This window comes from Nothobranchius furzeri, chromosome 5, assembly GCF_043380555.1.
Source record: "Nothobranchius furzeri strain GRZ-AD chromosome 5, NfurGRZ-RIMD1, whole genome shotgun sequence".
In the NCBI taxonomy this organism is placed as follows: domain Eukaryota; kingdom Metazoa; phylum Chordata; class Actinopteri; order Cyprinodontiformes; family Nothobranchiidae; genus Nothobranchius; species Nothobranchius furzeri.
In genome coordinates, this window is record NC_091745.1 from 67666268 (window position 1) to 67779092 (window position 112825).

Consider the following 112825-nt stretch of genomic DNA (forward strand, 5'->3'; position numbering starts at 1 on the left):
ATGATGCTGCTGTGTTAGCTTGGCACAGACTTGGCAACCCCATGGGCTTGTTGATTGTAAGTCCCTCTTTCGTTTTTTTAAAGGTTTATATAAATTGTAAACTCCCCTAAAATAAATAAAACATCAAATGAAGAGAATCAAGCATGAATCTAAAAATAAGGAGAATCTCAAGAAATGCTATGAAAAATTAATGCAAGCAGCAAGAACAAAAATGGAAAAATAGAATTAGACAAAAATACTTTAATATTGAACAAAAGGCTGCAGCAAAACTGACAAAAGATGTGCAGAAAAACAAGCTGGAACAGAGGAGAAACCCAGGGTCTGCAGCAGGAGTTTCTGACAAAAAACAGAAGAACCAGAAGAATATTTAACTGCTGGGAGGGTGATTACTGAGAGTAGGCTGAGAAAAGCAGATGTACAAAGCACTTAGTGACCGAGGAGCTGAAGGGAAACAATGAAAGCCACTTAGAAAACACAGAAGGCAAAAAATAAATAAACAGAAATAAAATCAATCCTCAAACAAAAGCTACAAGTCACACGGTGAGGCTGAATGTCTGGATGTGTGCTTGGATCATTGATCTGACAGAGAAAGGAAGGAAGAGTTGTGATTGATCAAATCATTCAGATCAGATCATAAGAGGCCGTTTCCGACAGCTTCAATAGGTCTTTTCTAGAGTAAATATGAGACGTTCGTGTACCATCACCTGATTTTCCTGCACCTGAACTCTCGAATGGACGTTTATCCGAAATGAGTTACTGCATTAAATCATGATGTTAAATGTCAACATTTTTAAACCTTAAAGAAAAGCTTAAAGCATCTCATGAGCAGCCTGTCGATCTATAAGGATGTTTATAGTATCAGTGAAATCTGCCTAAATCAGTCTCTTCTTTATTTGTCGCAGCAATTTGGACTGGTTTGATATTATTTCTGTATCTCACTATAAAATGTTTAAATGCACTCAGACATTATTGTTGTGATCAATCATCTCTCTTTTCTCTTTAATGAAACTCATTAAGAAGCCTGGAGGATGTGTCAATAAATGTAAACAAACAAGATGGCCGAAGGAGCAGGTGCATCTCATTCAGAGAATCTCTCATTTATGGTGATGCTATAATATTAAGACAATGGATTTAATCATAAAAGTCCCCTAGTCCAATAGAAAATATGTCATCTTGTCTTTCTATACAGTCTACTGAAATTTCAAAAATCTTGTTTGTGGATTATTTTAATAACAACCATCAAGGTAATTTTCAAGATTGTAGAACAAGGTGGAAATTCTTTAAAATATTACACCATATATCATTTTTAAAGCAATGATTATCAAGTCTAGTCCTCACCCATCCTGTATATGCTGTATATATATATATATATATATATATATATACAGGATGCAGACAGATTTCACAGCATCTGTCTGCATTCCTTCCTTCGTGGGGGTTGTCGTTAGCAGCTCGAGGCTGCCTTGACATCAGATTTGGATAACAAGACTTTGTTTGGGTCAGGCAGAGATAATTTTCCTCTCTGCCTTGAAGTCTGTATTGATCACTCAAGTCCTCCAGTGAAGCCAATTTAGGTACTAATCATCCCCACACCGTCCGGTGACCCTCTCCGAGATGACATCCATTTTGCGAACTAATACCGGTAACGCAGCAAGGACATTGTCCAGCTTACGATTTACCTCGAGTAACGTCCCAGTCTGTGAGGTCACCACCCGGGCGGTGCTTTCCGTGGGTGCGGGTCGCACTCCAATCGCTCCCGTCTCCCCAAATTTCCAGAAAACCAGATATCCTCCCACTCCAATCAGAAGAAATCCAGTGATCATCAAGCCAAATATCCACATGTCTTTGACATCCTCAATGGACAACTGAGAGAGGCAAACGATCCTCCAGACCTTCCAGGAATCGAGTGCATATCCCGCTGCGTGTGTCCCTTGAGGGCAAGTGGGAGCCCCTCCTCCGTTCTCATCGTAGAAAAGATTTTATCAATCGCGTTGAATGACCAATTAATTAAATCCATTTCCAAACAATAGGGATTTCTAGAAGAAATGCAGAGAAGTGCTCTGTAGGCAGACAGGACAAAGAGCCTTGGGAAAAAAAGATAAGGGAGCAAAAGCAGAAGTGTCTGTTCTCTGCGAGTGCCAGATGAAGAAGAATAGCTTACAGTCAGTTGTGATGGAAGCCATCTTTCATCTCCCACTGTCTGTTAAAGTGGACAGAACGGGAACTTTCTGGAAGTGAGTTTTGAATTCAGCCATGCTGGTGGAACATGTTTAAACCAATCTGCATTAGAACAGGGGCACGGTTCTTGTGAAAAACAAAGAACTGATAATAGAAACTTGGAGGAGGTAGAGGATAAGTCATACAGAATAAATAGCATGTCCTAAACAGAAAAAAAATTCTAACATCCGTCTGGATTGATGCTGGAAGACAAAGCAGAGTAGAAATGACAAAACCTATGCAGAATAACATAGACAACATTTTTTATCCATCAATCCATCCATCCATTTTCATCCATCCAACTCACTGCCGGCAATGCGGACCAAGCTCTGACACTGGTCATACAGCGACCTAACAGCCCGTATCAGAGGGCCTGCTACCCCATACTCCCGGAGTACCCCCCACAGGGCCCCCCGAAGGAAGTGGTCAAACGCCTTCTCCAAATTCACAAAACACACGTAGACTGGTTGGGCAAATTCCCACGCACCCTCCAGGATCCCCCTAAGGGTATAGAGCTGGTCCAGTGTTCCACGGCCAGGATGAAAACCGCATTGCTCCTCCTGAATTTAAGGTTCAACAATCCGACGGACCCTCCTCTCCAGAACCCCTGAATAGACCTTACCAGGAAGGCTCAGGAGTAAGATCCCCCTGTAGCTGGAACACACCCTGCGGTCCCCCTTTTTAAATAAGGAGACCACCACCCCGGTCTGCCAGTCCAGTGGGACTGCCCCCGATGTCCACGCGATATTGCAGAGCCGCGTCAGCCAACACAGCCCCACAACATCCAGAGCCTTAAGGAACTCCGGGCAGATCTCATCCACCCCTGGAGCCTTGCCACAGAGGAGCTTTTAAACCACCTCAGTGACCTCAGCACCAGAGATTTGAGAGGCCAGCCCAAAGTCCCCAGACTCTGCTTCCTCATTGGAAGACATGTCGTTGGGATTGAAGAGGTCTTTGAAGTATTCTGCCCACCGATCCACAAAGTCCTGAGTAGAGGTCAGCAGCACATCGTCCCCACTATAGATAGTGTTGGTAGCGCACTGCTTTCACCCCCTGAAGCGCCGGATGTTGGACCAGAATTTCCTCGAAGCCATACGGAAGTCTTTCTCCATGGTCTCACCGAACTCCTCCCATGCCCGGGTTTTTTCCTTGGCGACCAACCGAGCCGCATTCCGCTTGGACTGCCGGTACCTGTCAGCTGCCTCTGGAGTCCCACAGGCCAAAAAGACCTGATAGGACTCTTTCTTCAGCTTGACAGCATCCCTAACTGCCAGTGTCCACCAGCGGGTTTGGGGGTTGCCACCACAACAGGCACCGATGATCCTGCAACCACAGCTCTGGTCGGCCGCCTCAACAATGGAGGCACGGAACAGGGTCCATTCAGACTCAATGTCCCCCGCCTCTCCCGGAACATTTTGGAAGATCTGTCGGAGGTGGGAATTGAAGCTCCTTCTGACAGGAGACTCTCGAGCAACTAGTATGCCCATCCCTGCTCGGCGCCTCTCAGTGGGAGCAACTCCAGAGTGGCAGAAAGTCCAACCCCTCTCAAGGAAACTGGTTCCAGAGCCAGAGCCATGCACTGAGGTGAGTCTGACTATATCTAGTCGGAACCTCTCAACCTCACACACCAACTCAGGCTCCTTCCCACCAGAGAGGTGACATTCCATGTGCCAAGAGCCAGCTTCTGTTGCCGAGGATCAGACCGCCAAGGTCCCCGCCCTTGACTACCACCCGTCACACACTGCACCCGACCCCTTTGGCCCCTCCCACGAGTGGTGAGCCCATGGGAAGGGGGACCCACATTTCCTCTTCAGGCTGTGCCCGGCCGGGCTCCATAGGTGAAAGCCCGGCCACCAGGCACTCGCCAATGTGCCCCACCTCCAGGCCTGGCTCTAGAGGGGGGCCCCGGTGACCCACGTCCAGGCGAGGGAACACGGTTTCCATTTATATAATTCATCATAAGAGGTCTTTGGGCTGCTCTTTGCCTGATCCCTCACCTAGGACCTGTTTGCCATGGGTGACCCTACCAAAGGCAGAAAGCCTCAGACAACTTAGCTCCAAGGATCATTGAGACACTCAAACCCCTCCACCACGGTAAGGTGGCAGCCCAGGGAGGTAACCCTGTGAGGCTAAATGTATTTAATGCATTTCTAACCTTACATGGGTATTTAAATCCTAAGGAGGTATTTTCTGCAGTAAGTCACACAATGCGAGCAAAGTCCCTGGAGCAGGGGTCCCCAGTTCTAGTCCTTGAGAGCTCCAATCCAGCATGCTTTAGTTGTTTTCCTGCTCCAGCACCTCTGATTCATGGTTGAATCACGTGTTCAGCAGCTCATAGGTTCATAAAGTTTTGTAAAATACATTTAATCACCTCCTAATTGAAATCATGCTGAATATTGGCCCTGCAGGGCTAGGATTGAGCTCTCCTGCTTTAAAGATTTTTCTGCTTCAACACACCTAATTCTAATCAGCTGGTGTTAATAGGCTTTTGCTGAACATTGTAGCTTTACAAGCTACTGAAAAAGTGATTCATCCATTGAATCAGAGCTGCAGGAAAGCAGGGAAACAACTAAAGCATGCACAATACCGACCCTCCAGGATTCATTTTTGGATTCTCGGGAGAATCAGACACCATTGAGCCTTTCTGGGAGCAGCAGTGGTGTCAGACCAGGAGAGGCTGACAGACAATGTGGATTCTGAGGAATGTAAAGCGATGAACCCTTTCTTCCTGGTATAGTCTAATAAACGCAGGAGGTGATTTAGCAGGCTGTTTTTGATGAGTTGACGGAGTTCTGTCACCCTGCATGCAGATCAAAGGTCTGCGAGTTTGAGATTCTGATTTCTACAGTCAAATCCTTGCAAATGATTAACAACCTGTTAATGTAATGATGGAACTATGAAGGGCTGGACGGTGTCCATATAAAACAAGCAGCATATCGGATTCGGCTCGCAGCCGTACGGTGAGTCGGTGCTGACTGTAAGAGTGGGAGAAAGTCTGAGTCTTAATGATTGTGGATGGTTTATAAAGTAGTCCTGATTTTAGTTACAGACAGTGAAGCTTAGGTCAGGCAGGCTGGATTATTAACTAAAGGCAGAGCTGCAATTTAAAAGGTGCATTCTCACATGAATTCCATAATTTCATCTAGATTTTCCAGTACAAAGAAAGCCTCAATTGGAGAAGATTAAACATGTTGTCTGCTAGGATTGAGTGACAGATGACCAAGGCGCTGTCTGCAAAAACAAGGTTGTTGTTCAAGTCTGTTGTTGTGAGTAAGGTGAGTCAAATGGAAAGGCTGTTAATTTAAGGCAGGGGTCTGTAACCTGCAGCTCTGGAGCTACGAGAAGATCTTTGGACTTTCCACAGTGGATCTTACTAACTTTAGCTGGGAATAGTAAGGAAGAAAAAAAACTTTCTTAAATATAGATATCATTAAAAAATGCAGGTTTAAGCTGCTTTTTATTTTACTAAATCCTCTATTTTTAGATCTATTCTTATTTTTTAAGGGTGGCTGGCTCTCCTTTAGAGATAGGGTGAGAAGCTCAGTCATCTGGGAGGGGCTCAGAGTAGACCCGCTGCTCTTCCACATCGAGGGAAGCCAGTTGAGGTGGCTCAGGCATCTGGTAAGGATGCCTCCTGGATGCCTCCCTGGTGAGGTTTTCCGGGCACGACCAACTGGGAGAAGGCCTAAAGGAAGACCCAGGACACGCTGGAGAGACCAGGTCTCACAGCTGGCCAGGGAATGCCTTAGGATTCCCCCGGAGGAGCTGGTCCAAGTGGCTGGGGAGAGGGAAGTCTGGGCCTCCCTGGCTGCTGCCCCCACGACCCGACCCCAATAAGCGGTCAAAAATGGATGGATGGATGTTTTTTAAATACTTTTCCACACACAACATTACATAGATAAACAAATCTTTACTTTTTTTATTTTTTACAAAAGTTTCATTGTTTGTTGGTTTTTCAAACCTAACAAGAGAAAGAAAATGGAGATTTTTAAAATATGACAACATATCTCTAAGAGTAGAAATTTACAGGAGGAAAATAAAACGGTTTCTGAATTCAATCTCGAAAAAAATAACTGATTTTCTGGCTTCTTCCTCTTCCATTTAAGTTTATGAAAAATGATCTTGTTTCCAAAGGTTCTGTAACAGTTGGTGAATGGGTAAGTGGAAAGGTTGGAGACTGCTGGTATGCAGTGTTGAGCAGTACAACATATGTGGGATCCAGGGCCTAAGGCAAAGCAGATTAGAAAATAACTCTTTTAGCCCCGTTGACTTGCATAAATTTTTTTGTTCTTCCAGGGATCTATAAGCCGACCGGAAAGGGAGAAGACTAAGGCTCCCTATCGGCTCCGATAGGAGGGGCTCAAAGTAGAGCCACTGCTCCTCCAGCAGCAGCTCTCGCTTGGATGTGAGAGATGGTTCTATGCTGGTTGTGATCTCCAATCAGGGTCTTTTTGAAACGGCTTGTTTTAAGCACATTGACCTAAAGTGGATACATGACTTTTTTGTTCATGCTTGAATTGTCTATAGTGGCAGTAAAGACCCACATGAAAGCACTAAAATATGCGAAAGTTGACTTTTGCACTATCTCACTATATTTAGCCCAAACAAGTCACAGCTGTTTTATTTAGACCACAAATAGTTAAGAATCCTCTGTTTCAGTTTTAAAGTCACTGTAACTGGGTGCTATTGTCCCTTTTCTCTAGCCGTCCCTCTAGCCCTTAAGGAAGTGCATTTTTACATGTGTCATATCCAATAACTCAAGTGTCGAGACTCTCTACTATGGATGCACGAGGTGATTTGACTGTGATTTGATGCATTTCTGAGCTTTTATTTTGGTTGATTTAATTGGTTTGTGTGGTGGAGTCTATTTGCCTCAGCTGCAGGTGCTGAGGTCCTGATTTACAACCTCTCTGAAGATGTCATGAGCACACTCAGAAAGAGAGAGAGAAAGATAAATAAGTTGAGATCTCAAAGTGGAAGGATAAAAGGGAAAATTGGTTTCCGTGACAACTAATCAGACCTAATTAGTCTTGGGCTTGCTGTCATCATGTTTTGTTTGATGTGTTCTGGTTTTACTGCTTTTCTCCCCTGTTTTGTGTGTATAAGGAACAAAAAGCTGTTTAATTCAGCTGTTTTTCTTTAATCACAGTTTATTCTATTAAAACTAAAAATGGATGTGTGAACTGTTGGTGGCACACAAAACTGCATCAGTCACATGAGGTGATAGTGGGAAAAAAGGCACAAATAATATAACAAAAAACAGCCGTGCACTTTTAACGAATTGTGTTGACATGTTCTCTGTGAGGTGAAATGTCCAATTCTTTGTTCTCACCCACAATATGACACGCTTAGAGAACTAGCCGGTTAAATTAGTTACTGTAAAAACAACAAGCTCAGGCAGAAGGAATAGAACAAACGGGTTTTCTGATCAGTGCTTATTTCATTAAAATGTTTTTATATTATTGCAACAAAAGAAATAGGTCTAAAACAAATTATGTTGAATAGTAGAAACAAGTCAGTTTTTTTTCTAAACAGGATTGACCAACTGAATTTGAATATTCCTTCCATTCTAATATTTCATGCTTTTGCTAGGATTCCCTCTGAGTTGTTATGCTAATTGTTCTCAGTGTCTGCATGCTTTCCCATATTCCATAACCATTCACTCCCACCTCCATCTGCCTCTTATCTCTGGCTACAGAGCATCTGGATCTACCTTAGGGTCTATTGGATCACTGAGTCATCATAGTCACAAGTTAAGTTAGCGTTGAAAAAGTAAAATGCAATTCATGTTTTGCTGTAGCGCTACACTTTAGAAATGCTTGCACTGCTACTTTATAGTGCATGCAGAATATGTGCTTGGAAAATGCACAATTGCACATTAATAAGTTGATAAAGCTATGAGCTATGTCGGATTGCAAAATTCATGTGGTAGAGCTAATAAAAATGCTTTTAATGCAGAACCGGAACAAAGAAAAACATGACTGACCAACTTGTAAGTAGACAGGTGAGCTGTCCTTAATTCCCAAACAATAAATTAATCAGAATATAAAACAAAAGGCTATAAATCTCGCTTACTGCCCTCTGGTGGATGTTCTAGGTAGAAAGAGTCCATTTTATTTATTTTTTATTACTGCTTGATTACTATTTCACCACATAGTGAAATAAATCAGATGAATAAAAAAGCTGTTATATAAATATTAGCTAATAAATGGTCCAATTTAGGCCTGGGATGATAAAAATTTAGCTGGACGATATTTTGTCCAACAAATTATTGATACGATAAACAATATTATTGTTGACATTAACGAGACCAAAATAACCACTTATGTAATGTTAATATATCATAATAATGTGAGTACACCCTTCAAAATGCAACAATAAATGACTAATCTGACATATTTTCACCAGTAATGAAACGTCTGAGCTCCGTTTGTTTACGTGGAGGTCGTAGAGATCTACGTTATTGGTCGTAGACAATTTCTTTTTTTTATATTCCGACCAGACACGAAGTCAGAGGTGAAAGAGAAAGGAAAAGACAAGGGGGGAGGGGGGTCCACAAAAATAAATAATAATGAACAAGAGTCTGCTTCTAGACCTGCAGAAAGAGAAAGAAGATAAAAAATAAATAAATAATAATAAAATAAAAATAAATTAAAAAAATGGGATACACAACAATACAACAAGAACAAGCTATCACTGTGTCAACTTGAAGAAATATATAATCATCGTTTAACTGAACAATCACACGATAATAAATCATAGTGCATTTAGTGGCAACGACAGCCTTAAGACCTGTGTTGAACATGCCCAAGCCCATACTTATGAGAGCACCATGTGAGCACCTGTGTGTGTACACGCGCTTGTTTATGTAAGGTTCCTCTATAAAAGCATCCAATAGAGAGTGTGAGGGACCACAGATCTGCCCCCCAAAGATGTGTAGGAGACGGAGGGAGCTCCAAGTCTCAGAGATCCAGGCTCTGCCCCAGAATACAGAAACCCCAAGGAGACTGCAACCAGAAAGGCCCCTGCCCCCCTCGAGAAGCGCAGAGGATCGCCCCAGGGGGGCACACCCAGCAGCCGGCAGAGTCCCAGGAGATATCAGCGACAAGCCCACAGGCCAGCCCGCAGCCTCCCACCCCCTAGCCGGACGAGCCCGGGACCCAGCGACCTGGGACCCAGGGGCGACCACCCCCGCCGGGGACCCAGCAGAGCCCAGGGACCCAGACCCCACCAGGCAGCCACCGGGATTGATCAGGCAGACGCCAAAGATCTTAAACCCCCTGACCCGGGAGCCACGAACATTCAGGCAGACCAAGGCACCGTACTCCACACCAGGTGTGGCAGGGGGAGGGGAGACGAAGATCTATATCATCAAAAGAAGTCCCAGGAGAAGGGAGGAGTCAAAGGCCCCACCTGACATATACAGTCATACACAAACACAGTCATACACTCCCTCCCTCATACTCACACACACATACAACCAAAGACTTACAAAAATTCACGCCGGGCACCACTTTTATTCCTGTAAGGGATGCATTCGTCCTTGTTCTTATTTTTTTATCCTTTTGATTCTTGTTCTGGTTCTACTCCAGCTGCAGCTTCCCCTAGAAACATGAGTCACTCACCTAAACAGCGCTAAGGGGATGTGGTTGACATGCAGGTCACGTGTCTGACAAAGACCAATATATCGAGGCTGCAAAAATTATTGAGTTCATTTTCATCTATCTACCGATTAATTGATTTATCATCCCAGCCCTCGTTCAATTTTTAACTAGATTTTTTTTAATACGGATGTTTGATATGTGCTATTTTTATTGACATTTACCGATATAGTCTAAATCTTTTTTACACTACTGATATAAATCAATATATATAGACTGTAATTGATACACAGAACAACATGTTCCCGAGCCATCTGAGTACATTTTTGGGGTCAAATAATTTTAAAAATTCTCTTGAAATGTTCAAATAAATGATAAATGAAACCTCACCATGCAAGCCATTGGCTTTGCAGTACTTCTGGTATTTGACAGGATGTTGCTCGCATAACTGTTCCTACATGAGCCGGCCCATGAATAAGGTGGATAGCAAACAGGAATAATTGCCATGTTTAAAATACCTCATATTCTGTAAAAAAAGTAGTAAAAAACCTGCTTTATGATCCAGATGTTCTCTCTAATTAACCAGGGATCTATTCTAAAGGACTCAACCTTGAGGTGTTTCTCCTCTCGCTGCTGCGGTAAGAGCTGTCCTTATTCACCCACAGTGGCTTCATTGTGCAGCAGTGTCAGTCATTAGTGACCAATGGGCCTTTGGTGTTTACTAATGTGTGTTGTGATTGTCATCAGCAGCATCAAGGAGGGGCTGAGGGCCAGTAATCCTGGTGACTCATGAGTGGGATGGAGGTAAACCTTGCTCTGGTTTGGAATATTATTATAAAACAGAAATATTGTTGACGCCAAGAAGAAAACATCAACGTGGAAGCTGTGACTAAATTCATGTCCACTGGGGTGGTGACTGGGAAGAGATTAACTCCTTTGGTTCTGTTCAGTGTCTAAATGCTTTAAATTTTAAAAATAAGTTGCAAATGAAGCAACAATGACATCTTCCCTTCTGAAACAAACAGCATATGTTGTGTATTGAAACCTTTCCACACTAGGGCTAACTCCACTTTACTCCCTCCATGCAGTCATCCCCAGCCCGACCCAGCCTGGCTGGGTTGATTACACACATTCTTAGAAATCCGGACGTGACTGAGAATATAGGCGGTCTCCAAAATTGGTGCACCAAACTGAAGCAAAGGTATAAGAGATGTCATGAGCGCATCTCAGAGCACCTGAGCAGGGGTGTCCACAATGTCTCCTTTAAATTAAACAAAGGCAGCCATGAGCGGTGTTGCTTTTGGAGACTCTGACTCTATTGCATTCAGACTGCTGTGTCTGTCCTGGTGCAGCTTTGGCCTGGCAACACTGTGTGTGTGTGTGTGTGTGTGTGTGTGTGTGTGTGTGTGCGCGCGCGCGTGCGTGCTCAGACAGAGATGGCTTCAGTCAAAGGAGATGTTTCCTCCTCATAAATAATGATAATGGCTGATTTTATCTGTCATTCGAAAGGTCCCCGTAATGGTAGGCGTTCAATTGAGCCGGCCAATCTGTCGGCAGTGGATGTTGGACCAGTTCAGCTCAAAGCACACCACCTTGAGCAGAGGGCATAAAAAACGACCAGTTGCGCGTGGAATAAATCCAGGCTATGCGGATGTGAAAACTTTCTACCATATCTAGGCAGAACGGTGTAGTGGTACTGTGGAAGCCCTATTGGATGCTGGTATGCTGGTCCAGCATGCAATGATAGCCCAGCTTGGGATACTGTTAAATGGATTCTGGACTAGCATGCTAGACCAGCATTCCATCCTGGACAAGCATGCTGTACCAGAGTCCAATTAACATAATTGCACGCTGGACTAGCATACTAGCATCCAAAACACAACATGTGCTGTGGGTTAGTGTCAGGTTAAATCTTGCTGTTAGCTTGCTGTCATAGTTTGGTGAGACTTAACGAAGTAAAATATCTCAATTCACTCATTCACTTCACACATACATTTCACTGTAATATTGAGTTGTTGGTAATTAAAACGTAGCTTGAGATATTTTTAGAGTTCACTAATTGCTTCTAATTCACTGTTAGCATTGTTAGCTCAACATTGGCCTTTAGCCTGCTTCACCCGATCATAGAGTAAAACAGAAAATGCCTTGGCTTCTTAGTGGTACAAGAAGTAACTTCTGGGTGGCTTGTGTTCAGCAGCTTTGGTTCTTTAAGCAACTCTAGAGCTTTTTGCCCACCAGTGTTGATTTACAAATGCTGGCGCAGTAGTTAGCTTGCCAGAGACATGTAATCTCACATACTCATCGATATAAACAGTAAATACGTCCCTCTTCTTTTCATTTTGAAAGGAGAAAATCAGTGTGTGTGTGTGTGTGTGTGTGTGTGTGTGCCCCCCCCCCCCCCCCCCCCCAAATTCTCCAATCATCCAACTTTGACATTCAGGCAAAATTTGAGTGACTTTGAAGAGCTGAAGGTGAATAAATGTCTCCTCCAGTGACTTTAATTACTCAGGACATAGGCCCTAATTATTGCTTTCACTTAGCAGCATAAAGCTGCTGGGTCTGCTGCATGGTCTGCTGATGTAAACTGCGAGGCTCCCTGGGTCGCCGTGGTAATTACGGGTTTCTGTGCCGACACTGACAGCTAAAGGCAGAAGGGGTGAGGCTTAATTAAAGGCCTAACCAGGAAACTGTCTAGTCAAAATAAAGAGTAGGATGAATTACCTCATGCTGAGGAAATAAGAAATAAGAAAAAATTAAAACGTTAACATTAAAATGACACAAGAACATGTTGTTTTATGTTATTTTAAATGGAAACCTCATGTCAGAGTTTCATATGTACCCTGTAATTTTTTTTTGCAAGAAACATTTGTTGAAAATAAATAAAGATATTTAACATTTGTCACTAGAATTATGCCAAGCACACAATGTATGTATTTAAGGTAATTTTGGACATTTCTTTGAAAAAGAAACAGATGTTCTCTACTCAAATGTCTTTATTTTTTTAGATATCTTTTTATCTATTTGTTTGTTTGTCTTTTAACCATGTTTAAATTTCCTGTTTAAGTGATATTGCCTTCAAACGGGCTTCAGTGATTCTTCAGCCATAAACAACCTCGCATTGGACAGCACTCTGCTACCCTCTGCTGACCAATATCTACACTTAACAGTTTTCTGGTTCATTTGGGAACACTAGGGGAGGTCTCGACCTGTTTCACAACAACAGCTGTTTACCGCTAGCTCACATAAAGGCTGGCAGTTAGCTTTTTCAGTTTGCTGGCAGTCAATAAAAAGCACAAAAAGAAGAAACAGAAGAATTTTGCTTTTTTATGGCATTGTGGTGGAGTCTGGATGCGAAAGTAAGAAAGTAATGTTTTGGAGGCAAAAAAAACAGCTACAACAAGAGTTAACATTGTCATGACCTACACTAGTTTGAGGGAGCTAAAGGAGGCTGCAAAATCTCAGACTGATAGTGACCTGGCTTTGTTGCTACCTGTCTTGTAAGAAATAACACTGTTTGTCCAACAGATCTTTGTACTTTTTGATTTATTTAGTATCAGTTGGCTCGAATTAGCATTAGCTCATTGTTAGCGCTAGCTACAGTAGGGTTGTTTATGATAGCTGTAAGTCCACTTTCAACCAGTAGGAGGCAGAAGCAGGAAACTTAATTTAGTGTTGCTTTAAGGGCCCACCCTGTAACCAAATAGGGTTTGTGCCAAGCCCCCACAATGCCTGTGAAAAATTGAAGCAATCCCGGAAGTGAAATAAATTGCAGTTCCACCCTCATCCGCTGGGGTCTGGTGTCAGAAGCGAGCAAATCCTCATTGATGCCCATGTTAAAAATACCAATTTCACAGCAAAAATAAAAATGTTTACAGCCTGGTACCAAAACATGTTTTTTGTTTAAATGGTCTAGTTTACACTCATGACAACTCTGAGGGGGGTGAATTTTTTTCTCACTCTTCTGTTTAAGTGTATTAAAAGCCTAAAATTCTGTATAATTAATGAGCATCAGACCCACGTGACAGCAGAGCTTACTCCGGGGAAAGGCCTCACTCTGAGCCTCGGCCTCGCCTGAAAACTGTTCGGTCATTTTCAGTCTCTCAACTTAGACTATTAGTTGTAGCGTTAGTGCAGTTTTTTTTTTTTTTTGGATATTATTTGTACAATTGTTGGACAAAATGACTTGCTGTGGCATTAATTGCACTAATAGAGCGTCTTCATTTTTTTCGGTAAGTAAAATTATATTTATGTATTTTAGGTCACTGCCGAGCTGAGCTTAGATTTTAACATGTACTGTTTAACCATGAAATTTAAAGGTAATAGGGTAAAACCCAGTGCATTTAACATAATGCTGCACTTTAAAAAATGGGTTGAAATATAACATGCTGGTGGAGCTGGGTTCCGACTATCGGCTTGTGGAGCTCTCGGGAGACCTCCGGTTCTCGCCTCCCCACAGCTCGGCGCATCTCTGTCTGATCGCGGCTTCTGTCTGCTGCGCGGGCTGCCGGCTTGTGGAGTTCTGAATGGAAACCGATGTTTTCCACCCGGTTCTCCGCACCCCGCAGCTTGGCACATCTCTGTCTGATTGCGGCTTCTGTCTGCTGCACGGGCTGCCGGCTTGTGGAGCTGTGGGATGGAAACCTTTCCACCCGGTTCTCCCCAGCGGCAACTCTGCGCATCTCAGATCGCAGCTGCGCTTGTCTGCTGTGCGGCTGCCGGCTTGTGGAGCTCTCGGGAGACCTCTGTGTTCCACCCGGTTTTACCCAGCGGTCAGCCCGGCGTATCTCTGACTCAGAAGCTCTAGTGTTGTGCACAGTTAACTCCTGTTGTAGCTAGGTTGCTACCTCAGTTAGCTTAGCTCCCACCTCCGCGTTAGCTTCAGGTTAGCTTGTAGCTAGTTCGACCGGGTGTCGTCAGTTGATCCCAGCCTTACAGCCCCACCCTCAGCTCCACCTCTCTTCCCTTTTGTGGAATTGTCTGGGCTTGACGGAACCTGTGACACGGTCAAAATGGCGGTGGTGGCCACCTCCCATTTTTCTTCAAAAATGAGTTATTGGAGTCTATGGAAACCCATTGTCCAATATTTATATGTCGATGGCTAAGAATGTCGCAATTGAGTCCTTGGGAAAGACACAGCAGCCTCGCTTCCGTCAGTGGAGCTTAAATTTGTGTCTGAAATAAATAAAGTACCTAATCTAAAAAAATATGTTTCAAACACCACAATGACTTTAAATTTTCACTTCATTAGAATTGTTGAGTCCAAAAACAGGCTAAAGAATAAAAAACTAAGTTCACTGAAGGTCCTTTAAGAACTCACAAGCTCCCACACATTTTTTGTTTGTTTTGTTTTGAAGCACATCATAAAGCACCAAAACCCCTTATCTGCCACTTTTAGGAAGACTGTGTTTTCTGTCTTTTCACAGAGATTGTTGCTTACTTCAGAGAGCTCAAGGACAGAGAAAAAAACATTGTTTTAAAGGAGATGGGTGTCCTGATAGAAGATAAATACATTTCTGAAAAGAAACCCTGGTGTCAAACAGCAAAAAGCTGATGTTCCTCATAAAAATGCAGAGAAGAGTAGCAGGAAATGAAAATGTGCAAGTCAAGCAGAAACAAAGAGGTGTTGTTCCATTGAGAGGTCAGTTCAATAGCACTTTGGCAATGAAACCAGAGGTATTCAATCTCACTCACAAAATATTTGAACATACTAAACAGTTATGCACTTTCCCTGTGTTTTCTAATATCCACGTGAACCTAAAAGCCACTTTTCACAATAAAAGCTTCAGAACTCGTTTCTTAGCCGAGACGAACATCGATTCCTCAGACAGAGACCAGTTTGGGTTCACTGGTCTATTAGAGCAGCAGCCCTCCGCGGGGGTAGAATATATTGAGCATGTTCAAACACAAGCCTTCGCTCTGATTTGATGCTGCTCTCACATCATCTGTCTCATGATCTTGAGACTGTCCTCTTTCTAATAAAAAGCTGCTCCTTCCTGTATGACCACGATCACATCAAAGCTCCTTCTTTATGCAGCACTGAAAGGTCCGGGACCCAAAAGGGGAAAGGAAACAAACATAATCTTGTGACTAAACTAAAATCTCTTCTTTAATTAGTGAAATTTCATAGACAGACAAGGTGGACCTTCCTATGTCTTAGATTTCAGATTGGAATAAAAGAGCAGCATTGACTGACTCTTCCCTGTGCTGCCATGGCAACCCTGACAGCTGTATAGTAGATTACAGCAGCTCCTCTCTGTTCCAGATCCTTAAGTAACAAAAAACTGTAGAGAATAATATGTGTAACCGTTATTTTAGAATAGCTCTTATTTTGAAAATATTTGTTTTCAGTCTTCTATACTGAAATTCTGATACTTGATGCAAGATACCCGTGTCGGGGGGGAAGGGAACAGAGGGCATGAATGCATGAAAAATAAGAATCACAAAGTTCATGCACCAAGTGGAAAATCGGATGGTGTGTCTGCATAAAAACCTACTGAGAAAACTGCTGACTGTTAGCATTCCTGCTTATTTTTATGCATTTTTCTGAGACAAACTCGAACCACAGCTGTTCTCAGAGACATCCGTGGTTCACTGGCGCATAAAAACATGGATGATGTCAGAAAACAATCTAAAATCAGTCGCTGGTTGTCTTTGTTCAAAGCTAAATTGCATTTGTAAAAGTCTCAGATGTTCTGTGAGCAGATCCTTTTGTGCATTTTGTCTGAAACTAAAGCAGGAAAAAAAAACATTCATACATCGATTCAGAGACACAAACTCTTCAGCAAAGCGAAAGATCACACAGAAACGTGTAACCAGCATATTTTAGGGATGATTAAACTCTGATCACTCGTGGAGGTTTGGTAAAAACTGTTGTAGCGTGATGAAGGCTCTCTGATTTGTGCCAAAGGTCTCATTTGCCCAGCTGGGTCAAACAGTACTTTTTGAATCCACAGATTAACCCAAGGAGCCACGATGTCTGCTCAAGATCATAACATCATATCTGCTGTTATGTCCCAGAAGAAGGACACTGCAAGTCACGATGATAATAATTAGATTAATAATTAATAAACTCATTGATTTTATTACTGTTTAATAAAATCATCATAACATGATCACTTTATTCAATATAAAGGTATTTTAATTACATGAAATGGATGATTATGCTTTGGGTATAATAATGATTAATTATAATGATTATAAAGATGTGTTCAGCAAAGAAGACCTTCACCCTATCCAGCTAACAGAGTTCAGATGAACAATAACTGCATCACGTGTTTTGACGCATGTTCGAGCTTTCTTCCGGAGAGAGTGGTAGGGGTTCTGAGAGCTATGGTAAAACTAACCATCACAGATTCACGTTCAGTTCTTGAACCAACACCAGGAGGAAAGGGAATGCCCGTCCCTAAGCCTCCACCTGCTGTTCGGTCACGCCGACCAGAATAGCTAAGAATAAACGGAGACTCTATCAGAGTCATTGATTTCTTAAGTTAAGTTAAAGGCGAGAACGTTCATGTGCCAAACGCTTCGTAAGCCGTGTACCCAGGACATCTCTGGACCAGACGATCGGACACTTGCGTCTCCTCTACCAGCCGAAATGTCATCTTGGATGAAACCCATCCTCCTGATGTCCGGATCCGAAAGGGGGTCCCGTTTGGGTGAGGTAGAACACGACAGATGACGTTTGATGCTGTTTCTCTCAAAATAACTCAGTTATCCGCAAAACATAATTTTCACCCAGAACACATTCATTCTCTCTGAAAGAAACCTTCTGAGAACTTCATTCACGCATCCAAACTCACCATTCTCAAATTAGTTTTCCATCCAACACAGGTTTGTTTTAAAACAGGTTAAATATCGAAGCTGTTAAGGATTGTCATTAAAATTGCCATCCATGAATTGTCATTGTATAATTGTCGTTTCAAATCTCTCGTTTAAAAATTGTTAGTAATAAATGTCTTCATTTTTAAACTTGCCTCATTATTGAAACAAAACACAGAAAAGGGTTGCATTTCCATTTATCGAATGAAAAGAATCTTACTGAGTCTTCTGTTTAATAAATAAACTTTTGCTATTAATTTAAGTATCTTAAATTAAGTATTAATCCGTAGATTAATCATAGACCAAGCTCGTTGGTGTATGATCTTCTATCGCTTATATTAATATTTTATATTGATATATGATAGAAGCTTCATATATTAACTAGTTTGTATCATCCTAGTTTTAGCATTGAATAGCAGTGTTAGAGCTGTGTGTGCGAGGTTTTTACCCCATTACACTGTGCTTTGAAACGAGCTTGAAAAAGTGCAAAAAAATGATGAAACAAAAAAATCAAACCAAGTTTATTTTCACAATCACATTAAACCAACAGAAAAAGAAGAAATTATTCAAATACTAAATAGATATGACTATCTTTTCAGCATGCACATGACAAGAAATTCGTTTTTTTTTTTGGGTGGGGTGGGGGGGTTATGCATATTTACACATAAAACAGTTGAAAACAAGCGCTTCAAAAACTAAAGCTGGTGTGAAATAAAACCCCATTCCCCTGTGGTCTGTGGTTAAAGTAAAGAGGTGATGCTGGAGTTTGTAGATCTGCTACTGAGTCTTTGGTCTCCAGCAAATCAAACTGTGATGCACTGGGAGGGAAGAGCTGAACTCAGTAGGTCTTCTTCCAGGATCGGAGGTACATGTGAAACGGAAGGAGTGGATTTCTTTTCTGCACGCTTTTATGGAAAACGTCAAAATCAGCTTTCCTAATTCTCTGGAGATAATCTTCTAACACCACCTGCAACACACAACAAACAGGTGGAGAAGTTGGTTAAAACAGCATCTGCTTGGACTGAGTGGGATTCATCCGGGACATGTCAACACAAGAAGACAGGTGTGATTTTGCATGACCTCATATAGAAAAGAAATACAGAGAGGAGGAGACTGCTCCACTGAAGATGTTAAGAATTAAAATGAAAAGTTAACTTCCCCTGGTAGTCAACTCCACCAGTTATACCACCATGGCTTCTAAAGCTTCTCAGCTTTGAACGTTTAACACAGACACACACACTGGTCTTTGGTAGTTTATACGTCTCCATCAGCAACTTTGTGCTCAGACGCTTGCATATTGATGGAGACGTTTTCCCTTTCTACTTCTCCGTTGGTGTCAGTGTTGTAAAGCAATTCTCCACCAGAACAGCAGAGGGCGTAGCGGTTTTCTGGGGTACCCTGCCATCACGTCTCTAGTGTGTTTATGTATTTCAGAGACGCTTTAATACGGACACATTTGTCCTCCACCTCTTCACGTTGCCTCTCATTTCCTGACATGAATAAAAAGTTTGCTGCATATCTTTGTACTCCTTCAGTCACGGGTGTCTTAACTGTCTCATCATTGGACCTTTTCTGTGAGAAGTCCTTCAATATGCTCCATTTCTGTCACTAGATATGTTTAATTCTCATTTTATTTTTTGAAGGGGAATGGCGATGTTGTTGACAGAGTTAAAGGAAGCGGGATTCCTAACCAATCACAGGCTTTCGGTCTCCTTTGCTTTTGACAAATATTTTAAAAAGTGAAGTCTACTTCGACTGTCCTTGTGAGCCCGTTGGAGCCCGTTGGAGAGCCCTTGCAATGATAATGCTGCTGCATGTCTCCGTACTACCAAGTTAAAATTAAAGTCCAACTAGTTGTCACACACACTGGTGTGTGTGTGTGTGTGTGTGTGTGTGTGTGTGTGTGTGTGTGTGTGTGTGTGTGTGTGTGTGAGAGATTAGTTCTTTGCATTTGACTCATCCCTAGGGGGAGCGGTTAGCTGCAGACACAGCCGCGCTTGGGAACCATTTGGTGGTTTAACCCCCAATCCAACCCCTTAATGATGAGTGTTAAGTGAGGAGGCGTTGGGTCCCATTTTTTCAAAGTCCGGTATGACCGGACCGGGATTTGAACCCCAATGTCCCAGAGTGGACACTCATTCCACTAGACCACTGACAAAGATGGAATGGTACAAACCAAATCAGCCCCTATCGCTCCCTGTGGCCAGAATATTTCACTTGCTATTAAAGACTGGTGTACCGTTCTGTTGGGAAACAAATGGAGCTGACATACCTGGCGCTGCCGTCTGGTTCCAGCACATTTCCTGCATATTTTAGATCACGAGCACAGCTGATTTGTTTAATTTAGCAATTAATCCCTCCTGTAGACACTGATGAAGGCTGGGAGACGTTTCAGCTACTAGATCAATATGTTATTAAGACAAACGCAGAGCGAGGAGGTAGGTTTTGCTTTTGGTTCTACAAATGGACACTAGGTGGTGATAAAAGCAAGCCAAAACCGCCTAGTTCCCCTTTAATATCAAATCAAATTCATGAGAATAAAAGCAGACCAGTGAGTTAAGAATTTTGTAAGGTAAAGATGTAAAGATATAGATAAAACTACTTCTGCTGCATCTTAAACCCCCAAAATACACCAGCCTGCCAAGATAGATTTCAGATTAAGTTTACAAAAGGACTTCCATCAGTGCAATGCTACTTAACCCTCCCACTGTCCTAATGGGTGTGACCCCGCAAGGAAAGTTGACCATTAAGCAGGGTTGATGGTTTATCCCTTGGGTCCATGTGGCAGGGGTGATGTGTGAGCACCATCTCAACCCCTGCCACATGGACCTCAAGGGATAAACCATCAATCCTGCTCAACGGTCAACTTTCCTCGCGGGGTCACCCATAAAGACAGTGGGAGGGTTAAAGGTGCATTATGTAAGAATGAAGTAAAAACGTCATCCTGTGATAAAATTTGGTTACTGCAACCACTTTACACAACTCTGGAGCTTTTTGCCGGCTGTCGTCAAATTACAATTGTCGGCGCTGCAGCATTAGCTTGCAGGACACACGGCAACCCCACACTCACTGATGCTAAACAGTAGTTACGTCCCTTCTTCCTTTGTTTTGAAAGGAGCAAAACTGCAGCCAGCTGGATATGAACTATGTTTCAGAATAACCTTCCTTCTAAAATGACTGAAACATTACGTATTTGGGATTTTCTCACTGTAAAATCTGCACTTTATTCTTACTCACATAGGGCCTTTAACATTAACACATAGGGCCAAGAAGCTGCAAAGTGTATAAACATTTCATTGAGTGGATTTTTTCCCAGCATCTTCTTGGACACTTCAATTTATTTTATTTGATTTTAAATAACTTGCTTTCAATCACTGGAACCAAAAAATGTAGGATTAATAATCTCCTTATGATACCTTTAATTAAGAGTCATCTCTAGTTAATCTCAACAATCTATCTGGCTGAAGCTCATAGATGAACAGCGGTGATCAATGCAAATCTCCTGCATCACCCAATTCACAGTATTAATTTCACCAAGTGAGCAGTAAATAAATGTTGCACATAGCATTTTTCTCCATCTCCTGCAAAGTTTCTCTGATTAGGAGGGTGCTTTTCTGTTTTCCATTCATGTTTGTCAGTAGAAAAAAAAAACTAGTGGTAAATCAGAGACAGTAAGTGTGTTTTTTCAAATGCTTTGCAGCAAGTCTGCAGGCTTTTCTGCTTTGACACAAACATCAAAATTCCAGCTAAATAAAGACAGTGAACTATTACCACAACACATGCATCCCTACAGCAGAGGCTGGCGTTTGGTTCACGTTTAAAATATTTAGCAAACTGACAGTTTGTAAGAAAATGTGTAACCAAAAAGCATCGGACAGAACCTTTATCCTGCAGCTCTGGTGTGTAACCACATCTCTAAAGGCATTACTAGTCAGGCATAAATCAGCCTTCATGTGTTGAGAACGAAAAGGGTGAGTTGGTGTGACTCATGTCCCTCAGGACTCACCAGTACGGCTCGGTCTTTTTTAAAAAAAATTTCTTTGTCCAAACCTGCAATCTATGTGAATAACATTTTCTGCAGGGTGAAAATACGTCTGCTCTCCCACGGATGCGTGCTACTGTGGTGCATTGTGAAGGTCCGCTGCATCGTGGTAAAAATAATTTAAATTCCATAATCAGGAAGGTGTCATGATTGCAGGAGGACCAAGGTGCTTTACAGTCTTATCAGTGCAGGATCATGATTGTGGACTCTAAAACATATGAAGTCATGCAGCAGACATATTCTGGATTACACTTATTTTTCTATACTCTATATACTCCAGGTATAGGAATTAGATATTCTGATTCAACGCCATTTTTACATTTCAGGTTAGGTCTAATGTTAAGGTTTAAGACCCAGCATTCCCTGAGGAATTTTAGTCAAGTATTGTGAAAAATTTCCTGCACAACCTCAGTTCTAGATGCATGTGTAGATGTATTCTAGAATTTTAATTAAAATTGTCCAGATGTTTTGCTAAAACAGACAATTTACAACACACCTGTAACTAAAAAAAGATAATTTTAGTCCGTTTACATTCTGTTGTTTTAAATAGGGCTGGACAATTCAATAACGATATTGTCACGGCTGCCAGCCTGGAGAGTGAAAAGCAGGAGCCAGGATCAGCCAGCCCGTTTGTTTTAAAGGTTAACTTGGTTTGGTACAATTTTATTGACTTCGGTTTTCAACACCTTCAGTTCGGTAAAGCTTTTAACATAAGTTTTTACCAGGTGTTTTAGTCAGTAGATTGTTTTCAGACTTTTATCAGCTTCAGGTTTTTAAGAACACCAGGTGTTTTTATAGCTGATAATTTATGTGATGTTAACCTTTTAGAGAGTTCTGTTTGTTTTTGCATTATCTTTATAATGCGCACCATCTGTTTGCCCGTTTTTAGAACTGCCCGTTTTTAGAACCTTTTATTACAAATAAAACCATTTTAAACTCCACCGTCATCTTTCTTATGTTACCCCCTCCTTCGCATTTTAACATCTCCTGTCGGGGACGTAACAGATATATATCGATCGATAGGCATGTGGTTACATAAGAAAAAAATGGATCAATAAAAACTTTTTCTTTCTCATCATTGCCCATCAAGTAGCTTCATACTAGAGTCATTATTACAAACCTAATCTGACAGCAATGTGACTTAAACAAGACGTTGCAGCAAGGAGAGGTGGAACAAAAGGTCCCAGAAAGGTTACAGCAGTTCAACAGTGTTGCAATATTTCCATTTCTACAAGTCTGACAAAAAACAAACAATAGCTGGCGATAAAAACCAAGTCTGGTAATGCAACCAACTTGTTTTTATCATAAAGCAATGACATAGAATGGCCAGGGCTGCACTTAAAATGTATTTTCTATACTTTCTATAAAATTTGCAATAATTATTGATATCGATCGATAAGAATTTTTTATTGTCCAGTCCTAGTTTTAACGTTGCATTGAGCTACTTTCATGATTTTCATCCATGTGTGTGACACGTCACGTGATCAGGAAGCAGAAAATCCATGAATCTGAGTCATTTTGGGACACCACTATGAGAAAAGTGAGGCGCAAAACGGAAAAGCTTCTGCAGCTCACACTTCGACAGCGGATTGTGAAAGAACGGGAAAAGCCAGAAACAAGCAGATTCTTCCTGATGTGAGAAGTGCGTCTATTCTTTCTTTTGGTAGTTTTGGTGTTTACATGGTCATATAGCACAATATTCTGTGACTCTTCAAAAACAGTAAAAATGCTCAAAAACGCCGTCAGTCAGGGGCTTTTGTTCAGAAAACGTCAACAGTTATAATTGTTCTATGTTTGATGCAAAACATGTTTATGAAGTTCTTTGCATAAAACCCCTCTCACGTAAAGTGATTTCAGCTGTTTCATTCTTGATTGTTTTAATATCTTCCAGAATGAGTGATTCTGGCACTTTAAGAAAACAAGCTGTTTTTGTAACGCCCACCTCTCCTGTGTTTGGCTGCTATAAGCTGAGAGGCTCCCATTTCCAGCAAGGGCATTGAGTCAAGCCGCTGCTACTCCAACAGAAGCTCTCTTTTGTATGTGAGGTAGTTTTATTTTAATTTCCCTCATTGTGACATCACAAACAGTGACTTTTTGAAACAGCTTGTTTTAGGCACATAATTCCTAAAACCAAACATTGACAGAAAATGGATGGATGTATTTTTTTTACATTTGGAGTGTTTATAACGGCAGTAGAGACCCACGTGGCAGCACAAAAAGATGCAAAAGGTAGGTTTTGCATAATATGTCCCCTGTAAGATGAGAGGAAACTGCTACTGGTTGTAAAAGGGACTTACTGTGAGAAGGAAGGCCGATGAGGCAGCAGCTGGAACATTGTGACTAAATGACCGTGCCTGAAGGAGAGAAAGCCAAAATTAAACCAAATCTTCATTTTGTTCCATGTTGCAATTTTGTGACAAAGAAAAATTATTTAAACAAATAACAAATGGTTTTAAAAACAAACTTTTTAAAACCATTTTTTTGTTTTTGACAAATTCTTATCCGTGTTTGACCCGACCATTTCCTGGGAAATTATCTCATTTATTCTATTTATTATTTTTTTGTCAAGCTGCTAAAGCTAACCTTTGCATACTTCTAGAATAATAACAGAAACTAAATGTTCTGTCAAAATGGTTAATAGCACATACTTTTGTTCCACAAATTCTACAGACAGCTGAGTTTCACAGTAATAAAAAAAGTACACTCTTGCATCAACAAGGTGATATTTAAGGAGCCATTAGCTTAAAATGTGTCATATCTTGGCAAGGTGCACAGCAAGCCGTTTTACACTTAAATGCACCCATTTAATATTTACCAAAGCTTCATCAAAACTAAATAAAAAAATACTAATAATGGAAACGCAAAAAAGGAAATCAGTGAGAAAAGAGTGAGTAATGCCATATTACACAGGAACTGTGCCAAAAATAAGTGCATAAAAAAACAAATAAATCCAACACAAATACAGAATCAAAATTTACCAAGAAATTTGTTAATAAGTACAAATCAGGCCAAAACAAAGGGGCAACAGTGCTTTTTTTTTAACAACCATGTGTAAAACACAGAGGAGCCACTGTAATGGTTTGGGGCACTATTTCAACAGTGATGTTGTGAAACTTGCCTAAATTAATAAAAGTATATGCTAGAGATGTTTTGCAGTTTAGTCTTTTAAATGGAACAAGGTAGATTTCTGGTGTGATTCGTATCTATGATATATTAAATATGTATAATATATTAATAATAGTATTAAATATATATAATAGTATAAGAATGATCCAAGATAGATTATCAATGCAATAAAAAATATTTTAAAAAGTTTACATTATGGATTTGCCTCCTGCAGAAAGTTAACATAGCTGAAGATATGAGAGATTATCTTAACAGCAGTGTTAATTTCGACAAGAAATTTTACTTTAGTTTTAGCCTTTTGACTGAAATTGTATTTTTATTTATACTTGCATGTTTCCAGTCATAGCTGCAGCATTTCTACTTGCAGCGAATTGCAAAAAAATACTTTCACACTGAATTTTCTTTGTGAGAAACTTTGCTTTTTTTGTGAGGGTGAAATTTGTCACAGCAGAAACAGATTAAGTTTGGAATGACCTTGTTTCATTAAGTGTTCTCTAAACAGCATCAGCTGACACAGCAGCAGGACTCTGCAGGATGCAGGTCAATATACTGGAGCGTTGTAAAGTGCATTGTGCTTGTTCTGTTGTGATGAGTGTAAAAGTCTCTAGTGTAAAGTCTGCAGGATATTTTATTAATACAGACAGGAATAAAAATTAAAATCTTATCATCTGCTCCATATAGGGTGCAGAAATGAGGCTGGTTCCCATTAGCTAATGAATTAGTAAAGTGTTGCTGTTTTTGCATACATGCTTATTCTGTATACTTTGATCTTAGTTTTAAATATATTTAAGCAAAACTAGAGATTAACAACAGTTTGCAATTATTAAGTTTTCAATTTTCTTGTTTTTATCGAGAAAAAAAGCTGATTGATTGCAAGAATGGTAAATAAAAATACATAAAATTCCCCTACTGTGACTGTTTTTGTGTATAACACTAATTTTGTAATGGTTGTTTGTTAAAAACCAAATTATAGTGCTAGAGCTTAAAAAGCTGTCCTTTATAGAGTCCTTCTTTTCTAATGTTGATGTAATTACACCTTAAAGGAGTATGTAAGAACTCTACAGTGTTCTACAAACAAAAGAGGCACGTTGTCACTGATTGGACTCTGTGAGTTTGTGAGGTTACCGTGTCTCTGGCGAGCTAACGCTGCAGCAAAGGCATTTGTAACCCCTTCTTTCCACCGGAGCAGTCAGCAGCACGTTACTGCAGCAGCACGCCTTGCTCGCGTCGGCTGCTGCTTGGCCCTTCCCACGAGACGCGAAGCAGCAGGGGAGCAGCTGTCACCGACCAAGCACGAAGTCACACGAGTGACTTCGTCAGTAAACACAACAACAAGGAGAAAACTACAACATGGCTCCAAACGGTTTGTGTTTTATGTTCTGTCTGTTTTATAATCGCCAATACAGACCTGAAAAACAAAGGAGACCGCTAGGTAGATGATAACTTCTCACGGGGCAGCACAGTTAGTAACTTTTTTTAAAGTAAAGAAACCAGAAGGCAGTACGTTTCTTTATTCTGAAAATCTCGGGAGCTTCGCACCATTTCCGCGTCCGATTTCCTGTCTTTCCTTCCCCAAAAATGTCGAACTTGACCCGTTTGAGGCGTCGCGCGTAGAAAATAGAACCGGCGCGTAAGGGCTGCGACATGCTGCTGCTGAGACGCGGCCGACTCGCGCTGCTGACGGCTCCGGTGGAAAAGGTTCTGTTGACCACAGCGGTTCCTATCAGCAGCTATGACGTGCTGCTGCAGTAACATTCTGCTGATTCAACACTGCCCAGGGGAAAGCTCCAGAGTTGTTTAAAGACAGCAAACAGGAGCGACCCAGAAGTTATTTCTTTTCAGGTTGGTTGGACAGACTAGTGGGTCTCGAAAGGAGACTGGCTGGTAAGACACACTCGGGGCAAAGTTCAGGTAAAACAGGAAACGATAACTGAATGGGGGGCCGAAGTCAGGCACTTCCGTATATACCGTATTTTCCGGACTATAAGCCGCTACTTTTCCCCCAAGCTTTGAACCATGCGGCTTATAATGAGGTGCGGCTTTACTGAAGATTTTCCTTCACCTGTCAGGGGGCGCTTTTAGCAGAAAGTGAAACAGGTGGAAGTCAAAAGTGGAAATCGAAGAAAGTGCTCATTTTACCGTAATTTCCGGACTTTATGGGGCACCTCAATATAAGCCGCATCGGACTAAAAGCCGCAGATATCTACTGAATTGAAAACGTCAGTGTCTCTCTCCGTGTTGCTGTCATCATCCCGGGGTGAAGCGGTGAAAACACGCTGAGCCGTTTTACTGTGAAAAAAATCCTCCGGGGCACTTTCCGTAGCACTCCTTTCCAGCATCCATCCTTTTAAAGCCATGCACCTCATTATAAGCCGCGTTCAAAGCGTGGGAAAAAGTAGCAGCTTAAAGTTCGGAAAATACTGTAATTTAGCACATGCAAGCAGCCGGCACAACAAAGAATTTTTTTCAAATCCATACCCCCATCATGGTAACTACACGCATGATGTTCATATGATGCCGCATTTAAGTTGAAGGCCATCGATCTGGCAGTAAAGGAGGGAAACAGTGCTGCCGCACATAAGCTTGGCATGAATGAATCCATGGTTCGGCGCTGGACACGACAGCGGGAAGAACTCATTCAAGCCAGCTTCTCCCCGGGATGATGACAGCAACACAGACAGCGACACTGACATCGCCACAGAAAAGGTATGTGACGAAGCTCTTCTGAGGCTGTTCAACTCCGACACTGAAGAAGATGACTTCAGTGGTTTCAGTGTGCAGGAGGAGGATGAATAAACTAATCAATAACTTTTCAGTTTTGTTTGATACTGATCAGTTCAGTTACGTTCAGTTAAACTATGTTTTCAATTCAGTAGATATCTGCGGCTTTTAGCCCAGTGCGGCTTATAAAAGTACAGTTCCATGTGTTTTTAAAAACTTAGTAGGTGCGGCTTATATTGAGGTGCACTCTATAGTCCGGAAATTACGGTATGTAGGTTGGATTAGGTGACGTGAGCAGGAAAGTCTGGTGTGGTGCATGCTGGGCAGTGGAGTTCAGGAGAACATCAGGTGTGACGTGGTGCCCGTGGAGTCGGGTCATGACATGTGGCAAATGCTCTCTACCATAAAACACCCAAGACTGCTAACACCAGCTTGTCATCTAGAACCTTCTGGGGCTGATCCATAACTGGCAACAGTAATGAACTGATGGAACGGCAGCGAGAAAGGGATTTTATTGCTTAAGAAAATGGCTGCAGTTACCTAAATTGACCACAGGATGTCATTCTTACATTTTGCACCTTTAAGAAATTACTCAAAATAAAGACAGATCCTCTCAGTTGCATATTTGGTCTTTGGAGATTTTAAGATTTCTTTTGTTTGTGTTTTCCAAGTTGTCCTTGAAAATGGCTGCCGTATGAAATGAAGGGTCACTACTCTCTAGCAAAAATCAATTAAAATGGAAGAAACATGTAAAAATATTCCCAAGAGCACTGGTGAATGGTGTAATTCTCATAACTGAAATCACTTTATAAAGTATTTGTCCTCTTTAAGAGGACAGTTCTCCAGTCAGTTAATCCTGCAGTAGTTTAACCAAATGAACCAGACATCTCATTAAGAGCTCAGGAAACGATGACGAGTCACTAAACTAGTTTAATGCCTGTAATTCTAGATAATTAGTGTAGTTCACCACAGGGAAAGAAACATAAAATAGTAAAAACACTTAAATGCATGTTGGACAAGAAAACCTTACTTTATATTCTACTGTCCTAGTTATCCCGTCTAATCAGACCTGATTTCGCTTCTGGCAACATTCCTAACTGGTGAACAGGGACCAAACAGAATATAAACACTGATGAGGGTTTGAGCAGCTGCTTAATGAAAAAGCCGACAAAGAAGCAATGATGCACGTAAATAGAGACTTAAAACTAATCTCCAAGCAAATTAGCTGCTAACTCCCAGGAGATACATTAGTGAGTTACTGGTAACACGTAAGACATTTGCGAGACGTTTTTAATTACCCAGTGGTGCAGGTGCAGGTCGTGCATCACAGCATGCCAAAGTTTCAACCATCAGTGACGCTCATTTACATTTAACAAATAGAAAACCTTTCTGTTCCTGCTGTTTGAGTGGCTTAAAAGGGATTCAAGGGTCTAAAAAAAACCAAACTGCTTCTGATGGGGATGTTACTGCACTAATTTTTTGAATGGAGTGATGATTTTAGCTGTGGAAAGGCGTCACAGACCACATGCTGAATGAGTGCTGTGACATTATGAATCTGGCGTTTGGTCCAAATCTACTCCTGCACTAGCCAGTCTTTTTGACTTATTCATTCATATTTGACCGACAATTTTCTTTGACCTAGAAAATTACAAAAAGGTAATTTAACTATCTGAGACCAGGAGCTTGAGTCGGAAAAGGGTAGAATGTCTTCTCTAGGTCGGGGACGAGGTCCTGCCTCAAATGGAGGAATTTAAGTATCTCAGGTTCTTGTTAGCAGGTGAGGGAAAGATGGAGCGTGAGATCGACGGGCTGATTGGTGCTGCGTCTGCAGTGATGAGGGCATTGTACCAGTCTGTCGTGGTGAAGAGGGAGCCGATCCAGAAGGCGAAGCTCTCGATTTACCGATCGATCTACGTTCCAACCCTCACCTATTGGGTAGTGACCAAAAGAATAAAAAGCTTTTGTATACTTATTTTGTGTTTGTCTTCGCTATCCATTTTCTTCTTTTCCTACACAGTTTAGTAAAAAAAAAAAGTTTTTTACCTGACATGTTTCAGCTAGCTGAAACAGAAAGAAAGCTAAAGAATCAGTGCTCTGTGCATCCGGGAGGGGCTCGGAGTAGAATCGCTGCTCTTTCACATCGAGAGGAGACAGTTGAGGTGGCTGGTAGCCTGGTCAGCCATGCCAATGCCTCCATATGAGAAGCAAAGGGCCTGGTAAGGCTCCCATTCTAATAACCCCACCCCCTGAGAATTCGAACCATGCTACTCAGCGCTGAGCAGCATACGTCACACACCGGGACGCTCAAATTCTCAAAAAAAAAAAAACAAAGACGGCGTCTGAAGCGGAGTTCGCTGTGGCTCTTTTCTTTGTTCTAAACAACTTGGACGTGTCTTTAAAACCACAACTAGAAGAAGCGCTAAAAGCCTTTCTTCTAAATAAAGATGTTTGCGCCGTCGCCAGACGCCATCTTTGACTACGGCTAAAAAACTACAGCGTTGCACGATACGGTCGTCATGTCCGCCTTTTTTCTGGTTATTTTTGAGCTGGCTAATCCCACTGCATAGATGAATGGATGAATAGATTGACCATATATAATGATATATATCAACATCTCTGTCACTGATGAATTATTTTACGTTTGGCTGCGTTTTAGTTTCCAGCTGCTTCTGAAATCAGAACCATTTTAACCTGGACTGTAATCCACGCCTTGTTCTGTCTTCTGCCTTTCAGAATAATGCTCTAATCTCCCTGCACTTCCTTATTAATAAACTATTCCACCAACCATTCTGTATCCTCCGGCATTCATAGCAACGACTGTGTGGCTGACCCTCTGGGTCATCCTTTTAGCGTCTCTTGGCTCATAAACATGAATAAATCAGCACCTTTGTTCAGTTGACCCTAATAATGCGTTTGAAGCCTGAGTCGGTCCATGACACAGGAGAGGAAACCTCAAAAAGCTAATGATGCCTCTGGGAATTAGGAGTCCTGCTGAACCACCTCCAGCTGAAGGATCTCAGCTTAAAATGCTTCTTATTATCAAACCTAATCTTTTCACTAATAGGGACACTGAAAACAGTTTGCCACAAACAGCCAATTAATATTTTTAAAGTCTACTCAGACTCAAGAATGATCAAACTGCTCTCTATTTTCTTCTGTGGTTTACATGGTTAACTCGCTCAGTTTGATGAGCAGAATCCCACGTCCTCTTTATAAATCACTTTCCCACAAACCCAATCAGCCACATTTCTCAAGCCTTATCTCACAAACACTTGCATGAAAATTTTTATTCTCGAAAGCTTGCATTGGACTCGCTGTGCTTTGGACCAAAGAATCGAGTGAATAATTTCACGTCTGCGATTCGCCTCAGCCGAGTTCTGTCGGGTTGCAACAGCTTCATGTGGGAGCCTGTGGTTTAGAAGTCACGTGAACAGAATCGCATTCACACGTGCCGATTTACCACCTCTTTAATGGTGATGGGCGAGTGCATACGTACATGCTGCAGGTGGACATGAGCCTGACTGGCGATGTCGTACACAACATCTCGGACCTTCTGCTCCCGGCTGCCACGGATAAAGTCTTCCTGCGACACTCCGTGCTGAAAACAAATAAAAACAAAGCCCACAGAGATGCTTGTGTTTTGAGGTTACAGATGACGTGTCATTTTAGTGATAAACACATCGCTGCAGTTCAGCTGTGACCAATTTAGCTCCAGGGATGCAACCACCTCTAATCTGTGGGAAAGGAAAGTAAAGCAGCTTGAGGTTGGAACACCAGGAATGAATTCTGCCACAGGAGTGACAGGCTAACAGCTAGTATGAACAAAGGCCACCTCTAAGTGGACTGTTGATATCTTAAAGGTCTTGTTCATTAATAAACAAACAAACAAAAACAAAAAAAACGTGATACTTGTTTTTATGTTAAAATAAAATTGGGTCACTCTGAGCAGCAGTCAGAAAAGGTGTCACAGAGAAAAGTAGCTCCGCCCATCTTGGCTTGTGACTGCGGAAGGCTATATGGATTTGGTAGTCAGGAGTGCGTAGCCCGTCTGTTCTAGTAGAAGCTAACCATTAGCATTAGCAACTCCACAACATGGTAGAACTCCTCCAGGCTTGTGCTATTTGTGGGGATAAAACATCAGCGATGCTAAGAAAACAGTGTCAGTGGTAGCATTGCATTGCTGTTAGCCAACCAGAGGCGAGATGTCCAAATATCAGGAAATAAGACTCCAAATCTTGCTGTCTGAAGCTACTTTCTTCTCTGGCTGATTCCCATAGGGAGCCTAAGTCTCCTCCCTTTTCGCTTGGCTCATGGGTCCCCGGAAGAACAAAAAAATGGATGCTAGTCAAAGGGGCTAAAAATGCTATTTTCTAATCCGCTTTGCCATAGACCCTGGATCGCTAGCGTAGCTGCTACTTACCAAATGGCCAGATTTATGGTGTTTTTTTCCTCCTGAAGGAAGGATTTTAAGCTTGCTGAACTTACAGCCATTTTGCCTCTGTTTTTCTCAGTGTCTGGTTTGATGATGTCACTTTCATGATGTTTATTTGTAGTCCTGGACTTATTTTTGCACAACAAGACCTAAAATACCCCCCCCCCCCCCCCCATTCAAAAATAAGCGCGTTCTTGGTATCAACATTTGTCTTTAAAATTCACAGGGTTTTTTCTTTGTTCAAATTTGCATGGTGGCTGCCTCCAGCTATTTTTGTATCGTCCCAGCCTGATTTCACCCTGCCCCCAGCTATATGGATGTTATTTTAACTGCGGTTGCAGCGTTGCACCACTGTAGGGGCGCTGCATCAGCAACGGTGCACCGAAAAGCACTAAAACTGCTGCAGAAAAAGATCAAAAACCACTTTTCTCACTAGCTGGTACATATCTATGGTTGGTCCTATTGTAAGGTGACCATACGTCCTCTTTGCCGGACATGTCCACTTTTCACTCTCTGTCTGGTTTATCATCCAGGAGCAGGGATCCAGTTATGGGGGGCTAGATATCTTTCAGGGAAAGATCCAGTTTCTGCCTATATTACAATATTTATGGACTCTCAGCGTAGCGCGATTCTGTTGAGCGGAGAGGACGCAGAGCGCTGATCGTTGGTGCGCCCGCTGCGTCCGAAGCACGATTCATTCTCAAGGTGGTGCAACAAAACATTATTATTAACACATGATCGTTCATACTTGTTTATATCCTCTGGTACTCTGTCTTTTAATCGTTCCTGACGCGCTCCGCTCATCGTGTGCTGTGGTGATTTCACCTCACTGACGCAGCATCGAAACACGCTCTCCGCTTTGCGGTCAGGAGATCCCTTTGATCTGCTCAAAAGTAACTAATGAGGTAAAAAAAGTAAGAATCCAGGCAGCAGTTTTTCTGGAGAGTTTAGAGGAGATGCAGGAAGATGAGAGACAGACAGAACAGGAAAATAGTTCAATAAAAACAAGAAAACAAAGCTTGAAAGCCAAATGTAGGTAGATTTATCTCCACTACACATTTTTACCTGTATAAAACAACAAGCTGTACACGTGTAACATTTATACATTTGATACAATTCAGATCACCTTCAAAACTCAGTCACACACCCAGGGCCGTTTCAAGGCATTTTGGGGGGCCAAGGCAAAATGGAACACCCCCTAACCCTAACCCGTACATAATACACGTGCCACCATTACATTGTTAGCAGCAGAAATTAAATGTTATTACCATTTCCAACACAAATGCATGTTAATGAAATGCATTATATTTTACTGGATATATTTATGTGTAATTTTGACTAAGATGAGTGTTATTAATACAAACCTAAAATGTTACTGAAATGTAGGTTAAATATTTTAAAATATTTTTAACTATAAATATCAAATGAAGAAAAGAGAACTAAACACCAATCTAGTGCATATTATTGAGCTTTTTATAATATTTTGCCTTTAAAAAGTGAGGCAGTTGAATGCACAGAGTATGCATGTGCTGGCGCATGGTCAGGATGGTACCACCTCTGCCTCAATTTGAGCCAGGAAAAACCCTGAGCATCATATGTGAAATCCATGGCACATAAAAAGCAGAATTAGAAAAAAGCGTTTTTAGCCCCATTGACTTGCATTCATTTTTTCGTTCTTCCAGGGACCCATGATGCAGAAGTAGATGGGCGTGACTTAGGCTCCCTATGTCCTCCAACAGGCACAACAAAAGTTTTTACCCCAGAAAAAAAACTTACAAGGCATTCATTGCTACTAGAGTCAACTGCAAATGTATTGATTAAACAAGTCTTCCACACCTTTAAAGAATCATTTAGCAGCAGATGTATGTTAGGAAAATGGAAAGGGCTGCTGTTAAAGGGGAACACGTGCATTTAGCATCCCCTAGTGCTCATATGTAGAACCAAAAGCAAAATCTCCTCGCCGTGTGTTCTTCTTTTAACACTTTCATCTAACAGCTGAAATGTCTCCCCAGCCTTCCTTAGTGTCTACATGAGGGATTTGTCACTAAATTAAACAAATCAGCTGCGTTTGTGATCCAAAACATGTAGGAAACGTGCTGGAACCAGACTGCAGCGCCAGATAGGTCAGCTCATTTTTTTCTCGGTCCCAACCGTATATTTATGTCGGCGGTCCCAAAACAGCGGCCACCAGTCTGAAGTTGCAAGTGGAATATTCTGGCCACAGGGGGTGATAGGGGCTGGGTGGCCTTTCGTTAACCCTGTAAAGGGTCATTTTAGCACATACTGGCTCAAAAAAATCAATTTAAAAATGTGAAAAAGTTGCAAAGTATGGCTTTAAGCCAAGGGGATAAGTCAACACTACTTTATGTTTTATGTAACAGCCTGTGGCTTTTTTTCCCCTCCATCATCCGAGCTAACGTCAGAACTCAGAACGGCTGACCTAAAAGTGGTGTTCCACAGAAATGTTAGGAACAAGAAAGATTTATCGTTGACAAGATTAAAATCCAGATTAAAATGCGCAAATAGAAGATTCAGCACCAGCGGGATGATAACGCTGATAATATCTTTTAAAATGTAAATTTAAACCATTCTATAATTTTGAGTTACATTTCCACAACTCGCACATCCGCCATAATCTCGTCCCAAATCTCAGCGCACACCTCCGAGTGAAGTGATGCAATCTGGTTCCTCAATCCGACACGAGACCAAAAGAACAGCTCAATTTCCTCTCCAAGATGAATTCGTCATGCTCCTCTAAGGTCCAGTAAATTTGCTTGGTGTGTCGAGCCGGCTCTTGGCTCCCCATCACTGAGAAACCGTGGCAAAAAAAAAAAACTGGCACAGATAACGATGGGGGTGTTGAGGAGAAATAGTGTTTCAGCAAACAAAATGAGGAAAATTAATTTCTGTTCCAGGCAGCAAAAAAATGAGAAAACACTTCTGTCTTTGCACAGAACCACCTGAAAAATCTACCAAATGTATAGTAAAATGCATCTTTACAGGAACCACCTTAAAAGCTTCTAATCAAGTGTTTCATTACTCCCCCGTAATCCACAGATGTATGAGTTTGTGCTGATGATTTAGGCTGTGCTTTACCTCAACATCAAACAGAATGAAGGCATTCAGCCAATGACTCTCCGACTGGGAGCAAAGTTCTCGTGAAGCGCTCATATGTCTCATTTCACACCTGCAGCACATCAGCAACGTCCAAGCGCATGGAGAGCGGGGGGCAAAGACGGCAACAATCCAGGCAGCAAATTGGCTCAAGCTGCTCTTTTTCTACAGATCATGAACCCGTGTTGGAAAAGGATTGGAGCACATTTCAATCACCCCACTTCCCAAAACTAAAATCTTTATGCGCAACAATTCTAGAGTGTTTCGAAGCTACCTAAGACTTAACACACCAGACTTAATGACTTTTTTATCTCGCTGAATGCCAGTTTTGATTAAAAATGACTCTGTTTGTTGTGCTATTTTATTAACTTTGGCATCACGTTTTTCACAAACCCTTTTTTAAGTAAAAGCAGCCATCCAAGCCAGTGACAGATAAAGAATGAGTGGATTTTTAAATGACATAAAGGATTTTCTGGACCCTTTTATTCTTGAAGGACTTTACTTTTTCTTAGTCCACTATGCTTCCTGTGTTGCAGGGGTCTTCAAATGGGTGGATTCCTCATTTACATGGTTTATTAATTACTTTTTATTATTTATCAATATATTAACTTCAACACATTTAATGAACAATGAACACATGAAAATATAAACGGAGCTTTATTGCTTAAAGCAATCTGAGTTGTGAGTTCAGGGAGCTGGTGCATTTGCATTCTTATTTTTCTTCTCGGTGATTTGTACATGCACATACATGCACATACACGTGTTTACGTACACATACATGCACATAAATGTACACATACATGCACATACACGTGTTTATGTACACATACATGCACATAAATGCACACATACATGCACATACACGTGTTTTCGTACACATACATGCACATAAATGTACACATACATGCACATAAACGTACACATACATGCACATAAATGTACACATACATGCACATACACGTGTTTTCGTACACATACATGCACATAAACGTGTTTACGTACACATACATGCACATAAATGTACACATGCATGCACATAAACGTGTTTACATACACATACATGCACATAAATGTACACATACATGCACATACACGTGTTTATGTACACATACATGCACATAAATGTACACATACATGCACATACACGTGTTTACATACACATACATGCACATAAATGTACACATACATGCACATAAACGTGTTTACATACACATACATGCACATAAATGTACACATACATGCACATACACGTGTTTATGTACACATACATGCACATAAATGTACACATACATGCACATACACGTGTTTTCGTACACATACATGCACATAAATGTACACATGCATGCACATAAACGTGTTTACATACACATACATGCACATAAATGTACACATACATGCACATACACGTGTTTATGTACACATACATGCACATAAATGTACACATACATGCACATACACGTGTTTTCGTACACATACATGCACATAAATGTACACATACATGCACATAAACGTACACATACATGCACATAAATGTACACATACATGCACATACACGTGTTTATGTACACATACATGCACATAAATGTACACATACATGCACATACACGTGTTTTCGTACACATACATGCACATAAATGTACACATACATGCACATAAACGTACACATACATGCACATACACGTGTTTTCGTACACATACATGCACATAAACGTGTTTACGTACACATACATGCACATAAATGTACACATGCATGCACATAAACGTGTTTACATACACATACATGCACATATGCGTGCACACATGTGTATACACACAGATACGCGTGCATACACGTGTATACAAACATGCACATACGTTCCAAAATGCAGTTTTGAAATGATGGTTTTTATTATTTAGGGAGAGAACAAAATCCAAACCTACATTGCCCTGTGTGAAAAAGTAATTGCCCCCCTTGTTAAAAAATAACCCAACTGTGGTGTTTCACACCTGAGTTCAATTTTTGTAGCCACCCCCAAGCCTGATTACTGCCACACTGCCTGACACAGAGCAGTAGAACAAAAGCACCTCAAAAGCTAGACATCATGCCAAGATCCAAAGAAATTCAAGAACAAATGAGAACAAAAGTAATTGAGATCTATCAGTCTGGTAAAGGTTATAAAGCCATTTCTAAAGCTTTGGGACTCCAGCGAACCACAGTGAGAGCCATCATCCACAAATGGCAACAACATGGAACAGTGGCGAACCTTCCCAGGAGTGGGCGGCCGACCAAAATTATCCCAAGAGCGCAGAGACAACTCATTCGAGAGGTCACAAAAGACCCCAGGACAACTTCTAAAGAACTGCAGGCCTCACTTGCCTAAACTAAGGTCTGTGTTCACAACTCCACCATAAGAAAGAGACTGGGTAATAATGGCCTGCATGGCAGATTTCCAAGACGCAAACCACTGTTAAGCAAAAAGAACGATAGGGCTCGTCTCAGTTTTGCTAAGAAACATCTCAATGATTGCCAAGACTTTTGGGAAATACCTTGTGGACTGATGAGACAAAAGTTGAACTTTTTGGAAGGCAAATGTCCCGTTACATCTGGCGTAGAAGTAACACAGCATTTCAGACAAAGAACATCATACCAACAGTAAAATACGGTGGTGGTAGTGTGATGGTCTGGGGTTGTTTTGCTGCTTCAGGAACTGGAAGACTTGCTGTGATAGATGGAACCATGAATTCTACTGTCTACCAAAACATCCTGAAGGAGAATGTCCGGCCATCTGTTCGTCAACTAAAGCTGAAGCGATCTTGGGTGCTGCAGCAGGACAATGAACCAAAACACACCAGCAAATCCACCTCTGAATGGCTGAAGAACAACAAAATGAAGACTTTGGAGTGGCCTAGTCAAAGTCCTGACCTGAATCCTGTTGAGATGCTATGGCATGACCTTAAAAAGGCGGTTCATGCTAGAAAACCCTCAAATAAAGCTGAATTACAACAATTCTGCAAAGATGAGTGGGCCAAAATTCCTCCAGAGCGCTGTAAAAGCAAGTTATCGCAAATGCTTGATTGCAGTTATTGCTGCTAAGGTAGGCCCAACCAGTTATTAGGTTCAGGGGGCAATTACTTTTTCACACAGGGCAATGTAGGTTTGGATTTTGTTCTCTCCCTAAATAATAAATACCATCATTTCAACAATGCATTTTGTGTTTACTTGTGTTATCTTTGACTAATGGTTAAATGTGTTTGATGATCAGAAACATTTTGTGTGACAAACATGCAAAAGAATAAGAAATCAGGAAGGGGGCAAATCGTTTTTCACACCACTGTGTGTGTGTGTGTGTGTGTGTGTGTGTGTGTGTGTGTGTGTGTGTGTGTGTGTGTGTGTGTGTGTGTGTGTGTGTGTGTGTGTGTGTGTGTGTGTGTGTGAGACATTACAAATATTTGCTTTATTTGTTTAAGTGACCCCTGGACACATCTGAAGGATTTACAAGTGTAACGTTTTCCAGCACACCTCCAGCGCCCTCTTCAGGAAGCAGAGAACAATAACAGTGAGGGACTTGTTTTTTCATGACTTGTGCAGTTTTATTAAAGCTTCTGCATAACTTAATTCTGGTCCTCCAGGACCACTTTCCTGCACATTTTACAGGTTTCTCTGCTTCAACGCACCTGATTTTACATGATAGGTAATCACCTATCATGTAAAATCAGGCTTCTGTTGAGCTTAATGATGATGAACAGGTGATTCAACCACTGAATCAGGTGTGTTGGAGCAGAGAATACGGAACACCCTTCCCTTGGGTATCTTCCCTGAGATGCTTCTGCCAGAACAGGACAGCCCATTTCAAGAGGAAATGAAATAGTGCTAAACACCAGTCACTGTTTTCTAGGTCCAAACATCTTCTGTTGTCCGTGACTTCAAATCCTGTTTTTCGTTTTGGGACTCTGGTAGTTTGTCTTAAAGTTGAAGCCAGCTGTTTCTCGTTCTCTGATATTAATGAGCGGAGAACCCCTAGCCTGGCCAGCCAGCCCCATGCTTCCATATGGGAAGCATTAGTCCTCTGTAGAATTAAACAGAGGACACGTCTGGAGGCCAGGCTAGAGAACCTCTCACACCAGTGGTGTTCTGCTCTAAATACCCGAGTGCGTTATGAATGGAGGACCCAGAGAAATGTGGAAGTTTGGACAAACCGAAATCTAGGGATGTAAGAAAATATTAATATGGCAATATATCGTGATTTTCCCCCCAGCTATATTTATATCAATATTCAAAAGCTGTGTATCAAATTTTTGAAAGATTTCTCATGCAAACATTTGTGCATTTTTTCTGTTGGTGCAATTCAAACGCCGACCACTAGATAGCAGCAGTGTGCAGCAGGTTTTGTTGCCACCACTGAAATGTACAATCCCTCTATTATGGTTCATAACTCTAATCCTCATGTCAAACATGTTATGCATCAGTTTGTACGGCTTATTGAATTTTCCTACAATAAATTCAGTCCCCAAAAAAATCATTAATATCGTCTGACTGAATGCATCGTGATACAGGGGCGGATTAAGGAATGAAGAACATCCGGGGCTTAACACACGCACACACACGCGCGCGCACACACACGCACGTGCGCGAACACACACATACGTGACACGCACTAGTCAACATCATATATGTCTTGTACCACATAATTTTTAATCTGAAACTACACATTAAGCATATTCAGGGCAGAGTATTGTTCCTGTTAGTGTTTAGTGTGAGATGATAGTAAATATTCCCTTTCTTTCTCCATCAACTTTACCTGATAAGCTAACTTTAGGCAAACCAGCAGCACAACAAATATTTTCAAATAAGACTCACAAACCTGAGTCAACACCAGTCTCATCAAAGCTGGGGTTCTGTCGTTGTACTTTTTGTCTAAAAAACGTCCTTATGTCCATCTTCACTCATGCGTATCAGGCAGAGACTGCAGAAGAAACCGGCTGCTGAAGGGCTTCTTCTTCAGTGGTGGAGGCTCAGGCAGGCTGTATACAAACTACTGCCAGCTGCTCCCTCTCTGTTGGACTTTGGTACTGCATGTTACTTCCGCGATTTAGATCTGGGGCTTTCCATGAAACATCCGGGGCTTCAGCCCAAGTAGCCGGGCCTAATGCCGCCCCTGTCGTGATACGCATCATATCGCCAGAATTTCACCAATACACAGCCCTACCGACAGCCAAATGATCTAATAGTTGCTTTAGCTGAAGTTTTGAGACAAATGCAAGAGAACCACATTTTCCCCCAGTTTTTTAAAATCTCTATAATATATTTATAGCTATACTGTGTTAAAACTTTGTTAAGAGACATAAAATTAATGTTTTGCTCTAATTTGGTTTCCAAATCTGCCATTGCAGCTTTAATGATTGTTGCAGTTAACTCATTCACTGCCAGCCATTTCCTGATTAGTAAAGCCCTTCGTTGCCAGCGTTTCTCACCGTTTTTACTATTTTTAAGAGTCACAGAATGTTGCGTGCTAGGATGATGTTGACGCCAAAACAACCAAAACAAAGCGGAGACTCGCCTCTAACAACAGGAAGAATCTGTGCGTTTCGAGCGTTATCCGTTCTTTCATAATCTGTTGTTGAATTGTGATCGGCAGACGCTTTTCTGGTTCGCGTTTCACTTTTTTTTACAGCAGCGGCCCAAAACGATCTCCTAGCACATGGACTTTCTGCTTCCTGATCTTGTGATGTATGCGGATGAAGATCAGCTTTAGAGCGGAGATGTTTGGCAGGGGCTCATTCCGATGCCCACACAGTAAAAAAAATGCAAATGACGACTTTTATCATCATTTGCAGTGAACAGTTGGAATTAAAATGTCAACTTTTGTCATCAATGGCAGTGATGGAGTTAAGACAAATCCAGATTTGTTAGATTTAATCCATATTACTAATTTGATGTGGTAGCATAAGAAATAAAATGGTAGCGGCTCAGGAACGACGCTTATATGAAACGACTTTGGCATCAACTTGCAGACAGAGGTACAGCTTCTATATGGCAGACTGCCCCGTTGGCTTATATCCATAGCGATGAATACGCCACATTGTCCGTTGCTCTGATTATAGTAAGGCTTGTCAGGCTAGTTGGTTGCAACTACTCTGATCAGCACAAAGTGTGGCAAACACTTTCTGAGACTTTTCTGACTGATAAAAATAAACAAACAAATTAGTAAAGAAGCACAATTTTTTTTTTTGTTTACATGTTCTCTGGTGTTGACAGTTCTGTCACTATGATGCAACACATCGAGTTTATAATCGTGACATCTCAACTCACCAGCATGCAGACGTCCATGGGCAGGTAGACTTTCCGCCTGCTGCTGTGGTACGGGGTCGCTCGTAGACACGTTACGATCCCCTGAGCTTTACCAAGGTGGCTCGCCGCGTGATCTGCGTGGACATTTGTTATGCCTGCAAAAGAACATCAACACAAATCATGGTCAATGTTTCTAGCATTAATGTAAATCTTTCAGATCACCTGCTCTCACCTAAACACTCCAGCAGCAGGTATAAAAGAGAGGACTGTGTGTTCTCTGAATATGCTTCAAGTTCTTGAATGTTCCTGTAGGCTTTGTCATCCAAGTCCTTTTCCTGGTAAGACAAACAGATTTTTCTTTTATAATATGCAATTAAACATGTTAAAAGTCCCAGGTTCCTTATAAACGGATTCACTGAATAAGCTGTGACTTGTTTTCGCTTTAAAAGACAATTTGTAGTTGAATCTCAGCTTTTATAAATCAAACCACAAGCTGCAGAAGCAGAAGAAAATAGATTTGTGTCTTACTCTTTCTGTAATAATTCTCAGCAGCCATCTTTTTGTCAAGTTGTGTCTCTTCACTGCCTGTGAGACAAAATCAAACTCAACGAGTTTTAATCCTTAGCAAGAAAATTCATGTTTATTTAAATAATATCAAATAGATGTTTTTCACTTTTTACCCTCCACAGCTCAGTGCTGACTGGTTGGTTTGGAGGGTCGTCTCTGAAGATCTCCTCTATGGCTGTTTTCCAGAACTGCATTCGCATCAAACCAATGGTCTTCTGGGAAACTGAGTCCTTCACCTTGTCCAAAAACAAAACAGCAAGTCTAATATTAGCCAAACTAGTAAAAAAAAACTACATCTAATTAAACAATAATAAACACTTCTTAAACAGATTTATAAACATAACAAATTAGCTTGGTAGCTGATGCAGCAGTATTGGTGACAGGTACACAATTAACAGCAGAGATTCAGGATGTTATTCCACATCCAATCAAACGCAGGGATACCTGCCTGTGCCAGCTCCACATTAAAGGCTCTCAGAGCTAAAGAGGAGAGCCGGACCTCCTCTGGGAGGAGGAGAGACGACAAAAAGCCTTCATAGTCTCTGGACCTTAGGAGGAAAGAGAGATGCCAGGGTGCCATGGATAAGAGGAGATACATATTATTATTTATCTATATAAAAAGCTATAACAAACCCAAGTTACCCTCAAAAAACATAAAACAGACAAAAATATGGCAGCCTTTAAAAATCTTACATAGCATTTTACTTTGGTATGAACTAATAAAGCAAACCAAAACAGAAAATAAGATAGAAAAACATGCATTGAACTAAATTTATACACACTTTATGATAAAATTTGGCTAATTTGTCTTAAGGGTATTCTAGGTATTTTGAAGATACTTCAAACTTTTTAAATATGTACTAAAAAATTACAATATAGGTTAAATGAAGTCCGCCGAAGTGAAGAGTAAACAGAAACTATTTAGATTAGAATAAACATCAAGCACCTCTCTAAAACTTTTAATACTCGTTTTTCTGTTCAATTGAGTTTGGCGTAGAAATGTTACACCAGCTTAAACTGAACTAAATAGGTATGCCATCTGTTTTTACATTACTCTTCGAATGGCATTTATAGTAAGTACCCTGACTATTGTAAAAAGATGGCATGTGTTTTCTGTAAAAGCATTTATAAAATGTGTTAGCATTAAACAAAGTCTGACCCACCTGACCAAGTCCAGACAGTACTTTTCATTGTACTGAGATCCCACTGTTGCATTGGCTAACGCTCTCACACTTTGTATTTCTGATCCTCTTAGGATACAAATACTTGTCGGCCTTATTTTTTTGTGCAGACAGTAAACAAGCGATGCTTTACTGCCCAGTATTCCATGTTTGGCACTCACACAAGCTGCCATGTTCCCCTTCAACTTGTGCTACTTCCGGTAAACCTCGAAAATTTAGAAACAAATATGAAAATTACGTGTTGACCTTCATGAAATACACGAACATAAATTATTTTACCACTTTATTTTCCAGCCATCAATTTTGTTTGTACATTTTAACACTCAAATTATACTTTAAAAAGTATAATTCTCTTAACTGTTTAAACTACAGAGCCGGTTTGTTGAAGGTCGTTTACAGTACGTTTTTCTTGATTAATAAATAGAAATATTGCGTCAGTTTTGTTCTTTTTGTTAAAAAGCTGCACAACTCAGGACTGAATAATTAATTTGTAAGTGAAAGTATTCCATCTACGTTGTTTTTCTGCTTTGAAATTCTTAAATCGGATTTTTCAATCGCTTCCGAACGCAGCAGACGCTCGAAGCAAGTGTTACGTTAAAAACCTTCCTCCGGGTTTCCGTCACATAGATCCGTTACTAGCGGATTTAGCATCTACCTCGATTTAAAAAGAAAACTGTATAAAGATAACTTTGCAAAGAGGAACACTATTTCATATAGTTGGGTACGGATCAGTAAAATTAGTACATAGATATTAGAAAGGCAGATACTTTGTGTTTAGTTGCAAAAAACTGGAATAGGTGATTTTATGACATTACCGGAAATTGGAAAAATGTGAATTCAAAATAAGACAAATTCTACTTTTGAGGATGACGCGGACTAATTAAATGTTTGTTATATTTGGTTTAAAATAGCAAATGTACACTGAGACTAAATGTGTAACTACATGTATGTATGTATATATATATATATATATATATATATATATATATATATATATATATATATATATATATATATATATATATATATATATATATATATATACTGATGCTTTTCCTGAGATCTGCTTTAGCCACTCCTCCAATTTGGGGATTACTCTACTGACCAGAGTGCCCAGATGACCACTGGCACCAATGATGTCTTCATTCTCCATGCAGGCTTTCTCAAAATCGTCTCTAAGGCCCTGGTACTTCTCTCGTTTCTTGTGTTTCCTTTTCCTGATGTTGCCATCACTTGTTTTTGCCACATTAATCACAACAACTGGCCTCTGTTGTTTGTCCACCACCACAGTGGTTGTAGTGTTCCATCATGTGTGCTTTCCCTGCCAGCATCTTACACCTTGCAGTTATGTGGTGGATTGTCTTAGAGGCCTCAATGCATCAAAAGAAATTTTCTTTTCTTTTTTTTTTCAAACACGTTTCAAACAAGTTCGTTTGTTTTGTTGCCTTTCCAGTAGCAGTGTTGAAGCTTTTATTTTGTAATCAGAAGGAAATAGACGTCATGTTTACTTGGTGATTTCCTCCTACTTCATGATCGCGCGCGCTAACAGGATGTCGGGTTTAACAGCAACAGGGGTTGCAAGTTTGACAAGATAGTTGCCCACACCATATGGCTGCAAAGTCGGTGAAATGTTGGCATCTGTGGCTGCTGTTGTTGCTCTCTGTGCGGGCGTCCGTTGCTAAAAACAGTCGGTAAGACAGACTGATTAAGAGCTAAATGCTAATTCTACTTAGTTTTTGTTAGCAGTGACGAGTTAAATCGTTCCCAGACAAACGTTCACTTTTTCCCCTCTTACGTGTGTGTTGCTGTCTTTTAATATTTGCTGTCAATACTATTACAACTTTTCAGTGTATTGTTGGACCCTAAAATACCAGTGCAAATGGAAAAATTACTTAGCCATACTTGCTAATTGTTTAGTAAGGGTCGACCGGGGAGTTCAGATACTCAAATTTTGTGAAAAATAATAATAATAATAATAATAATAATAATAAAACTATTCTGGGAAAACATGAATAATCTATAATAACTATAAGATGTGTTTGAAACAATACGGAGTTTCGTTGGCTTTAAGGTCGGTCTTAGAATTTTGAATAAAACTATAAAACTTGTTATTTTTTGTCAAGATCATTATTGGTCACAAGATGTCGCGTCATGCTTCCCTCAAATCTGACAGTTTCCTGAAACTTTTTTGCAGTTTCTGTTTCTTGCCACAAGATGGTGGTGTTTTATAAGATAAACTCAGTAAAATGCTTCAATTGTTTATTTGAATATCAATAAACGATCAGCTAATTGTAACCTCATAACAGATTAAATTTCTCTGCTTGTTTTCTCCTTATTGTAATCTGATAAATCAGTGCAGATTTGTTAGCTGTTAGTTTTAAATCTACAATAATGAATAAATGGCAGCAACGTTGCTTCATGCTCATCTGATTTAATTTATTCTTAAATTTAATGAATAGTTCCACAAGTTCACAGTTCATGAGATGTTTCATAATGTTGCTGCTTTAAAGCTTAATTCCAATATTTCTGCATATCCATTGTAGGCTTGGATCCAAATAATTTAACATTACAAAATCCAGTTTAAAGATATAAAATAACCTTTCTGCCGTCAACAGCAATAATTGATTTAAGATTGACGTTTTTTCTCAAGTAAACAAACCAAAATAAAAACATCAAGTGGCTTTTATTAGACTAAATGAGGCAATTGATACAATTAGTAAAGATCTTGAATAAATTAAAATATCAGTTTAATGTTTAACTAATTGAAACTATTTAAAATTATTTGGTCAAAGTGTCACCCTATTAATAAAACAACAAAAACAGATTTATTGATGGACTGAAAACATTTAGCTCACACACGGGTGAGTAGAAACCATAGCTCTGTTCTTTGTGACAACACATTCCTCTTGGTGATGAAAACACATTCCTTTATTTGATGATGTGCTAGATTCCTTCACAGTCTCTGCTGTTTGTCTCCATTATCTCGATTAATCAACACACACGTCCACACTGAGCTACTCTGGGTTTATCAGTCACTTTATTCCTATTTTATAGTTGTGAAAAGGTTTTTTTAATATTCATTTGGAAACAAAATAGGTATTATATTTTGAATATCTTTAGAGTCTTTCAACACTACAAAACAAATAATTATTCTGTGTATCTTTAGTTTTGCCAATTTAACTTTTTTCTTTACCTCATTTTATTTAAACCAGCTGCTAAAAACCAAAATTAGTGTTGCAGTATAAAATATTAACTATGAATCTTCACATTTTCACTCGACTGAATGTTTTTGTTTTCCTGCTTGGACCACTTCCGTTGCATCCTTGCAGGCGTTCTATGAATGATGACGTCCTCCGGCCGTACACCCACGGACATGGCCCCGCCCACTCTCATCGCTACGTCAGAGACTGTCAGGGCATCCTTTATGGTAACACCACCCATGAGAGCTGGGCCTCCAGCAACGACAGGGGGCAGCCGGTTGCAGAGTCCAGACTGTTTGTGACAGATGTGAAAGATGTGGGTGGAGTCAGCAGATGGGTCTACGGTGCGTTACGATCACACGAGTTTAAGGAAACTTAACCTCCAGAGAGTTTGGACTGATTATATCCTTGGTTTTTGTTTCTTTTCTGCATTTACTTTTGGTTTGACATTTGAGAGTACTAAGTGTTGCTCTCTCTCCTTCTAGGTCACATGACTGTGGTCCACGACCCACTGCAGACCGTGTCGGTTGTAGAGCCAGGAGGGCCAGGTGGCTGCAAGATGAACCACCAGGTGTCTGTGGAAGAGACGGCGGAAGCTGCGGGGTGTCTTTATGCCCAAAACGCTGGTTTCTTCAACACAAAGTCAGGCGTGTGTTTGGGAAACGTGGTGAGCAATGGCAGGCTGGTCCAGGACAGCAGAGGACTGCAGAACGCACATTTTGGAATCAGGAAGGATGGAACCCTGGTGTTTGGGTGAGAAAACAGCTTCAGTTTGATTATGTTTGTATGAAGAAACAATTCAGTTTTGTTGGACACTTCTAAACACAAGTGAGTTTATATTAATTTTAGGTAGGATAAAAAATCTTGGGAAGTCTGGTTTTTTTTGTTCCATCTGTGAAGAGCAATGACTATTTAAAAAGTCTAATTAAAGCAGACTATTTTTGTGATTTTCCAGCCAGTTAATCTTCTACTTTAGTGAAATGGATGTTATAATGGAAAGACCAGTATTAAATCAAATAAAATATATAAAATAATTGACAATAACTCACCTATAATAAACTAATGAGATTTTCATTGCACAAAACAACGTTTTGGTAGTGCCCCCTTGTAAATTGTAACATTTTTCCCTTTTTGGTCTTTTCTAATTCTAAACATTAGAGATTATAAATCAACAGGAAAGTGCTCGCATTGGTTTCCATATCTTGTACACAGATAAGTGTTTTTCATTTTGCATAGAGAAAAATAGAAAATAAACCTTTTTCTATTCCTGTTAGTCTAAAGTCCTTAAAGCAAAGCACGTCACGCAGCATCTGTAATGCCAGAGCTTTAAATTAAAGTTGTAGAAGGTTGCTGGGAAGCTGTTGTTGGTTTAGTGTCCAGAAAAAGGCAGCGAACATCTCAGCTAGTAGAAGCTAACCATTAGCATTAGCAACTCCACCACACGACAGAACTCCTTCAGGCTTGTGGTATTTATGGAGATAAAACATCCACGTTGCAAAGCAGAGTCAGTGGTAGAGTCACATTGCTGTTAGCCAATCAGAAGTGAGATGTCCAAATATCAGGAAGTAAGACTACATGTCCTGCCTTCTGAAGCTCAATCCTGATGTGGCTCACTTCTACTTCCTGAAAAGGGTGCAGCAGAGCTTTGTTTCCCCAGAGAGCCACTCACAAGGCATCTGTTCCTATTAGAGACCACTGCAAATGTACTGATGAAACGAGTGTTCCACAACTTTAAGATCATCTTATGCTGACAAATGCTGGAGTCATAGCTGCTTTGGTCAAATCTTCAAAAACAACATGCTGCAGTCTTTTGCAACATCACAAGATCTTGTGCAGCTTGTTAGCTCATGTTTGTGGTGCAGACATCTCTCAGCTACAGCCATGTTAAATTATTGCTCAGTATCTGTAGATCTGGCTGAGTTGAAGCCACGTTTAGTTTTTATTTCTAAGGCCAGTTAGCCATGGCAGCCATCTTGAATCAGGTTGACTGCAAAAATGAGGAAGAAGTTTCATTTAAACTTGTTTAGATGCTCCTGAGGCATCTTACTAACAAATGCACAGTCAGGCTTAAACATTAGTGCCTGCCTTTTGACTGCAGGTGAGAACACCATTTTACGCATGTTTTTACATAAAGGCTTCATCTTAAGTGTCAGTAATAATAGAAGAAATTAGCTAAAAAAAAAAAAATCCACAGCAAGCTGCCTGAACTTGAAGTTCCCAAACGGGATTTAACGCCACACCAGGCATCTTTGTGGAAGGTATTATTAGTGTTGAACTGTATCTTTAAAAAGCCACAAACCACATTTTTCATACACACCAGACACTTTGCTGTCTCCTTGCGTGTCTGCACCTGACGTCACATTTCTAAAATATGATCTCCTCTCACATTTGCGTTTGCTACTGCCCGTTCAGATGGCGCCTGAAGTAAACCACAACTCCCTGGGCTTCCTGTTTTGTGTGGGTCTGTATCCTCCAGTCTAACCTCTGGTCCAGCTCAATAAACAGCTCAAAAACAGTGCTCAGGTGAAGAGTTTATGACTCACTGTGGCACCAGTTGTTTACCGTTGTCACTTTAACATGGCACCGTGACAGTGCAGGACATGAATCTGCTGCTTGTGTTTTATAAACAGCAACCTTCGTTTGTTTTGTGTCCTAATGCAGCTTCACAGATTAACCCTGGTTATTAAACTATTTGATTATTAGAACAATACAGAGCTGGAATTCATTATTTTTCTTGAAAAATAACTAATTTGATACATTTGTTTCTCTAATATTCAGAAACATATATTTACCTTGTTTTATGAGTGAGGTTAGAAATTCTAGAGTTTCTACATGATGCGGTTCAAATTCAGAAAAACTGGAGCTAAATAAAAAAATAAACAAGTAAATAAAAAACTGTGGTCTTCTTTTCATAAAGCATGTTGAAAATACTAACCCTCAGTCTAATTTACTCTATATTTTTTAAACAATGCCAAACCAAAGCAACCATGACCTACTGACCTACTTAACTGAATAAGTTTAAAAGCCTTAATAACTATTTAAGCAGGTGAATAGAGGCTTCTATTTAAATATAACTTAGTAACGTTGGTGCTTATAGGCTGGTTTATTTGCTGTTTCCAGGTATCTGTCACAGGAGGAGGTTTTAGATAAGTCCAATCCCTTCGTCCAGCTGGTTAGCGGCGTCATTTGGCTGCTGAGGAACGGTGAGATCTACATACGACAGAGTCTGGAGGCCGAGTGCAACAAGACCCAGGAGACGGGTAAATTCACAAAATACTAATCCAGACCGCAAATGATAAACAGCAGGAGGCAAGATGCCTTCCTAATTAGCCAGGTCTGTTCTTTAAATGGATATTTTTACTTTTGTCTTTTTGCCTTGTTCCCCAGAGTCTGAAGGAAAAGGGATTTTTTGACAAGCCCGGCCATTCTCCAAATCTGGCAGTATTCAGTTTGCTATAGTATAGAAAACAGTGTAGGTGAATGGTAACATCTTGTATTTTGGCTGAGAAAGTCATCTTACTCAATAATGATCATATTTTTTCTTGATGACCTCAATAATCATCTTGACTGCAAATGATAATAAGTAAAATGAAGGATTTACAGGAGCTGATGTAGATTTGGGACCACGTTACGACAAAGCACCGCTGTAAGCCGCTGCTGCAAAGTGCTAGGGCATGATAGCCTGGCAAGCCAGACTAAATAAATGTATTATTTAGTCTGGCAACGCTCCATTGACTGCTCTCGGTTGTGGGGCGGGTTCTACCGTTGTCTTTCAAATGATCTCCGCATTCCACTGGACAATGAATGTGACATAGGCCGTGTTCGAGTTGAGCAGCGCCTCGCCTGGAAAACAGACGAGAGCAGACGGAAGCAGCAGGGGGAGTGGCTGAAAGCCGGAGTTTAAATCCGACAGATTTCCCTACATGTGTAGCTCGGGGGTGACGATGGCTGAAGATATCGTATTAGCGTTCACACTTGTTTAATTTTTTATTTTAATTCTGGTGCCTGTTAGCAGCTGAAACACATCCTCACGTGCTTGTGGATATCATATATTGTATATGAAGACATGACTGTAATAATAAGTAAAGGTTATCAGCTGTAGCTTCAGTGTGCTCATAGGAAACGTGGCAAAAGAACACAAAATACATTTCTCTTTATGGCCTATATAGTTGTCATCATCAACGTTACATGATTTACAGAATACATGTGACCAACTAACATTTCATGTTCGACCACCGGATGTTCGGATCAAAATATGAACCAATCAGATCTTAGATCAGGTGAGAGCCAGGCGTTTCCCGTCATCCTCTAGGTTTTGCAGCCGAGGGAGAGCAACTGCAGCGCCTGATCCAAAATCTGCGGCTGCCTTGGTCTCACGAGGTTATCGTTGCCTACGTATGCATGACGTCAGAGCAAGTCGGCGTCAAGTCAGACACAAATCTAACCGGCATGCACTGCTCGCCGATCACTGCTGGTCTAATCTGTGCAGAACTGGCTTATCTCGAACACAGCCATACTCTTGTTTCACTCTGTTGCATCATCCCACCCACCAGGCATATTGAGTGCCCTGATTGGCCCACAAAGCGGATAAAGCTCTGTGATTTGTTCACTAAGCAGATAGAGCACTATGATTGGCCCACCATTATGGACCAATCACAGCTCTTTATGTGTTTGAAACCCCTCTAGAGAGCTGTGATTGGCCAGCCAGAATGCTGTTGGGGCTGCAGAGGTTCCAGTGGAGCGTTCCTAGACCAAACTTTGCAAAGCAAGAATTTGGTCTAGTTCACTAGGCTAAGGGCATGACACAGCGACCCCAAAGCCCACCATTTACTGTCATTAGGATGAAAAATTGTAAATGTTGTACAGTAAACGTGGAAGTGACAACGTCTGCTGCTGCGTCATGTCCTTGGGCTATGTATGCATCAGTGGCACACAGCAGTGCTTTGCCATAATGTAATCCCAAATCTAAATCAGCTCCTGTCATTTCTTTGTGTTATTATTTGCAGTCAATATGATTATTGAGGTTATGAAGAATTATTAAGAGCATTTTGAGTAATTTTCATGACGTTTTCATAGAAAAATCTAGCCGTCACCATTCACTTACATAATTTATGCAGAGCTAAAGCTAAATATATATGCTGCCATATTAAGAGAATGAAGAGACTGGGCTCCACTTATCTTACTTTGGGGAATATGGCAACAGGCTATATTTTACTTCGGGGTGGAAAATCCTTTTAAACACAAACATCTGAAGGTTTTATGTTCTGTCCCAAAAGGACAACAGACAAAAAGGTTTTTTATTTCTAGAAAATTCTCATTCCCTGTCTAGAGCCCCTTCCCCCGACCTCGGCTAAAACTGGTGATAGCTACTGGATCACCTCCAATGTTGCGACCAATAAATAGTTTTCTCAGCTGGTGCCCTCCAGTGTTTGGATAAGACAGGAACTCTTCTGTGACCTGATAAACACACAGCTACACCAAAACACAACACTGCAATGTTTGATGAGCGTCTACGGCCCGTCCACAGGTTACATCATTTCTGAGCAGCAGTCGGCTTTAAGGACACGAGCTGAAAGATGCACACAGTAAAGCAGGTGAAGATAACTTTCACCAGAACTGATCTCTCTGGTTACGTAAGAATGAGATTCTACCTCAGCATCCATGTCATTTGGAATAAAGAATTGTTTTAGTGAGAGGCAAATTTCTTATCTATACGCTACAAATATTTATAGACAAGAGTCTTTGTTCTCTTCTTATTGGTAAATCACAAACACTCATCAGAGAGCAGAATTGGGTGGATGATGAGACATTTTTGTTTTTTTTTAAGGGGTTCTAGGATTAAAACCCATATTTAGCTGATTGTACAATAAAGGCAGCTTAGGGTGTCAAATGCACCAAAACGTCTGCTGTCTCTGCCTGCTTTTATATGTAAATTAGTGATGTTTTAATGGCCATGGAGAAATAGTTTGGTCTTAGAAAAGCTGGTTTAACACATCATAATTGTGTCCTGCACTGGTGCGGTTTTCTCAAGGCCAACAATTGTCCGTTTTCCCCTGCTGGCTTGAGTTGATGCAGTCCCTTGAGCAATGCTACGGCTGGAGCATCCTAGCGGACCAGAGATGGTAACTCCAGACTGACGAGGTGTGGGATAGTCTTCTTCAATCTGTCGATTTAAAAGCAGTGAGGTTACAATAAAACAATTAAACACTTTGGAGCACACGTCTCTGCCCTAATACCAAGTAGATCCTGCCAACGACGCCAAATATGTGGCCTTTAAAAGGTGCTGTCTAGACACTTCTTTTGCCACCTGGTAACTAGGGTTGCAGGGATTAACCAAATTGATTTTTAACTGCAGTTAACCCCCCTTTAAAACGGCTCCAACGCGGCGTATTCAAAACAAAAAGACAATAGTGCGACCCACACAGACAAAAACAAAAGTGAAACTGAACATGTTCATGCAGCAGAAGCAGAACCAGTGACGGCAACCATCAAGACTGCTCAGTTTCCACCTAGGAATGTCTCCTGTGTGGGAATATTTCAGCCACATTAGATTTATTCCCACACAGGAGTTGGCAATCCCCCCCAGCAATGGTACTGCTGGAGTTTCCTAGTGGCGACCCAGCGCTGGAGTCGGAATCGTTACACGTCAGATTGACCCGGTGTACAGCGAGGAAGAGCACAGTAACAGACACCCAGCAGGAGATACCAATAGGCCACAAGCAGATTGTAGACTGAGCAACTCTTCAGGAAGACAGACATCCAATGAAGGGATACTCAGTAAAAACCCGAAGAGCAGTGTGGAACAGAGGGGGTGGAGTCACCCAGTCTTTCCATTGTAGGACTTTATTATGTGGCTGTGTTTGGCCATTAATTAGACCTCCTGGGCCATTTCTTTGTTCTAGAACCCCTTTAAAAAAGATAAGTTTGGCTTTGTGACAGTCTCCTTTATTAATGTCCCATCACACGTCCCAAAAAAGGCACAGGTGCAAATAGGGCATCAGTTCTGTCTTAAAGAGGATTTTGTTTAGAGGGAATAAGTTTTATTTGTTAACCCTCTCAGGCTCAGAATAAGTTTTGATAAAAGGACGAACAACTAAGTTCTTCAGAGGTACTTCTGAGTTACAAAATGCTCATGAAATACATATGTGGAGTAACCAGGTAGGCAGGGTTTAACGTTGCAATTCTGCAACGCCTGCCTCCAGAGGGTTAAAGACGTTTTAGATTACATTAAGTGTATTTGTAAAGGGACTGCACAAATTAATGGACATATATATAATTATACATTTGCAAACATGCAAGATTATATTCTGTGTTTAAAAAAGAACGAAAGCATGGATTTAGAAAGACACAGCAAGAACACACCTAAGATATGCAAGATTATAGCCAAGGCTAATTTCCATCTTTAGTCCCTCAGCAGGTTGATAGCTGCTACACGTGTGAATACAAACAATCAGGAAAACAAATACAAAACAATGTTGTGATCTTAAAATTACCCCCCCCCCCCCCAAAAAAAAAGATAAAAAATAATACACCCTAATTTGTAAAATGAACTGCTTTCGTTTACCCTGTATTAAAACTTAAAAAGTAGCCGCACAAATTAAAAATTTCCATATATACATATAAAATATAATCATACACCATTTAGCAGCAAGACAATATAATAGTCCATTCCTCAGTGGAAAAACAGTCTTTACCTTTTCCTTAAATTTACTGTTATGTATTCTGTTTATGTTTGATCGTGTGAACAGATTTTCATGTAAAAGGTTGAATAAGTCTTCATTTTGTTCAAGAGAGCAGATTAGGTAATTAAAATGTTGTAAAGTACAACTAAAACCACAGTGTTATCCATCCATCCATCCATCCATTCATCCATTCATTTTCCTCCGCTCATCCGGAGTCAGATCGTGGGGGCGGCAGCCTAAGCCGAGAGGCCCAGACTTCCCTCTCCCCAGCCACTTGGGCCAGATCCTCCAGGAGAATCCTATGCTGTTCCCTGGCCAGCCGAGAAACATAGTCCCTCCAGCGTGTGGGTCTTACTTTGTTTCTCCTCCCAGCTGGATGTGTCCGGAAAACCTCACCAGTGAGGCCCCAGGAGGCATCCTAATCAGACTGACTCCTCTCGATGTGGAGGAGCAGTGGATCTACTCCGAGCTTCTCACCCTATCCTGATCAATGATAAATTACCTGCACTTGTATAAGGCCTTTCAAAGTCAAGGGACTCCAAAGCGCTTTACACTACAGTGCATCATTCATCCATTCACACACACATTCACACACTGATGGTGATGAGCTACAGTGCAGGGTTTCCTCCAGAAAATGAGTAAAGCCTGGCGGCTTCGGCCGTCGGTGGTGTGGCGGGAGGGTCGTGCGCTACGTCCCGCAGCTCCTCTGTGAGAGCGGGGGTGGGGTGGTTTCACACGTTCCACTGCTGTTTCTCACCAGTATCAGCTGATGGAGGGCTCTAGTTTTGTTGCGCCGTTCCGTGTCAGTGGACACGGTAGGGTCGGGGAGGGGGGTGGGGCATGACGCTTAGCCTGGTGGGTGGGCAAGCATAGCCTGGCGGGCCGCCAGGCTTATAAAGCGCTGGGGGAAACCCTGCAGTGTAGCCACTGCTAACTGACAGAGGCGAGGCTGCCGAGCACAGGCACCACCGGTCCCTCTGACCACCACCAGCAGGCAAAGTTGGTTAAGTGTCTTGCCCAAGGACACAACAGCAGAATTCTCTCTTTGGAGCTGGGATCGAACCCGCTCTACCTGTTGAGCTACTGCTGCTTTAGGGAGAGCCCAGCCACCCTGCGGAGAAAACTAATTTTGGCCGCTTTTATCCGTGATCTCGTACTTTCGGTCACTACCCAAAGCTTGTGACCATAGGTGAGGGTAGGAACGTAGATCGACTGGTAAATTGAGAGCTTCACCTTTTGGTGACGCCACGACAGATCGGTACAACGCCCGCATCACTGCAGATGCAGCACCACTCCGCCTATCAATCTCGTGCTCCATCTCTCTCTCACTTGTGAACAAGACCCTGAGATACTTGAACTCCTCCACTTGAGGCAGGACCTCTTCCCTGACCCGGAAAAGGTGTTCTACCCTTTTGCGACTCAAGACTATGGTCTCGTATTTAGAGGATCGGATTCTCATCCCAGCTGCTTCACACTCGGCTGCAAGCTGCTCCAGAGAAAGCCCGAGATCACGTTCTGATGAAGCCAACAAGACCACATCATCTGCAAAAAACAGAGACCCGATCCTCAGGCCACCAAAACAGATCCCCTTACCACCTTGGCTGCGCCTAGATATCTTGTACAAATAAGTTATGAACAGGATTGTTATAAATGTACAGTTTTAATATGTTTTCATATTTAGTCCAAATGGTGATTTAAGCTTTAGCCATATTATTTATGGCAAGAAGAGTCTTAAACACAGAAAAGGGATGTGAGTCATATTCGTTTGGAATCTAGTTTGCTTTACTTATTAAAAGCAACTTATTTCAGTCGAACCATGTCATTGTTATTTTACAGGATCTTTACAGAAGTTTGTTGAAGTGGTGTCGGCTAGAACAGCAGTTGGTCACGATGCGGCTGGAAAACTAATCTTACTTCATATTGATGGACAAACTGAAATTCGAGGGTAAGAGAATGAAAAAGCTGGAGATGTTTGATGTTGATTTCTGTTGATTGCATGAGTTTTATGTATAGCCACACCATCAGTGTACCAGTGTTACTCTAGGATGAACAGAAACAGTAGGCAGCATAAATTACAACATATATTCTGTCAACTTAAACCAGGTGTGACAAATATGTTTCCAAAGTAAAAATGAGATCTTTACAGTTTTGATAAGATCCTTCAAAAACTTAGTACAGTTTTTTACATTTTATTTTACTTTTCAAAAAAATACTCAATTTTTTACATACTAGTTCAAATTAATTATTTCTCAGTGTACAATTTGTATCCAACCATCCACCCACCCATTTTCTTCCGCTCATCCGGAGTCAGGTCATGGGGCAGTAGCCTAAGTCGAGAGGCCCAGACTTCCCTCTCCGCAGCCACTTAAGCCAGCTCTTCTGGGGGAATCCGAAGGCGTTCCCTGGCCAGGTGAGAGACATACTCCCTCCAACGTGTCATGGGTCTACCTTTAGGCCTGCTCTCGGTTGGGCGTGCCCGGAAAACCTCACCAGGCGTCCAGGAGACATCCTGACCAGATGCCCAAGCCGCCTCAACTGGCTCCTCTTGATGTGGAGGAGCAGCGAATCTACTCCGAGCACCTCCCAGATGACAGAGCTTCTCACCCTATCTCAAAGGAAGAGCCTAGCCACCCTGCGGAGAAAACTCCTTTTGGTCGCTTGTGTCTGCGATCTCACTCTTTTGGTCACTACCCAAAGTTCAAGACCGTAGGTGAGGGTAGGAATGTAGGTCGACCGGTAAATCGAGAGCTTTGCTTTCTGACTCAGCTCTCTTCACCACTACAGACCGGTACACCGCCCGCATCACTGCAGATGCAGCACCAATCTGCCTATCGATCTCACGCTCCAGTTTTCCCTCACTCGTAAACAAGACCCCGATGTTGGGGTTATTAGGAGCAAACAATTAGTAAGCTTCAACTTACTTTTGGATTCTTCAATAAATTCTGTAAATATGGGAATATTTACTGATTTATTAATTAATTAAGATATTCTTAGATATACGGGGCACCATTCCCCTTTTTCCGGGGAAAAATTGAATCCAAAACTCTTATCAGTCTTTCTTGAAGTTCGTAGAATCCTTGGAGCAGAGACTTCTCTTCGACACAACAAAGCTACTGGAGACGAAAATCTGAATTTTATAACGTTTAATTAACAATTTGTCAAATGAATAAACAGTGGCATAAATGAATAATAACCATGTGATATAATAAAAGGATGTATATTCAAAATAATGTTCAAGGTGTTTTGTGTGTATGTAGGATGTATGAATGGGGTCCTTTGTTCTCACAAAGGAGTAGTGTGTGTGCGTGTGTATGGATTCAAAATGGAGTCTTGAATACAAGATGGCTGACTCCTTTGTCTGGCTAAAGTGTGGGTGGCAACTTGCACTTTAACTTCCAAAGCACTTAGAATCAGTAGTAACTTAACCTTAAATCACTCAAAACATTTCAAAGGATCATGCAACAACACAAAAGATTAATCACGAGTTAATATCCTTAGTTTATCAGCCTGGCCATGGCCGAACATTTAAAGATACCAAACAATGATTAATAAGCAGTTTATTCTTTCAAAATGACCCGAAGGACGAATTTGGAACGAAAGAGGAAAACACGAAGCTACTTTTTAAGCAATAGACGCGGTTTATTGCTTATTCTGGACTATAGAGGAAACGGGAGAAGAAAAGGAGAGAAAAAAAATGAGTTTTCTGATCACCAAAGCAGCAAGGCGTCCCCCGCTGTTATGATTTGACGGTTCTCCGTTTTTCTCCGCAGTTTTCAGCGTCATCCGCCGGTTTGATGCTTTCTCCGTTGTTTGGCTCCACGAGTGTTTCTCCACGGCTGGACACAAAGAAAACGAAGTTCCTTTTGGGCTGAGTTTGACAACTTACAGCGTTTCTGAGAGCTGGATGGAGTTGTTGTTTCTCTCCGCGGGTTCTGTGTCCTCAAACATCAGCTGGAGGGGAGCAGAAACGAGCAGATCAGCGGTCCCGTGGGCTCAACTTGGCTCTTAGAGCTTCCGCGTGCTCAAAGAAGTCGGAGCGTTCGACAAGCGTGTCCTCACCGCCAGGTATCCTGGGCAAAAGAACGAGGTTTCTTTGTCTCTGCTGAAGATTTATGGTCTTAGTTCGCGGGAAAAGTCCACGGCTTCCCGCACATGCGCAGAACGTGTTTCTGGTACTAGGCGGTAACATCACCCAATGCTTCCGTGTGCAAAGCATCATGGGAAATGAAGTTTCTTGGCGCTGATGTGATTATTTGCTTTCCAGAGCAATTTAAGCACAGTCATTTTGGAGAAAATCACTGCATAGTAATTTCCTCATGAGGTCAGACCCTCAACATTCCCCCTTTTGGTTTCGGGGATCGCACCCAAAGCTCGATCGTCGGAAGCACAGATGGGTTTGTTCCTCATGAACGTAGGTCGACTTGATTGTCGGAAGCACAGGTGGGTTTGTCCCTTAGGACGTTGGTCTCCTTGGACGCCTTTGTCTTTGGTCTTTGTCTTGGATCCTGGCGCCTTTGGTCTTTGATCCTGGTCAGGCACAAAGAGGATAGGAAACGGGATAGTCCCCAACGCGCATAACGAGAAGAAGCCACTCACGCAGGTGGTACGCAATGATGATGTCGTCCATGCGAGAGGTAGTAGTGTAGAAGGAGGAAGGTCGGTGGGCGGTTAACTCCACGAGGGGACACAAAGGCATCTCACCGCCGGCCATACAGTTCAGTTTATGGAGCACGCGGTGATGTACGAGGTCCATAGTTCGCAAACGCGCATTGACCTATGTGGTCCCAAGATTCCCCCCTTTTTGGTCCAAAGGGTGGATCAGGACAGTCTTTGGGCTAAAACAAGGACCATAAAACTAAGAGGTACTACAATGTGCTGGTGCGTCAGACAGAGTCATTGACAGACTGAGCTGGGCCGGCACATAACCACTAGTTAATATGTGACCAAGTAAGAAACAAAAAAAATACAGAAAACCCAAAAAAACAAACATATAACATATAACATCCAAGAAAATTCATAGCAACCTTGAGGTCTCATAAAATACATTCTTAGGTAATACATTCAGTGTGTAGCTTATAAAGAATGTGACATAATGCAACACTCAGATAAAAATGTGAGGTAGACTAAAATGAGAACTACTCTTAGGTTTACAGAATAACAAAGAAAATGTTGCTCACCCCCTTTAGACAGGTGTGGTACATTCACGCTTGGAGTCTCCCCGAACGCGGTTACGAGGCACACCGTAGGTGAGCAAGTGCATCTTATCTTGGAGTTTATTAACACGCCTGTAGGCGGAATAAGCAATCACGGCCGTGATGAGCCATTCCATCCCCAGGGCGACCAATGTGCAGATTAAAGTCGTATAATCTGTGTCAATGTAGCGTCTTGGGCGTCAAAGTAAGTTCACGCGGGTTTTGTGTGAACTTAACAAAGTTGGTTCCTTCAATCAGTAATTGTTGGTCAATTTCTAAATCGAAGGCAAAGTTATAACCCAGGAAAGCGTCCATGATCTCAAACTCTGAGTCATGCTGTTCGAGGTTGAGGTGATGGAGTGTCAGGTTTCTAGTTCAAAGTGGAAATGCCTACCGTCCTTTCAAATACCAATGTTCAGCATCGACCTAAACCTATAGATGTGAGGTGTCACAATTATGGGAACGTTTAACAGGAAACCGAGTTCTAATTTTTTTTTCCAACGTGAATGGGCATTGCACTACTTAGGCTGTACGCTAGGTGGATTTGTGAAAGGTGCACAGTAGAGGGGTTGCAGCTGTCAAGCTAACTTTGAGCAGGTCCAGTGGTACCAAGTACGGGGAAATACGACTTTCAACCAAGCTGTCCAGCGTGGAACTTACTTCCCTGAGCAGGTCCTACATCAAATCTCTCACCACTCGTGTGTACACAATATCCTGAGGTATGGTTTCAGACAAAGTCTTGATTGCACGTAGAGATTCATTAATCAGAGCCTAGAATAGGTACCAGAGCACCCTGTAAGGTTTTAGTAGGTACATCCTGTTAGCGGTCTAGGAAGGAGTTTCTCTTGGTTAGTGAAAGTGACGGCGGGGGGGGGGGGGGGGGGGGGGCCTGGTTCTTTGTCGGTTAGTACATGTTAGTGGGTTAAACGTGCACTTCCCCCCCTTTTTCATTTCCATGCATAGAACTATGTAGCGACTACGTCTACCTCCTGCGGGGAGTCTGGTCTCTGTACCCGCGGGGATGGTTTGACGTAGGGTTTGATTTGGTTTGCATGCACCCATTTGTAGACAGGCTCCTGTCTCGCTTTGGTGATGCGTAACCTGTATGCAACTGGAGAGAGTTTTGCCACGATCTCAAATGGTCCTGACCAGCAGGGCAGGAACTTCTTAGCTTTGCGTGCCGGTTGGGCGAACCGAAAGTAGAATACTTTGTCACCCACCTCGTATTCGCGGCTGGTTGTCTTTTGGTCGTAGTAGGCTTTAGCGCCTTCTACGTTGGTCTCCAGTTTCTTCTGAGCGTGCGCGAACGTAGCTCTGAGGTGTGTTTTCAAGTCTGCCACATACCGATGAGCGGTATAGGCAGTGGCAACACTGACATCCTCTGGGTGATACAGGAGGTGCAGTGGTAGAGTCATCAGTCTGCCGGTCATCATCTCAAAGGGCGTAACCCCTGTGGATCGCTGGGGAGTGGACCGTATGGCCATCAGGACCAGAGGGAGCTTGACGTCCCAGTCCTTCCCCGTGGAGCAGACGCACTTTTTGAGCATGGAGACGACCGTGCGGTTCATCCGTTCGACCTGTCCGGATGACTGTGGGTGATAGGGGAGGTGGAATCTCACTTCCACTCCCAGAAGTTCAAACAGGGATGTCATTACACTGGATGTGAAATGAGTTCCCCGGTCAGAGTCAATGCAGAGTGGAAGTCCCCATCGACTAAAAACGTGGTTAATCAGCAGTACAGCGGTTGTGACGGCTGTATCGTTTGGCGCTGGAAGGCACTCCACCCACTTCGTGAAACTGCAAGTTACAGTTAGCATATATTTGTTTCCTCTTGCCGATTTGGGAACCGGTCCAACCCAGTCGATCTGCAGGTGGGACCAAGGGAAGGTTATTCCCCTGCGTTGCAGTGGTGCTCTAGCAAGCGGCTGGGAGGGTTGAAACTGGGCACAGACGAGGCAGCCTTGGACATAGCTGTGTACGTCCTTGGACATCGACGGCCAATATGCTACTTCTGTCGGTGACGCGAGGGTAGCTTTTGCTCCGCGGTGACCTCCAACCGGAGTGTCGTGGGCGTAGGCAAGTATGACTCCTCTGTGGTCAAGTGGAACAACCCAGCGCGGCGGGCTGTGATCGTCACGCATGTAAACTAACAAATCGTTTTGTAGTTTCAGGTGCGCGAGTTGACGATGCAGGGTTACCAAATCTCGGCTTGCGCCAGTAGGTGGTGACGGTTGTTTAGACATCGGGCCCTTTTGGAGAAGCTCGCGGATGAGCTTCAGGTCAGGATCTTGTTCCTGCATGGTGACTAGGTCCGCATCATGTGGTTGTCTGCCTAGAAACACGGGTACCCCAACGTTCTGAGGTTCGTCTGCCTGTTTAGCATGGCGACGAGTAATCGCGCAGACCTCGTGAACGGCCTTGGGTGGAAGCCACTCGTCTTTGAATTCCCAGCAGGTTCCCTGGTCAGCACCGAGCTTAGCAAGGCGGTCAGCTTCGTCATTACCATCTTTCTCTGGACCTATGGTCCTGGAGTGACCTTTGACCTTTTTCCAGTAGACCATTATGCCTTTCTCAGTGGTGAGCAGATCACACGCTAGGAATAACTCCGAGTGTTTCACATCTCTGTTCCTGGCGTTTTTCATGTGGTTCTCCTTCCACATGGGGAAGTGAGAAATGAAGCTGTGTCTAGCGTAGTTTGAATCTGAGCAAAGGACGATTTGAGTGATGTCCAAGGCTGCCGCCTGCTGGAGGGTTATCAACACTGCAGCAATTTCGGCGTACTGACTAGACTTTTGGCCCAACCGGTAGTGATTTGGTTGCTTAGTGTCACAGTCCACCCAAACGACTCCAACCCCGGCACGGAGCTGGCCTTCGTGAAGGTAGGCGCATCCGTCAGTGTAAACTTTCGGAAGCCCTTGGCAAACATTCTCATCAAAGTAGCGATGATTGGATGCGGTTGGGTAGACTGCGGCAGGTGTGTCCAGGGGGCCCATGACGGAGTCAGAGTCACAGTGCTGGCAGCCTGCTAGCCCTTGTCCTAGCGCTAGCTTGGTGTTCTGACCATACTTGACCTCAATGTTGTATCCTTGGAGCACCATCATCCACGTCGCAATGCGGCTGTTTGACACTCTTCCTTCGCGCAGACGCTGGCTGTTTAGGAAGGTGACAGGCTGATGACACGTTTCAATGATCACTTTCTGTCCACCGATGTAACTACGAAAGTGTTCGACAGCCCAGACTGTAGAGAGGAGGGCTCTCTCACAGTCTGAGAACTGGAGTTCCACCTTGCTCAGAGGCTTGCTGGCGTATGCCACAACTCTCATGTCCTGGTCGTGTTTCTGCTTCAAAGCAGCGCTCAGGCAGTGAGAGGAGAAAGTCGCCTCTATGTAGAACTCTTTATCCTTGTCTGGGTAAGCCAGACAGGGTGCGGACGCCAACTTCTGTTTTAGGAACTGGAAGGAGAGTTCTTGGGGTCTGTCCCACACGAAAGGTGTGTCGTTCCGAAGCAGCTCAGTGAGGGGCCTCGCTGTTTCAGCGTACTCCTCAATGAACTGCCTGGAGTAGTTGCAGACTCCGAGGAAGCTCCTGAGTTCAGTCAGATTAGCTGGGGCTTTGATGTCCTGAATGGCTCTAATGCGTCCCGCTTGGGGCTCGACTCCATTAGGGCCAACCAGCAGTCCAACATACTCCACTTTGGTTCGACACCACTGTCCCTTGACAATCGCCAATTTAGCTCCGGCGTCAGCGAGCTGTTGCAGCACGTGACGGAGTTCGGCCAGGTGCTCCTCGAAGGTTCGACTCCTCATCAAGATGTCATCGACATATATGAGGTTCCCTCTGGAAGCAGCATCTGACATGGCTTTGTGGAGGAAGATGTTGAACTCGGCAGGTGAGTTAGAGTAGCCAAAGGGGCAGCGGTTCCAAGTATATTGGCGATTTCCAAAGGAGAAAGCCAGTTTATACTGGTCCGCCGGCTCAACCTTCATGGTCCAGAAGCCGTTGGCTACGTCAACCGTAGAGAAGAAACGAGCATCTCTGACTCTGGCTAGCTCCTGATCTAAATGGATCATAGGCCACCTGGAGAGAGGTACTTGTTTGTTCAGTGCGCGATAGTCTATGGTGAGACGCCATTTCCCAGTCGGTTTCAGAACCGGCCAGATGGGAGAGTTGTAAGTGGAGTTACACTCTCTGATGATGTTTTTCTCCTTCAGCTGATCGAGGATCTCCTGGATCGACTCATAAGCAGCGAGGGGAATCTTGTACTGACGTACAAAAGTAGGAGGGGCATTCGGGTTCGTTGGAATGCGAACCGTATGCAGGTTTGTGAGTCCACAGTCCAGGGAGTCCCTGGATAAGACGGACTGAAACTCATAGAACAGGCTTCTAAGCTCTGCTCTCTGCTCCTCTGACTCCAGCGCATCCGCTTTGTCAAGCTGCTGGCTGACTTCGGCCTCAAAGCCGTCATAAGGTTCAGAGGAGGAGGGTCTCTGGTGTTCCGGGCTTTCAACCGGTGACTCAGAGGGTTGAGTATTTATTGCAAAAACCGTTAGACACTGACCGCCGTCAGTATCTAAGGTTGCACTGCAAATGGGTTCCTCAGGAAGGGCTTCATGCCGCTTGATGGTAATCATTTGTGAAGGGAAAGTACTGAATGTGTCTACACCAACCTGTCTGTCGTTCAAGAACAACGGAAGTTGTCCGATCACGGGGACTGACAGTTCGAAGTCATGGAATGAGCTATCTATCAGCATGCCCAAGGGCTTTCCTGCCGGCATGTGGATAGGACTCCGGGTCGGATTTTCGACCAACAAGTAGGCAGAACGATTGTTCAGCTCCAAGAGTGGCGTGCCACAGACGGCTAAGTTGAGCTCCAAGAAGTGCGGTGATGGCTGGAAGAAGGCCTGTGTGCCTGGCAGCTTCTGATGCTTCATCAGAGTCAGACGAACAGGCACTCCTTTGACCTGTGGGGGCAGAACCGTGCTGGCCTCAACCACTGCACGGCAGGCCTGTGGAATGGTCTGACCGGACAGCAAGTGTTCAGGGCCTTCTGAGCCAGGCTCAGAGGATGGTGTGGCCCGGGCCCAAAGGACTTGATTGCAAGTGTCCAGCTGGGCACCGAGTCGAACCAGCAGATCTGCTCCGATGAGTGCAGGTGGATCAAGCTGTGGTATGATGCTGAATGTATGTGTGAGCTGTCTTGCTCCGAGCTGGATAGTCAGGGAGCAGACCTCTGGCGCTTTCAGGAGCCTCTGCGGCCAAGTAGGTGACAAGAGCCGATGGCTACGTGTCACACTGACCAGAAGGGGTTCTTTCTGACGCAGGTGTTCAAACGTCTGCTGGCTGATGGCTGACTTTTCCGACCAAAGAGCAAGGCGAGCATCTGAGATGTGGGTGCAGTTGATGGTAAGACCACCAACTATGTGTGGTGCATATGGCTGCAGGCTGACGTTCTTCAGCGAGCAGAGAAAAGATGAATGTGTGCGGAGCGGAGTTCCAGGAGCGGTTTCGTGCCTTTGCAGGCGGTCATCGTCTGTGGGAGCCGTAGGGAGGGGCATGACCTTGGAACAAGGGTTTTGCGGCTCACTTATGCTGACTTCAAGAATGGAGGATGGTCGGCTGCTATCTGGGTTCCAGGGCTTAGGTGTGTCCACCTGGGCCCACAGTTGACCCTTCTGGCAGTCGATGAGGGGAGCTAGACGTTCAAGCAGGTCCTGACCAATGAGAAGTGGTTCAGTGTCTAGCTGGCAGACATAAAACGGGTGAACCAGAGTCATGTCTTGGAAGGTGATGTCCAGCCACGCCCGGTGAGTGATACACTCCCGGGTCTGGGTGTAGCTGGTGATTTTCAGGTCACAAGGTTCAACCTGGACTGGTTTCCCGAGCGACCGCATGGTGTCAGACACGCGATGGAACAATGTGGAGCACATCAGGGTGATTTCTGAGCCGGTATCCAGCAGAGCATCAACTTGTATGCATCCACCTAGATTGGTGCTACAGTACAAACGGCGAGCATGATCATGGTTTGTTAAGTCACCAAGGAACTTCAGAAATTTAGTATCTGGTTTCTCTGGGGGGTAGATTTCAGGAGACTCCTGTGGTCTACCAGTAGTGTTTCCCCAACTGATCAGGTAAGTCCTGGCCACGCTGGGGGGTTGAGCCACGCCTAGTCATGCGGACGTTGGCTCTGAGTCTGGCTTCTTAGAAGCAGACTTTGGTTCAGGGGTCTCATCTGCAGATCTCAGCTGTTCCTTCTGTTTAGCTAGGAACTGCTGAAACATCTCCTGGAGGTCGGCTTTGGTCAAGTACTCACCTGCGGACTTGTGTTCGGGACCTACCTGTGGGCGGCGCTCCTTAAACCTTCCACTGTTCCGACCTGCCTGCCGTTGGTTTTGGTTAGGCCACTTCCTGTCTGATTGTCCAGACCTAGGCGGCCAATCAGCACCCCCCTTCCCCTGTTGAGGAGATTGGGACTGCTCTCGCGGTTTAGCAGGTCTAGGTTTAGCAGATTTTGGCTTAGTGGGTGGAGCTTCTGTGCCTTCGAGCTCCAAACGCGGCTCGGCGTCGGGAGCTAGGTGCATGACGCGGTGATGTGCGTCAGGCTTTTGGGGCTTTCCGCCGGCTTCCCAAGCCTGTTGAGCGTATCTCCTAATCTCCTGAGTTGTCAGTTTTTTCATCCGACAATACATTGAGACTTCGGAGCGAACACACTCGTGCAGGTTGTGAATGAACAGGGATCTGAAGGCAGGGTCTTCCTCGAGCCCAGGGCCGTTTCGACCTTGGAAATAAGCACTTTTGAGTCGGCGATAATACTCTCTGGGGGGTTCGTTCCTCCCGTGTTTGATGGAGAAGGCCCCCATTGTAGCTGACGCAGAGTCTGCATACGTGGCGTATTCATCTCTCAACGCTCGGCAGAGCGAGGAGTACCGATCACGAATGTCAGGTGGTAGAGTTTCCATGAAACCGTGCACCGTTCTAGATGTGGTTTTCCAAATTAGCTTGAGCTTTTCCCTTGAAGAGGGTGCTGGAAGATCAAGCAGACAACGTTCTATCTCCCTGAGATAATCGTCGACGTTGGATTCATTGGTGTTAGGATCAAAGCGTTCTATGTCTTTAGCTAGCGATTCAATTTGACGTACACGGAGCCCTGACTCACGGTACGGCGCGTCATCCTCTGACTCTGACCCACGGTCTGTCTCAGAGGGCGCTGGATATCGCTGGTGTGCTCTGGGCTCCCAATGTTGACTCCTGGGGCCCAAATCGGGGTCCGGCATGTTGTGGCGGGCTGCTGGCACGTCACGTGGGTGTCCTGGGAGATCCTCCTCCCGGGGCACGTCTGCGTAGTGCAGCCTGCGTCTTTCAACTGGGGCATCTGCGTAATACGCTTTGTCCGGGTACGGACTGGCGTATGATGCTTTGTCCTGCAGCTGGTTATCGGCATGCCGAATACCGGAGTAGCTAGGATGGGTGGATGGTGGAGGTGCAGCTTGGGGTGCATAACCCCAATCGGCACCTTGCACCCTTCGTGGACTGGGGGAGCGGTCTAAATAGAGGTGCCGCTCAGCTGGTCGACTTCTCACTGATTGAGAAGGCCGTGAAGATGAGGGTGGTGGTCCAACCTGGGGTTCGAGGGCGAACTGCCCTCGGCCCCTAGATGGTCCTGAATGCCCTATAGTGTGTGTAGGGAACGGGGCCGAAGGTTGGGACAGATAAGCTTCATCTCTCCCCTGCGGCGTGCGTCCGTCCAGAGAGTCCCACACCACATACTGTTGATTATCGTATGGAGCCGTATCAGGAGGTAGCCTACCTTTACGGCGGGACGGCGGTCCCTCGCTACCTTGGGTGGAGGGAACCAATTGGTCTTTGGCGATCGTCCTGGGCGGACCCTGGTTGGCTTTGCCGGCTTGCTTTCGTACCGGTGTGGGAGAGCACTCTGGCTCAGCCTCAGAGTCACGGTGTTCCCCCCCTTCCCACTGTCTGTTGTCATCAGCAGAAGGGGGCGGGGTCTTCTCCCCATCTTCCCCAGAATCGGTGCTGGCTTCCTCCTCGTCATCCTTCTGCCTTCCATTTTGCTGCCTTTCAGCTAGCATGCTCTGGAGCTTCATGATCTCTCGATCATGTTGGAGTTCTCTCTGATAGAGGATCAAGGCTAACTTAGCTAAGTGAACCTGGATTGGTTTTGTACCATCCGGGTTTTCTATTTGATCAATTACAGCTTCTAGCTCGTCGCTACGCTGTTCTTCAGTGAAATCCCTAGAAGGGTAGTCGGGTTCTCGAGCAACCGCGACCAGTTTGGACAATATTTGTCCAGAAAGTAGGCCAGGTTCATAGTCGTGGGCCGCAGCGCCACCTGGTTGCCGGGAGTTGGTCAGTTCACTACTCTGTCCCTCCATTTTAACAACCGAACCAAAAATAGCCTAGTAGAGCTTCTGCAGATAGCTCAAGCTGCACCTTTTGGGCAGCAACTGCTAGCTTTGTAGCAGAAAAACACTAAATTAACCTTTGTGCGCACAGGTTTTAGCGTTTTAAGATTGCACGGAATGCCGTGACTGATGCTTAAAATACTATTCCTTTCAGTATTTTAGCAAAAGCTGGTGCGTTGCCGTAGCAACGTCTTACAACACTTGCAGTGTTAAATATGCTAGTTATTCCTTCAGAATATTAGCAAACAAGGTTTTATCAGTCTTTGAGTGAAGGTTTCAGTTAGTTATAATAGCCACTGTGAGTTAAAGTCGCTAAATTAGCAGTTAATTTTAGCCTAAAAGGGTTAGTCAGAATTACTTACACGCTGCACCTTTAATGAGGAACTGAATTTTAACCTAAAAGGTTAGCCAGAATTAATTACACGTTGCACCTTTAAGGAAAAACTGAATTTTAACCTAAAAGGTTAGCCAGAATTAATTACACGTTGCACCTTTAAGGAAAAGCTGAATTTTAACCTAAAAGGTTAACCAGAATTAATTTACACGTTGCACCTTTAAAGAAGCACTGAGTTACTGGTGAGAGTTCGATGCAGCTTCCTGCTCAGCGAAATCAGCACCACTCTGTTGCTGGTTCAAGGCTGAACAACGGATTATTTTTAATTCAAGCTCTTTGGATTTATTTGTTTGTTTGTGCCGGATAGAAATCTCTGTGTATCCAAGCCTCACACGGGGCACCAATAAAATGTTGGGGTTATTAGGAGCAAACAATTAGTAAGCTTCAACTTACTTTTGGATTCTTCAATAAATTCTGTAAATATGGGAATATTTACTGATTTATTAATTAATTAAGATATTCTTAGATATACGGGGCACCATTCCCCTTTTTCCGGGGAAAAATTGAATCCAAAACTCTTATCAGTCTTTCTTGAAGTTCGTAGAATCCTTGGAGCAGAGACTTCTCTTCGACACAACAAAGCTACTGGAGACGAAAATCTGAATTTTATAACGTTTAATTAACAATTTGTCAAATGAATAAACAGTGGCATAAATGAATAATAACCATGTGATATAATAAAAGGATGTATATTCAAAATAATGTTCAAGGTGTTTTGTGTGTATGTAGGATGTATGAATGGGGTCCTTTGTTCTCACAAAGGAGTAGTGTGTGTGCGTGTGTATGGATTCAAAATGGAGTCTTGAATACAAGATGGCTGACTCCTTTGTCTGGCTAAAGTGTGGGTGGCAACTTGCACTTTAACTTCCAAAGCACTTAGAATCAGTAGTAACTTAACCTTAAATCACTCAAAACATTTCAAAGGATCATGCAACAACACAAAAGATTAATCACGAGTTAATATCCTTAGTTTATCAGCCTGGCCATGGCCGAACATTTAAAGATACCAAACAATGATTAATAAGCAGTTTATTCTTTCAAAATGACCCGAAGGACGAATTTGGAACGAAAGAGGAAAACACGAAGCTACTTTTTAAGCAATAGACGCGGTTTATTGCTTATTCTGGACTATAGAGGAAACGGGAGAAGAAAAGGAGAGAAAAAAAATGAGTTTTCTGATCACCAAAGCAGCAAGGCGTCCCCCGCTGTTATGATTTGACGGTTCTCCGTTTTTCTCCGCAGTTTTCAGCGTCATCCGCCGGTTTGATGCTTTCTCCGTTGTTTGGCTCCACGAGTGTTTCTCCACGGCTGGACACAAAGAAAACGAAGTTCCTTTTGGGCTGAGTTTGACAACTTACAGCGTTTCTGAGAGCTGGATGGAGTTGTTGTTTCTCTCCGCGGGTTCTGTGTCCTCAAACATCAGCTGGAGGGGAGCAGAAACGAGCAGATCAGCGGTCCCGTGGGCTCAACTTGGCTCTTAGAGCTTCCGCGTGCTCAAAGAAGTCGGAGCGTTCGACAAGCGTGTCCTCACCGCCAGGTATCCTGGGCAAAAGAACGAGGTTTCTTTGTCTCTGCTGAAGATTTATGGTCTTAGTTCGCGGGAAAAGTCCACGGCTTCCCGCACATGCGCAGAACGTGTTTCTGGTACTAGGCGGTAACATCACCCAATGCTTCCGTGTGCAAAGCATCATGGGAAATGAAGTTTCTTGGCGCTGATGTGATTATTTGCTTTCCAGAGCAATTTAAGCACAGTCATTTTGGAGAAAATCACTGCATAGTAATTTCCTCATGAGGTCAGACCCTCAACACCGAGATACTTAAACTCCTCCACTTGGGGCAGGACCTCATCCCTGACCCGGAGAAGGCCCTTTTCCTAATCAAGACCATGGTCTCAGATTTAGAGGAACTGATTCTCATCCCAGCTGCTTCACACTGCTGCGAACCGCTCCAGCGAAAGCCCGAGATCACGTTGTGATGAAGCCAACGGGACCAGGCCACCAAAACAGATGCCCTCCACACCTTGGCTGTGCCTAGAATCCCGTCCATAAAGGTTATGAACAGAATCGGTGACAAAGGGCAGCCTTGGCGGAGTCCAACTCTCACTGGGAACGAGCCCGACTTACTGCCGGCAAAACGGACCAAGTACAGTTTTGATTACATTTTAATTTAGCAAGGATTGGACTTTCTACAACGTCATTTGCCCTTGAAGTAAATTTGAATTAAAAGGTTTGGTTAAAATATTTCACACATAACACAAGGTTCTGCACTCAGCTGGAAACCAAACACTGACAGTGAAACGTGTTTTTCTCGTGCGTATACCAGAAGTATGAAAGAAAACAGAAACTTGGGTATCTATCTTAACTCACAAATTATTCTATTTAACTTGAGTGTTTGCTTCTGGAAAGTTTGTCGCAACAAAGTTAATGTCAACTTAGTCAACAAAAAAGAGAGACCAGTCCAATATTTTCTTCAACACGGGACAATGAGGTGATGGACTGATGCTGGTGAATCTGAGTAACGTTAAACGTAGCAAACAGATCACAATCAAAGGGTTTTATTGCCACACTGTATGTGCGAGAATCGCAACATTGGGAAATTGCTGTGATACGTGGTGCAAAAAAACATAAACGGTAAGTACTAATTAGAATTACGAAATAAACACAATGAAATGATAATGAAATAGGGAGGCAATAATTGGAGAGCAGCTACTATTTACAAGTCCGTGTAGGTACTAGTCAGAGCGGGTCAGGTCAGGTGCAAACACAACACAGGGCCAGGTGACTGAAACAAAGCAGATTAAAGGCCTTTTGTCAGCTGGAAAACTCATTTTACCAGATGAGCTAGAATCGTAAGGCTGATGTCAACCTCATCCCACTTAAGATAAATCCACCGATCAGTCGTATTGATCTGACTTTCCTTTTACCCTTGAATCAATGACCCTGCAGCTATTCCAAAGATTAATGGGCTGCTGTTAATTTTCCTGACTATAAATAACACAACACTCTGACATGTTGGAGAATATCTGCTGCCTTCTACGTGTTTTCTGTCAATATCAGGACACTGGCTGGGCAATAAAACATGTAAAGGTCAGGTCGAACTAAAGAGTGAGACTGACCTCCTGTCTGTTGGAAACAATTTACTTGGATGTTGAAATGACCAAGTGCTGGAGGCTGCTGGGGTGTCTTGTTTTGAAGAATACTTTGCTTAGATGTTAGTGATTGTGTGTATCCCGTTCACAAGCTTGTCAAATACAGACTTTATGTAAGCTCGGATTTTATAATAAGGATGTGTAAATAAGCTGTGTGGTTATCTTGTTTTGTTGAGCAAGTAAATAATAATGATTAAAATTAGGGATGTCCCGAGCAGCGTTTTAGGCTTCCGATCCCGATCCGATCTTTTAACTTCAAATCCGATCCGATTTCGAGTCCTGATCCGATAGTTTGCCTTTACTATTGAAATTTATAAAGCAGAAATATATTTGTAGCATGTAACTCAAGTTAACTTTCTAAGACTATTTTCATTAATAAGCATTACCATTATTGTTGTAAATCCCATGAAATCAACTTCCTGTTTTGAGATCGGATGTAGAGTGTAGTAGAGACGTGGATGAACGAGCTCATAGCAGACTAGGTTTCCCTGGATGGATGTAAATTCACATGAGCCGACAGGAGAGCGGAGCAATTCGGTAAGTGTCCCAAACATCTTGAGAAATGTAAATCGCCACTTGATTCATCATCCATTTGATTTATTTATTTATTTTATTTTATTTTATTTTTTGAAAACCTGACTATAAACAGGGCTAGACTAATACACGAGTATACAGGAGGTTTTTCTCAGGAATTAGCATATGCCAATGTGCTCATTGTCTATTTTGGGAGATTGGCAAGACTCGTCAGTTATAATTGCCGATCCATCATAAACCTTTGTCGGCTGTGCTGAAGAGAAAGGTACAGAACCAAATTATTTAATTAATTAGCTGTGCGTTCTCCTGACCTCTGTCCTCCGGGCCACACACACACACACGGGACTGTCTCAGCTGTTATTTTCGTTCAGGAGTGTGCACGTATAGCATGCGCCTCGTGCACGAGCCTACTATTGAAGCTGCCGTTACGCTTTTGGCCTGAGTGGGCAATCGCGAGCATAAAAATTCAAAAGTCCAAAAAGTCCCTTTAAAATGTATATGATGTATTTGGACAGCAATGGGCTTGGATAAAGATAATGTTATTTCTGTACTAAAAACCAGAAATGTCAAATAAGACACGCCAAAGCTGCCTCAACATGGTCTGTATTTCTGGACATTTTCGGTCAGGCCATTTAGCACAAACTTTTTTTTTTACAATATTATTATTTTCCTAAAATTAATTTAATTGGAAAATTCTGGCCAGACCATTCCAAGACACATCCAATGTTATCACAAATGTCGTTCCATCACAATGAAGGTGGTAAAAACGGCTTCCACCTAGCAGTCGCACCGCCCAAAAGAAATACAGCGAATGTTTGCATGTAAGTTCTCAATAAACACTAATACACTGCTTCTCAGTCAAAGTCAAAGTCATTTATTGTCATTTCTACCACATGTGCAAGACATACAGAGAAACGAAATTGAGTTTCAGTACACACAATTCAGAGATCAGACATACATGGGCAAGACACATGACAAGAATTGGTGACTGTGGTCATTCGCAACACGAGTCGCGCTACCTTACCTTCTAAATATCGATTCAGTTTCATAACATGATATACTGCTATATTTCTGTGTATTAATATTTTCTTACATCCCTATTATTAAGTACAGAATTTTACACCATTAACATCTCAAATACTCAAAATAGGCAAGGCAGCTTTATTAAATAACTTGTTTCAAACACAGGGGCAATTTAATGTGCTTTACAATTAGCATGAAATGGCACGACAATAAACAGGAGATAAAATTATAATTTATAGCTAAATGGAAAAGGTTTTGCAATTACATCACAGATTAGAGTGGAAATGATGCAGCATAAGAAACAATTCATTCAAAGCCTGATGAGTACATTAGGGTTTTACATTTTGATTTAAACAACCCTAGAATTGGGGCAGATCTGAGGTCCAGGGGGTGCTGATTTCATATGTGAGCAGCGTAGTAGCTAAAAGCATCTTCACCCTATTTGGTTCTGACCCGTGGTTCTACTAGCCGATTGTTACCTAAGGATCTCAGAGCCCTATCGGGTGTGTATACAGGAATGAGATCTGACATATATTTTGGCCCCATGCCATTGAGTGATTTATAAACTAGTAGGAGCACAAATATGTTTAGTTGTTTACTGGTAACCAGTGTAGAGATCTAAGAACAGGAGTGATGTGCTCTGTTCTCTTAGTTCTTGTTAAGACTAGCAGCAGCATTCTGAACAAGCCGCAGTTGCTTCACTGTTTTTTGGGAAGACCAGTTGGGAGACCATTGCAGTAGTCCAACCGACTAGAAATAAAAGCATGAATGAGTTTCTCTAAGTCAGGTCTGGACATGAGACCTCTGACTCTTGCTATTTGACGAAGGGGATAAAACACCGATTTAGTTATAGCCTTAATATGTCCAGAGAAGCTCGGGTCTGAGTCAATAACACCAAAATTTCCTACCTGCGTCGTTGTCTTTATTCCTTTGGAGTCCAGCTGAGCAATAACATCCATCCTAACCTTCTCATTGCCAAAGACAATAACTTCAGTCTTGTTTGTGTTTAACTGAAGGAAGTTTGACTGCATCCAGTCATTTACTTGCTCTAGACACTGACAGTGAGTCCAGCGGACAGTAGCCACTAGGTGATAGAGCTAGGTAGATCTGGGTGTCATTAGCATAGCTATGATAGGCAATGTTATTATTAAGTATGATGTAGTGAAACTGATTAGGCTCTTTTATGAAAGGGGAACCATTCTACATATTAATTTGAGATATTAATTTTAATAAATTAATAACCAAATTTTATAGTTTTAAGAAGACTCAAAGGTTGTTTTCATCGATAAACTGTCGATAATATCCGTGGGTCTGTGTTTCAGTTCAATGAAGAGACAAGTTTGAAAGTTAAAAGATTTAATTCTTCAAATTAAACTAATGATTTTGAAATGACAAGCATAGGAAACAACAATCAACATTGGCAACTTTGTTGAACAATCTTTAACAGTTGATATTATAAACTTGCTCAAATAGACCTTGTGTTGGATGTGCTGAAGATTGAGAGTGATGTGATTATGGATGTGTGTGTGCAAAATGTAGTGAAAATTGAGAATAAGGTGAGATGAGTGCGTGTGTGCGTCTGATTTTGCTTCAGAAAGGAACAGGTGTCTGAGTGAAAAGTGATGGTTTGAATAAACTTAGGTTCTGTTGGAAAAGATGCATCAACGCTATCTCTCGTGGACTGCCTCACCATATTAGGACCCTCTTTTAGACCCGGGACGTCAAAGGACGATGTTTCATCCAGGGGTGACACCTTGGCTGACAGAGAAGACGAAGGTGTGCTCCGACCCGGTCCAGAGATGACCTCGGTACATGTGATGATGAAGCGTTTGCAGATGCGCTTTCTTAAGTTTAATTTACTCAGAAAATCAAAGACTCTGGACGAGTCTGCGTTAGCGGTTGCAATTCAGCGATTCCTGGCTGGCTTGGCAGGAACAGCGTGAGGGGGGGGGGGGGGGGGGGTACAGGAGCCGCAGGCTCCCTTCCCCGGGTGCGTGTTCACCACGTCCGAACTCTCTCGTTGACAAACTCGAACTGAATCATTAGACTGAAACTTACCAAACCCAGCTCTCTTCTCAAAGCAAAACTTGTGCGTCAGCAAATGTGTTTGGAGTTTACTGTGAGAGTTTGTGTGTGTGTGAGTGTTTGAGTGAGTGTTTGAGTGTGTGAAGGTCACCACTAAAACATCTTCAAACATTATTTAATTAAGCATTGATTCATTAGTTATAATGATTTCCCAAAGCATAATAATCATTCATTTGATTAAAACACATTTATAATGAGTAAAGTGATAATACTGATCATTTAACAACTTAAAATAAAGGAAAGGAAGTTTAAAGACTTTGTTATGTTATGACTAGCTTTTCCATGAGAACACATCTTCTGGCACTGCAGGTGTTCAGATGTTATGGTTTCTCCCAGACTCGCTGGCGTTCAGGTCTTAATCTGTGGGTGAAAGTTCTCAGCGACCCAGCTTTGACCCAGCCGGGCAAAGTATAACCTTTTGCACAGAAAACCCATATTTCCTCACGTTACAATGACCTGACCCAGGGGGAGCATGTAGAGATTGAAGAGTAGCGGTCCTAGAATTGAGCCTTGGGGGACCCCAGATGTCATGGTAATCAGCTTTGATTTGTGATCCCCAATAGAGACAACACAGTCCCTGTCTTTCTGATATGATTGGGACCAGGCAAGGACTGTACCGTATAGTCCCACCCTGTGTGTGAGCCTGTCAAGGAGTATGTTGTGGTCCACTGTTTAAAAAGCTGCACTGAGGTCGAGCATCATCAGGACAGATGCTTTACCTGTGTCAGTGTTTAGACGAATATCATTTAAAACCTTGATCAGGACTGTGGTGCTGTCTAAAGCATGACTGAAAACCATCCATAATGTTATTTAACTCCAAAAAGTTGTTTATTTGGATCATTACTGCTTTTTCGATAATTTTCTCAATCAGAGGGAGATTGGAGATCGGTCGGTAGTTGCTCAACACTGAGGGATCTAGTTTCCTCCTTTTGGAAGGGGTTATAACAGTGGCAGTTTTCAGTGATTTAGGAAAATTTTCTGAAATTAAAGATCAGTTAACAATTTCCAGTACATCCGCTTTCAGGCAGCTGAAAACATTTTTAGAGAAGTTTGTTGGCAGGCTGTGCAGACAGCAGGTAGAAGAATTCAAGGTCTTTACTATATCCTCAGGTGTTTTACTAATCAGGCTGAAAGCTGGCATTATAGCCAGGTTGTTGCTGTGTGGGTGTGTCAATGGTCTGGTTGTGTAGAGGAATGAATGGCTAATCTAATGTTTGTAATTTTGTCAGTGAAGAAGGACACAAACTCATTAATACTCAAAATAGTTTATTGTTGAACAATGCAGCCACATTATTTCCTTATGTTATGGCATAGCCCTAAAAAAGCTGTAAATACTAATTAGCTGCCTTATGCTAACATGTGCTAGTAAAACTAGCTTCTTGTCACTGCTGGTTATTAAACTAAATTCAGTATAAATCACCAAATAGACAAAAGCTAAAAGTCGCCACCGAGTAAATACATCCTTAGCTCTGGTTGGTTTCTCTATCGATACACACTAAAGCGATCAGGCTCACGGTGTGTCACATCTAAAATGGTCTGGGCAGAAACATCTCGGTTCTCAGTCTTTCTATTGAGTTAGAAAGTTGACATTACTACAGTCTCACTTCTTCAGCAGATGGTTGACACGTTCAAATAGTTCAAGACATAATATTGCCCATCCATAAACTCAACCTAACAATTAAATAGAAATTTAGATTTTTGAGTAGCATAATGATGATTTAGACGTAAATGACCCAAGTACATGTAAATCACATGTTAGTAGTTAGAATTAATAAATTGTATAAATAATTTTATATTGTTTATGACTGGCTCTTGTTCAGTGAAAACTTAAACACTTATTTGTTCAGTACACTTTTGCAGCTTTCTAACTACAGTCATATTTTTCTCTGTCTATACAGTATGAACCTTTGGCAGTTAGCCAACTATATGAAAGACAATGGAGTGATTAATGCCATTAATCTGGATGGAGGGGGCTCTTCCACCTATGTGGTTAATGGCTCTTTGGCCAGTTACCCATCCGATCACTGGTGAGTCTCTATGTTTGATACATGAAAGGTTGCTTTAAAAAATGTTTTGTTGCTATTTTCTTCCATAAAAAGTTGCAATTCTTTTTTTATTTTTATTTTATTTTTTTAAGTTTGTCCTTTTCCCCTTGATTTTCTCTAATTTTCCCTCCCAGTAAATCAGACAGCAAGTGGCGCTGTAGCCGGGAAGTCTCTACTGTTCTATGTGTTCATAAACGTCGATGCCAGCCAGCAAACTGCAGTGGGAACGGTGAATGTGTGGATGGACACTGTCTGTGTAAGAAGGGCTGGCAGGGGTCTGCCTGTGACTCTCTGGTGTGTCAGCCTCCTGCCTGTGGACCCCATGGTGTTTGCACCCAGGGTAAGTGTAGAGGTAGAGGTCTTCATAGAGTTAACTAGTTTGGTTAACTCAGGCAAAGAGACAGGAGCAAAGCTATCAAGGATGATGCGCCTGGTTGGAGTCGGGAGAGGAGATAAGGCTGAAGGAGAGATGCTAGATCTAACCTTATTGACTTTGTCCACAAAGAAAGACAGAAAGTTCTCTCAGTCTGTAACAGAGTGGATGGAGGCTGTAGGAGAGGCAGGAGAGACGATGCTGCTGATGGTGTTAAACAGCACCTTGGGGTTCCCTTTGCTCTGGGACACCAGGTTGGAGAAATAGGAAACCCTAGCGTCTCTGACTGCAGAGTTAAAGGATGTCAGAAGATCCTTTAGGGTTAGGGTTAGCAAGGTGGAAAAGAGGAGGTTGGAGAAAATTTTGAAAAAGTGGCCGGTGACTGCGGCTAAGCCAAGCACAGGTGCCATCTTGTTGTCGACCGGAAGCCAGAATCCAGGTCAGGTCAGAGTCCATTTGCTCTTGCTCTATCGCATTCTTTTCCTAGATTCCTCTGATGAGGGATTTCTAGCTTTCTTTGGCGGATCTACCATTGCTAAAGTCTCTAAACTGCGAGTCTACTACAGACATATATACGTAGACGCGCTGCCATAGTTGCTGGCCGCTAGCCTGGCCTGCCAGACTCCTCCTCAGTTTAATTCTGCACAGAGAGAGGGTCTGGGAACTCTCCTATTCAAATAACCCCACCCCGTGAGAATTATAACCGAGGCAATCAGCGCCAAGTAGCGTACGCCACACACCAGAACACTGAGTATGTCGAACAACAGTTCAACTGAAGCGGAGTTCGCTGCGGCTCTTTCCTCTAAATGACTTGGACACGTCTTTAAAACAACAAGTAGAAGCACTAAAAGCCTTTCTTCTAAAGAAAGATGTTTGCGCCGTTGCTAGACGCCATTTTTGACTACAGCTGAAAAACTGCAGACGTCACACACAACGACGCTCAGTTTCTCAAACAATGAAGACAGTGGCGGAGTTTGCTGCGGCTCTCTCCTCAGTTCTAAATGACTTGAATGTCTTTAAAACCACAAGTAAACGTGCTAAAAGCCTTTGTTCTAAAAAAAAATCAAAGATGTTTGCGCCATTGCCAGACGCCTTTTTTTTATGTTTTTACTACAGCTAAAAAACTACAGCGTTGTGCGGTACAGCTGACATTTTCGTCTTTTTTGTGATTGGTTATTTTTGAGCTGCCTAGTCCCGCCCCTCAAGTACCTCTCTGCCTGTGAGTTACCAGACTCTTTCTCTGTGCAGCATTAAACAGACGTAGGCTAGCTGGCCGCCATTTTAGATGGGTCTCCATTCGCCCCCAGTGCATTAATTTCTACAAAGGAAGGTGCTACCCAACTAAAAAGCACATTTTATCAAGCGGTTTCACAAAATCAGACACAAGTTGCACACTGTAGTAACTTTGGACTTTTCTACAATCTGCTTTGAAGAGTGAGACCCATCCGTAAAGCAATACGCAGTCAGTGCTAACAGCAGTGGACCGTGGATCAAAAACGGTACGGTGCGGTAAACAGACATGGGACCCCATAACACTATCACAGCTCTGAAAATGAACATAATAGATGATAGTATGCCACCAGAAAAAATAACATTATTTAAGGTGTAAAAGTTGCGGAATGGGGCTTTAAAGCAATCAAACCTTAAAGGAGCACAAAACTGTTTAGTCACCCTTCTGTCTCTTTCTTATATCCTGTGCATTTAGAGGCTCTGTAACTCTCCTTTCATGATTGTTCTGGATTGCATTTGAACGCATTTACTCAAGTTTTACTTAATAGGTGTCTGGAGTGAGAAGCTATGTGCTTTTTGTGCAGACTTAAAACAGTTTTGTTGCTGCTGTTGCAGGGTCCTTCAATTAAGCCACGTATCTGTTGTGTGTCATTTGTCTTTGTGACAGATGGATGTGTCTGTGATGCTGGATGGAGGGGAAAGAACTGCAGTCAAGGTAAATAAGCATAAAATGGCCAGGCATGTTGAAAAGTAAAAATGGTGAAGTGATTGAAACAAATGCTGATTTTGAAGTGCCCCAATTAAACGGTCAGTGGATTTTTTGACAGCTTTGGGGCAGTAGTTGATATCTCTAGATAAGTCTGAACTTAAACTCAGTCTAGCATAACATTTCGTGAGTCAGATCAATCCTGATAAAACCCGACCTGCTTGATTTCAGTCTTTCTCTTGCAAATAAACATGCAAGTTCTCAGAAGCCCTTTATTTGAGAAATTCTGCTTCTTGAGATTGTTTTCAGTAGCCATGCATCTTAACCCTTTGATGAATAATGGTCACTACAGTGGACAGGTACTCAAAATTGTTATTTATTTATTTTTGCTATTAAGCACAGCTGTTGAAGACTTTATTGCATGTGAGCCCCTCCATTTGGACTTCAGTAAGGCAAGCCAACATATTTCATGTTCAGAATGCACGCTGTCCACTGAGATGGACATGTAATAAAGTATTTGTAAATTAACAAAATGTCACAAAAAATATTTGTTGAAATTTTTTTCATTCACACCTAAAGATGAATGAAAAAAATTGTTTAAAAATCATGGTTGAAGATCTCATAATTCATGCATCAGAGGGCTAAGGATCGCAATCTGTACACACTTTTTAAAAGCGTTCATAGTATTTTACACACAGTCTCTAAGGATTTTAATTCCATTTTCAGAAAATAAATACCCCTCAAAAATCTAAAATGGGTAAACATTTGGAGCCAAACCAGTTGAAGAAGGCCTCTACAGCAAACCTAGAGTGGCTTGCATTCTGTCACATTTGCAGAAAGTGAGGTAAAGTTTACCGTGATGGTAGGCATTCACAACACTTAAGAGGTCCTTCACTGAGAAACCGTTTTTTTTACTAATTGTTTTTAGAAAATGATCGGCCACTCTTACCCTAATTTCACACGGAAAGCATCGGCGGCGTGGAATGGCAGCGGAACTCCACTGCTTCAAATAGAATCCATTATAGTCCATGTACTGTTTCAAACCAGCAGTGACGCTGCAATTTCCAGGCGCGTCCCTGAAGCGGCACGCCGCGCCGCTGAAGATAGGATCGGGTTTTATTTTTGCAGCGTGCTGCTTCTGGGATGCAGCAATTTCCGCATTTAACATATGGCTAGACAGGAAATCACACAAGATTTCAGTGTAAAATCACTGGTAAATTTCTAAATAAAAGTACTGCAGCGATGCTATTTCATAAATATGAAGCTTGCATGTGACCCAACAGCTTATTTATACACAGCATTGTTCCAGAAGTGCAGCGTTGTGTTTTTCATGGCTTTAATCCTGGCAGTGGAGAGGAACAGCATCATATATGACATCAAACAGCGATATCAAACATGATTTCCTTCTTTTTGGTTTAATGGCGGATTGCATAAACAAACCGTAACCTGAAGTCTTGAGGGATCATGTGATCTTGGAGTCCAGCGAAGACCACAACGAGGAGGCCGTGCCGCTGCCAAGACTCTCCCGTTGTGAAAAGGACCGCTTTGAAGTTCGCGAGTGAACCGTTCTGCTGCAGTTTCGAGCCGCCGAAGCTTCTAGCATCAAACCGATGTTAGTTTAACATGCAGGCTGAACATGAAAATAGTCTCCTGCACTTATCGTCTGCATTAGCTTCTGATAGAAAATAGACTGTGAAACTTTAGGATTTGAAAAGCCTAACAGATCTTTGTCACACTGTCACAAAACATTGATGGACTCACCCATCTTGACTCAAAGGCTATTGTTGGTTTAGCGTCCAGGAAACGGCAGAGAACGTCTTGAGTAGTGAAAGCTAACTGTTAGTGTTGCAATCCCCCGGATCTTTTACACGGACCTTTACCGTTAGCATTAGCAATCTGAAGCTACTTTCTCCTCTGGCCAAATTCCCCATGTTCAAGCAGGTGCACCGGAGCTTTTTTCCCAGAGTACGACATACAAGGCATTCGTTCCTAGAGACAAATGCATTAAAAATATGATTGAAGGTCCTTTTTAAGAAACTTGTCTGAACCATCATTGTAATGATGAGAGATCATGGAAGAACTTGCTTTGTGAGATTGAGCTTAATGTTAAATTTGAGATTCAATCCAAACTGCTCCAATGCCATAAAAACATAACTGATCGATGGGTGATGTGCATTCCTCAAAGGAATCCTGGGCCTTTAATTATTTTTGAGTTTGAGTACAGTGACTATTTAATTTATTTATTTGTTGTTGGATTGTATTTTTTATTTTTTAAATTAATATATTACCCAGAATTATATGAGTCTAATTTGCTATCAGGTGTTGTTTAGCACGTGGTGTTCATCTAAAAACTAACACAAAGCGTAGAATTTGTCCCGAACATCATTATTGTTTGGTTTTGGCTCTTCTCCATAGAGTGCCTGACAGGTTTCTATGGTGACAGTTGCAATAAAACTTGCTCCTGTGCAAATGGTGGTTCCTGTGACCCTGTCAGCGGACGCTGCACCTGCCTTCCTGGTTTCTATGGGGAAACCTGCAAACAAGGTACAGCTGTGTTACACCTGATGGGCACATAGGCTTTGAAACATGAGCACATGAGCCACTAACACCTTTAAAATAAGAAAATATCTGATCTTTGAATCAAGTTTCTCTCCTTTCTTTTCCTCTCAGCGTGTCCGCTGGGTTTCTTCGGCCTGTCGTGTGCTGAGAAGTGTGACTGTGACGATTTGTGTTCCTGTGACCCACAGACAGGAAGCTGTAACGTCACGTTTCAAGGAGAGACCAATAACACCTTACACGATGGTACAAATATGTTTTTTGTTTGTTTGTTTGTTTTTAGCTTAAATGTGCTCAGGTGCTGGCATACATGCATACATACTAATACATATTTTCATGTTTCATCTCCATTTTTCTTGTTTTTGACTAAATCAGCTCTGGGTGCACCTGTCTCTGGTTTTATGGATCTAGTGAAATATGTCCAAAAGAGCTTGAACATCGTTTATTTATTTTAAAAGAAAGAAGATATCTGAAAAGTTCCATATTTTGAGATATTTCTACCTGATATTTCCTTGTTTACTTTCACTTCCCAACAAAAGGCTGCTTTGTGAGTTTGAGCCTCTGAATGTGAACATTCTGTTTCCCTGTGCAAGGTGCACGTGCACACATGAGGAATGCATTTGACTATTTGTATAGAGACAAAGAAGACATGTCTGTCTTTATTGCTGTTTAACAAGAGCAGCACAGTGACTTCATCTGAGATTACAGACACTTTATATGATATGCAGCACACATCTAATCATATCTGTAGTTCATAACCTTATATTTTATTACCTAGGCTGAAGAAAAGAGCTTTTATAGAAAGTGAAACTGTTACCTGAGCCCTGTTTGTTTCTTCTCTTTTGTGGGTCAGTTGCAGCTCTTAGCCCAGAGCATGTGGATAGATGGAGTCCATCATAGGGATGGGCAATAACCGGGACAAAGCCCAAACAAACACAAAAGCGTCCTCAGGAGAACTGACAACAAAGAACCTGTTACAGATTAGTTTTCTAAGTTATGACTCAAAATATTTTAACATAAAACACGTGATTTTTAATCATTAGAAGATAAAAGGAAGAAAAACACTTGTTTATTGTGTTGTATATACGGTACTTGGAAATACTTTTCAAAGGTTAAAAACTTATTTAAAAAAAATCACTTTTTCTATTAGTTTTTCATTTAACGTATACCGCATGATGGCACAGTTTGTAGCTGTTGCCTCAAAGAAAGAGGGTTGCAGAAATAACCTGCGTCCTGGCAGCGGTGAGTTAGCATGTTCTCCTTGTGTGTGTGTTTGTGCGTGCGTGCATGTGTGTGTGTGTGTGCGTGCGTGCATGTGTGTGTGTGTGTGTGTGTGTGTGTGTGTGTGTGTGTGTGTGTGTGTGTGTGTGTTTTCTCTGGGTACTCCAGTTTTTTTTTTCCCACTAACATAAAACATGCATGCTAGGTTAATTCACTGCATTGTAAACCTAACCTTTAAGCATGAGCGTCTGCCACATAAACAAAAACTTTATGTAGTTGTCCGTTAAGAGCTGATAGATGTAGTTTGTTAGCTTTATTAGTAATAATTTGTTAAAATGAAAACAACTGAACTAGAACATGTCCAGTTTTTTTGACAGGACCAAACTACAAAACCCTGTTTTCATGTTTCATGGGGGATGCATAGATATGAAAATAATTCTAAATATTGCTGTTGTGGCCAAATAAATGACTTTTATTGATGTTTTATTAACAATATTTACGCACAGACACACATTTGTACTTCTGAGAGGTATACTATGACTATCACATTTAGGCCTAGGCGATAAATTGATTTAATGACAGAATTTCAATTTTTTGTTGCGGGCGATTAAAAAAAAAAAAGGTTAATCGAATTTTCATGTAATAAGGCCTTTTTGGCCCCCCGGATCTTCCGTAGTGTTAGTTTCACATAACCGCAACAACAACGTCACAGCACGCACATGAAACAGCAACAGCAAGCGACTTTATGGCCACCGGTGAGAGTGGGAAGTTTGTTTCTAAGAAAGGAATGAAATCATCCGTTGTTTGGAGCTGGTTTGGGATTGCTGTGACAGACGTGGAGTGTGGCACTTTTATTCCAAGAGGGTGTTCATTTATTCATTGTTCAACTCAGAAATGAGGGTTACATTTGTCTTGCGTGTGATAAAATAAAAAACAAAATTGGCTTTAAGGTGCCGTCCATTTGTACTTATTGCTCTTCTTAATAATTGAGGGGGAGAGAGAATTGGAAAAAAATTGTAAATCAAATTAAAAAATGGTTGTATCGCCCAGTCCTAATCACATATCAACAAAACCTACACGGAAATAAACTATGGTTAATAATATTGGCCCAGTTTTACTTATCGGACCGATACCAATATGTTAAAAACAGATATTGAAGCCGATATATCGCGTATCCCTGATTAAAGGCTTTTGTTTCGTCACCACTGGTTTCTATTAGACCTCGTATTAAAACGAGCATTTTTCCATCTTTAAAATTGGAAATTTTAGGGTTCAAATCAAGTTTCCTGATGAGTTTGTTTTGCAAAAAACAAAATTCTGAAAGAAAGGAGTGACCAGAATTTTATTTACAAAGCAACAACCTAACCCAGAGCAAAAGCTAAATGAAACCACCGGTCGAATAACAACTTTCTCTTTTTATTGCTCCTCTACAGCTGGACTCTGTCTGGCCAAACAAATGTTAACATCTTGGAAACGAGAAGATGCTAACAATGAGAAGCCTTATCTGAGAGAGTAAGTGTCAAAGGTCAAACTGACCTCATTCTCACCTCTGACCTTTCAATTTGTTTAGAAACCAAACCCAAAAATTCACAAAGAAAGCATAACACTTTACAAATAGGGTCCCTTTATTAGTGTTACTTAGTGCATTATTGGGCATTAATAAACTATTAAGTAAAGTATTAACAACTGCTTAGTCATATGTAGTGCATTACTAAGCAGACCCCCTCTGCCCTTTGTCCTAACCTTAAGGACAATAACGGGGGCGTTAATAAAGGGACTCTTTGTTTACTCTCTGATCAAAAGTCCATTAAACTCTTCTCTCCTCAGGCGATCGTGGTTGATCATCACTACAACCCTGACTGTTGTTCTGATGGCCAGTCTGACCGCTCACGCGGTTCAAGCGTGTCGCGGCTCGGTGGCATCCCACTCCGCTGGGCGTCGAGATTATTCCTACGTCCCGCTAAGCAAGATGAACGGAGCTTTTTTGTGTGCCAAAGATGCTGAAGATAACAGGAAAGGGAATGCTGAGTTGGAAGATTCTGACTCTCAGGATGAAATTTGGTCTCCGACTGGATCAGGGAGGGCGTAGCGGTCAGGGCCAGCAAGGGTAAGGAGTTCTTATACTGCTACTCCACAAACGGGCACACTAAAACGAAGGCTGTGTTGTTTAGTCTTCTGGTGTATCTCTATCCTGGATTGCTGAAATGAAATAGGATAAAGCACATCCTGAGAGAAAACTGCCCTGCAGGGATTTTCAGAACTATTTTGGCTGCTTTTCAGGAGTTCGTTTACGATTTTTGCACCTTTGAACCTCGGGACGACCAATAAGTAATTACACCTTTATTTTTCTCCTGGGTCCTTTCCAGCTCCACGGATGATGATGTTTCCCAGTGTTTGGCTTTGAATGCTGATCTGTAACACAAACTCATGTTAATAAGTTGCCCAGGAGTCAGATTAGTCAGCATCCAGGGTTAAATTGCCATAGGAACACACTTGATTACCATTGGGTTTTCTGCCACCAATCAGTGCGTGAGGTAATCAGAAACGGAAATCAATGTATGGTTTTGTTGTCAGGGCTTTCAAAGCCTTACATTTTAGTAGGAACTATCTGGATTCACAACAATTTGTCAAACTGTCCAACTATAAAACTATTATTAGTGAGATTTTGTCAGGTTTTCATCAGAACTGATTAACATTTTATAGTTTACCAAATTTAAAGTTTTAGTTACAGAACAAAACATCAGTGTTTGAAACTCGTTGAAGCCAGCTTTAAAAAAAAAAAAGCTCAGCATGAGTTTGATGGGGTTTTTTTTAGTTCATGAGTTTGGCTGCTTATTTAATTCAAAATGGCAGTATTCTATTTCTTCTATTAGTTTTTACAGTTTCAACAATCTTTATGGTTCATCTCTAAATACAAACTGCTTATGATAATGTTCAAACTAGTGTTCAAATCTTTGCAGAACAATAAATCAAAGAAGCCCAAATGGCTTTAATATAATATAGTTAAAGAATGTTTTTAGCCACTTTAAGTATTTTTCTGACTGCTCATAAAGTCTAAAATTAATATAAATGTCAGAATTCAGGGATTTATTTTCTTTACTTTTTGTTTTCTGGGTTGTTTACGTGTTACTCGTGTCTTACCTTACTAATTACTCTGGATACATTTCAGCAAAGAGTTGTTGTTCAAGTGAAATACTCATTCAAACATTCGTCATGCAATTCTTTTTTCTCAAAGGGCTATGTTTAGGCTTCCGAAGCATCGCAAGTGGTTGTTTCCAGTTTCTGAAAAGTTCTCGTGTCGTGGGAAACCAGCCAAGAAAATTCTCGGCGTGGTTTGTTTATGGCTTCATTCACGTTGGAATGTTCCAAAATCTGAATGTTAACGTGGCGCATATTAATCACGTAATTCTTTGGTTGAACGTAACGCACCAAGAATGAGTTTGTTTGTTTGGTACGGATTGTTGCTGCTCACAAAAACTGTAAATTTCGATTTTTTTTAAATAAAGAATCTGTCTGGGGTAATTGTGTTTATTTTTTTCAGACCCATAATAAAGCATTTGCATTATTTATATGTTTTTTTGTAAAATAGTCTTAATTTCTACCTGGTGCCTTGAATGTTTGTCATTTTATCGAGGGGGGTGGGGGGGGGGGGAAGAGTATATTAGCTAGAGGCCAGCCGATATATTCATTTTTTTTCTATATCGGCGGAAATTATTTTTAAAAGCCAATTAAAAATAAAAAAATCAGGCACCTGTGTGGCCAACTGCTGCCACTACCATACTGAAGAAAGAACCCAAAGGACCCCAGCACTGTTTTTTAAGGTTTTGAGTTCGTTTTTTATATTTGAATTTCAATAAATATTAAGAGATTTAGTGACATATCTCATTTATATTGCACACCGTGAGGGTTCAGTTGTCTTTCACAATCAATGTGCTGCTAAAACGTATATCGGCCTTAATAATCTGCTTTAGATATCAGCCATCGGCAACAAAATTCTTTAAAAATTGGTGTTGGCATCAGCTTTAAAAGAAACCATATCAGTCGGCCTCTAATATTAGCATCGTTAACATATTGGTGTTCAGACTGAGATCGATATTGACTACAAACTTTTAAAATAAACCTTTCTGCATTCAAATTTTTTATCTACCAAAATGTGGAGCTTCAAAATGGCCACAAATGTCAGAACAGATTCTGTAATGCCGCAGGTATGCTCTCCTTCCTGTTTGTTTCATACTGAACCCTGCAGCTCAAATGTTCTTCTCACGTTTTCACACAATAGCTGCAGGAACTTCAGCTTTGTTCAAGCTGTTGAAGAATATTATCGCCAGCTGCATTTATTTTGGAAGCAGCCACCAGATATATTTCCAACTACATTTTTACACTATTTTTACGAGTTGTGAGCTGTTTTGTTAAAAAATGAGACTAAACAATTTTCCTCACAATGTGTTTGTAGTACTGTTGTAAAGGAAAGCCTTACAGGAGAATTTTGCTGCAGATTTCTCTTCCTGCAGGATCAAAGTCCTTCAGAAAATCATTTATTTAAACTAAACAGTTTTAAAAAATCCTCAATTTACTTGACGTGCACTGCTGCCTTTTTATATGAAACCTCTCTGATGTATTTTTTCTTCTATCTAGCATGGATTTATTTAAACGTCCACATTTTCTGTTTTTTTTTCCAGCAGCAGTTTCTCTGTACTCTCATGAAGTTATTTTGATGAAGAGAGAAAACAGGCAGCGTTCTAATATTAAAACTACTGAATGAGCTGCAAGATTGCAGCTAAGCCAAAGTTACTATTCAGGACATGAAGAACCAATGACCAGCTGATTCCCCTTCAAACACCCCGCCCTTCCATCTGATGCACTCAGCTGATGCAACCCAACAGGACGATGTCATTTTCAGTTGTCCCTTCAGACTTTCCAGACAAATGTTGAAAGATTGTTCCTTTCTCCTTGTTAAAAATAGCCATCAGGAAACCGTTTTTTTTTTCCAACATAGTCAGCTTTTTTTATAGGTTGCGTCTGCACTTGTCACTGCATTTTCCTCCTGGGTGTGCTTTCGTGTTTGTGGTTCTGTGTGTCAAAGCTTATCGTGACTTCAAGTGACACTCCACCCGAAATCATTCTGCTATCTAACACTCCAACATTCAGCTCCTCCTGCTGTCTGTCTCCAAAATACCCCGATCTTAGGTTCGACTCAGAGCAAAAATGTCTTTTCAGGAGAATTTATGTTCATTCAGTTGTACAGAAATTCACCGAAGGCTACGGTTAGATGCAAATAGCACTTATCTGACTCATGTCTGTTGCTTTAAACCAACCTGTTTACAGACAGCAACAAGGATTAGTTACACTGAGTTTTAATCAAATGGAAAAAAGAACATGTTATTAAAAAAAAAGACTTTTTCTTTACGAAATCAAACAATCAGCCCATTATATTGATTTAAGAAAGTAAAACTTAAGAAAACATGGACAAAATCTAGTCAGACAAAAACTTCTAAACTCTTTGGTTTTCTCATTTTTACATTATTGTAGTTTTTGTAGTTGCGTGATCATTTGTGTGGTAAATAGTTGCCTCAAACTTTATTGTTTTCTTCAAATGCAAACTGAACAAAAACCATCAATGTGTTCATATTTAATAAAAAGTTGTGTGTTATTTCCAGCTGAAATAACCTCCCTATATTATAAAATGACTTATTATTTCAGTTTAACCAACCAGCATCAAATCCATGATCCCGGACAAGCCCCCAATATTATCTACCAGCTGGCAAAGGCACTGAAGCATTATAATAGACTCCAGATCATTGTTTATAAAGTTTACAAACTAAGTGTTTATTTCAAATATATGAAAAAAATTAAAGGGAGGGAGAAACATACACAAAAAGATGTGCCTTTATAGACTCCTCCCACAACACTCAGGTGTGTTGCAAAAAGTTGAGGGTGAAAAAAACCCATTTTGAGAAAATACACTTTTTCTCTTTAATCCATGAAAGCCTGAAAGCATAGCTAAACAACTTGAATTATTGAGTACACAACTCATTGGTTAAACTGTACATCACAGGTGTAAAAACCTTTCAAGATGAGGGCCAAATTTGTCAAGTTAATGGTCCTTGCAAACCACAAAAATGTAATTTTTTTAATTAAAAAAAATGCAAATAATTTTTGTGTTATTTTCTATTATTGTCAAAATATGTCCAGAATGTGCATATTAATAAAAATCGGAACATAAAAATGCCAGAAAGTGTTGATTTATGTCAACAGCTTATAAAGTTCACCATTGCAGAAATGCAATTGGGGTCCACGCAAAATCACTCTGAGGGCCAAACATGGCCCCTGGGCCACACTTTGGACGTGTCTGCTTTTTAATCAAGTGAAATTGATTACATAAAATTTGTGTGTGTTTTATAATACCGACCTTGCTTTTTTGTTATGCTGCTAGTTGTAAAGCTTTGAACTCAGAGGTCATTGTGTTACAGCCTGGCTCACATTCCTCTCTGCAGGCTCACCTCCTAAACATAAACCTACCACTGAACCTTGAATAACTGCTGGTCTCCAGGGCAACAGTAAGCTGCTGGAGGAGAGACTGCCACCAGGCTGAGAGTACTGTAGATACCACAGGTCTGAACAAGAGCTTAGAGACAGATCTTATCGTCTAAATGCCCCCGACGACCTGATGAGCTGTTTGGCCTCCAAGCCTCAGTTCCTTAAAAGACCTACTCCTAACTTAGTGATAAAATTTTGTTTGGGTTACAAAAAATGAATTTTTAGATTTAGATAAAGATTAGCAGCCTTTGCTACTTGCACTTACAAAACAAGCCCTATTTGTAAAAAAAAAAAAAAAATCATAGATTTAGACATTTTATCAGTATTGATATTTCTGAAGCAAATTAAAAATCAACCTTATTCTGGTAATAATTAAACGAGTGCTTCTTCAATTTGCGCACAAATGTACAAACGTTGTCGCGGCACACTCAATGAGTCATCAGCAAGAACAACACAAGGTTCTTGACCCTGTGATCTATTCACAGTATTGTGCAACACTTTCGACAAACATTAGACTTATTACATAAGGAGAAGGGATGCGATTCCACTACAGTTGTAGGAGATGAAGGTTATGTTTTATGTTGGCGTTAGTTTTCATGACCTCTTTTCTCTATCTTCGTCAACACACACACACACAGAATACAGAGTTGTGTCTCCATCCCTTCAGAGGACATTATATTGACTTTGTTCCAATTACTGGATCAATATAACATTAAGTCCAACCTGAAATGTATTGATTTGTTTAATGTGGACTGTTTGAAGCCTCCATAATGTGTAATTAATTGATTTTATTGAGTTTGTGGCATCAGTTAAAAGAAAACAGAATTTTGAAACATTTTGCTCATTATGGAATTAACATGTTTATGACTTTTACAGTTCCTGAATTACTGGATTTACTGTAAAATAAATCTAAAACTTCAAACTTGCAAAGCATTTAATTTTCATGAATTTTCTATGACTCTTTTTTTTTTTTTTTTTTTTTTAAAAAGGCCATATGCGACCAAGTCATTACAATATGGGCTTTTTCTATTTGAGAGTGCCTTGGAGTTTTTCTTGTTTTTTCGACTGAATCTTCCCATCCAAAGAGCACCTCAAACCAACTTATTGAGTCCAGGAAGCGTTCCTTTATAAAAGTTCTTTAAAAAAGATTGGATTTAAAAGGGTCCGGGTCAGAGATGAAGCTTAAATCCAGTGGGAGCTGCTTCCATAGTTGGGGTGCTGCTACAGAGAAAGCCCGGAAGCCCCAGTGTTTATCTCAAACTGGGATGACTGGGGTGGCCTTCTCAAGGCCGTAAATGCAGAACTTCTGTTGCATCACATGCTGTGTGGCTAATCTCAGGTAACAATGTGTAATATCAACGACCCCCCCCCCCCCCCCTGTTTCAGTGGTACATTATGTACAATGTGGACAGCTAGCAGTGGTGATGTAACAATGGGGAGGGTAAAAAACAGGAAGTCAGCAATGTGGCACATCTTATCAGTGTTGTGGTGTTAAATGTAGTACAGGTGTCTTCATTTGGCAGTGGAAACGTTTTGAGCAACATGTTTTCCCAGTCTTTTTATGGAAGGTTTTCCTACGGATGCTTTTGCTGTCTTTTCTGTTTAGTTAGCTGGAAAGATTCCCACTGAGCATCTGTGCACCAAGCACAGCAGTAGCACGGTCAGCGTGGCTCATTGTTGTTTTTAGAAACCTGTAATCTAAGCACAAATACAGAGGCTAAATGTCCCAATTTCAGAGTTTCAGAGAAAATGACTCTAGACACATGGAAAACAATCTCAAATGTGAAAGGTTGAACTATTTTAAGTTTTCCAAGGATGACAGAACCTCGTCAACCCACTGCTGGCATACAGTTTTTCCTAGGGCTGAGGTTTGGGTTAGATTCGGATTTAGTGCTGGTAGCCTCTAAATAAACCCATCTCACAGGAAGGAGCAAAAAAAAAAAATAAAAAAAATTGTAGGAAAAGCACCAAACTGTTAAGAGTGTTCTCTGGACGGTTTAGACCCAGAAAAAAGTACAAAGAAGCTCCCTGATCTTATTTGAATGATGCAATTTGCAGAAAAACAGATATTAGATTCAGGGCGTTGATCCTAAATTTCGAACTAATTTCTGAGTGCGTATTCCTGAAAAGTTTTGAATGGGTGGACACCTGAAACAGGAAGCCCGGATGCGGTCCTGTTTATGTAACATTTGCCTGTTTTTGGGAGGAGAAGCTAACATTTGAGCCTGACTTCTCAGCTGGAGCTCTTTGCCCAGTCATGTTCTTTTCTGTAGAGCGAAGAATGGGGGGCACGTCACGTGGGTTAGTGACAGTCCGTTTAGCGCTTTCTAATTGGCTTAAAAGCCCTTAGCCCGTCCCCTACGATAGGTTGTCCTTGCCGACGTCACCGCGATCAGCTGTTAGAGCTCTACAACAACAACAAAAGAAATCGCAGTACAGGGACCGAGGAGGAAACGGCGGAGACAAAACTGCACTGCGACTCCCCATGTGTAGTCCCTGAAAATAACGTTTTTATTCTTTTATTTCTTCCGCGAAGAAGCCTCGATTTTTTCTATTTTTCGAAAAGTAACGAATCTACATCCGTTTTAAGGATTTTAATCGCGATTTTAAGTCGGTCACGTCTCGTTCTCCTGCCGCAGGTGGGTTCTTTGTTTTCATTTTGGTGAACATTACGGATCTATTGTATCCTATGTTGATGCAAATAACGGTTTTCACCTTTATCTCATTAGAAACCGCTATTACTTCACCATTCATGTCAGAAACAATCGACAACGATGCTATTATACTTTGACTTTTATATTTGTACTCGGTTTGTTCTGCTTAATCGAGCTTATTTTCAGCGTTGTTTTTGAGAAAAAAAACTGTGGCTTTGTGCACCAATGAGAAGGTATGGTATTGCTTTCGAACAAATTTAATGACATATTTATATATGGAGATGAAAGTTTAGCAGGCAGCCTGCCTGAGTGGTCCAGCCCTGCTAGTGTAGGATTACAGCCTCCTCCTCTTCCTCTTGTTTAACCATCAGAGCTGCAGCTCTTATCACTGGACCAGTCCAGCTCCCCCACCTCCGAACTGGTAAATAAATCACACTAATAATAATAATAATAAGCTACTGAGAAACTTATTCACCATTTTTGAAAAGGAGTTGGGTACAGTTTTCTGTGTTATTAAAAACTGCTTCATGTGAGTTGCAAATGGTTTATGATTTACAAAATTAGGTAAAAAATCTGGCTGTAAAACACTGAAATGTAAAATTTAAAATCTATTCTTTTGCTGAATTAAACAATTGTGATTTATGGGAAGGGCTAGATATAAGCCCTTTGTTTGCAAACGTGCTGCTGTTTTATCTTCCTTTATCCCTGATTATGGGACATCCATTGTGGTTTAGTCCTAATCCTACAGCCTGTCTTGCAAGCATCCCATATAATTTACATTTCTACTGCCTTTTATGAATAAATGGTGCATGATATAATGTAACCCGAGCAACATTCTCTAGTTCAACATTCACAGTGAGACCAAATCAAGAAAACACAAAATAAACCTACTCAGAATGTCTCTTGTGGTGACTACCTTAACACCATTAAACAAACGAAGTCATCTGAAAAGTGTTATTTGTTTTTTATGTTTTTTATTCAAATATTAGGGAGGAGTTAAATGGTGGTGAAGAGGAAACGGGTGTAGTAGATTATCAGCCTGCTGTTGATACTGATTCACTCAGTCACTTTAAACTCTTTTGTTCTGTTTGCTGTCCATCTCAGATGCTCCATGTTTACTGAGCCTGTATCAACTAGTTGTTTTTGAAATGCGAAGTTTTTTTTCTTGTTTATTCAAGCAGAAAATTATTTCTGAGAATTACAGCACATCCTTGTGGCCCAAAAAGTGCCACATCCCTTCAGTGGCAGTTACAAAATGTAAATGAGATGTTTGCGGTTGCTTGCTGGTTCGTATTTAGGTTGTTCTGTCGGCTTCCTAGTGGTGGTTTGAAGTGTTCTAACACTGCTATTATTATTTTTAAGTACAACTATTTAGAACAAATAAATAACATGTTAGCATTAAGTTTAGTTGCTTAAAATTATCCAATAAAACTACATTTATCTTGTTTTTTTTATTGTGGGCAACTTGGGGTGTCTAATGTACCCAAAAATGATATCCAAAAACCAGTCGTCTTTACCCTGTCTTGCTTTTCTGTGTTAATTAAAAATGATGTAATAGCCAAATGGAAATGATTCGTTCTAAGAAAAGCTAGTTTAACACGTCATTAGCTTAGACACTCCACCTTAAATTAACATGTCAGCAATATATAAATGTCGCAGGAATGCTAACCGCTGAACGATAGTCAAGAGTTACTGCTAACACTGGCCTGAGCTTCTGCCAATGCTAGCATGAGCTACTGATAATACTAGCCTAAGTCTGTGACTGCTACTCTGGGCTACTACCATTGCTAGCCTGAGCTACTGCTAATGCAAGCTTGAGCTAAGTCTGTGACCGCTAGCCTGGGCTACTACTAATGCTAGCCTGTTAGCTTGAGCTAAGTCTGTGACCGCTAGCCTGGGCTACTACTAATGCTAGCCTGAGCTACTGCTAGCCTGAGCAGCTGCTAATGCTAGCCTGAGATACTGCTAACTCCCTTGTTGGATGAGAGAAAACAAAAAAGAAAAATGTTGGGATAATATTTGATAGATTTGTCCCTCGCTCATCTACACTGTCCACAATAAATATTTAAATCAACCAATATCACTGTACTATTTATATTTGGTATGCTACATTTTAGTCTTAGTCGGTAGTATTTTTCTTATCGAGAACACCATCATTTTAACTTTCTTAGATTTGCACTCTGGCAGATGGAGAATCAACTTTAAAAGGGATTTTATTAAACTAAAACAGTAAGTTAAGAGGACAAAAAGAGGATTAAATGACGGGGGTGGGGCCCTGTTGTGTTGGCTTGAATGCACTATCACTTTGCCAGTAGGTATCATTAATACAGCAGCTGCAGTGGGACCGTTACACTGATCACTTTTCATTTTCTCTACTTTCCTTATGTGAAATTCAGCAGAGAGTCCAGCAAGCCGGCTGCCAGCCAGCTGTGTCTGCATGTCCACTGAGGACAGCAGAGCTCTTTATGTACGAGTGAATGTAGCACAGGCAAAGGACAGCGTCTCTGTGTTTGCTTCCATCAGATCAATGTCCCAGCTGCTGTTTGCATCTCTCCAGCCTGACAGGAGATTTAGTGTTGGTGATTCACTTTACAGCCTTGTTACACCTGTGTACACCAACAGAATAGTTGATGTTACTTTGCCTGCTCATCTAAGATTGCCTGGTGTAACATTCTGCTCAATTGAAAAAATAGATTTTTTTAAATAAACTAGACTAATATAAAAGTATGTCTAAAGGCGACATAGTATGACTTTTGAGTTATAATAGTTCTACGTTCGATACAAAACATGTTTATGACTTTCGTAGTACCAAATCGCTCTCACATAAGCTGATTTAAGCAGTTTTATTTAAAAAAAAATCAGTACCTTTCAGAACAGAAGCGTTTCAGGGCTCTGTCATTTTAAGAAAACTGTCCACGCCCACCCACCCCTGGCTCAGGCTGCTATAAGCTGAGAAGCTCCGATATCAGGGAGGGGCTTGTAATCTCTTGCACATGAGGTGGTTCTATTCTACTTCCCCCATTTGTGATGTCACAAATAGGGGCTTTTTAAAACAGCCTGTTTAAGGCATCATTCCTAAAATCAAACACTGACAGAAAATGGATGGATGAGTTTCAATTTATGTTTGGAGTGTTTATAGAGGCAGAGACTGACAGGGTATCACAAAAGGACGTAAAAGGGAGTTTTGCATATGTCCCCTTTAAGCGGATCTAGATTTCTGGTATTTTTGGGTACTAAAACTTGTAACTGAATTGCTTAGCTAGCTGTAGAGATTCCATATTTATGCACTGAAACTTTTATCCTCCACTTTAACAGCTTGTTTCAGGAGAATCGCAGTCACCTCTAAGCTCTAACCCAATGATCAATTTTCAAAGATTAATAATTCACAAAACGTTGTATAACGAAAAGAAATTAATTCTCTTTCCAGTGTCTTATTCTTGTAATAATTTGGCTTTTGATCCATTAGAATCCAGCTGATTTCTCCCGGTCTTGTCTCCTCAGGTCTCTCTTTTCTTCTTGTACTTTTGCACTCGTAGAACCCCAACGTGGAGCGATATCTCTCCTGAGCCTCAGATGATCTATGACCACACCTTACTGATGCACTTCAGCACCTTTCTGGAGCCTTCCACCTGCTGTGTAGCCTGCAGCTGATGACCAAAACGACTGCCATCTCTCCCCGCCGTTGCCCCGAGCTTCGCGCCTCACTCAGCCTCACGCACCTTCAGGACGCCCCGGGATGTTCCAGAGGTTCGCCAGCGCTCTGTTCGGGGACAACGTGGATCAGCTGAGTCAATGCAGCAGACCTGGGGACAGCAAGGAGGAACAGGAGGACGACTGGATCCTTGTCAACTACCTGGGTAAATCTAAGGAACAGGGGAATTAGCATTAGGCTAGTTACACTAACTCACTTTTATGCTCGTGTGAAGTCTTTGGTATATTAAAAAACTTCCCTTAAATGTACCTTCCTTCTACATTAAAAGTCTAACAGTCTCTACATGCTCATCTAACCAGCTATTCTTTTCCAACACGTCATGAAGATGATTGAGCTCACATCTTTTGAGTGTTGGATGTTTTATTTGAGACACTGTAATTTAATTAATTTTAGATTAGCTAAACTTCACAGGACAAACAGCTGGCAGCCATATTTTGTGGAATAGCTTTATTGGAAAATTAAAATGACTGCTTTTAGATCATTACCACCATAAATGTTTGATGCATCTCACAGATGCTGGACTTTCCTGGCAGCGGCGTCAAAGTGCTTATCGTAAAGATGAGGGTATGTGCAATAACATCATATATATACATACATATATATATATAGCTGCCAGTGGAAAGATGAAAAAGTCCTTATGTGCAGAGAAAAAGTAGAGATTAGGAGCAGCAGCAGCTTGGAAATAACGATACTGTTTAACTTTAGAGTTTTGTAACAGCAAGTAAAAGCTTAGCCAAGTTTCCAGAGCTGCCTGAGACCAAAAACAGATCCCAGTCAAAACAGACAAGACAGGCAGAGCAAAGTTCAACAAGTCACACGCGCTTTATACGGCCGCATGACGCACTGCAGCGACCTCCAGCTGGCTCAGACCCGTTCTTGACACAGTCTCACTTTGGACCCTTTGCCGGTTCTGACTGGACTTGTCTCCTATTCTGCAGTCGTGTGGATATTTCATGCAGGAGGGGGCAGAAACCTGCTGTGCTGGTAGCAGAGCAGGATGTTAAACACCAGCCAGTTTATGGAGACCTCCACCTGTAAACTGGTCAAGTAGAATTATTGAAGGAACTAAACTTAGGGTCTAAAATAGGTGGTTCCCCATTTTCACCAACTGATATGGACTTGTATTGTTTTTGATCGGCCTTCGTCTGTTTATCACAAAGAGTTGTGTATTTGTCATTTTGTTACTTCACCTGGAAGCAAATATAAGCTGTTTATCATGAACTTTTTCTTAAAAATGACTTTTTGTGTGGATTTAAAATCACCAACTTACTTATTAAAATGTAAATGATAAATGCAGTGTATGTATATAGAGCCTTCTGGTTCTACAACCACCACAAGGCATTTTACAACACAATCATTCACCCATACACACACACACACATTCACTCTATTGGTGATGAGCTACCATGTAGCCACAGCTGCACTGGGGTACACTGACAGAGGCAAGGCTGCCGAGCACTGGTTCCACTGGTCCCTCCGATCACCACTAGCTGGCAAGGTGGGTTAAGTGTCTTGCCCAAGGACACAGCGACTATGACAAACTGAGCTGTTCTCAACCCTCTGGTTACGAGATGGGCCCTTAACCCTTCTGCCACCATTGTCCCTACACATGTTTGTGAACTTGTGTGTGGTTTTGCAGAAACTCCACATTTCCCTTTACAATCGAAGCATATTGAAATGTGAGAACTAGGGATGAGCCAGATACTCGTTTGTTCAAACGAGTATCCGGTACGGATAATGCATTTTTGACGAATACGAGCATGAAACGAGTAAAACTCGTAAATATCTGTAATCGTGCTGAAGGAAAATCCTCATTGGGTAACTGACTGTCTTCACGCTCTGTGATTGGCCAGTGACATAGAGCGCTCGCCCCTCCCTACACACAAAACTCTGCAGTCTCAGTCCAGCCCAGCATACATCACACACACACACACACACACACACACACACACACACACACACACACACACACACACACACACACACACACACACACACACACACACACACACACACACACACACACACACACACACACACACACACACACAGTAACGGATCTCTCTGTGCTTGCTTCACTGTTGCTCACGTTTCTTCGGTACTCCCTGGGATTTCTTCAGCTCGCCTCTTTTTCAGTTTAATATTTAAAGTTACTTTTTTCATAACGTACGTGGTGCATATGACAAGACAGCTGAAAACGGCTCGCGCTGCGTCGGTCACTGCCTCTGCTCTGCTCTGGGTTTTCTCCATCTCTCTCTGTATGTATTAATTCATGCACTTAAACATTAATGTTCTGATTGTATTGAAAAGCTTGTTCTGCAATAGTTCCTTTACTATTGTGATCAAAAACATTTAATCTGAATTCTGAGGCTGCTCTGTAAATAGTTTTCAAATAAACAATACACATAGCAACTTCTGATCAATCCTTATCAATTTCAGACTTAAAATAATGTATTGATGTAAACCACACCCACTTCCGGGTAAGGCCACACCCACTCCGAGTACAGATACAGATCATTTAGATGCTTGAACAGATACAGATAGTGTTGTACTCGCTCATCGCTAGTGAGAACCAGTATTACCTGTTTGCTAAACAAATGTTTTGAAAATTGCTTGCACCTGTGTACTAGATGGGTGCGGCACATGTAAAGGATTGTTGCACGAGAATGAAACACTGTTGCAAAAACACATTACGAATCTTGCAGATTTGTTCACGTGTTAGGGAGATGGTAACGTGCAAGTGCTTTATTAAGTGTTAGCTCCAACTGCAGACTCCGAGCACGTTTGCTTTGGAGGATTCATCGGGTTCGTTTTTAATCCAGACTGACCTCATTAACCCAGCACACGGCCCGCTTGTAAACACAAATCTCTGCTGGTGTTTTACTGACAACGCTGCCTCACCGTTGATGTAAAGACTTGTTGTCTGGTTAACACTCCAAACTTAAACCTGCAGCTTTAGCGGGAAACCGATCAGCTGCAGAGGTAATGGCGAGAACTGATCTATTAATTCTGTTTAGTGGTTTAAGTTTGCACATCAGTCTCTTGACGCTGAGTCAGCACTCTACAGCTTCTCTGTCCTATTGTGGGTAAACAAAGACGCCTCTGTGAACTCCTAGGAGTGGTGTTAAAGTCGTGTGTGCAAATGAGGTCCAAACACTTGTTCACAAGCACAGGAACAAAACATGCATCCATAGCAAGGCTGCAGGGGATCATTGGATGACGCCTAGAGGTTTTAAAAGCTGTGCATTCATGCAGGTGTGTGTTTGTTTGTGTATGGTAATGCGAACACATTGCAAGTCTAGATGATGATTAAATATATCTTGTTATTTATACTTCATTTGACCAGAGGTGAAAATAGTATCTCCTTAAACAGAACTGGATCCAAACATAGCCGTCTGCTTATTTGATGGGGTTATTTTTAGCATCTCATCTGCTTGCTTGCACATTCTGTGCCCTGGCTAAAAACAAAACCTATGCCCTGGTTTGCAGCTTCTTAAAAGCTTCCACTTCTGCACACCTTGCAGTGCATGGGTTTGACATTTTCGTAGATTATTTATGTGCACCCTTACCCTAACCGTGCTTCTAGTGCAGGAAATAAAAAGTCAGCTGTTTAGCAACAGCATACGGTTGTGTTTACACTCTCAAACAGAAACCTGCAGGTAGGTTGTGGTTTCGGTGTTCAGATGGAGAGCTGCAGGCCTGTCATGACTTGTGCTGCCACCTCCTGGCAGACTGGTGAAATTTTGGCTTGATATCAACTTTAAAATCAGAAGCAATAGATTTGATAGAAGTTTGTTGAGTTTTATAAACTGTTTCTACAACATTTTCAGCTTTTTCCTGTACTTGTTGTAAATGTGATGAACTAATGTGTGAAATATTATTTTCACCTCCTCTATGCAGCTGACACATGCTCTTCTCAGTGTGGAGAGGGCCTCTCAAGATCCACTGTTAGTCCTGATGATGATGAGGAGGAGGAGGAGGAAGAGGAAGATCTAGTGATGATCCCCTCCCCCATAGCCAACCCTGCCATCCGCTACCCTTCCTGCACCTCCCTCAACTCCACCGCCGACACCGACCTGGACGGCGCTGCGGAGGATGAGGATGTGGACGAAGAGGAGGGCGGCTTCCTGCATCTGGATGCTTGCTCTCTTGAAGAGAGCTGGTTCGTCACCCCCCCACCCTGCTTTACCGGCCACAACAAGCAGCCGATCCTCCTGGAGACCAGCCCCCTGGAGAACCTGCTGATCGAACACCCCAGCATGTCCGTCTATGCCCACCACGGCCCCCTACGACTGGCCCGTGACCCCCTACCACCTCGCTCGCTCAGAATGGAGTTTTTGTCCACCAATCCAACAGCTTCAGGAAAGGAGAAGGCAAGACACGCTTTAGAAGGAGCTAAACTCAGGTAAAATTCAAGGTCACACTCCTGTTTTGTCTGCTTAAGCAGAAAGCCTGAATTAAATTAAGATATTTAATTTACTTACCCTTTGTTACAATTGGTTTGGTTTTGTCGATGTTACAATTTAAGCTTGTTGTCGACATATTTCATTTGTAGAATTGATTTTAGATTAAAGTCTAACATCTGTTAAGAGGAAGCGAACAGTGCAGCTAAAAATAGTTGAGGATCCTTAGGTAACATTTAAATACTATGAAAGGATTATACAGTTTTTCTATATAAAATAAGACTTTGCCAGTTTGTTCAGACAGAACTGCAATTAATCAGGTAATCTCGGCCTTTATCGCCCCCTGCAGGCCAGAGGTGGCAGTGTTTCAGCGTCGCTCCAGCCTCCACTCCCCCTGCTACGCTGCAGCGCTCTCTGCCCACACCGGTCTCCTGCAGCAGCGACCAGGTAACGTCACCCAACGCACCCAATCGCTGTCCCGCAAGGCCTTGCGGCGCCTCAACTTGCTACGCCCCCTGAAGCCCGGCACCATGCACCTGAACCAACCCAGTCAGAGGCACTTCAACTTCTGAAGGGGTTACAACATCCCCTCCCACATCATCATGATCACCACCTCAGTACAGCCCGGGAATCTACTGGCCACGCCCAAAAACCCACCTCATTTGTTCTCCTTTTGGAAGGAACACCAGCAAACAGCTCTTTAGCCACAGTCAGCTCCCAGCTCTGTTCAGCCTTAATACTGAACATTCAAAAGGGACGTGTGGTTGATTTTTGTTTTTACTTAAAACAGATTCTGTGGCCAGTGAACCGTTTCTCTCCTGACATTTTCATCCTTTCCATCCATAGATGCAATGAAGAAGAGATGTGCACCCACTCCCTCTTTCATCAGATTCTTTCTTCTCATTTCTACTTTGCATCCAATCACAAACACAAGAGATGTCATGACCCATGACATCTTCTCTTGTTAGTTTTTAATTTTTTTATGTGTAGAATCGATGCTGTAGGTCACTTTATTCAGAGGCAGGTTCACAGCGTGGCAGGATGGTCCAGTGGTGCTATTTCAGGGACTCGCAGAAGGATGCTTGGTTTCCAAGATGGCAGGAGACATTTGGGACCCTAAATCCTTAGGATGTGTCGAGTAGTGTCATAATGGTCCAGATTGATGAGCGAGGATGTGAGGTTTCAGTGTAGGACAGTGCCAATATCAGCTTGTTGTTTAAACAGAGGGTTGGTGTTGTCATTGAGTAACAGGGAAACCACAAAGCGAAAAACCTGCACCAGTGTTCTGACACTAAAATCATCATCAGCTGTTCCGTTTGATTTGTTCCTTTTTGTATTTCTCAACAGAACAGACTACGTTCACAGTTCAAATGTTGCGTCCGCACCTCTGCTTTGTTAGAGAGGCACATTTGTAAGAATACTTAACTTTTATTGCATGACTACAACAATTTAATTACAACAATCAAGTTACAGTTCGTTTTTTTACAAGTTTCAAAATATGATTTTGCCAAAAAAAAGTATGTTGATGTCATAGTTTTCTGTCTCAGTGACATGAAAGTATTTATATATTTCCTTTCAGCTTCAGACAATTGCACTCACATGCTTTGTTCCACATTTTGCATTATGCAAAATCATCACACAAAAAAATCAGAACTTAGCAGGGTTAGGGGGGTCCAAGGTGGCAGTGGCCCACCTTGAACCCCCACTCCTCTCTAGAACCACCCCTGGCCCCTTGACTCATTATGAACATTTCATAATTTGCCATTTTGAGTGACAGACAAGGAAAGTGTCAGTTGGAAATCTTCTTTAGAGACATTTACGAACCTAAAATCAGCCCAGATGCTGCATTCATAGTTTCCTTTGAAACTCAAGGCTGCAAAACTGAAAACTGAAAGAAGAGTTGGAACAAATGTTGACTCAAACACACTTCTGTACTGTAGCTGCTTCACTTGTTGGACTTTTCTGCTGTTGAACAAGCAGACACGTCTCTACATGTATCTCTGTGATTTTTGACTTATTCTGCTCACTTGACCTCAGGTTTTACTTTTACTGATCTTTTCCAATTTTTAAACCATCACTGCAAATAAGCGACTTAACTTTATCTGATACTTTGAAGGGGATTTCTCTTTTTTAAAATCCTGCCTTTCGAGATATTCAGCACCACATTTTGATCAATTCAGCGCCTCCTGCAGCACATCCTGAACCTGCTTCTGATTCAAAACTTCTCACATTTTCTTTCTGAGAAAAATTAAATTAAGACTGTAAATTTTACTGGGTTAAATATCACTAAATGCCTTGTTTTAAGTGCAGCTTTGAAATGAAATGTAAAACAAAATGTATGTTAAAAAAAACACAAACTTCCAAAATAGTCTTTTTGAAAATTAAAAAAAAAATATTTTACATATCAGTATGAAGTTGTGCGCATCTATGATTGTTTGCTTTGGAATGTTTGGTCATGATAGTGTGCAGTTTGTTGCATGGTTATAGCGTTTGTGTTAGTGTCACAATGTTGGGGAAAAAAGAAAATGGAAAATGTTTTTCTTTGTTATGAAATGAATCTGCAGTCCACTTCTCAGGGTCACAACCAATCATCCTTACACTTTAGGAAAATGCAGATTTACTCGACGGGCTGATAAATTCTCCGTGCTTGCTCGGACTTTTCCAGCTCTTGATTCCTTGTGAAAATGTCCGTGAGAAATAATCAACTTTTAATTTAGAGTTTAAAAAACATCTTTCAGTCTGTGGACTGTGAAAATGAACTGTTTTACTTGTTGAGAGTCAATAGGACACAGAAAAACTGTTGGTCTTTTCAGAGTTGTTTATTGTTTTTGTTTTTTTCAAGTGTTCCTAACTTTGTTTTAAAAATGTTCTTAATGCTTTTTTTTAGCTGTTATGATTATCTTTTATGCTAAAACAGTTACATTTTAAAATATTTAAGCCAAAAACCAGTAGTGATCCTTAACCTTATTTTCCGTGTAATGCTGATATATACGTATTTCTTGTATTCTTGAAGTGATTGTTAACAGCTCTTTCTCTATGAAATAGTGGACTGTTCCATATTTATTGTGTCTGCTGTACAGAAAGTCGGGGCTAGAGGGAGTCAAGTCTTCTTCCTTTCCAGTCGGCTCATGGGTCTCCAGAAGAATGAAAAAATGAAAGCAAGTCAACGGGGCTAAAAACGCTATTTTCTAATCCGCTTTGCCTTATGCCCTGAATCGCACATACATTCATTTTAAATGAAAAGTAATGATGGTTGTTTCAACCATGCCTGTCACGTACTTTGAGATTTATCAGCTTGTAAAATGTCGTAATTGCTATGAATGCAAATTAGAAGTTGGTACGTCGCATTTATGACGTCACCACAGAATCTTTGCTCACCCTGCTACTTACCGCATGACATGGACGTAATTTGGGGGGGGGGGGGGGGGGACATGTCCCCCCCCCCACACACACTTTTTCCAAAGTCACGTTTGGACCCCTGCACTTTTTACCATCCATAAACAATATTATGCTATATAAAACTGACACTGGTTGAACTCTAGGACCAAGCAGAAAACAACCGTTGGTGTTGAAGCCTGTTTCCCGTTAGAACATACACTAAAGTGAAAATTACGTCCATGCCGCATGACAAGATTTATGGTAGTTCTTTAATCCTGAAGGAAGGAGTTGAAGTTTGCTAAATTTACAACTGTTTTTCCATTGGTTTTCTCCATGTCTGGTTCAATGGCGTCAATTTGGTGATGGGCATTTGTAGTCCTGGACATATTTTCACACAACACCTAAAGTAACTTTGCCCCCGTTTGAAAAGAAGCGCTTTCTTGACATCAGAATGTTTCTTTAAAATTTGTGGAAATCATATGTGAAATTTATGGCAAATAACAAATGGGATTAGAAAACAGTTTTTTTTTTGCCTCATTGACTTGCATTGATTTTTTCATTCCTCCGGGGACCCATGGTCCGAAAGTAGGTCCCTATAGGCTGTCTCCACACTGCAGAAGGAGGCATTCAATCCTAGTTAGTTTAGATTAGAGTTCTTAGCAGTTTTTTTCTCCTAAATGAACAAAAGTAATATTTGAATAATGCAATTTCAAGCCCTAAACATGTTGTTTACAACTGTATTCATTGTTCTGTAAGAATATTGTGACTGAACAAGAACTCTTACTTAAATTAAAATATTTTGCTCGAACACTGTTCAAATCCAGTATCATTGAAGAAGCTCAAACCCTTTTGCAGTGTTGTCCCTATTCTTACTGAAATAGTATCATTGCTAAAAAAAATTACCAACAATTGTTGCAATAATACAGTTTGCTTGGTTGTTTTATGCATAAATGTTTGAACTTCTCTGTCATCAACTTCTGAAATCATATTTTATGTTACTGTAATGCTTTTGAAAAAGAAAAAAGGGTAAAGACAGAAGGAGGCTTACATTTATTTATTTTTTTTTTTCCTTTCTGCTCTTGGCTTGTTTTTCACTATCAAATTAAACAGGGATTTCTAGTGTTTTTGTTCAATGCCTTGAACTCTGTGGATCATGTGCCTTCCAGGTCAAAATCTTGTAATGACAATGCATCAAATGAAGAACTTGAACTTTTTCCTTTTTTAAAATGTTCTGACTAGACATTTGAAAAACACAAAAAGACATCAGATACAAACTATGCATCACTCGGACGAAGCTTTGGCGCTTTCACCGACACCATCCACCCAGCCTGACAACAGCTGATCTAGTGATTCTAAACTAGACAGAATGATGTAGCAAAACCTATTTTCTCCCTTTTTGTTTTCCGAGTGTGAAGACCATTTTGTGGCATTCATTGTTATTCATTATTTTTGTTCACCAAGTGTTAGACATGTTTGTTTTTGTGTAGTTTACTGGAATAATGCAGCACTTTGCCAAAAAGGAAAAAAAAAAGTAGAAATTTTAGGGTTAACTTTGTATTTAATGATATTCTGTTTTTATTTGTATTTTGGATGTATAACAGATTAATTCACTTTATTTTGATGTCAGAAACAACTACAAAAAAATAAATAAAAAAGTGGGATCATCTGTTTTTGAACTGTAATAGTTAATACATGTGATCTCTTTTTAGCTTTTAATTAATGTTTTCATACACAAACTTCTGTCTGTCTCTTAATAATTTCCTTATAATGCTGTTTTTAACTTTGTCCAGCAACAGATCTGTCTGTCTGTGCCTATCTATCTATGGTAGTAACAATATGCTATACTTCAGATGGCACCAAATTCAGGCAAAGAGTACTGGTCCCAGAATGGAGCCCTGAGGTATGCCACAATTCAAAGGAGCAATACTTGGGGGTGGGGGGCAGGTTCACGGGAAACAAAAAAAGGGTGCAAGTTCACGGGAAACAATCTACCCTAATGGTAGGATTTAATCCACTGAATATTGTGCCTTTACGTAAGACCAACACACAGCTCTAGAAGAACACAGCAAAATATCATGATCAACAACGTGAAAAGCAGAAAAGCAACCGACTGGTAGTGATCAAACTACCAGAATCAGATCATTCAACACACGATAGAGAGCACTTTCTATGTTATAGTGTGTCTTGAATTCAGGATAAAAAAAATTTCAGCATTATAAAGAATGCTGGTGCTGAGATTAATCCACTTTCTCAAGGATCTTAGGAAATAGGTGAATCTTGGAGATCAGCCTGAAATTTGAACCTGTAGCTGTTTATGTTTGTACAATATTTTATCTATACTCATCATTTTTACCTTTTTTGCCTCTTGTTTATTTGGGTTTGCCTTTATGGATGTGCTTAAGTATTTCTATCTTTTTGGAAAAATCTGAGACATCTTCTTGCTCTGGTGTGCTTGATGCTTTTTCCTGCTATTTATACCTCTTTCTTTAAATAATCTAATGGTTCTATGTAGTTGGCAAATTTTTAATATATCATATTTAATATTATTTTCCAATTTTATTGTGGTTTCTATGTTTAATGCTTTGTCTCTGTTATTTAGACCATTTAGGGATTTTTTTCTAGCTCTATAAGTAATTGTTTTATTTTGAGCTATTATTTTGTATCTTGTTACTATGGTAATTTAAAATTCACATTTGGCACGTTTGTTGTGAAGAGAGAATTTTGAATGTGTTTATTATTATCAGATAAAGTATTTAATTCAGAAATGTAATAGTCATCATTCCGTTCATTATAGCAAAAACTATGATAAAAGCTTTAAACAGCTGTTTTTCGGTTTGACAGTACACCCACGTGCTCACTCTGTTTACGTTTTTGAAAGCAGCACGCGGTTGTCGCTGCTCGCGCGCTCATTGGATTGACGTCACGGGAAATCCGCCCATAGGCGGGACCCGTACGCGGAAGCAGTTTCAATTTCGTTTAAAAAACGAAGTATAACTTCGCGAAATAACAAGATCTGCGTATTGGACCAACTCTAAAGCATTCTTGTACGTGTTTCGCGTCGTTAAAATTTAACCGCGAAGTACGGAAACAGTTATATGCTTCATAAAATGTTACAGCGATTATGTGGCCGTTACAAATGAATGCAGACTTTAGGAAAACACGGCAAATAACTCTTCGAAAAGTGTCTAAGGCTTAGAATACGTTACCGTAAAACAGAGCAGGGTCATTCTGCCCGGTTTGAGCTCCTTTCTGTTGACCTTCTGTCAAATCACCGGTCAGATTTGAACATTTAGCGCGTTTGTGTTAACCGGGAACAAGCATGCGCACTGGCGCCCTTGTCTTTATGCGGATATAAGGATTGGCGCCGGCGCCACAGCTGATGCAGTCATTCATTCTTCACTGAAGAGGTAAGATCACCGAGCTGGAGCTGACAGCTGACCTGATCAGAGTAGCTATTTTAACTATTTTATACTGTTGTAATCCGCTCTTGGGTTGTCTACTTTAGGGGTTTATGCTGTAATGTGTCTTTATCCAAGTGGAGTTTTGTAAAAACAACTTTAAATCAGAGATGGAAAATAGCATGCAGAATAATAACAATTCTTACTTTTATTCATCAAACGAAAACTGCATTATCACTGTATACTGCTGTACCTCGGTTTGAGTGGTTTGCATATTTATCCTCAGTTAAAGTTTGGGGAAACTAGTTTGTACAAACATTAGGTTTTAACTAAGTTTTCGTCGTCTTATCTGCTTTGTCAGCCGTTTCCCTAGACCTTGCTGGTATTCAGATGTTTGTGTGCTGAAGCTAAAGATGACCAGTTTATCTGCATGTTGGGGACAGTCGGTTATTATTGACCTAGTTAGCTGAAACCGGGCTTAGTTCGCTAATTACAGTAGCTACCCACCACATTGTTGCCGCGACTTTAACCGACTTTATTGGCGTTAAACGGGCTCTAAAACAAGCCCCTGTTAAGTATGTGGTAGTAAAGAGGCTATACTAGCAGTTTAAACCAGTTTAAAGGTTAAAACTAGTCGTGTATACTAGTTTTCCCTCGCAGACGTTGGGCAGGTACCGAGAGGCTGGGCTGAAATCCTCCCGCTTCTACGTTGTGGAAATTGGCGCGTGTTTGAGTTTCAATCCTCAAAAAGACTTAAAAATACCAACATTTTGACCACCAAAACTAGTCTAAACAGACAAAAAGACGTGTGCCTCGTGGATGAAGTCGATAAACTTTAGTTAAAATGTCTTATTTTTGAACTTTTTTTGTCTAAAGTCGAGAGACTAATCAGCCCCCCTTCTTCTGGGCTCTAGTCGGCTCCATACTAGCTTACAGAACTTTCTGGGCAAATTTCGACTCTTTATTATTAATTTTAATCACTTTTTCTTATCGGTTGTGATCCGCGGACGTGTAGAAATGTCCCACCTGGTCAAGCTGGTTGAGTTTGCAGCCTAGTTTTGGTTTTATCGGGTGACTTCGTGCCTCTCTTGTGGCGGTCACAAGCTAACGCTACATCTGCTGCGACAAGCTAGTCCGTTCATAAATCAGTTTCTAAGCTGATCCTGGGGATTCATACCTCTGTGGTTACTGTGACATTTGGGTGGCATCACTGGGTATTTATAGAGGACACTTAATATATTATTATAACCGTATATATACATAATAATGGGATATATTCTACAGCATGTATTGGAGCCATTTTGGGTCTGCTTGTGAACCCTCATTTCATATTGATCATTTTGAGGGGAACCAGAGAATGGCCTCTTCACTTAGTCATTAGGTGTTAGATCAAGTTTGTAAGAACAGTCTCCCAAATCTGTCCTAATACATGTTTAATTGTATGATTAATCACCAAAATCATCTTTTTTTTCTATTTGCAGGGGAGCAAAAACTAAAGTCAGCACCATGTCCAGACGCAGGTATGCGAGTGTACAACAGTTGTGTAACACTTTACTGGTGACATAGTTTGACACATTTATTTGATTGTACTTAAAATAATTTAACAGAATTTACATGTGAGCTGGTGATTATTAAATCTTTTCTAGCCCAAACATCCTACAATATGCAATTATGTTCTGTAGCATTTCCTTTTTCTATCAAAATTGATTTTATTGTGGTTAGAGGATGCTTATTGTGTGTTAGTAATAATAATTGATATTTGTGTTCAGTGGTCGTATCACTCTTCAAGCCAGAGATTCAAACACACCTGAGCCAACAGTCAGAATCCCACTAAAGAAAAGAAAGACAGAGGTTTGTTTTATTTTTAGTTTGTGTTTGTTTCTTTAGTCGTGACATCATGTTGTAGCAGTTTGACAATTACCCCTTTTCCCCCACAGCTCTCAAAGAAGAATCTCCAACCTGCTGCCAAGAAGCAAAGCTATGAAATACAGGTGTGTGTGTGTTCGTGTGTGTGATAAGTACTCTAGTACATACTATGTATTTTGATGGCCCACCCTTCTATTTAATAAGTCAGTTTTAATGTTTATTTTTAATAAACTTATACTTTATTACAATGTTTCTAATTATAAGATTTCCATTTTGAAGGTTTAAAAAAAAATGTTTTACTACTCGGATATGGTCAGTCTAAAGAGATGCACTTGAGGATTATCATAAGTTATGTAGTACCGATTTGTCAACAGTAGGTGTCGCTGTTTATGTAGAGTAAAAGCCTATTTTCAGAAAACTACTTAAGTTTTATGCAAACTATTTTGAATATTCCTATATCTGGTTAAAAAACAACTCCAAATATTATTTTATAGAACATATCAATAACATTTTTATTTGAGACTTTATTTTAAGTTCATTTTGTTTCTGTTCTCCTAGAAGTGCTGGTTGGAGGATGGTGCGAGTCCATGTGTCCTCATTGAAACGCCTCACAAAGAGCTGGAGCCTTCAGACCCGTCTAGTTTCAAACAGTACCGATTCAAGAACCTCTTCATCAAGGCCTCCCCTATCCCCTGCCTCAGGTAAGACCAGATTTTACACGTCAATGACGCCATCATGCCTTTTCACTCCACGGTGAAATGGTCCTTTGTCCCCTGGCTGACACTCCGCCCACACATGCATTCAAAGTTTACAGCTTTTGTTTACTTAATAGTTTAGCAGAATGTGTGATTTGATCAAGTTTCAGTGTTTCCCCTCTCGGCAGGCGAGTCGTGGGTTGTGTAATGTGTTTAGGTTTTGCCTCTGGACCAGTGAGCTGAAGCAAGTCTCCACATTTAGGTCGGCACATGTTAATAACGAGCTTTTGTGTCGCAGCTGGGCAAGTTCCGACGATGTGTGGATTAAAATGCTGAATAAGGAGCTGAAGTACATTCATGACAAGAGTTACCTGCAGCGACACCCCAAACTGCAGCCCAAGATGAGGGCGATCCTGTTGGACTGGCTTCTAGAGGTGAGTCGTGGAGCTGGGCTGAATACAGCGTTACTCTGATGTCGTCTTGAGTGCCGTTTTGTTTCTCCGTGCAGGTGAGTGAGGTGTACAGCCTCCACAGACAGACGGCGTACTTGGCTCAGGACTACTTTGATCGCTACATGCTGACTCAGGAGAACGTCAGCAAAGACCTCCTGCAACTCATCGGCATCACAGCTCTGTTCATCGCCTCCAAGATCGAGGTGAGTCCCACCTTTGTGCACTTTTAGTTCCAACTGTTACTTTAATACTGAATTAATATAAGTTTTGTTTTTCTTTTCCAGGAAATCTATCCCCCGAAGATCTACGAGTTTGCCTACGTCACAGACGGAGCGTGTGACATGTGGGACATCCAGCGCACAGAGCTGCAGATATTGAAGGTGCGTGATTCGTTCTCACCTGTGTGTTTGGTAACAGTCGTTCTGGTGTTGACTGGATTGTAATCTCAGACGTTAGACTGGAACTTGTGCCCGGAGACCCCCATCTCCTGGTTGAAGTTGTACGCTCAAGTAGAAGCTCAAAAAGATGGTGAGAACTTCCTGGAGCCTCAGTTCTGTCAGGAGACCTACATCCAGATCACGCAGGTACGTTCAGCGCTCTAACTAGTTTTTTTTTTTTTTTAAGGGTTTGTGAAGTCATTTGTGCTGATTGTTGTTTTATTACAGCTGCTGGATTTGTGTATGATGGACATCAGCTCGTTGGACTACAGCTACAGTGTTCTCGCTGCCGCCGCCTTCTGCCACTTCTCTTCGTTTGACATTGTTCATAAAGTCTCAGGTGAGTACTTAAGCTTTTAAAAAGCTTCATTCAGTGACTCGTCTTTCCTGTTTCACCAGTCCTTTATGTCTGTTGGCTTGTTCAGATAAGAGGTTAAACTTGTATTAATGATTATTCTGCAGGCCTGACTTTGGACAGCGTGGTTTCTTGTTATCGGTGGATGAGTCCCTTCATGGAGACGCTGCGTTCTGAAGCCAAGCCTCAACTCAAGAACTTCTCTAAAGTCAAATCTGACGATCGACACAACATCCAGACACACGTGGCCTATCTGGAGCTGCTGGTGAGAAAAACTTTTGTTTATATAAATGATGTAAAGTTTGCATCATTTAAACGTGTGTGTGTGTGTGTGTGTGTGTGTGTGTAATTCAAACTTTTTTTTTTTCATGCAGAGAAAAGTCCAAGAGCATCAGGCTGACACTTCAGAATGTCAGTGGTCACCTGTTGCCGTGGCAACAGTCCTAACTCCACCCAGCAGCGCAGAGAAATTTGCCAATCCCTGATGTGACGACGACCACCGTCAGGACGAGCTACCTCCCTGAAGCGACTGCCTATTCGCTGATCAGAAAAGTTTTTGTTTTTATGTTTTCGTAACACTAAGCTCTGATTTCTGACCAGACGGAGTAGTTTTCAGCTAATTGCTGCGTCAGGAAATCTGGTGTTTTCCTAGAAACCTCTCGGATCTCCAGAGCAACTCGGATGATATTTTTGATTTTCATGAAGTATTATTGCGGTCTGAATCAGCCGCGGCGGTCTAGATAGACTTGAAACTGGCTGCTGTCAGACCGAGACGCGGCGGTGAAGCTGGTGGGTTTTGTGCCTGTGAGAATTTACTGGTGCTTCTCTTATGCTGGGGCATGATGCTTCCAGATAGTGCTTCAGGAAATTGGGGGGGAGCCTGATTTAGTGTTTTTAAAACTTAAAATCCATCTTAAACGGGTGGAAATGGAAGCGTAATGTTTTTTCTTTTTACCTGAACTATACTCAGGCATGTTTCCTGTGTATCACCACCGAGTTAATAGACTTGCAAAGCATTTCATATCTACAGGAGCCACAGGTGTGTTTAAATTTTTTTAAATTTTATTTTACCTGATCTGCTTGTGGCTGAATTCCATTTAATATTTTATTTTATTGTGTGTAACCGTGTTTAGAACTTGGTTGCAGCTTTTGTTCGTTACATTCCTGGGAAACTTGACAACTGCAGATTTTTACGCTTCCTTTTTAAGAGCTTGTATTTATTGATGAGCCTTAGTGTGTGTAAAGAAAGAAAGTGTGAAGTCGTTCTGACCGATCGCTCGCTGCCAAAGGCAAAGGGCTATTTATGATTTAGCTCCGTAACACCTGTTGCAATTCTGCATTAAATGTTGTATATTTGTATTTAGTGCCTTCCGTCTGTCGAGGGGAAACAAATAAACTGTACATGAATTTAATTTAAGCTGCAGCAAGCTGAAAGGTGGAAATTAAAACCTTGTGGCTGTAAACTTATGTAGTGAACCAACTGAGCTGTATATAAATGTGAATGAATGTACGATGTAAAATGAGCATTTCAGAAAGTCTAATTTTCTGCTATATTGCAATTTTTTTAAATGAATGATAAATATTTTCAGTCTAGTTTTTTCTTTGGTTGGTGCTTCAGGTTTGATGTTTTCAGTCTCCTAAAATCATCTGTTAAACTTTGTGAAGTGGTACGATGACAGGGTTTAAGCTTATTGTTCTAACAATGAGGAGGTAATCATGAGTTAACATATGACTTAAAGGAATGAAACGATTAAAAAAACGAAATATTAGGAGCAAAAAAAAGCTGAAAATATTTATATCAATTTTTTTCAAATTAGCATCTCATTTCTGTCTGGAAACGTTAGAATTAAATTAAGCCAATAAAAAAAAAGTTAGACGTTAATGTGCAGTTGCAAACCTGACCACATGATGGCAGTGTTTAGCCGCTGCAGTAACCTTTACTCACTGCAAAACAAATACAGTTTTTACGGGTCTGCAACCTGGGACCACAAATGACTTTGGATAGAAACTAACAGAACTAAATTAGGATTTTAAATATAGAT

The 112825-nt window shown here is 41.5% G+C and overlaps 4 protein-coding genes across 7 annotated transcripts; 3 read left to right on the forward strand and 1 right to left on the reverse strand.

Moving 5' to 3' along the window:
* Nucleotides 1–18260: 18260 nt before the first annotated feature.
* ndufaf6 (NADH:ubiquinone oxidoreductase complex assembly factor 6) lies at nucleotides 18261–43307 on the reverse strand. The gene is made up of 9 exons (XM_015949971.3): nucleotides 43070–43307; nucleotides 42355–42454; nucleotides 42020–42142; nucleotides 41868–41924; nucleotides 41572–41674; nucleotides 41361–41494; nucleotides 31022–31123; nucleotides 23976–24032; nucleotides 18261–18603 (listed from the first exon to the last, which is right to left on the reverse strand). Exons 1-9 carry the CDS (start codon nucleotides 43258–43260, stop codon nucleotides 18475–18477), a joined length of 996 nt encoding a protein of 331 aa, XP_015805457.3. The 5' UTR covers nucleotides 43261–43307; the 3' UTR covers nucleotides 18261–18474.
* A 1297-nt stretch (nucleotides 43308–44604) lies between these two features.
* On the forward strand, nucleotides 44605–95765 carry nagpa (N-acetylglucosamine-1-phosphodiester alpha-N-acetylglucosaminidase). 2 transcript variants are annotated; one of them, XM_015949973.3, is made up of 12 exons: nucleotides 44605–44778; nucleotides 46417–46631; nucleotides 46773–47040; nucleotides 49408–49547; nucleotides 55806–55914; nucleotides 76664–76792; nucleotides 76945–77150; nucleotides 79081–79128; nucleotides 81535–81663; nucleotides 81790–81921; nucleotides 84330–84408; nucleotides 84724–86418. In XM_015949973.3, the coding sequence occupies exons 1-12, from the start codon at nucleotides 44696–44698 to the stop codon at nucleotides 84983–84985; spliced, it is 1800 nt and encodes a 599-aa protein (XP_015805459.3). In that variant the 5' UTR covers nucleotides 44605–44695; the 3' UTR covers nucleotides 84986–86418. The 2 variants fall into 2 exon arrangements, with proteins under 2 accessions (XP_015805459.3, XP_070407132.1); XM_070551031.1 differs by lacking the exons at nucleotides 84330–84408; nucleotides 84724–86418 and adding an exon at nucleotides 95589–95765.
* Nucleotides 95766–95810: 45 nt separating this feature from the next.
* Nucleotides 95811–105246, forward strand: tp53inp1 (tumor protein p53 inducible nuclear protein 1). 2 transcript variants are annotated; one of them, XM_015949974.3, is made up of 3 exons: nucleotides 95811–95944; nucleotides 99700–100204; nucleotides 100552–105246. In XM_015949974.3, the coding sequence occupies exons 1-3, from the start codon at nucleotides 95824–95826 to the stop codon at nucleotides 100772–100774; spliced, it is 849 nt and encodes a 282-aa protein (XP_015805460.3). In that variant the 5' UTR covers nucleotides 95811–95823; the 3' UTR covers nucleotides 100775–105246. The 2 variants fall into 2 exon arrangements, with proteins under 2 accessions (XP_015805460.3, XP_070407133.1); XM_070551032.1 differs by lacking the exon at nucleotides 95811–95944 and adding an exon at nucleotides 95951–96363.
* A 225-nt stretch (nucleotides 105247–105471) lies between these two features.
* ccne2 (cyclin E2) lies at nucleotides 105472–112371 on the forward strand. 2 transcript variants are annotated; one of them, XM_015949976.3, is made up of 12 exons: nucleotides 105472–106987; nucleotides 108460–108498; nucleotides 108748–108829; nucleotides 108916–108969; nucleotides 109403–109545; nucleotides 109838–109973; nucleotides 110048–110194; nucleotides 110276–110371; nucleotides 110441–110575; nucleotides 110657–110768; nucleotides 110891–111048; nucleotides 111158–112371. In XM_015949976.3, exons 2-12 carry the CDS (start codon nucleotides 108485–108487, stop codon nucleotides 111266–111268), a joined length of 1188 nt encoding a protein of 395 aa, XP_015805462.3. In that variant the 5' UTR covers nucleotides 105472–106987; nucleotides 108460–108484; the 3' UTR covers nucleotides 111269–112371. The 2 variants fall into 2 exon arrangements, with proteins under 2 accessions (XP_015805462.3, XP_015805463.3); XM_015949977.3 differs by having other exon boundaries at nucleotides 109406–109545.
* Nucleotides 112372–112825: the final 454 nt, after the last annotated feature.

Excerpts from the sequence above, each read along its gene's own strand:
- ndufaf6 (XM_015949971.3), bottom strand. The coding sequence starts at position 43,260 with ATGGCAGCTTGTGTGAGTGCCAAACATGGAATACTGGGCAGTAAAGCA. Across the intron at positions 42,455-43,069 it reads TACTGTCTGGACTTGGTCAG|GTCCAGAGACTATGAAGGCT; the intron begins GTGGGTCAGACT and ends TTTCCTCCTAAG. Across the intron at positions 18,604-23,975 it reads CATCGGCCTTCCTTCTCACA|GTGGTGTTAGAAGATTATCT; the intron begins GTAAGTCCCTTT and ends TGTGTGTTGCAG.
- nagpa (XM_015949973.3), top strand. The coding sequence starts at position 44,696 with ATGGCTGCAAAGTCGGTGAAATGTTGGCATCTGTGGCTGCTGTTGTTG. Across the intron at positions 47,041-49,407 it reads GATGGAACCCTGGTGTTTGG|GTATCTGTCACAGGAGGAGG; the intron begins GTGAGAAAACAG and ends TGCTGTTTCCAG. Across the intron at positions 76,793-76,944 it reads AGTTACCCATCCGATCACTG|TAAATCAGACAGCAAGTGGC; the intron begins GTGAGTCTCTAT and ends TTTCCCTCCCAG.
- tp53inp1 (XM_015949974.3), top strand. The coding sequence starts at position 95,824 with ATGTTCCAGAGGTTCGCCAGCGCTCTGTTCGGGGACAACGTGGATCAG. Across the intron at positions 95,945-99,699 it reads GATCCTTGTCAACTACCTGG|CTGACACATGCTCTTCTCAG; the intron begins GTAAATCTAAGG and ends TCCTCTATGCAG. Across the intron at positions 100,205-100,551 it reads TTAGAAGGAGCTAAACTCAG|GCCAGAGGTGGCAGTGTTTC; the intron begins GTAAAATTCAAG and ends CGCCCCCTGCAG.
- ccne2 (XM_015949976.3), top strand. Across the intron at positions 108,970-109,402 it reads AGCAAAGCTATGAAATACAG|AAGTGCTGGTTGGAGGATGG; the intron begins GTGTGTGTGTGT and ends CTGTTCTCCTAG. Across the intron at positions 109,546-109,837 it reads TCCCCTATCCCCTGCCTCAG|CTGGGCAAGTTCCGACGATG; the intron begins GTAAGACCAGAT and ends TTTGTGTCGCAG.